General features: G+C 36.3%; 4 protein-coding genes and 3 long non-coding RNA genes across 8 annotated transcripts; 2 read left to right on the top strand and 5 right to left on the bottom strand.

The window, feature by feature from the left end:
- Positions 1 to 31772: 31772 nt before the first annotated feature.
- Positions 31773 to 34248, bottom strand: LOC141655863 (uncharacterized). The gene is made up of 3 exons (XR_012548208.1): positions 34116 to 34248; positions 33960 to 34023; positions 31773 to 31871 (listed from the first exon to the last, which is right to left on the bottom strand). It is a non-coding gene; the product is annotated as an uncharacterized LOC141655863 (long non-coding RNA).
- A 3356-nt stretch (positions 34249 to 37604) lies between these two features.
- Positions 37605 to 54067, bottom strand: LOC141655862 (uncharacterized). The gene is made up of 3 exons (XR_012548207.1): positions 54018 to 54067; positions 53862 to 53925; positions 37605 to 37713 (listed from the first exon to the last, which is right to left on the bottom strand). It is a non-coding gene; the product is annotated as an uncharacterized LOC141655862 (long non-coding RNA).
- An 11658-nt stretch (positions 54068 to 65725) lies between these two features.
- Positions 65726 to 133059, top strand: LOC141656591 (uncharacterized). Of its 2 annotated transcripts, none has more exons than XR_012548536.1 (3): positions 65726 to 66141; positions 66239 to 66346; positions 132824 to 133059. It is a non-coding gene; the product is annotated as an uncharacterized LOC141656591 (long non-coding RNA). The 2 variants fall into 2 exon arrangements; XR_012548535.1 differs by lacking the exon at positions 132824 to 133059 and adding an exon at positions 68132 to 68306 and having other exon boundaries at positions 65728 to 66141.
- On the top strand, positions 82612 to 103388 carry LOC141657906 (protein phosphatase 2C 37-like). The gene is made up of 4 exons (XM_074465302.1): positions 82612 to 82761; positions 96034 to 96282; positions 99436 to 99541; positions 102782 to 103388. Exons 1-4 carry the CDS (start codon positions 82612 to 82614, stop codon positions 103102 to 103104), a joined length of 828 nt encoding a protein of 275 aa, XP_074321403.1. The 3' UTR covers positions 103105 to 103388.
- On the bottom strand, positions 121836 to 122583 carry LOC141655860 (dehydration-responsive element-binding protein 1E-like). Its single transcript, XM_074462886.1, has one exon. It carries the CDS (start codon positions 122520 to 122522, stop codon positions 121857 to 121859), a length of 666 nt encoding a protein of 221 aa, XP_074318987.1. The 5' UTR covers positions 122523 to 122583; the 3' UTR covers positions 121836 to 121856.
- On the bottom strand, positions 131046 to 132811 carry LOC141657905 (dehydration-responsive element-binding protein 1B-like). The gene is made up of 2 exons (XM_074465301.1): positions 132807 to 132811; positions 131046 to 131643 (listed from the first exon to the last, which is right to left on the bottom strand). The coding sequence occupies exons 1-2, from the start codon at positions 132809 to 132811 to the stop codon at positions 131046 to 131048; spliced, it is 603 nt and encodes a 200-aa protein (XP_074321402.1).
- Positions 133060 to 138623: 5564 nt separating the features above from the next.
- Positions 138624 to 139310, bottom strand: LOC141654750 (dehydration-responsive element-binding protein 1A-like). The gene has a single exon (XM_074461867.1). It carries the CDS (start codon positions 139296 to 139298, stop codon positions 138624 to 138626), a length of 675 nt encoding a protein of 224 aa, XP_074317968.1. The 5' UTR covers positions 139299 to 139310.
- Positions 139311 to 144179: the final 4869 nt, after the last annotated feature.

The following is a 144179-nucleotide window of genomic DNA, read 5'->3' as shown; positions in this document are numbered from 1 at the left end:
TCGGAGGCCCTCCTTTCCCGAATACTCACTTTCATCATAATCCGCGGCTCCCTTGGATCCTTTCGAGGAGGAAGCCGCAGTTTCTTTTCCTTTTCCCATTATAGAACAAGTAGAATCTCAGAAAAACACAATTTTTGAACAAAATTTTGGGTGAGGCAATTGATCAAACACCTAATATGCACTACAAGAATTGTTGTGCTAATTAGTTATTTGCTAGAAAAGAACACCTCACAAATTAAAAGGTTGTTTTAAGGACGATAACAACACAAAAACACAACTAAATTTCGAATTGGTAGAACACAAATTCGAATTTTAGTAGCCGGAATTGACAAGGAGAAGAATAAGGTGTTATACCTCCCTTTGATCCTTGCTTGGGTTGTTTTGTGAAGAATGCTAACCCAAATTGCTCAAAGTCGTCCCTTAAAACTGATTTGCAAACCCAAATCTTCAACTTCTTCAATTCGTTCAAACCCTAGGCTCGAAATTGATGATGATTCCTCGGATTTTTGCAATTTACCTTACCCAAATTGATGTTGGGCGATGAAAGTTGATGAAACTTGAAGGTAAATTGATTGATTTGGGTGATTTGAGAAGGATTTTGATGGTGGAATTTAGGGGTTTAGGGTTAGTGAGGAAGAGAGAGGTTGAATGTTGAATGAATTGGGAAGAACAAGTGAATATGTCGTGCGAATTTGAGCCGAAACCCGCACTTCTCGAAACTCGCACGGTGCGAGTTATGGCTTCAAGAAAGTCGCACCGTGCGACTTTGCTGCTGTATGTTGATTTTTTTGTTGCTTAATTCTTCACTTTAGCCAATCCTTTTACCCATCATTCTTCCTTCCTTTCTTCACATATGCCCTTGAGTTGATATCCTAACACTAAAACACACATTAAACCATTCTAATATGCCAAAAACATTAATGAAAATGCAAATGATTTAATTTATTATGCAAGAAGTAAAGGATGTAAGGAATTGAAACATGAGAAATGCAATATGAACAATGCAAAATGACAAATGCAATATAAACAATGCAATGCGGAATTTTAAATATGCAAGGGAAAGAAATATTTACAAACTTTTGCCGTTTATTTAACGTCGATGGCTCGACAAAGTTGCACTTTCATCAATTTGAGTAGATTGGATCAACAAGATGGAGTGTCTCCACTTCACCCACTTCAATTCCTTCATGATAATGCTTTAGCCTTTGCCCATTCACTTTCAAAACTTTTCCGGATTTCAAGCATTTGATTTCAATTGCTCCATGTTGAAAAACTTTCACCACTTCATATGGTCCCATCCACCTAGACCTCAATTTCCCCGAGAAAAGTCTAAGTCGATTTTGGAAAAGTAAGACTTTCACTCCCACTTGGAACACTCTTCTTGAAATCATATTATCATGCCATGCTCTTGTTCTTGCCTTGTAAATGGAAGCATTCTCATAAGCATCATTCCGGATTTCTTCCAACTCTTGTAGTTGAAGTTTCCTATGAAGTCCCGCTTCATCCAATTGCAAATTTAAGGATTTAACCGCCCAATAGGCTCGATGCTCAACCTCCACGGGTAGATGACATGATTTCCCAAAAAGTAAGCGGTAAGGTGACATCCCGATTGGCGTTTTGTAAGTCGTGCGATAGGCCCACAAGGCATCATCTAACCTCAAGCTCCAATCCTTGCGGTCGGGATTCACCGTCTTCTCAAGGATAGCCTTAATCTCCCTATTAGAAACCTCGGCTTGACCGTTGGTTTGAGGGTGATAGGCGGTTGAGACCTTATGAAGTACCCCATACTTTTTGAGAAGAGCTCCAATGGCTTTGTTGCAAAAGTGAGTACCCCGGTCGCTTATCAAAGCTTTTGGAAAACCAAACCGAGAAAAGATGTTGGTTTTGATGAATTCTCCAACCACCTTTGCATCATCGGTCTTGGTGGCCTTAGCCTCCACCCACTTGGAGACATAATCCACCGCCAAAAGTATATAAACATTACCACAAGAAGCGGGAAATGGTCCCATGAAGTCAATACCCCACACATCAAATATTTCACAATAGATCATGGGTGTTTAGGGCATTTCTCCTCTTTTTGAAATATTACCAACTCTTTGGCATCTATCGCATGTCTTCACCATGGCATGAGCATCTCGGAATAATGTGGGCCAAAAGAAACCGCTTTCCAACACCTTTCTAGCCGTTTTCTTGGCTCCAAAATGCCCGCCACAAGCATATTCGTGACTAAACCGGAGAATTGACATGATTTCGGTGTCCGGCACACACCTCCTTATCACTTGATCGGCACAAAATTTCCACAAATAAGGATCATCCCAAACATAGTACTTGGAATCACTCTTGATTTTGTCTCTTTGATGTCGAGTCAAACCCGGTGGAAATTTGCCCAAGACTAAGTAATTCACGATATGTGCATACCAAGGTTCGGTAGACATCAAGGCAAGAAGGGCTTCATCCGGGAAGGTCTCCTTTATTGAGCTTTGTGGTACCAAGGAGTCTTCTTGGATGATTCTACTAAGATGATCCGCCACCGTGTTGGTGGAGCCTTTCTTGTCCTTGAGTTCAACGTCAAACTCACTCAAGAGTAGTACCCATCTCATCAAACGGGGCTTGGATTCTTTCTTTGAGACAAGATGCCTCAAAGAGGCATGATCCGTGAAGATGATGACCTTGGCTCCAAGAATATAAGATCGGAATTTCTCTAAGGCAAACACCACCGCAAGAAATTCTTTCTCGGTAGTTGTATAGTTCCTTTGAGCTTCATTCATCATTGTCGATGCATATTGAATAACATGAGGTGCTCTTCCCACCCTTTGGCCAAGTACCGCGCCAAGGGCATAATTGCTTGCATCCGACATGATCTCAAACGGTTCATTCCAATTGGGAGGTTGAATTATAGGTGCCGAAATAAGCTTCTCCTTGAGCATATCAAAAGCTCCCTTGCATTCTTCACTCATGACAAATTCACAATCCTTTTGAAGTAGCTTGCATAGAGGAGCGGCGATCTTGGAGAAATCCTTAATGAAACGCCTTAGAGAAACCCGGCATGACCTAGGAAAGACCTCACTTCACGCACATTAGTAGGATAAGGCAAGGTGCGGATGGTATCGACCTTTGCCTTATCAACCTCAATTCCCCTAGAGGAAACAACATGTCCCAAGACTATTCCTTCATCAACCATGAAATGACATTTCTCATGGTTGAGAACGAGGTTGGTATCAATACACCTCTTTAAGACCCAAGTAAGATGACTCAAACAATCCTCAAAAGATTGACCATGGACGGTGAAATCATCCATGAATACCTCAATAAAGTCCTCAACATGGTCCGAAAAGATACTCATCATACACCTTTGGAACGTCCCCGGGCATTGCAAAGGCCAAAGGGCATCTTTCTATGCAAACGTTCCCAAGGGGCATGTGAAGGTTGTTTTTGTTTGGTCCTCGGGTGCGATTGGGATTTGAAAATACCCCGAGTAGCCATCCAAAAAGCAATAAAAGGCATTTCCCGCTAACCTCTCCAACATTTTATCCATGAAGGGAAGCGGGAAATGATCTTTTCGGGTCACGGCATTGAGCCTACGGTAGTCGATACATACCCTCCACCCATTTTGAACTCGAGTGGGGGTCAAAACACCTTCATCATTTTCGACTACCGTTAGCCCGGATTTCTTTGGGACAACTTGGGTTGGACTAACCCATTGACTATCGGATATAGGATAGATCATACCTACATGAAGGAGCTTGAGTACCTCTTTCTTCACAACATCCATCATTGGAGGATTCAAACGTCTTTGTGGTTGTCTAACGGGCTTTGCTTCATCTTCAAGAAGAATTCGGTGCATGCATAAGGTGGGACTAATGCCTTTGATGTCGGCCATTGTCCACCCAATTGCTTCCTTGTGTTGCTTAAGAACTTGGATGAGAGCCTCTTCTTGCCCCTTAGTAAGCTTGCTTGAAATAATTACCGGTAAAGTTTCTTCATTTCCTAGAAATGCATACTTCAAGTGGCTTGGTAAGGGCTTCAATTCAACAGTAGGAGGCTTGACAATAGAGGGAACAGGTTTCTCCTTTGGTAGTTCTTCTAACAATTTGGAAGAAAGGAAGAAAAGTTCGTGGACAGAGGAAAACTCGCACGGTGCGAGTTCTGGCTCTGGGAAACTCGCACGGTGCGAGTTCCCTGCTGTTTTCCGGATTTCTTCCTTTTCTTCCCATTCTTCCATTGGGGGATTTTCCTCTAGGTCCTTGATTGTTTCCTGCAAATCACAAGACAAAGCATACCCCGTATCCTCTCCAACCAATCCATTAGTCAAAACAACATTCAATGGATCAACTTTGCACAATTCATACACGGTTTGCACAATTGGCTCAAAAATTTCAAGAAAACACAAAGATGAAGTCTCGGATGGGTATTTCATGGCCTCATGTATGCTATACTCAATCTTTTCCCCCTCAAATTCCATTGTGAGGCGGCCACTAGATACATCAATCTTGGTGTTAGAAGTTCTCATGAAAGGCCTTCCCAATAGAATGGGAGTGGAGCCTTTCTCGGGTTCCATTTCAATCACATAGAAGTCGGCGGGGAAAAGCATTCCCCCCACCTTCACCAAGACATCCTCCACAACCCCTTTAGGATAGATATTGGACCTATCGGCCAAAGAAATGACCGTACGAGTCGGTTTCAAAGGTCCTAACTTAAGTGACTCATAAAGGTAGTTGGGCAAGACATTAATGGATGCACCTAAATCAAGCATAGCATGTTGACAATCCAAATCACCAATTTTACAAGGGATGGTGAACATGCCCGGGTCACTACATTTTTGTGGCAACCGTTTTTGAAACATTGCCGACACATGTTCACTAGCCCTTACCTTTTTCATGCTCTTAGCCTTGTTGGTCCTCTTAGTAGTGCACAACTCTTTCAAAAATTTTGCATGCTTGGGTACACTACTAAGAAGATCAAGAAGAGGGATGTTTACCTCCACTTTACGAAAGATATCATAAAGGCTTGAAGTCTTCTTGTCAACTATCCTTGTATCATTCAAAGCACTTGGAAATGGAGCTTGTGGCTCATATTCCGGAAGAGGTTCATGTACCCTTACTTGTTGGGGTGAAGATGCTTCCCCTTGTTCCACTACCACTTCAATTTCATCTTCAACCACATCTTCCACTTCATGAACAATAGGAAGTGGTCTTGTCTTCTTAGGAGCTTTGGGTGCCTCTTCCAACTCTCTACCATTCCTCAAAGAGACCGCTTTTGCTTGTTCCTTGTTCGGTGGAGGAATGGTGTGAGAAAGGAGACTCCCTCCTTGGTTGGGTTGGGAATTGAGTGTAGTGAGGATTTGACCAACTTGGGTCTCAAGGTTAACAAACCTAGAGTCGGTGAGTCGGTTTTGTTGAAGCACGGCATTTTGAAATTCCTTGGTATTTTGTAGCAAGGCTTGGTTCTCTTTTTGCATTGTCATTTGACTCATAGCAAGTGTTTTCATCATTTCTTCCAAGGAATTTTGAGATTGGTTTTGATTTTGATTTGGCTTTTGAAATGAAGAGTTTGAAGCCCCTTTTTTATTTTGATTTTGGTTTTGATTTTGGTTTCCACCCCACCCCATATTTGGATGAGATTTCCAACCTTCATTGTAAGTGTTAGAATAGGGGTCAAACTTCCTAAAACCAATAGCTTTCACCGCTTCAATTGCTTCCTCCGTTTGCAAAGATGGACACCCATCGGTGGGATGAGTTGGGTCATTACAAAGACCACAAAATTTCACATGAGAAGTACTCCCACCACCTTTTGTGAGTTCCTTCACCAAATTAGTGAGAAAGTCAACTTTCTCCTCCATATGGTTGGAACTTTGCCTTGAAGAGAATGTTCCACTTGACTTCTTAATTCTCCTCCCAAAATTCCTAGAGCTTCCCACCAACCTTTCAATCAACTCATTTGCTTCTTGGACCGACATGTACTCAATTCCACCTTGGGTGGCGGCTTTAATCATCCTAGCATCATCCTCAAGTAAGCCACCACAAAAGTTCAAGAGAAGGTCGTGGTCGGTATATCCATGGTATGGGCAACTAGCAAGAAGTTGTTTAAACCTCTCCCAATACTCATACAAGTTCTCCCCATCCAATTGTTCAACATTACTTATTTCTTTCTTCAATTGAGATGAGAGACTAGCGGGAAAATACTTTTCTAAGAAAGCCCTCTTCATTTGATTCCAAGTGGTGATGCTCCCGGTAGGGAGATAATAAAGCCAATCATTTGCCGCGTCCTTGAGTGAGAAAGGGAAGGCCCTTAGTTGAAGTTGCTCATCGGTAACCCCATTAGGCTTCATGCTTGAGCAAACAACATGAAATTTGTTGAGATGCTTGTTGGGATCTTCCGTGCTAAGCCCATGGAATTGGGGCAATTGGTGAATTAGCCCGGACTTCAACTCAAAGGTGGCATTTTCCGCCAAGGCCGGAAAGGAGATACACAAGGGCACTTGTGTGAGATCCGGGGCGGTAAGTTCCTTAATGGTTCTAGGCCTCGGTGGCCTCTCTCCATCACCATTTGGTTGTTCCTCCATGATGATTTGAATGGGTATGGGTTGTTCAAAAGGGATGTTGTTATCTTCTCTTTGGTCTTGTTGAAAACCGGAATCAATTTCTTCAATAACCGGGTTGTCTCTTCTAATACCTCCTCCTATCCAAGCAAGTGATCTTTGAATCTCCGGATTGAATGGAAAAAGTGGTTCACTTGAATTCCTAGTATTGACCATAAACAATTCTACACAAGTGCACACAATCAAAAAGTTCACACAAGTGACAAACAAGACACTAACAACAAGAAACAAAGAGTAACTAAAACAACTATTCTAAACACAAGTAACACACTAGCAAAACCGTTACCTTCCCCGGCAACGGCGCCAAAATTTGACACGCCTAAAATGTCGCACTAAAAGACGGCCAAATTAACAATTTATATACCACTAAACACACTAATTAGCACTAATTATAAACTAGTATAATAGCAAGCTAGGGATCGAACCCAAGAGAAGATGGGTTTTGCAATAGTGAAATTAAAAGAGTACTTAGAACAATTGTGACAACAATAACAACAAGTAAATAAAAAGGGGGGGGGTTTTGAGTTGAGTTTTCAATTGTAACCAAAGCAAGGGAATTCAAACAAGAGTGTAGAACAAGCAAACGACCAAGAATTTAAGATGGAAATTAATCAATATTAGGGAAGACTTAACCCGACTCAAAGCTAGGCACTTTAGTTGACAAATTCCTTCAATTAATCCTTCAATTATATATTATCACCCTATTGTGAAGATAAATCTTCTAAATCTCCTTAATAATGGCCAAATGACAAGGAAATCACACTTAATCAAATAACCCAACTTATCAATTCTACCAAGTAGAAATCACATACATTGGACAAATTAATAAGAAGATATGAGCACAAGAGATTCAATAGGGGTAATTAGACACAATGAAATCACAATTAATGCCCAATTACAAGTTAATCATTTACTTGCTAATTAAGCCAAGAAGAAATCACATTCATTAACTTAATAACAAGGAGTTGCAAAGATGAGATTACAAGGAAATCACACTTAATAATCTCAACAACAATAAATTAAGGAACTTGATTAATTAAGCAACAAGGAAATCACACTTAATTACTCAATAAAAACAAGGATTCCAAAATTCAATCAATAAACACAAAAGGATTAACAATGATAATTAAAATTAAAGAAGGATTAAAGGATCTTACAACCAAAGTTTAAGCCTTGAGCCGGATTAAGATTGGAGATTAGTTCTCCATAATTAGATCTAATACCCAATTTAAAGATGAAATTCCCAAATTACAACCTTGATTAATAAAAAGTGACAAGAGATCCAAACCTAATTGCAAAACATTGTATTTATAACATCCCGTAACCTAAAACTTATGGGCTTAACAAAAGACAGGCCCGTAATACAAACGCTAATCAAAAACTGTCAAACCCGGAAAAATCGCACCGTGCGAGTTCTGAGTCTGGAAAACTCGCACGGTGCGAGTTTGCTCCTGTAGTCCGCCTTTCTTTCTTGATTCTTTTGCTCCTTTGGAAGGCCTCCTTGGTGCGTTTCTTCAAGCCTATCCTTGGCTCTTCCTCGGACATTCCTCTTCTATCTATTGGCTTTTTGATCTCCACTTGAACCATGCTAAATGGCAAAGCACTCGGAATTGGTCAAACAATGTAAAAATCGTCACAAACCACCCCTAAATGTTACCAAATGAGCTCAAAATAGTGCCAATAAGTAGTAGAAATGGGAGCTCATCAAGTATCATAAATAATATTTTTTGATGTAAAAAACAAAGTGGAGAATCTTTTAATTATTATAATATTTATTTCCTATATTATATTCAAGTGATGCTTCTAATTTTTATATAAAAAATTTTAAATTTCATTTGGCAAAAAAATATCGTTAAGAAAATTACGAAAATAACATAATTTGATTCGTGGTAAAAATGATATCATTAGCGTATAGATTTCATATAATTTGTACATATATAAAATTGTGTACTTCTTAGTATGTTATATGTCTCACATTGAAAAATAATATAGGATTATATAAAAATAATAGAATTGTCTCACATCGAAAGATTAACCTAAGATGTAGTGGTCTTATGATTATAAATATGAGACATCTTTGGAACTTAGTCATCAACCTAACATCTTTTGCGTCTCTTAAATAAGATGTTTTGACTTTTGATCATATCTAAATAAATGATTAGACATAAGATGTAAATATTAAGACATTAATTATAACCAATTTTTTTTACTAAGTTAATTATCCCGTTGCAACGCACGGGCATCCAAACTAGTTAGTCATTAAGGTGATGTATAAAGTGGAAAACGCCTCTTATTTGCCAATTACCCCTCCTCTCGGACCCGCACTTGGACACTAGCTATCCCGACTAACCCCCCTCTCGGGTTCGAAGGTCGGCATCCCAAGTTTAATGCTCAACTACCCGAAAACACATGTAAATCTCAAGGTAGCCTAGTATTAACTAAGGTCATTAAGCCCAAGTCCGTTTTCGGGTCATCCCTCCCCTTCTCTTAAAGGTCGATTTCAAACACAAGACTAGGGGTGCCCTCCTTTGGTTCTCCCTCTCGGTCATAACCTAGGTTGGCAATTAAACTTAGATATGGTAACCCGATTCCCAACCTAATCGGCTCCCGCCAATGGACAATGGTCAAGAGTCGACAATTACCACAATTAAGCCCATAAGACAAATCAGTCCCATAGTCAACCTTTACTACACTGCAACAACTAATTAAAATGGGATTTAATCAAGTGACTTACACATGTCGGGGTTAAATCGAATCCTAGTGAAAATACTACTCACTAATCATATTTAATCAAACACAAGACACATTAAATACTACGCTAAACATGAAATTAAACATAACTTTAATATAATTTAATGACCATGTAACGTCCCCGAAAAGCAGACAGGCAGCTCAAAATAGCTCTTTTTATTAAAAATAATGGCAGCGGAATTACAAGGGCGTCACCGCCATATTTCCCATCCGGAAAATACAAGGCTTAAACAAAAGTAAAGATAAATACAAAGTTAAAGTTAAAAACTAATAATTCTATAACATATTCATCCTATTAGGTCATCTGAAAATCCTCACTCTTGACCTTCCTCGATACTAATGTACCTGAAAAAGAATGAAAGTAACATGATCAGCCAACCACAGGCTGAGTATGACTCCGGTCACCTCCACCGGCCCTACTTACCTCCATTTTAGTATTTTACTTCTTTATGGTCTCACAAGGACTAAAAATAGGTCACATAAACACAGTCGAATAATTTATTAAATAGACATGCACAACCTGTCATTTCATAATGCAATAACTCACTTTACAATCATACCGGTCTACCATTACTGAATAGAGATACATTACGGAGTAGAAACTCCCCTAGGCTAAGCCCTCCTCCATGTACACAGGATCCCAGGTCTAAGACCCGTGTAAACCCCCTGGCACTTTCACCAGTAATAATCAGAACCGTAGTTCACATGAGGCCATGCCCCCTTCCATGTACACAGGATAAATTTATAATGTCATCTCTCTCCCGTAATCGTATCCCGAATGCTACAATTGTAACACTACGGATTTCCTTTGGAGCCTACTCGACCGAGTAGAGCCTACTCGGCCGAGTAGTGCTCTTTGTGTGAGTTATTTCGGTTCTGCCGAGGAACACTCGGCCGAGTGTAGTGAACACTCGACCGAGTGTAGGCCACTCGGCCGAGTGTCGTCACACTCGACCGAGTGTCCGGTTTGGCGAGGTTATATTTCGACGGTTTGATTAGGGGATGATTAGGTTATTTTATATTTTCCGCGTCAGTTTTCTAATATCAGTTTTCAAGCGTTATCACTTCTACGTTACCCTAATCACATCCAAATCATTCCCTAATCCTTCCCTTGAGCATTTCGTAGCATCTTTGTGTGGATTCTAGCGGTGATTATTCCGTATAAACTCTTGTTGCACTGTTGGTAAGTTTTATCTTTGTAATTATTGTATATTTTGGGTTACTGTACATTTGTGTGGGAAGGGAATGTTGGGAATTGTTCAAAGTGTAATTGTGTTGTATGATCTTTGTATAGGAGAAGACTTCGTAGAGGAGCCTTTTTGATTGTCCGTATTGCTTACTGCTGTGATTGCTAAGGTAGGGTTTCCCTACTCAGTTGCTGTGCTTTACATGACATGTTATTGTATTTATCGTTGTTTATCGATCATCGTAATATGGAGATTGTTGTGACATTGTTGGTGTGAGGGGATTGAGATGGCAGTGGTGTCATGTGATTGTGTTTGAGGTGGAGTCACTTGCGGGAGTGGCTTCACACCCTAGTTCGCCCTCCGTGGAACCCGCCACGGGAGGGGATGTGCACATTAAGGGACAGGGATTATTGTCGCTCGTTGAGGAGCTGGACTAGGTGGGATCGGCTGCGGTCACCCACTGGCGGCGAGGATTACCTGTTGCGATGGGTAATCTGGCGGGGCTACACACTTTAGTGTGTAGTCGATTCTTGTGTGAGCGGGGTGATTGGGAGTTGACGATGATCGGACGTGTATTGCATTTGTCTGTCTTGTTGTTGCATAATACTTGACCCGTTGTTGTTTGTGTGATCTGCGGTGATCCATTCGGGGATGGTGAGCAGGCTTGACAGGTTTTGCTAGTGAGAGCTTGGGGATTTCATTGGGAGAATTGCCACCACGAGTCATAGCATCACTGTCTGAGTCTTAGCGAGTTCCTTTTTATTATTAAGACTTTGAAGTGTATTCTTTAGACAATATTTGGATTTGGATATTGTAAGCTTTGTCTTCTACATTACTTTAATAAATGTGCTCAGTTCAGACGCTTTTGATATGTACTAACCTCGCAACCGAGATGGTATGATCTTTCATACTTGGGTAGTCCTGGTAAGGTACCTTGGTATGAGGGGTGTTACAAAGTGGTATCGAGTCAAAGATTCCGGCACCTAAACAAAATGAATTAATGAACATAGGGAGTCTAAATAAAATGAACCCGGGGAGAGTTGTTTGGAGCTACCGCAAAGACTCGGGAGACGTCCCGGAGTCGCAACTTGGCCCTTACTAACTCAAACCGGTAACTTGGGGAAAAGTGGAGGGAGTAGGTTTTGCATGTACATGTATGGGATAATGAAGGCTAGTAAAAGTTGATAGTTGAATATATATATATATTTGTGTTAAAGTTGTGAAGGTGAAGAAGGGAGAAATGATGGAAGAAATGGATTGTCAATGATTGTTATGTTGGAAACCGAATGAGTATAAATTGTATGTTGATATGTTTACAATGTGGCATTAGAAATTTGATATATGTATCGCATGCTGAGGTGTTTATATCATGGCTTTTGAATCTTACGTAATCGTTAGGAGAATACTGAACATGTTAGAGGATCGTACAGTGTAAACCTGTAAATAGTGTTACTCGGCCGAGCATGATAGGCACTCGACCGAGTATTGAGTACTCGGCCGAGTATACGGGAACTCGACCGAGTGTTGTTTGGAGGAAAGTAGCAATCGCTACTGTTTATAGTAACTCGACCGAGCATGGGGGTACACTCGACCGAGTATGGTCCACTCGGCCGAGTGTTTCTACACTCGACCGAGTGCTGCTTTTTGTGTTTTTATGTTTGTCTCTGGAGTCGACACTCGACCGAGTATCTGGGAGGATACTCGACCGAGTGTTCTATACTCGACCGAGTATGATGTATACTCGGCCGAGTGTTCTTATGGCGGAAGAGTATTACAGTTTGAGCATGTGTTTACGTTCCTTTCATTCTTATCAGCTCAAAATGCCGCCCAAAAGAACTCCCGCGCAGATCCAAGCTTCGGAGATGTCTGTTGACGAAATTGCTCGCATGATTGAGCAACAAGAGGCTCTCCTTGAAGCTCTCAAAAATGTGGGAAAAGGAAACGAGAAGAAGATGGATGCAACCCAGCTTAGCATCAACATTGCTCGTTTCAACCCTCCCACATATGAAGGGGTAGGTGAACCAAAGTTGCTCGAGAAGTGGCACCGTGAGATTGAAGCTCTCATGGAAATGGTTAAGTGCCCCGAGGATATGATTGTTGAACAGGTTGTCTATTACCTAAGAGGAGAAGCTGCGGTTTGGTGGCGAACGTCAAGGATGATGCTAGAGCTTACTACCGGGAGGAAGGGGCTATTCCGTGGTCCGGTTGAAGAGCGCTATGAGAGAGCAATTTGTGCCAGAGCACATCCGACACAAGATGAGATCCGACTTTGAATCTTTCACTATGTCGAGGAGATGACAAATTCATGATTACTATCATCGATTTGTGGAGCTATCTCGTTATGTGGAAGATTTGCGGCTCGGACGAAAGGTTTGGCCCTCCGATTTGAGAGGGGGCTTGTCTGCTAAGATCGTGAGTCGTATGCGGTGGGGTTGCTACTGACCTCAAGGAAGTGTATCTGAGAGCGGGTCAGGCTGAGAGAATGGTGGATCTCTCAAGGGAGATTGAGGAGAGGATCTGCTACCGAAAGAGAAAGGCCGATAGTGGGAACAACAATCGGTACCAACCAGAAGAAAGGAATTTCAACCATGCTAAAACTTTCTCTAGTGGAGCTGGTTTCTCTGGAGGTTCTCGTGGTTGGGGAAAGAACGGGGGTCGGGCTGTGAGTGACAACACCAACCTTACGTGTTTCAACTGTGGTGGTATAGGCCACAAAAGGCGGGAATGCACGAGCTACAAGCCCGGCAATGGTTCGGAGCTCGATCGGAAATTTCTCTCGGGGCCGACTCGAGTTTTGCTAGTAGCCGACCGGGAGGTGCATGGGGCAACAGAAGTGGACGGGGTAACCGGGCGGTTACAACCGCGGTAGTGGTGGATCTTATCGGCGCCGAATAATAACGGTGTCACCCGGATTCGGCGGCTAAGCCTAGTACCTCCAATGCCTCGGTTCGGGGTGGAGGACGGAGAAGAATAGTGGAAAGCTCTTCATGATGGATAAGCAGGAAGCACGGGATGATGCTCATGTAGTTACCGGTACCTTTCTTGTTAATAATGTACCGTCTTTTGTTTTGTTTGATTCCTGGGGCTACACATTCGTTTGTGTCTAAGAGTCATGCAGTGTCTATGGGCTTGGACAAGTTTGAGGTTGTAAAAGATGATGTGTTTATACCTTCGGGGGAGTCCGTGTCGTGTCTCAAGTTATATAAGGGTATATCTATGGTGATTGGAGGGGTAGATTTACCGTTAATGCATAGAGTTTCCTATGGATGGGTTCGAGGTGATTGTCGGGATGGATTGGGTGGGTAGGTATGATGCCGGGATAGATTGTAGACGAGGAAGAGAGTGTCTTTAAAGAGTCCCAAGGGTGTTAAGGTGTCCTATAGAGGGTTTGTGGTAAAGCCTAAGTGTAGGTTTATAGCGATTATGACTTTAAAGTCATGTTTAAGAAAGAAGTGTCCCTTAATCCTCCTCGTCATGTGAGAGATCATCGAGTAGGGCCGCCGACAACTTCGAGATTTCCGTGGTGAACGAATTTGAAGATGTATTTCCGAGGAGATACTGAGTTTGCCTCCCAAGAGGGATGTCGATTTTAGCGTGGAGCTTAAGCGGGAACAGTCCTATATCTAAAGCACCTTATCGTATGGCACCTAAGGAGTTGGGTGAGTTGAAGAAGCGATTACATGAGTTGCTAGACAAGGGTTATATCAGGCCTAGCGTGTCACCGTGGGGAGCTCCAGTCCTCTTTGTAAAGAAGAAAGATGGGAGTATGAGATTGTGCATTGACTACAGAGAGCTCAATCGGGTTACAGTGAAGAACAAGTATCCGTTGCCGAGGATTGATGATTTGTTCGATCGGCTTAGTGGAGTCGGTGTGTTCTCCAAGATCGATTTGAGGTCGGGGTATCATCGGTGAGGATAGCAGACGAAGATATTCCTAAAACAAATGTTCGATCTCGCTATGGTCACTACGAGTATGTAGTGATGCCTTTTGGGTTGACCAATGCGCCAGCAGCTTTTATGGATTTGATGAACCGGATCTTCACACCGTTTTTGGATAAGTTTGTGGTTGTTTTCATCGATGATATCCTGGTTTATTCCAAGACTAAAGAAGAGCACGAAGAGCACTTGAGGATAGTTTTGCAGACCTTGAGAGCAAATCGGCTCTATGCCAAGTTATCCAAGTGTGAGTTAAGTTAGAGGAAGTGGCTTTTCTAGGCCACGTCATATCCAAGAAGGGGGTATCTGTGGATCCTAGTAAGATTGAGGCCGTTACCAAGTGGGAATCGCCGAAGAATGTTGCGGAGATTCGGAGTTTCTTAGGTCTTGCCGGCTACTATCGGAGATTTGTGAAGGATTTCTCTACCATAGCACGGCCTATGACATCCTTGATGAGGAAGGAAGTCGATTTGTTTGGGATGAGAGTTGTGAAAGGGCGTTTGGACCCTAAAGAACGCTTGACCACGCTCCTATCCTAGCCTTGCCGGAGGTTGTGAGAACTTCGAGGTCTATACTGACGCTTCGAAGAACGGTTTGGGTTGTGTCTTGATGCAGGGAGGGAGAGTGATAGCTTATGCTTCGAGACAGCTAAAGCAATATGAGGAGAACTACCCTACTCATGATTTGGAGCTGGGTGCAGTTGTGTTCGCACTTAAGATTTGGAGGCACTACCTTTATGGCGCAACTTTTAAGGTGTTCTCTGATCATAAGAGTCTAAAGTATATCCACACTCAGAAGGAGCTTAACATGCGACAGAGGCGGTGGATGGAGTTGATTGGAGATTATGATATGGAGATCATCTATCACGAGGGTAAAGCTAATGTTGTCGCAGATGCTTTGAGTAGGAAGAGCGTTCATTCGCTATGTACAGCTATGTCCTTCTTGAAGTTGAGAGATGAGATGTCTAGGTTGGGAATCTTTATGATTCGAGAGGGGAATACCATCGGGGATTTGACGATCGAGCCAGAGTTGTATGAAAACATCAAAGGGAAGCAAGAGCTTGATCCTAAAATCCGGGAGTGGAAGTCAACGGTAGAGAGCGGAGCAAAGATCTAGGTTCTCTATACATCCGGATGGGAGTGTTCGTTTTGATGGGAGATGGTGTGTACCGACGATGCGAGTTAAGGAGAATGATCTTGTCTCGAGGCTCATTGCACTCCTTATTCAATTCACCCGGGTGGTGACAAGCTTTACAGAGACCTTAAGAAGACTTTTTGGTGGCCGAACATGAAGAGGGATGTAGCTGAGTTTGTGGCTAGGTGCTTGACTTGCCAAAGGGTCAAAGGTGAACAGAGGAGACCTCAAGGTAAGATTCGGTCTCGACAAGATGCAGTGGAAATGGGAGTCGATCTCTATGGACTTCATTGTGGGGTTACCTAGGTCGCAACAAGGTAACAACATGATTTGGGTGATTGTTGACCGGCTAACCAAGTCAGCCCATTTTGTTCCAATGAAAGATACTTGGTCTAAGATGCAGCTGGCTTTGGGCTACAGAAAACATGTGGTTCGGTTACATGGAATTCCGAAAGATATTGTTTCCGATCGTGATGCGAGGTTCATATCAAAGTTTTGGCAAGAACTGCGCAAGAGTTGATGGGCACAACGTCAAGATGAGTACACTTTTCATCCGGCAACCGATGGTCAAACAGAACGGACCATCAAGACCTTAGAAGACATGCTAAGGGCATGTGTTATGGACTTTGGAGGCAGTTGGGAAGACAGACTTGATTTGATCGAGTTTTCATACAATAATAGTTATCATACAAGCATTGGGATGGCACCTTTTGAAGCTTTGTATGGCCGGAAATGCCGAAGTCCAGTTTGTTGGGATGATAGTTCCGAGACAGTGGTTCTAGGGCCACAGTTGGTTCAGGATATGGTTGAGCAAATCCAGCTGATTCGCCAAAAGATGAGAGCAGCTCAAGATCGTCAAAAGAGCTATGCCGACTTGCACCGCAGAGACATCGAGTTCGCGGTAGGTGACAAAGTGCTTTTGAAAGTGTCACCTATGCGAGGTGTTATGAGGTTTGGGAAGAAGGGTAAGTTAAGCCAAAAGTTTATAGGCCCGTATGAAATTCTGGACCGTGTTGGCGAGGTAGCCTACAGGTTAGCTCTACCACCAGCTTTGGATAGAGTGCACAATGTTTTTCATGTGTCTCAACTCCGGAAATATGTGAGTGATCCGTCGCACATTCTCGAGATGGAGAACATCGAACTTGATGAATCCTTATCATATGCCGAAATTCCAAAAGAGATTCTTGATCGCAAGGTTCGTAAGACCCGGAATGGTGAGACGGTCTTACTCAAAGTCCTTTGGTCTAATCATAATGTGGAGGAAGCAACATGGGAACCCGAGGAAGCTATGCGAGACCGCTTTCCTAACCTTTTTGATCAGGTATGTTTGGTTACGGGGACGTAACCGTTGTCTTTTTAGGGGGGTAGGAGATGGTCGCGATAGTGTTTTGTGTTTTCTTTGCTTTAGTTGTTTCGTGTCGGGAGATGTGTTTGGGGTAAATTGTAGTGATGCTTGTGTAGTTCCTTGGAATTGTCTCATGTGTTTGTTAGAGTCTTGTGTCGTGGTGTTGTATTTGTATATAGTGGAGTGTGAACTTCGGGACGAAGTTCTTTTTAGGGGGAAAGATTGTAACACTACGGATTTCCTTTGGAGCCTACTCGACCGAGTAGAGCCTACTCGGCCGAGTAGTGCTCTTTGTGTGAGTTATTTCGGTTCTGCCGAGGAACACTCGGCCGAGTGTAGTGAACACTCGACCGAGTGTAGGCCACTCGGCCGAGTGTCGTCACACTCGACCGAGTGTCCGGTTTAAGCGAGGTTATATTTCGACGGTTTGATTAGGGGATGATTAGGTTATTTTATATTTTCCGCGTCGCTTTTCTAATATCGCTTTTCAAGCGTTATCACTTCTACGTTACCCTAATCACATCCAAATCATTCCCTAATCCTTCCCTTGAGCATTTCGTAGCATCTTTGTGTGGATTCTAGCGGTGATTATTCCGTATAAACTCTTGTTGCACTGTTGGTAAGTTTTATCTTTGTAATTATTGTATATTTTGGGTTCTTTGTACATTTGTGTGGGAAGGGAATGTTGGGAATTGTTCAAAGTGTAATTGTGTTGTATGATCTTTGTATAGGAGAAGACTTCGTAGAGGAGCCTTTTTGATTGTCCGTATTGCTTATCATTGTGATTGCTAAGGTAGGGTTTCCTACTCGATTCTTTGTGCTTTACATGACATGTTATTGTATTTATCGTTGTTTATCGATCATCGTAATATGGAGATTGTTGTGACATTGTTGGTGTGAGGGATTGAGATGGCGGTGGTGTCATGTGATTGTGTTTGAGGTGGAGTCACTTGTGGGGGTGGCTTCACACCCTAGTTCGCCCTCCGTGGAACCCGCCACGGGAGGGGATGTGCACATTAAGGGACGAGGGATTATTGTCGCTCGTTGAGGAGCCGGACTAGGTGGGATCGGCTGCGGTCACCCATCGGGCGGCGAGGATTACCCGCGATGGGTAATCTGGCAGGCTACTACACACTTTAGTGTGTAGTCGATTCTTGTGTGAGGCGGGGTGATTGGGAGTTGACGATGATCGGACGTGTATTGCATTTGTCTGTCTTGTTGTTGCATAATACTGACCCCGTTGTTGTTTGTGTGATCTGCGGTGATCCATTCGGGGATGGTGAGCAGGCTTGACAGGTTTTGCTAGTGAGAGCTTGGGGATTTCATTGGGAGAATTGCCACCACGAGTCATAGCATCACTGTCTGAGTCTTAGCGAGTTCCTTTTTATTATTAAGACTTTGAAGTGTATTCTTTAGACAATATTTGGATTTGGATATTGTAAGCTTTGTCTTCTACATTACTTTAATAAATGTGCTCAGTTCAGACGCTTTTGATATGTACTAACCTCGGGCAACCGAGATGGTAACAGTCTTTCATACTTGGGTGGTCCTGGTAAGGTACCTTGGTATGAGGGGGTGTTACAACAATTGGCCAATAGTACATTATAACAGAAGTATTAATATGACAGTCATATGTTCATACAAAGACAGATAATATAACATGTGAGCAGTATAATAATAATATAACAATATACGGTCGATAATACTATACAATAATCAGTACGTTATTACTTATTTCTACGACGAAGGGTCCCGAAATCATACCAAGATTAGTAGAGATAGACGAACTTAGGAAAACATATGGATTATGCAAGTTTCTCGTCGTTCCTCTCATTTTTGTTTTTGTTTTTGTGTTTATTCCCAACCTTGAATGCCATGCTTTTATAGCCAAATATATGTCGGCTAATCCCTAAGTGCTCAAGTCCATTTTTGCTTCTTATTTCTGAATTATGAAGAAATGTAAACTTGCACAAATCCTACTATTGGATAAATATGACAATAATTAGCCTTATGTAAAAATATAAATATCTTAACTAAATATCATTATTATAATACTCTAAATTATTTAGTAAAATATATATTTTTCGGGTATTACAGACCAATAAACATGAATAAGCTACACTAAACATGAGAAGATTAATAAAAACTAAAACATTGATTAATTTAGGGATATGTTAAATCTTGCACACAATTTTACTAAATCCCGCACAATTTTCTGCCTTATTCCGAATTTACCACTCTCATTTCTCACACCTTCAAGAGAGAGACAAATCAAAAAAACCTAAAAAATAAAAAAAATCCCAAAAATTACCCCGTTGATTTTCAGCGCCTCACCTTGAAACTGACCGACGAGGAGAGAGGGAAAGGGGACGTCGATGACAGAATGTGCTTGACGGTGCAAGGTGGTTGGAGGTTTTTGATGAAATGTCAGAAGTAAGGTTGGTCAACGCATGAGCCAAAGTTGATGAATTCTTATAATTTCCAATCAAAATTAAATTGTTTGTTATTAGTAGTCAACACCCCTTTTAATCATTCGATAAATGATAACTTGAAAAGGTGAATTCTTTGTTAGGATTGGTGAAGGTTAGGGCCACCACCGTACACCCAATGTTTGGCCACCACTCTAACAGACAACACCATAAACCCTACGGTCACCGCCAAACACCGTTGATATGTGATTAATTTACGTCATTTCACTTCCCGCTTCTCATTCATTTTGCATCCTTTAGCACGTTTCTAGCTCATTATCGCTCGTGTTTTGCCCTTCATTCCACGTACATCGATATTATGACTCCCCGTACTCCTTTATAGGGAATTGGCCTTGGAAAAGGCAAGACGGGATGAAGATCGAGTGAAGAAGCTAACTCGTGTTAGCTTGAGAAGAAAAGGGGTTGAAAAAGCTGAAGAAGCGTGTTCTGCCGGCAGGCCGGCAGCCGGTCCAGCCACCGGCAGAACACCCCCACATGACTTTACAAAGAGAAGTGAAAAAAGCTGAAGCAGTACGCTCTGCCGGCAGGCCGGCAACCGGTCCACCGGCAGAGCACAACGTCCACCTTGAATTAAGGATTGAAGAGGAAGAATTGTTTGGTCTCGCTATCGGTGGACGTACCGGTAGCCAGCCAGCCGGTAGAGTACGCACCAAAGAAGAAATTGGAGTAAAAGGAGCATGTTCTGCCCGCAGGCCGGCAGCCGGTCCACCGGTAGAACGCACACTACAGCTAAAATTCCAAATTTCAAGTCCAAAATGCAAAAGGCGCGCTACCGGTAGACAGACCGGTAGCCGGTCCACCGGCACAGAGCAGCAGCTGCGGATCACTGGGCTTTATTTCCTCTCTTTCTCTAATCTAATGAAAGACTATAAATACCCCCTCCCAAATTCAATTGTACACACAACCCTAGATCTAATTTATTTCCATTCTCCAAGTTGGAAACTTTGCTAATTACTTTACTAATTCTTCCCTAATTAGAACATGTTCTTCATTAATTAATTCATCATTAGTAGTAGAAATTGGGTTGTAAAAGATTGAAGGTTTCTCCTTTCTTATTTCAATCCAAGTTCCTTTCTTTGCTATTGAGTTGGTACAATATCTCTCCTTAGTTTCATTTGTTTACATTTGCTTTCTCTTAAGTTTTGTTTAGTTGTTTGTGTTAAAATGCTTCTCTTTGTTGTTTGATTGTTGTTTTTCTCTCTCTCTTGTTCATCTTTTCCTTGTTCACCATTGTTGTTTTCACCCAAAGATTGAATCTTTGGGTTTCTTGTGTTAAAGTTTGTGTCTTTTGGTTTAATCCTTACTCTTGTTACACTAATTTGTTTTTCCTCACAATTTTGTTGGTTTATTGCATGATTAGTAGTAAAATTTATTCTCCCACGCACCATGTTTATGCTTAAAAAATCTATCTTTATTGTCTCTTTTGTCTTAAGAACCATGACTAGTGAGTAGTCTTACACTAGGACTCGGTTTTACCCAACATGAGTAATTTCATTAATTGATTCACATAAAGGCAAATTGTTGGAGGAGATTGGTAAGGGTAGTTTAGAGGATTGACTTGGTTTATGGGCCAATTTTGGGTAGCGTTGATTTGTGACCCTTGTCCACCAACGAGAGTTGGTTAGGTTGGGAATCGGGTACCCGGAATTTGATCCTATTGCTAACCTAGGTTGAGACCGAAAGGGAGAACCAAGGGAGGGTACCTCTAGGCTAGTGTTTGAAATCGACCTTCGAGAGGAGGAGTGGGATGACCCGGAATTCGATTGGGGCTTAATGACCTTAACTAATATTAGGCTGCCTTGAGAAAATGCATGTTTTTGGGGTAGCCGGGTGTTAAACTAGGGATTCCGACCTTCGAACCCGAGAGGGGGGTTGGTGGGTAGTGCTAGTGTCCTATTTCGAACCCGAGAGGAGGGTTTTAGGCGAATTAGAGTCATCTCCTCCTTACTTGTCTACCCGAATAATTAGCCTAGGGAATTGTGATGTGGAATTACGAATTGTTGCGGGAGAACCGAGTTCTAGGCCTTTTAATCATTTGATCTACAACTTAATCTTTTCTTGCTCATTTTCCTTTCTCTTGTTAAATTGCATTTCATTTTGTGTAGTTTAGTTGCTAGATTAATAACCTCATCTAAATTTTGTCGACTTAGCTAAGCTTAAGGATTAAAACAATTAGTAGTCTTCCTAGCTCCTTGTGGGATCGACCCTCAATTTTGCACGACGACAACCCGTGCACTTGCGAGGTTTAAATTTGAACCATCAACCGTGCTCCGATTAAATCGACGACCGCCGAAAACCAACAACAAAAAATCAAAACCCTAATTATAAAATTCATTTTTCTTTAAAAACAGTCATTAAATTGATTAAAATACATGTATTAATAAAATTTTTGGTAAAACAACTAAATTACTTCCCATATGTGCGGATTAAGATCCATATTTGACGAATTTGAGAGAGGAGAGATAGTTTTTTTTAATTTGTTTTAAAGAAGGGTAAACTTGGAATAATAAGGCAAAATGTGTGTGATTTAGTAAATCACTGTGCGGATTTAGCAAATACGTTAAGGGACTAAACTAACTAAAACATAATAATAATGAAAATAACAATAAATAAAGGGACGTGCTAAATCCCGCACATCATTTTACTCATTTCCGCACTTAATTCCACCTCATTCCAAGACTACCCCTCACATTTCTCCCCCTCATCAAAGAACAAATAAGAGAGAGAAACAACAGGAATTAAAAATCCCCAAATCATATTCACCAACCGGCACCCTCTTCCCTCACCGGCCGTCCCTGCGCCGCCGACCACCCCATGTTAGCCACGAAATATTATTCACCGGCACCATCCCTTCACAGCGCCGACATCATTCTCCTCATTCTCCCCGCAGCCGACCAACCCGATTCGACGATCCCGGAGCCGACCAACCCGATTCCCTTCATTACATCCCGAAAACGCGCACTTTTTCTTCCAAATCTTCTTCTGCATTAAATGTTGGATGTTTTGTCACTTCTGTAATGAGTAACATAGCTGTTGTTGATTCTACCATGGATGTTGTACAGAGAAAACTCATGTTTGATGATGAGTGAGTAACTTTTGATCATAAAGTTTTAATCTTTTTATTATCTGGTGATTTGTTTGTTTGTTTTTTGATTGAGCTTTCTGGGTTTTGCTTACTTTTTGTTGATAGCGTTTAATTAGGATTGATTATTGATTAAAGTTTGTTGTTGGGAAATTCCCAATTAGGATTGATTATTGATTATGTGGAGTGATTTTGACTGGTAAATTTGTTTGCAGGATAAATTTGCTCAGTATTCACCTGCCAATTTCTTCTGTGTTAAAATCACATTTTTGAGTGATTTTGATTATGTGGGTAATTCAGTATTCACCTGCCGAGTTCGATAACGCTGCAACAAGAAACGCTGCAACTGATCAAATTTTTGTCTGTCATATGAATCTATGGTGTTTGTTTGAAGATAGGATATGGAGTAAATTGGTGAGTGCAATATCAATGAGTTTTTGTGCATCAGCGAGGAGTCTGTTATCTTTGTTTATGAGTAACAGATGTATAGCAAGTTCAAGTCATATTGGATCGAACCAGGGGTATTTGAATGTGCCCACATCTGTGATAAAGTATATATATGGTGACGAAATTACATTTGATATGTGGGAATTACGATCCATAGAAGTCGAACGATGAAGGGATTGATTAGGTTAAGAGAGAGAAGTCTTTTTTATTCTTTTGTAGTCTTTGTTATTCAGATTTTTTTTCAAAGGGCAAATATGGAAAATTAGGGTAAAATGTGTAGGATTTAGCAAACAAGTGTGCGGAATTTAGCATATACGTAAATAAAAGGGAGAGAAGAAATGATACCAAACTTGAAAGAAAATTGTATAGATAAAGTGTAATTAGTCTTACATACCCAAAAGATTTATACTTGAACACTATAATTAATCTACTCTAAACTAATTTTTGAAGAGAAAATTTGGGAGAAAACTAGTCCCAAACCCTAAATAAAAACTGAAAATGAGGCGCTCTCTCTATGTTCTCTCGGTTCTCTCCTTTCTCTAAATTGTCGAGCTCTCGTTTTTCAAACAAAAAGTGTGTCCTTCCTCTTCCACTGCTTTCCATTTGGTTTTCTAACAGAAGGCCCAACTTGGAATTCTCTTGCTTTTTGTCCATTATTACTTGTAATGTGGCCCATGTGAAGAGTAGACTGGCCACAACAAAAATAAAGCAACAAAGCCCAAGTTGAACAACACACGTGCATAACAACTATAATCTGTGACCCGACTTGCTCCATTTGACTTGTTTTCACTTGACCCATTTAGCTCACTCGGTTTGCGCCCCCGTTTGGTACCAAATAAACAAAACAATAGAAGCAGTACCGAAATCCGACAAAATAATATATAATTGCATTATTTAAATTAATTGTCTAACATTCTATTTAATACTAAAATGAGTAACTAATACTAACTCGGGTCATTAATTCATTCAAAATAAGATGTAAAATGTGGGTTAAAAAGGGTTAAATATTGTGTTATCAGTCATTTAAGGAAATAGAGAAGAAAATGGTGAATAGAAGGAAGTATATAGTACTGCAAATGTACCTAACGACCTAACCATAAGTCCATAACCCTAGAAGTAAACCTACCGCCACACAACTTGGTAGGTGTATGTATATCTTATTTCTATTATTAAACTTATACGATATATTCTCTAGAATATATCGTATCCTTAATACCCTTCCTCGAAATTATTGTAATTTGACAAAATTTCCCAGAGTTTGAAATTACAATAATTAATAAGAAAAAAAAAATCAAATTTTCTCCGTCTCCATAATCTTCTTCATCAATGTGTATATGACTCGCCACTCGCCAGCCACGACAATGATAATGATAATGATAACAATACAATGTATTTATAATACCATAGTAAACCCCTAATACTAGGGCCTAGACGATAGCTGTCTTTGACATATTACAAATCTATATGAGATCTTATTATAATACTTAGGCTGCCTTAGATTGATCACCACCTTAGCCTCCCATTACGAGAGCACCGTTTGTCGAAAACCCCGGTGTGGCCAGTCTCAATAAACTGCTTTGGATGGTCTGGATTATTCCTCTCTTCATTTCTGTCCATTTTCTATAAATGGTTCAAATTATATTCCGCAACACGATCTAACAACCACTTGTTTGATGAGACTGTCTACGAATAATAATTAAATATTATTCTATTAGAGAAAATTGAAGAAAATGGAGATGATTTGTATTCGAGAACAAAAACGTATGATGACAAGTATATGTTCAACGCAAATTCTCATTTGTGACGAGTCAAGTAAAACCCACATGATTAGATAAAACAAATTATTTAGAATTTTTTAGACACTACTCCCTCCATTCAACTCCACATTACAAGTTTGCTTTTTCACGTTTGCCAACGCGTGTTTTACGCGGTAAATATCTTTAGCTACGTATTTTCAAAAATTATAAAAGTTAGATATTCTTAATGTACTCCTAAAGACGAATGAAATAAAATCTCACATGAATATATTTTCACTTATATATCGAGAGAAAATCGACATTGAATGTTCACTTGTGAATAGTGTACAAAGGAGAAACTTGTAATATGGAGTTGAATGGAGGGAGTATAGTTTTTGTCTTATCTACATGTGAGTGACAAATAAGACTTACTGTATGTCCAAAGTCCTAAACCAAGTAGGTAAAATATCTAAATGTTTGGGTAAAATATCTAAAATGACCCGAGTTTTAGAAACAAGAGATAGAGCAGCTAGATGCTAATGCGGAGGTATTGGTGAAAGGATAGGACTTAGGAGAAAATGTGTACGTGGCTATTGTGAATTTCCCAATAATGTTTGGGTCCCACCGTCTTACTTATTTCAGGTCACAAATTTTCATTTAAGACGGTATAATTCTTCTTAAACTTAAGACGAATCAAGTATTATACTCCTTCATATTCTCTAAGATCTTTCATATTCCATAAAACGTCAAATTTACTAAAATCTTCCACTTTCCTTATTTGTCTACTATTTGTGGTTATAATAACTCATAACCTCACATCCTTTCTATTACTTTCATTTACATCCACATATCACCATTCCACTAAATTCTACTCAAAAACAAATGTGGAAGAACTTAGTAAATAGGAGGGAGTATTATTTGTTTTTATAAGATAAATTGTTTTTCCATATGCATTTATATATGCATAGGTGGTATACTGGTATGTACTTGACCCGTTTTGCACTTAAGATGAATAATACTGTCTTAGAGAAGACTTACTGCTTTCTGGCTACTTGTGTACTGTATATTATACTATACTTCTGTACTGTATATTACTATATGTTGAAACAATAACACAGATATTAGAGTTTCACGCTTTGTATATGGACGATTATAAAAGTACTCCTATTCTTGTTTGTAATGAGAAGGTATTTATCACATCTCATAATTATCTTTACTTTTATCATTTCTTTTTTTTTGTCAGAAATTACCTTTTAGTTAGGGTCATTTGTGAACAACTACCTTTCATTTTATTTTTGTCTTTTAACTACCTTTCATTACTTCTTTTTGCAAAAGACTACCAGAATTCCACTTCCGGCGAAAAAAGTCAACTTTTCGTTGTTAGACTTGCTCTTTTCTCCCATTTTCACACATATAACCTAGATTTCTCCATTTGTTCACCCTACAAAATGTGAAAAAGCTCCTCTCCATGGCCCACACCTTTCAATCTCCCTCTCCATCTCCATCGTAAAATCACCTTTACTGTCACCTTCAACTACGTCTTTACATTTTGACAACCTTAGCTTATAGACTACTCACGATTCATCAACCTAATGTCCATGAGTCCACCTCAAACATATTAAAGTACCCTCTTTTTCTCTTCATCGCAAAGATGGTGGGTATAAGAAAACTAATGAGAAAGTAGACAAATAATCCTAAGAGTGAATCAATGATTATTTTCGAATAGTTAACACTAGGCGGCTTTGTTTGCCCATAGTAAATCATTATTGTTGAAGAAGTATTTACCACGTTCTAATAAATTTCCATGGTGGTTTGTTTGATAAATTAGGATTTTGATTCGGGTAAGAGATGGACAAATTGAGGTGATTAATGTTGGGTTTAATCAATATTTATCGTCAATTATTAGGTTTAAGAAGTAAAAAATTAAATTTAACATGAAAATGACGACTCAACGTCGGAGATTTGACTTTTTTTAGTCGGAAGTGGAATTCTAGTAGTCTTTTGCAAAAACAACAAATAAAAGGTAGTTGAAAGCCAAAAATAAAATGAAAGGTAGTTGTTCACAAATGATCCTACATTAAAGGTAATTTCTGACAAAAAAAATCATTTATCATTATTTAAATGATCAATGTCACAAGCTTATAACGCATAAAAATGAGATTTAGGCTTTATTTGGTAAGTGCAGGTGAAACCGGAAAAAGTTGGTAAAAAATCTGTAAAAATAGCTTATTAATTTGTGTTTGATAAAACAAACTCTAAATACAATCACAAATTCTCACTGAAGACATGACATATCCGTCACAAGCTGAAGACGGATACCATTTTACCTCACAATGTACCCACTTTTTCTCTCTCTGCAACACTATTCATGTGGTCCCCTTTCTCCACTAACCCATTTTGTTACCATTTTATCTCACAAAATATCCGTCACAAATGGTAACCCGTCACAAGGGAGATCAATTGAAATACAATTGATATTTAATAAAATGACATGTTATTATTTATATTTATATGTAAATTAATTAAGGGTACAACTTACAAGTGGAACAAAAATATTATAAGTTGTCTGTTTTTTTATAAATGTAAAAAAGAAAACTTTTATTTCAACTACTTTAATTTTATACTCCCTCCATACCTGACCAATGGTAACATGGTAAAAAATGGGGATTTTAAGAAAAAAAAGGGGAAAAACAGGGGCAAAGATGGAAAGTAAGCTAAATATAAGAAGGATTAATGTTGGGTTGGTGATAGGCCCACTACTTGGCATTTGTGTAAATATAAGAATGATATAATTAAGGGTATTATTGTAAAAAAAAACAGCTCATTTATAGTATGTCACCATTGTTGTGGTATGACCATATTAACTAACTGAATGTTGTTTACTAAACACTTATAAGAAAAAAACAATTGAATGAAATATTGGATAAGTAAGTTACTTAACCGTAAGGATAGAGTCTACTTGGTCTAGTAATAAAAATTTAGATGAAATTCTCAAGAATCTCAAATTGAAGTCTCACGAAGGTTTTTATGGCTTGAGATTATGTCTTGTACACTTACTCTAGCATGCCTGGCTGTCATCTAGTAAAAATGGCAGCTGACTTGATATACATGCTTTGCAAGTTAACACGATTATACGCAGTTTTATTTAGTGCCCATCAAAAGATCTGAATATAGTGACTGAGCAAGTACACGTAATTTACAAATTAATATGTATACTGAAAATTTTACCTAATGCATATCAAAAATAGCGGCTTATAGATTACCACATCACAAAAAAAAAAAGTATTTAGTTCAACAAAATGGAGTTGCTGATATGCAAACTCCTATCATTATCTCCTATCAACAAAATGTCGACGCGGCTTTATCTCTCTCCTCCTCTTTAGCTAGCTTGGGGTGTGTCACTAGAGACTGGACTGGTTCGTGGGTCTTGGGCTGGTCTTCCTGCCTGTTTTCTCCCAACCCATATCTTTGCGAGGTCCTTGACATTCGTGATGGGATTAGACGGTCTAGTGGTCTAGGGGTTGGCATTTTGATTGCTTCTGATTGCTTGGATGCTCTTTCCTCTATTTTGCGGAATGATGTTCCTTGTGGCCCCTTCGCTAACATTATTTTTGAGTGTAGGGCACTTTTGCAGGACTCACCCCAGTTGAAGCTGGGTTTTGAGAGGAGATCGGTCAACCGTGTTGCAGATGCTATTGCCCGTTTCTCTCTTTTAGATTCTAGCCCTTGCATGGGTTGCTTTGAGTGGGACTGCGCTCCCCATTTCCTATCCGAACTTTGTATTTCAGATACTGTGTTGGAATATACACCACTTTCCCCCCGACCCGCCCCCTTGATGTAACCGAACTTTTCGTCCTACCTTTTAATTGAAGTACGTCTTTTCCAAAAAAAAAAAAAAAAAAAAAAAAAAAACTCCTATCATTATGAGTCTGGCTGAGATATTTTATGAAATTAATAATGCTTTATTGATACAGTCTCACGCACCAAAGATGCCAAAATCATTGTTAGAAGCATCATAAATCATAATCATCAATCACTATTACGTTAGATTTGAAATCTTCCTCAAAACAAATTTACAGCATTTTGTGTCCATTATTTGAATGCCAAGTGTGGAACTATGATTAACTTAATCGCTTATATCACTTGTAACAATTAATCTCACTATAAAAGGATATATCCGTCTAAAGTGAAAGACGGGTCAAATATGCTTAAAGTGGTCATATTTTTAGGCCCCATGCAACTTGTTGCTTGTCTTATGCTTAAAATGGGTAGATATTTGGCTCGTCTATAGACGGATATCTCCCGTCTATAATGAGAATTAATTTGTGCACTTGTAATTCAGCTAAAAAAGCATATGCCTCTTTTTGAAGGGCAAAAAAAGGATCAATTTTATTTCTAGAAGCAATTTTATTTCTAGAAGAAATATGCATCTTTTAATCAAATGAAAGCAAATTGACGGGTAATTTGCAAATAATTTATTGAGTAGGTTTTGTTTAAAACCGTCTTAAATTAAGATATTTTATAACCTTTTTTTATTTTACTTTTATTTACGTTACTTATGAGTCATCTTAAGGAATTGAGTTGCTAAATATCCACAATGTACAACCAATGAGAGCGTGACAAGCGACATTTGTGACTTAACCTCAATTATCTAGTTTAGGGTTAGGTTAATAATTTAACATGTATAGTTCTAGTTAACTACATTTAAGAAAAAAAATTATGTTTTTTTTTTCAAAATAGTCTAAGGGTTTTTCATAATTATAAATATTTTATATTTATATTTATATTCATGAATTTTTAATATTTTCCGTTTGTTTTTGTTTTTTACATTTTTTTTCAGGAAGTAATGAAATATTGGGAAATGATTATTTTTTATTTTAATTATTTTATTTTTGTTTGTAATTATTAATTTATAATTACTTTGTTAATTTTTAAAAGTTCCTTATTTTAAAATTCCGTTTTTAAATATTCCTTTTTAAGAAATATTGTTAGCTTGATTTTAGGAAAGTTATTTTTGAAAAATTACTCTATTATGTAATAACCCGAAAAAAAATAATAGTAAATATATATATAATACAACGTATAATAAAATACGCCAAACACATGTTATAAATTATACTCCGTGTAACTCTTTCCGTATTATATAATTCTATACATTACTATTATTATAATAATGTTATTATACTTAGATATTGTTATTGTGATATGTATGATGTGTTGGCAAGATAAGTGAAAAAAAGAAATCAATACTATATATTAATTCCAGAAACCAAGGGACTTTGATGTAATTAAAGAAAGTTATACAAATTAATTATACTATATATTTTTAAATTACTAGCACCGTGTGATGGACCCGATTAAGGGATCTCAATGCAAATATTATATAGTTTGAGTTAAAATTAAATTGTATAGATGCTTGATAATTTTCCTAAACATTTGTAGACTAAAACATGGTTAATTTCCTTAAAATAAAATAATTAATTAAGATGGTCAATTTCCTTAAAATAAAATAAATAATTATATCATTATTCCTAAATATTTATAGAAGACTTGAAGATGATCAATTTCCTTAAAATAAAATAATTAATTAGTATAAACATGCACACTTATGGTATTAATTATTATTATTATAAAATTATATATTAAATTTAAAATTTATGTAATTTTATTAAAATTTATAGTTTATTAGATGTAGATGGTAATTATTTAACATACAAATACAAAAATATATTATAAGTAGGTTATAACTAATTCAAGTTAGATTTCATAAGATATAATATATTAATATTGCATGATTCTTAAAATTGCATTTCTAAGTAGTAAAAGCAGTTTCGTCAGTAAAGAAAAGAATTGTAATAACATTAGATATAGTTTTATGATAGCAATCACTCATTTGAATAGTAAAAGTAATAATATTTTCAGCGAGATTATTGAAAGTGGTAGAAACAACAACGAGAGTAGTGAAATAATCAATATTAATGCGGCAATAGTGAAAGTAACAATAATTACGGCGGGAGTAGTGAAATTATCAATATTAATGCGGCAGTAGTGACAGTAACAATAATTACGGTAGGAGTAGTGAAAGTAACCGTGATTATGGGCAAGTAGTAAAATGTTATTACTATTGTTTCATTAAAAAAAATATTAACAGCGAGAGTAGTGAATTTGTCTCAAAATTTATTTCATCGTAATTTTAGGATATGTCATTTAAAAATATATTAATGATAAATTTAAGGGTTATGCAACTTTAAGTAATTTTATTTAATGAAAAAAAAAATTAATGGTAAGTAAAGGTAGCACGGGCGAAGCCGGGCACCAATACTAGTTCTTACCCATTGTAGAAGACAAAGCCCATTTGACAACATATTAGTATATTACTTACCTTGTGTGGAAGGTTTTTAACCGACTTTGACGGGCCATCTCAAATCATGATTATTGTCTACACTAACACACAAAGAAAATGAGAGTTGCATGAATGTTTTTACCTTAATACGTCTAGCTGCTTCCTTATGTATATATTAAGGTATGATTTCAGGACCCTTTATCGTAGAAATTAGTAATTTCTTTGAAATAAGATGATATTATAAGTAAATATTTATAGAATTAATGATTATAGAGTCCATGTTATATATTGTTGTTATACCCTTCACATGTTAATTTTATGTCCTTTATACTATAGTGTTTTCATGCTCATTTTTCATATAATGTTCATTTGGCCATTTGTTACATTCGGGATACGATTACGGAAGGGGGCAACATTACAAATTTATCCTGTGTACATGGAAGGGGGCACGTCCCCATGTGAACTATGGTTCTGATTATTACTGGTGAAAGTGCCAGGGGTTTACACGGGTCTTAGATCTGAGATCCTGTGTGACACCCCGCGATAACGCGGAAAATATAACTAATAAAATGCGGAATTTTAGGGAATTTTTGAAACTTTTAAAATTTAAAGCGCGGGTTCACCAAAATCTAAAACATAAATAAAGAGTGCGGAAATGAAGATTTTAAATTATACAATCGTGATAGTCGAGGTGAGAGAAAATATATCCCTCGAATGACAATACAATAAAAGGTGAATCTAAGCAATCCTAATAAACCGACTACAAGGCCAAAGTGCTCGCTAGCTCACACATGTCTTCACCCCATGAATGCATCACTAATACCTGTCATTCATGTAAACATGAACGCCACAGTCAGTAGGGAGTAACTCAAGGTTCTCCCAGCCACAAAATGTCGAAACGAACATAACAAAGAACTAAAATAGGTAAGTCATGTAAGACTCTTACAAAAATATGGATATCAAGTTTATGTTTAAACATGGTGATTAAATGAGATGAAACAAGATAGATCAACATTAACATGATAACGGTTAAACTATTCATGTGAGACAATTAAATAATATGAAAGACAAGGAAACAGACCCGGCCACTTAGCCACGAGTACGTATTTCAAGGAGATATGGCCAAAATAATCATCCAAATAATGCAAGACATTTATTACTCTTAAACTATAATTTTCCCGGGTAGGACTACGATAATAATACGGTCCTAGTCTAAATCTGCAGATTCTCGGGTGTACATCCCGATTCGACGTGCGCCAGCACAGCACGCACCCAAGACTCGACTACTAAGGAGACCGAGTACCCAAATCGCCAGAACAGCACGAAAGTGGCGGAAAGACTAAGATAAGACTCACTTGCCAGAACAACACAAGTGGCCGAAAGCCGTACTTGCCAGAACAGCACAAGTAGGCCAAAACCGTACTCGCCAGAACAGCACGAGTAGGTCAAACCCGTGCTTGCCAGAACAGCACAAGCAGGGCAAAAAGTATGTCAAGCACATACGATGGTAATATGGCATTTCTACAAGAATACGACTCTTCCAAGTAACTATTTATAATATCCTTTTCATGCTTGTAACATATAAATAAACATCTCATTTCATAATTATATGTGCCGGTTAAATAGAATAAACAAGTACAACAAACAAGTACATGGGACGGGATTATTAATGTCACACTCATACTTATAGCTTGCATCTCACCATAAGTACGGATGGGAACATCGGTCCCGACGATCATACCGCAACTAGAGGGCCTATGGCTCACCCCTAGTGTCCGATAGGACCACGACTCACACCACCGAACAATACAAGACATTATCAAGGATATGACTCGTACAAATACTTATGATAAATTTCTCATACGTATATTATATTACTAAACATTCCCTTTTCATAATTTAACATGCCGTTTAAATAAAATATAATAAGGTATAATGAATAATTTACGTTACGTGAAAACCGAGGTAGAATATGAACACTCAATTATGGATCATTTATAGGTTCATGTCATCCTAATGGGTTGGTCCAAGGAGCTAAAGTATGATCACAAGCCCACTTCAAGACACAACACAAATTTCAATTGAAGAAGATGAGAAACAAGGGCTATAAGCCTATACTCAATTATAAGGGTTGGCCCAAACATAACATGCCAATCAACCCATTACCAACACAATCTAAAAGAAACAACAAGGGAAAGGAGTAAGGAAAACATGGGTGTGCTACCCTTTTCCCCCGTGACCGACCCCAACACACAGCCCGGTCCCAGCCACGCAAACCCGAGCTCGGCCACGTCGTGGCCAGACCGCACTTCGCCTTTTCCCGCACCAAAAACAGTCCTCAAACAGAGGTAAAGCAGTTCAAGACCCGGTATAAAACAAGGCTCAACGGTCCAAAATGAGGTTTTCAAAGCGGGAAAAATAAGTATACATGAGACCACATTAATGCGAGGCAAAATGAGCGAGAACACCAGTCCACGGGACTGATTTGTCCGTCCCAAAACAGGGACTAAAACAACTCATACGCAGTACCAAAAGGGAGTTCCAGCAGCCCTTTTTGTGTAAATTCAAGACATAAAATCGAGGGCAAGGCAAAACGGATCAAACACGCTGTCGATACAAATAACCAGCACCAATGTCGTCCAAGAATACAAAAAAAAGGGGGCAGAAACGGGAATTGCAGCATCTTACAAGGACGGAGTGAGTAGTGAACTCAACAACTACTCCCATACCCGATTCCTGTCTGAAACGAGTCCAAGACCTCCAATCAATCGTGCAAAATGACCATTTTCAACACAAAATCAACCCCATTCATGAGGTACATACAAAGACTCAAACTTTACGATAAATGAAGGTAAAAACGAGTAGGAAGGACGGATTCCCGACATTTTGTCAAGTAACCTATCACCGTTACCTTTTAAATTCTTTAACGAACTCGATTCTGACTCAAAGTTATTCCAGACCGTCCAAGCTTGCAGCTAGACAACACAAAACACGAGTTTAGCAAAGAAATTCGAGCCATAAAGGAACGGCCGAACAGAAACAGAGGGCAAGATGGCGTCTTTCTTACCTTTAGAGAAGGAGGATGAGAAGGGGAAGCTAGTGGCGCGAGCATTAGCGAAAAAGGTTGAGGAATGAGGTTGAGATCTGAGGTAGAAGATGGCGGAAATGAAGTTGCAGCTGAACTTGTACAATTGTTGCTGTTGTTTGTCTTGTTGTAGCGTGAAAAAGGAAGAAGGGATAAGAAGGGGGTGGGGGTCACGGGTAGAAATGACAATAATAATAATAATAATAATAATAATAATAATAATAATAATAATAATAATAATAATAATAATAATAATATATAAATATGTATAAAAGTGATTTAAAGGTAGAGTGTAAGAGGGTAGGTGAGCGTGCTGTCCAAATTTGGTTGGTCCGGATTAAAGTAGGTACATAGTGACATGTGACGGTCTATAACTAGGCGGAAATTATGTCTCGGGTTTATATTAACTTGAGACGGAAACTAATATTATTACTGTCACTATTATTATCCGACCAAAAATACGTATACATATATTCTTATATAAATTATGTCTTAAAAATATAATTTAATAATAATACGTATTTTTATATAAACGAGCTTTTATATATTACTTTTATAAAAATCGTGTTTGACATAAAATTAACTAAACTGAATAATTCAAAAGTATTTAATAAAGTGATTAAACGGTCTAATAGATTTTAAATGTCAAAATGGGAAATTCGCGGGTGTTACAATCACCCCACCTTTTAAAAAGTTTCGTCCTCGAAACCTGAAGGTAGAAAAGAAAAGTTATTAAAAATAAAACTGAACTTTTAAAATCGGTGACCAAAACATTAAAAGGTTACTTATCGTAAGAATTAAAATTCGTTCAAAAGCTTCAAATAAAATTTTCCGACATAACAGATCGAAATGTAAATCATTCTATAAATCAAAAATCAAAATTTTCAAAAACATTTAACGGAGAGTTTTCAAAAGTGTAAGTCTCATTCATGGAACGAAATTGCTTTTGTCGTGCACACAAGAACGCTAACTTTCCGAGTCAAAGACAGATTTAAAACAAAATCAATTCGCCGACAAGCGTAGAACAAGTTATCAAACGTCTCCAATAACGAGTTCTAACATCCGATCAATGTCAAAATCAAAAGAAAAAAGATAATTAACTCAAATTTTCTTTTGCAAAAGCCAAAATAATAATAATAATAATAAAATGAAGGTTTCACCTTTAAACTCAAAAGGGAGTCAAATTTCTGAAAATGTAATATTAAACCTTGACAAAGAAACCATAAATAGATCAAAGTTAACGGAAATTGGGTAAAATTTAAATAAATCTCGGGTTTAGCAATCAAAATCACGATAGTAAATTTATACTTCAAAGAACAAATAGGAAACTAAATCAAATTTTCATTTTCAACCCTTTTAAAATAGGTAAATTTTGTAAGAGTAATATATATTTTTGACAACGAATCAAAAATGGTAATCTGAAAAGCTTAGAAATTGTACGAAAAGAAGAGTAACTTAGACAGCATAAATACAAGGTACGCTAAGAAAGGATCCAACTTAACCAACAAAAGAGCTATGACGAACTCCCTAGAGGTAAGAATTGAATTCAAATCAACAAAGATGTCAAAGATAGAGTTTCACAGGTTACGAGTATCCAATTTAAAGGAGGAGCATGATGAAACGAGAAAGAGAGGTATGAACGGTAACGCTTATGGCCAAAGAAGAATGGGAATTAGATAACAAGGAAACGCCAGGTACTCCAATCTCAAGTAACAACATCATCCTAAACGGTTCCAAAAACTTCCTAACCACAAAACTTATAACCACAACACTCCCAGGGATTTCCTCAGATCACTTACGTTACTTCATCCTAGGCTATTCCATGAAACAAGGTACTTCCACAATAAGTGTGATCTCATCATTCCAAATCCTCAAACATCCACAAACAACTTCCACAAGATCAAGGTCAAAGTTTCCAACAAAGCTATACACATGTCCAACTAGAGTCAACTACGGGTATCTCAAAATGGTAAAATCCTCAATCAAGGATCCTAATTCCAAGCTCTAAATTCTCAGAAAGTTTTCCTCAAATATTCCACAAGGTTAACAAAGACTTCTTAATACTAAATCTCTCTCAACCGGAGAACTCTCAAGAGCCAACTAATATCAAATCACATTACCAATCCATTATGGTCACCATCATCCCAATGTATAGTTTTTCAAATCCGATATCCTAGAACTTTACTTACCATCGAGTTCCCAAGAATCAAGGTATTAGTTGTAACAACGCTTTATCACCTCAAAGTTCCTAAAACCATAAATTGAAACTATGCTCTTTAACCTAACAATTGGTGTCAACCATACCATTATCCTTTCTAGTTACTAAAACAAGCGCTAAGACTTCCCAACAATGTAGCTTACTCTCACTCTCATACCATACCTCAAGTAGTAATCAATATCACTCACTTAAACCAACTAATAATCCCACCATTAGCTTTTCTCATATGGTTATACACGTCTTCAAACTCTCATGTCCAAAGTGATTATGGAAGCCAGTCAAAAACTCGACTTACTTAGTCAATTCTATATCCTCAAATCCACCATTCAATTTCATCCACCTTAGGTCAAGTACTAAGCACTAGCATCCCAAACATAAACAACAAAGCCAAGTTCTATAACCTTAGTAACCAATGCAACTCACACTTGACACACAAAATCCACCAATCAAATATACTCACTTTATCAAGGATCTAGGTATACGAACCATCAAATATGTCGCATCACACTACCTAAGTCTTTCCAACATCAAATCCTCTCAAAACCAGGTTTAAGGGAACATAACAATCTCCTCAAAAGTCAAGTTTTCCAACCAAGGTCAACATTCCTCAAAAGAAAGAGTACCATCAAAAGGCATTAAGGGAGGATAAGCAAGGAACAAAGGACAAGTTAGAAGTACAAGAGTAGCTTTCAAAGTAAAATAGAAGAGAGTTTAGAAGAAGGATAAGCACAAGAGATAAGAAGTAAGGCAAGATACACAATGAATGAGAAGCATCTTCGAGGAAGTAGAAGCATTCTTCAAGGGTTGAACAAATCTTCAATCTTCGGCAATAGGCATCAAGATTTGATCTCCACATAGGTAAGCTCACGGTCATTGATACAAGGGCACAACAATCATTAATTGACAATCAACAAACATGTTAGATCCTAACAAAGAGCAAACACACTACAGACTACCACCTTAGGTTCTTAAGTCTACCCATCTCTCATTTATTATTCGAAGTCAAGTTCAAATTTAAATTTGGGTACACGTTTGTGCGTCGGGAGCAACATAGGCTCTGATACCAACTGTGACACACCGCGATAACGCGGAAAATATAACTAATAAAATGCGGAATTTTAGGGAATTTTTGAAACTTTTAAAATTTAAAGCGCGGGTTCACCAAAATCTAAAACATAAATAAAGAGTGCGGAAATGAAGATTTTAAATTATACAATCGTGATAGTCGAGGTGAGGGAAAAAATATCCCTCGAATGACAATACAATAAAAGGTGAATCTAAGCAATCCTAATAAACCGACTACAAGGCCAAAGTGCTCGCTAGCTCACACATGTCTTCACCCCATGAATGCATCACTAATACCTGTCATTCATGTAAACATGAACGCCACAGTCAGTGGGGAGTAACTCAAGGTTCTCCCAGCCACAAAATGTCGAAACGAACATAACAAAGAACTAAAATAGGTAAGTCATGTAAGACTCTTACAAAAATATGGATATCAAGTTTATGTTTAAACATGGTAATTAAATGAGATGGAACAAGATAGATACACATTAACATGATAACGGTTAAACTATTCATGTGAGACAATTAAATAATATGAAAGACAAGGAAACAGACCCGGCCACTTAGCCACGAGCACGTATTTCAATGAGATATGGCCAAAATAACCATCCAAATAATGCAAGACATTTATTACTCTTAGACTATAATTTCCCCGGGTAGGACTACGATAATAATACGGTCCTAGTCTAAATCTGCAGATTCTCGGGTGTACATCCCGATTCGACGTGCGCCAGCACAGCACGCACCCAAGACTCGACTACTAAGGAGACCGAGTACCCAAATCACCAGAACAACACGAAAGTGGCGGAAAGACTAAGATAAGACTCACTTGCCAGAACAACACAAGTGGCCGAAAGCCGTACTTGCCAGAACAGCACAAGTAGGCCAAAACCGTACTCGCCAGAACAGCACGAGTAGGTCAAACCCGTGCTTGCCAGAACAGCACAAGCAGGGCAAAAAGTATGTCAAGCACATACGATGGTAATATGGCATTTCTACAAGAATACGACTCTTCCAAGTAACTATTTATAATATCCTTTTCATGCTTGTAACATATAAATAAACATCTCATTTCATAATTATATGTGCCGGTTAAATAGAATAAACAAGTACAACAAACAAGTACATGGGACGGGATTATTAATGTCACACTCATACTTATAGCTTGCATCTCACCATAAGTACGGATGGGAAAATCGGTCCCGACGATCATACCGCAACTAGAGGGCCTATGGCTCACCCCTAGTGTCCGATAGGACCACGACTCACACCACCGAACAATACAAGACATTATCAAGGATATGACTCGTACAAATACTTATGATAAATTTCTCATACGTATATTATATTACTAAACATTCCCTTTTCATAATTTAACATGCCGTTTAAATAAAATATAATAAGGTATAATGAATAATTTACGTTACGTGAAAACCGAGGTAGAATATGAACACTCAATTATGGATCATTTATAGGTTCATGTCATCCTAATGGGTTGGTCCAAGGAGCTAAAGTATGAGCACAAGCCCACTTCAAGACACAACACAAATTTCAATTGAAGAAGATGAGAAACAAGGGCTATAAGCTTACACTCAATTATAAGGGTTGGCCCAAACATAATGATACCCGTCGTGAGGTGTCAAAAATAAGATTTATAATTTCCAACTACAACTATAGCTAGCGGCAGTCGGGTCGAACCACAGAGAGGCAGATGTAAATTCTAGTTGTTTAAATTCAGTCTAAGGTAACAATAAGGTGGGGGGTTTGATTTGAATTGGTCTATAGCTAAGAATAAATTAAGACAGTAAACTAAAAAGACGGATTAAACAGATAAAGAAGGTGTACTAGGATGGTCGGTTCATTAAAGCTTCGACGGCAGCATACTAAGTCGGTCTGAATCAAACACAGGTGAGGCGGGAAAACAAGAGGTCCTCTCGGTCCACTCTTAACAGATAGCATCTTTCGATCTCGCTATAAGTCCCTAATATCACTAATACTGACTCTCGTCCTGAAAAGTGACTAACGGTCTAAACTATACCTATCTTTCGATCTCAAAGACATTTAGTCATTTTAATTGGTGGTCTAACAACCGTCCCCTATCTTTCGATCTAATGGGTCAGTCATAAATTAAGCATCTAACTGGTCGCATGCATTCGATTCGTTAAATACAACATTAAAATCAATTAAAACGAAAGGTAACCTCACGTGGTCAGTCGATCGACCAGGTAAGGCAGTCGATCGACTGACACGCGAATTCAGTCCAATTTAATACTATGCCGCGTACGCCATAATTCGCCTACATCCTAGCACAATTGATTTAGCTACTCATGCTGAAAGTGATAACAACAATAATACTAGGGCATAAAAGTATTGAATTCATAATTAAAGCGGTAGGACAAACAATTAACATGCAACAATAAGATGGTTCGGGAATCTAACTAGCAATTCTATACTAATAACGAAATAGAAGTGAATTGAAATTAGGGCAGAAAAATACCGAGATTGCAGAGGGAAGATTAAGAACAAGAACGAAAATTCCAATGCTAACACTTTTCCAAACCCTAAATACGATATTCTAAAACTGAATGTGAAACTTAGATAAAAACTGGATGCTAAACTGATGTTTCTAGGTTACGTTATATAGCAACTAACGTAACTTTATTTCCTAAACCTAACATAACTTTGGGCTTCAAGATTCACGGTCTTTTAATTCTCGTCTGGAATAGCATATTGGTCGATCGACTGCTAGGACTGGTCGATCGACTGAATAGCAATGAACAAAAGTAGCTTCGGAACCCGATGGTTGGTCGATCGATGATGGCGATGGTCGATCGATCGGCTGAGTGCTACTTGACTTCTATAAACTCGTGGATTTGTCTTTTGGGCCTTGAATTGCGCACCAAGCTCGTTCCTCGGGTGAATACTTCACGTCAAATGCAATGCAAGATATTCGGGGACGGATTTAGCTCGATTTCCGCTGGATTCTTCACATTTCTGCAATAATGTACAAAAGTACGGAAGTAGACGGAAATAAGGAGAAATGTAGCATAAACTACATGAATGAGCTCTGAAATGCGTGTAAAATGGGATGTAAAATGTCATATAAAAGACACGCATCAAACTTCCCCAAACCAGACCCTTGCTTGTCCCCAAGCAAGAACTAGACTCGATCTAATGACCTAATGGAACGAGTTCAATCTCAGAGCGAAATGCAACATGTAAAGCCTAAACCAATTTAATGCACAACCAACAATCAATTAGCAAATGAATCATGCAAACGAGTTATGGAGCCGTTAAAACTACTGAACCGTCAACTGTAGAGACTTATCAAATTGGACTCTCATCGGTCGCTCATACCACTTAATAAACACAGGTGAGTATATGTAAGATAGAAAGAAGTAAATGTAATGACGCTCACCTAACTACGACCTATAAGAACATGCCTGCAGTCTAATATGAAAGCAATCTCTACAACCGTACATACGCATTCCAATCAACAAATGACCATGACACATGCCGAGGTATATATGGATATGTGAGGCTATGGGTAAGAAGAGGCAAAACATTTATGGGAAAGTGGAGGTACAGGTGATCAAGCTAGTACCAAAACGGAACCATATGGCAACATCCAACTTCTTGCTCAAATTCAATCGAAACGGTGCTATAGCAAGCACAAATCTCACAGTCTCCAGGTATAAAAGTAATCAACTAACTCCCCATAAAATATGTATAATACATGGGAGCAAAAATCGCCAAAAGAAGGATTTGGATTATGCGAATTGATTCTTTCTCTTTTTCTCGAACCTCAGTCGATCGACCAAAAGGGGCAGTCGATCGACTGCTTAAACAGTACAGAACTCTTTTTTTTTCGAATCATTTTTTTCATCTTTTTTTTTTTCTTTTTTTTTTTTTTCTATTTCTTTCTTTGTTTCTTTCCTTCCTTTATTTCATCTTCCCAATAACGTCTCAACAGAGCATATGCCACCAAAAATGAGTAACAACTCTGATAGGCTATCGCACACCTATGCAAAAATACCCTTTGGTACAACAAATGAATGTAGTATTTAAGGGGTCGAATTCCACAGAGAGCTAGGTGGTTATTATTTAGTTGTTATGAAATGAGTTTTATCTTAATAAAAAGTGGTTGATGGGATTGAGTTGATTTATAAATAATGATGTAAAAACTGTGAATAAAACAATATATGAAAATATGCAAAAACAATATGATTAAAAGATTGTCTAGGGAAATCGGGTCACACATGCAAATTTATAAATGTATCATGTTAAACTCGGATTAGGTAACGTTAACTAATTGTTTAGGTCATTAGACACCCACCTCTCGGCATTAGTGTCCCAACCATAGAACAGGTCCTAGAGAAACTCTCGTCTATGACTAGGTCGTCCTACTACACATGCTTAGTCTAATTCAATTCTGTGCCTCTCGACTTATAGAATGAATGAACAAACTTAATCTATGAATAAGGCCTTTAAACGTAGATTAAACATTATGGTGCAAACATGTGTTAGAAACAACTATACAATATTAACTTATCCTTATTTTGACATTTACATATTACTTAATCATGCATGGCTTCCTTTATTCCCTAGACAAAGGAAATTACTCTAACATGTTGGAGTTGTAAACTAAACTAATGTTAATTAGAATGATAGATAACATAGTGCAAATAAGAAATAGAATTACCTTGAAGTAGGAAATGGAAATGAAGAATAAATGCAAATGGAAATAACTTGAAATGAAGCTTGAATATAACTTGAACTTGATAATAGAAATATTGTAACAAACTAATATAAACTAAAACTAAACTAAACTAAACTACCTACTAATATTTAGAGAGAATTTAGGAAGAAAAATATGTGTAAGAGGTCCCCAAGAAGTGTCGACCAAAGCTTCTATTTATAGGAGTGAAGGGAGTAACGGAAATAAGCTACAGGGGGCTAACCCCGATCGGGGCCACCCAACCCCGATCGGGGTCGTGGTATTTCTCAAATTTCTCTTAATTTCGTCTTAACTTTGCACTTAATGTTGATGCGGAATCCGATGCTTATGTCTTAATGCGTCCGTCTAAGGTATCTTAAGCATCCTTTGGCATCCAATGCAAACTCTTATCATGGGCTTTCATTTGGATTTCATTTCTTTACATATCCACCAACTAAGATTGGTTTCCTCTTGCTCGGGTTTTCCAATTTCTTCCCGAAATGCCCCTATGCTTCCCGAAACTCCTTTGCGTGATCAAGACTGGCTCTCATTAGCCTCGTGAACTCTTGTACTTGCTACTTTGACGGGAAAAAGCTACTAAAAGCTTAATTTCCTACAAAACACAATAGAAAACAAGCAAGCACAACTAGAACACAGAATTAGCTCACAAACACTAACATTAGTGCAAATGACATGCAAAATAGAGGTAAAATAGGGGGTTAAAATGTATATAAAATGGACCTATCAAACTCCCCCAAGCTAAACCCTTGCTTGTCCTCAAGCAAGATCATCCCAACATTGCAAATCCCAAGTAGCTAACAAGCAATTGATTCAAATCCCGAAACAACATGGGCATAAGGATAAAGCAGAACACGGATGAGATTTACACGACGGCGTAGCATGGAAAACTTGAAATGAACCTTTAAGCTCTTGCATGATCTTTCGACTTATGGACTCTCACGGTGCACTCAAACTCTTTTATATGTGAAAGGACAATTTTGTGAATAAACACTCAACTATCCTCGACTTATAACAATGTGCCCGCAATCTAATATGGTAATCAATCAAAACTAGTAAGCCAAAACAGTCAAATGTAAGCATGATACAGAAGCCAAATGGGTAGGAAGAAGTTAATATGTAATGGGTAAGAAGGGGGAACAAATAAATTATGGATTGTGGAGCTAATGTCAAGCTAGCAACAACCAAATGTAAGGATGCTCAATCCCAATTCTAACCCAATTTTGGGATTTTAATCATAAGTAAACTCTCCAAAATATATGAATAATGCATGAGAGTTTCTCACATCAACTTCTTCTTCTCTTTTTCTTTTTCAATTCATACTTCTTTTTTCATTTTCTTTCATGCTTTTTTTTTTCATTTTTTTTTTCTCAACTTTTTTTTTTCTTTCTTGATTTTTCATTTCAATTCATCATCACTTTTTTTCTTTTTCTCTTTTTCTTTCCTTTCTTGAGCATTAAGACCAAGCTCACATGATATTCCAAACTTTGAACCAAATCCCAATTGAGCACCCAAACAAAACCAAACAAAGCTACTAGCTCAACAAGGTAGGCAAATTATAATGTAGCTAAAGATAAATGTTTGTGAAGGGGTCAAAAAGGCAAATATAGTCATGTGAATGGCTCCAAAATGCTATAACAAATGAATGAATGCTTACCAAGAGATGAAATGAAAACCATATTTGTGCGTTTTGATGAAACACACCATATAAGGAGACACCTACACTCACCTAAGAGAGACCGGATATGGATGCATCGGTCAAAAGGGGGCTCTACCTTACCATTTTGTAGCTTACCACAAGTCAAGATCAAGCCTATTCGGTTCATTCTCCATCTCCCACCTACTATGTCAAGACATCCCCATGTATGCTATATCCCGTCAAATGTAGTGACTCAAGAGCTATCAAGCCAAAAATGGGACAAACAAGAGGAATTAGAGCAAAAACAACACAAATTTTTCAAAAAATCTCACTAAATCTACACTAACTAGATGTAAAAACTAACTATAAATTTCGAAAATTGTTGATTTTTTCAATTTATTTGAAAGCAATAAAACAACTAGACACACTAAAACCCTCCCCCAAGCTAAAACATCACATTGTCCTCAATGTATAAAACGGGGTTGACCACAAAAGAAAGACAAGTACAGCCAACAAGGGGAGATGGAAATGACACATGCGGAAAATAAAGAAAATAAATGCATACTAAATTTTAGAAGCCTCCCCCAAGCTAGCTTGAGAAGGGGCTTGGGAAGAAAGGACTTTTGTTTCTGAAAAAGCTCGTCAAAGCCCTTAGAAGTCTATCATATATCTGCGCATGAGCTATATGAAAACATATGTAAGCAATTAACAAGATATATGCATAATAGATCAAAGTTAGAGATTTGTAAATCTCATCAATGCTCATATGTAAGACTTCAAACAATACCACCCAGTCACTCCTCTCATCAGCAAGAGGTGGAGTATCATGTTTAAGACCATAAAATAAATCGTTAGTGTACAAAATATCATTCTTAATGGTCTCAAATGGGTGATAAGAAGAATCTAGCAGGTAGGACTCATCAATAATGAGAGGCGTATCCCATTCATTTTCTAAATTAATATCACTAAGTCCTTTATCTACCTCGGTTGGATCAACATTATCTTGTACAAATAAATCGTCAAGGGAGTCAAAAGACTTGGGAGAAGCCTCATGAGAATCACAATGAAGCTCGACAAATTCATTTGTGGGAGATAACTCATCTACAACAAGGGGTTCAATGTCATCAATATGAGTCTCTGCATCTTCTTTTGGAATGACACTAGATGGGACTTTTAAAGATAAAATTGGACCATCATCATTGTCATCACCCAAAAGTTCAAAATCATTAGTAACGGAAGACCCAAATTGGGGAGACGGAGAGACAAGAGGAGACATAATAGACTCGCTTACTTGAATAGGCTCACATGGACTTAATTCCTTTTGAGAAAGTTGTTCTATTTGAGCTTGAAGCACTTCAATCTTCTCTTTGATTCTCTCTCTTTCTCGACATTCGGAGGCCATATAATTCAAGAAATTCCATAGATCCTCCTTCCCAAGCAAGTTGTAGTAGTTCCCATTATTCAAACGAAGAGCCATGTGACGTGTCTCGAAGTTCATGCCTTGAAGTACAACAACACCCATGTAGAGATTGTCATAAGTGTATCCAAGAGAATAGAGAACACGAACGTAAGCATAAAATCGATCAAGATAGTCATGGAAAAGCTCATTCGCTTGTTGCGGGAGAAATCGATCCATCATACATTGATCCATCATTATGAAATAGGCCAAGCTTTAATACCTACAAAATAAGTACTAAAACTACAAGAAAACGGTGAGATAAATCCTAAGGAACAAGTGTTCCCTAGGACAAGATAAGATAAAACTCAACAACTAAATAACAAACAAAACCGTGCTCCCCGGCAACGGCGCCAAAATTTGATAGGCTTATCGCGTACCTATGCAAAGATAAATTCCCTAGACAACAAGTTAATGTAGCAATAGGGGTCGAACACAAGGAAACGGGAATTACTTCGTGAATTGCTATGGGTAGATTTTTATCAAGGTCGATTACGATTTGGTTTGGTTTGGTTGTTTGATGATTAATAAGAATTATGATGTAAAATTATATGATAAAAGGGAGTCTAAGGGGTTCGGGTCACACATGCAAGGGTAAATATATTATCATGATAAACTTGGTACTAACAACATTGTCAATTGCTTAGGCTTAAAGATACCCATCTTACGATATTAGCATCAACCATAGACCGGGTCCTAGAGAAACTCTCGTCCATGACTAGGTCGTCCTACTACACATGCTTAGTCTAATTCAATTCTGTGCCTCTCGACTTATAGAATGAATGAACAAACTTAATCTATGAATAAGGCCTTTAAACGTAGATTAAACATTATGGTGCAAACATGTGTTAGAAACAACTATACAATATTAACTTATCCTTATTTTGACATTTACATATTACTTAATCATGCATGACTTCCTTTATTCCCTAGACAAAGGAAATTACTCTAACATGTTGGAGTTGTAAAATAAACTAATGTTAATTAGAATGATAGATAACATAGTGCAAATAAGAAATAGAATTACCTTGAAGTAGGAAATGGAAATGAAGAATAAATGCAAATGGAAATAACTTGAAATGAAGCTTGAATATAACTTGAACTTGATAATAGAAATATTGTAACAAACTAATATAAACTAAAACTAAACTAAACTAAACTACCTACTAATATTTAGAGAGAATTTAGGAAGAAAAATATGTGTAAGAGGTGTGTAAGAGGTCCCCAAGAAGTGTCGACCAAAGCTTCTATTTATAGGAGTGAAGGGAGTAACGGAAATAAGCTACAGGGGGCTAACCCCGATCGGGGCCACCCAACCCCGATCGGGGTCGTGGTATTTCTCAAATTTCTCTTAATTTCGTCTTAACTTTGCACTTAATGTTGATGCGGAATCCGATGCTTATGTCTTAATGCGTCCGTCTAAGGTATCTTAAGCATCCTTTGGCATCCAATGCAAACTCTTATCATGGGCTTTCATTTGGATTTCATTTCTTTACATATCCACCAACTAAGATTGGTTTCCTCTTGCTCGGGTTTTCCAATTTCTTCCCGAAATGCCCCTATGCTTCCCGAAACTCCTTTGCGTGATCAAGACTTGCTCTCATTAGCCTCGTGAACTCTTGTACTTGCTACTTTGACGGGAAAAAGCTACTAAAAGCTTAATTTCCTACAAAACACAATAGAAAACAAGCAAGCACAACTAGAACACAGAATTAGCTCACAAACACTAACATTAGTGCAAATGACATGCAAAATAGAGGTAAAATAGGGGGTTAAAATGTATATAAAATGGACCTATCAAACTCCAAGAACACAGACTACTAGCTTGACAAAGGACAGACTAAATGTAGGATGTAGTAATTAGGACAAGAAGGATATTTTTGGCAGTGTGGAGTTCATGGGCAAAACGAATAAGGGGAAACCTCTACCACATGTGTCAACTAACCACAGACCGAATGCGTACAGGTATTAAGAAGATCAAGTTCATATTTATGCACATTTATGTGACATGCCTCATAAGGAGTACTACTCACATTCCTAAATAAACCGGTCATAGATGTCACCAGTTATAGGCTCTAAATCTCAGAAATATGATGTAGTTTGCCAATTTTCAAAGTCAAGTCTCAAGTTCAGCAAATAATTAACGAAAACTCGTAGACTATGCATATATGATTCTACTAATAACATGTTAATCAAGCAAGGCTCAGGCAAAATAGGTGCAAAATGCAATATCATCCTTGAAATACTACCGTTCCGACTCGACCTATATGCTAAAATAAACGTGCATTTTATGGAAATTTTTGAAATTTTTCAATTTTTTTGAAATTTTTTTTAATATAAGAATGAAATAAACAATGCAAAACAGAATGTAAGCGTGAATGCAAGCAAATGATATGCGACGCAAAACCCTTCCCCAAACCAAATCACACAATATCCCCATTGTGCAAAATCATGTAATGAAGAAAAGAGAAATGGGAATTTGCGGGAAAATGAAATAAATAAGACATGAAGTGAAAATCGGGAACTTACAAGACTTTAAGCGCAGCAAAAGGGAAACCTCCCCAAACCAGCGTGAGCTAGGAGGTTTCAGTAGCCAGCAGTGCTACTAAAAGGTACCTGAAAGACAAATAAAACCCACGCATAAAATCGAGAAGACAATTTTGAAGCGGTAAAATATGTGCACAATTGAGAAAATTAGAAGAAATAAATAATTTGACGGAAAGAAAAGTGGAGTAGAAAACTCCCTTAAGTCCGCATATCGACCAAACACAGCAGGGGAGAGGTCATGAATAGGTACAGCAGCGTCCTTGGTCGATCGACTAAGGACGGCAGTCGATCGACCAATGTGTCAGGAACAGTAGCTCCTGGAAAGTACAACTCAGTCGATCGACCAATGTAACCAGTTGATCGACTGAAAATACTGCTGTACTCCTTATTTCTTCGTATTTGCTCAATAACTTGAGCTAATGAGGTCTAAAAACCTGCAAGTGCACAATAATACGCGCCCAAAATTGCGCAAATCCCAAAATAAAGTCTCAAACGTAAAAAATCCTAAGCAAGCAAAATAAAATGCAAAGTTTTCGCGCACACAAAAGCAATAAAAGAAAAATGTCTAACAAAATCAAATAAAATGAAGTTTATAAAGAGCTCGATCAACTAATAGTTGATCAAGAATGACCACGGTATGGCCCACTTCGTCGGCTTTTGGCTACTAGAGGTAGCCTCAACGGTGCTTATTTGAGCAGCTGCACCCTTCTTAGCTCCCACGTCCGTATGGCTCAACGGATCAACACTATCATCATCTCCCCAGTCAAGGATCTCTTCGGGCTTATCAGAATCCAAATCAGACTCTCTGGCTGTGACCGGCTCGTCATCAACTACCTCATCAATTCCATAACTCAGGCAACCAAGACCTCCTCTTTGAATGATAGGCTTCTTTACGGTTGAAGCAACTTGCAGCACTTCCTTCCCCAAACCAGCTCCTGCAACATCTAAAACGACAGATTCTTCCTCCTTTTTGCTCCCGATGCAGGCGGAGGGGTTAACACGTAGTAGTAATAGAGACAGGCAATTCGGGAAGCACAAAGTACGATTTCTTTTCAGAAACCGTATTACAAGTCACATGCCACATGGGGTCCTTTTTCTTAGCGAGTTGGGCAAAGACAATAGAATGCTTACCCACTTTGAAAGTCAAGGTTCCTAGACCGACATCTATGATCGCACCGGCGGTGTGCGAAAATGGCCTACCCAAAATAATGGGTATATGAGCATCCTCGGGCATGTCAAGTACAACAAAGTCGACGGGGAAGAAGAACTTCCCTATTTGGACAGGGATGTCCTCTAAGACTTCTATTGGGCCGGACCGCAGATCGGTCGACCATCCAGATCTTGTCATATCTGTTATTGCAAACCTAGTCAATTTGAGCTTCCTAGCTAGACTCAAAGGTATGACGCTTATACTAGCTCCTAAGTCACATAATGCCTTCTCAATAGAGAAGGTACCTATATTGCAAGGAACAGAAAAGCTACCCAGGTCCTCTAACTTATGGGGTGCAGTGTGAGACAAATAAGAGCATGACTCTTTGGTTAATGCGACAGTGTGAACATGCTCAAGCGACTTTTTCTTAGACAGGAGTTGTTTCATGAATTTAGTGTAGGCAGGCACTTGATTGACCAACTCAAGGAAGGGTACTTGTACATTCAAGCTACGAATAACTTTTTCAAACTTACTGAAAGATACCTGTTCCTTTGTTGGCATTAGTCTCTCCGGATATGGGGCTGTAAGAAGTACCTTAGCCCTCTCCTCTAAGTTGCGCATGCCGGCATCCGTGGACTTAGGCTGGAAGTCCACTACTTTCTCCTTGTTAAAGCTCGAATCCTCCTCAGACCGTCTCAAATGTGAGCCATTAAACGTCATCGGATCGAACTTCGGAATTGGGACGGACCCATCAGCACTCGGGTCTGGCCCTAACACTTTTGGAGTTGTCGTGCCCCGAAACAAATGGTCCCTTAAGTTATCGGGCATCGGAGGACGAACAATCTCGCTTATCAGCGATGATCTTGGTCGATCGACCACTATCCCGATCGATCGACCAAGGTGTACATTCAGAAGCTGCTGTAACCCGCGTATCAGTCGATCGACCGGGTGTATCAGTCGATCGACTGATATACCTGGTAGACGCCTTTTTCTTTGAATTATTCGTTTCAGCTTTCTTTTGACTCGGATCCGCCTCATTCTTTTCAACAGCGTCCTCGACCATGGCAGGCCTCCAGGGTGGACCCACTCCTCAATGTGATGGCGTTTAAGGTCTCCTTTTGGTCGGTTTGAGTCGGTAAGTGTCCCGGAGCTCGAGAGGTACTCTTACTAGCCAATTGAGCAATTTTGCTCTCTAGTAGCTTCATCCCGGCCTTTCTTGCTTGGGACTCCTTCATCAACAAGTTCTTAAACTCAGCAAAATCAGAACTATGGGATTGTTGTTGCTGCTGCGGCACATAAGGAGGTTTTTGATATTATTGTTGCTTTTGATGAGGGGGCACATAGGGTTGCTGCTGCGGAGGTGGAGTTGGATTTAGGACATTCTGGCTACTCCACCTCAGGTTGGGATGAACATTAGGCTCATAGTAGGTGTTTGTCTGCCTATAATGTTGAAAGGCAGCACAAGACTCAAAGGGACTAGGGCAATTCTTCGAAACGTGTCCCTCAGCTCCGCACCTTTCACAGACGAAAGGACCGTCTGACACAGCATTTACTTGGTAAATACCCCCCTTTGAAGCTCCTCCTAATTCATATTTGTCAAATCTCGCAGTGAGAGCTTCAAGTGCGAAGAACAGAGGAAGATTTAGCACTCTCCTCCGGTTCCCTCTGAATTCCCATACTCGGCCTTGTGGGTGGCTAGATCGTCGATGATCTTCCACCCCTTGGTCTCTCCTCAGTTCTCAAAGAAATCGGCCATTGGTCGCAGCATCCAAAATAGCCCTCTGATCGTCATACAGCCCATTATAGAAATGATTGCACAAGCTCCATTTTTCGAAACCATGGTGCGGTATGGTTCGCACCAGCTTCTTAAATCGGACCCATGCCTCGTGGAAGTTCTCATCCGGCCCTTGTTTGAAACTCGTGATTTGAGCTCTAATAGCAATCGTCTTTGAAGCAGAAAAGTACTTCTTGTAGAATGCCAATGCCAAGGAATTCCAGTCGGTGATCCCATGAGCAGCTCGATCCAGATCTCTATACCACTCCCTTGCAGCATCACGGAGCGAGAAAATGAACATGATCTCCTTGATCTGGTCTTGGGTCACGCCGGCTAGTGGGGGTATCGAACAGCAGTAGTCAGTAAACGTCTCCATATGCTTAGCTGCATCTTCATTTGCAGCTCCCCCGAACTGGTTTCTCTCAACCATATTAATGTATGAAGGCTTTGGTTCGAACTTCCTGGCATCTCCTGGTAATTCGAACCGCTTATATAAGTTTGCAAACTTTGTCGGCTCGGAATGACTAGCTATACTCGCTTCCTCGCCATGACTGGAATTTCTGGAGAAGTAACTGTCTCGGCTGAAGAAGTGGAAACGGGTGAAGAATTTGGATCTTCCTCGAACAGCTCGTTCTCGTGATAGCTTGACAGAGTACTTAGCTCTTCCTCTGTCGGTAATACCCTTTGTGATCATCTTAACTCGCGCAAAGATTTCTCTATCTCAGGATCGAATGGTACTAGTTCACCACCCTGTGACCTGCGCATAAGAAGAAACTACAAAAAGAATATAAGAAAAGTTTAAGGAACAGAAGTCCCTTAAACTAAGAAAGACTAAAATAAAACAACTAAAAATTAGAACTATTGCCTCCCCGGCAACGGCGCCAAAATTTGATACCCGTCGTGAGGTGTCAAAAATAAGATTTATAATTTCCAACTACAACTATAGCTAGCGGCAGTCGGGTCGAACCACAGAGAGGCAGATGTAAATTCTAGTTGTTTAAATTCAGTCTAAGGTAACAATAGGGTGGGGGGTTTGATTTGAATTGGTCTATAGCTAAGAATAAATTAAGACAGTAAACTAAAAAGACGGATTAAACAGATAAAGAAGGTGTACTAGGATGGTCGGTTCATTAAAGCTTCGGCGGCAGCATACTAAGTCGGTCTGAATTAAACACAGGTGAGGCGGGAAAACAAGAGGTCCTCTCGGTCCACTCTTAACAGATAGCATCTTTCGATCTCGCTATAAGTCCCTAATATCACTAATACTGACTCGTCACGAAAAGTGACTAACGGTCTAAACTATACCTATCTTTCGATCTCAAAGACAGTTTAGTCATTTTAATTGGTGGTCTAACAACTGTCCCTATCTTTCGATCTAATGGGTCAGTCATAAATTAAGCATCTAACTGGTCGCATGCATTCGATTCGTTAAATACAACATTAAAATCAATTAAAACGAAAGGTAACCTCACGTGGTCAGTCGATCGACCAGGTAAGGCAGTCGATCGACTGACACGCGAATTCAGTCCAATTTAATACTATGCCGCGTACGCCATAATTCGCCTACATCCTAGCACAATTGATTTAGCTACTCATGCTGAAAGTGATAACAACAATAATACTAGCGCATAAAAGTATTGAATTCATAATTAAAGCGGTAGGACAAACAATTAACATGCAACAATAAGATGGTTCGGGAATCTAACTAGCAATTCTATACTAATAACGAAATAGAAGTGAATTGAAATTAGGGCAGAAAAATACCGAGATTGCAGAGGGAAGATTAAGAACAAGAACGAAAATTCCAATGCTAACACTTTTCCAAACCCTAAATACGATATTCTAAAACTGAATGTGAAACTTAGATAAAAACTGGATGCTAAACTGATGTTTCTAGGTTACGTTATATAGCAACTAACGTAACTTTATTTCCTAAACCTAACATAACTTTGGGCTTCAAGATTCACGGTCTTTTAATTCTCGTCTGGAATAGCATATTGGTCGATCGACTGAATAGCAATGAACAGTAGCTTCTGGAACCCGATGGTTGGTCGATCGACTGATGGCAGTGGTCGATCGACTGCTTGAGCTGCTACTTGACTTCTATAAACTCGTGGATTTGTCTTTTGGGCCTTGAATTGCGCACCAAGTTCGTTCCTCGGGTGAATACTTCACGTCAAATGCAATGCAAGATATTCGGGGACGGATTTAGCTCGATTTTCGCTGGATTCTTCACATTTCTGCAATAATGTACAAAAGTACGGAAGTAGACGGAAATAGGGAGAAATGTAGCATAAACTACATGAATGAGCTCTGAAATGCGTGTAAAATGGGATGTAAAACGTCATATAAAAGACACGCATCACATAACATGCCAATCAACCCATTACCAACACAATCTAAAAGAAACAACAAGGGAAAGGAGTAAGGAAAACATGGGTGTGCTACCCTTTTCCCCCGTGACCGACCCCAACACACAGCCCGGTCCCAGCCACGCCATCCCGAGCAAACCCGAGCTCAGCCACGCCGTGGCTAGACCGCACTTCGCCTTTTCCCGCACCAAAAACAGTCCTCAAACAGAGGTAAAGCAGTTCAAGACCTGGTATAAAACAAGGCTCAACAGTCCAAAACGAGGTTTTCAAAGAGGGAAAAATAAGTACACATGAGACCACATTAATGCGAGGCAAAATGAGCGAGAACACCAGACCACGGGACAGATTTGTCCGTCCCAAAACAGGGACTAAAACAACTCATACACGGTACCAAAAGGGAGTTCCAGCAGTCCTTTTTGTGTAAATTCAAGACATAAAATCGAGGGCAAGGCAAGACGGATCAAACACGCTGTCAATACAAATAACCAGCACCAATGTCGTCCAAGAATACGAAAAAAAGGGGCAGAAACGGGAATGGCAGCATCTTACAAGCACGGAGTGAGTAGTGAACTCAACAACTACCCCCATACCCGATTCCAGTCTGAAACGAGTTCAAGACCTCCAATCAACCGTGCAAAATGACCATTTTCAACACAAAATCAACCCCATTCATGAGGTACATACAAAGACTCAAACTTTACGATAAATGAAGGTAAAAACGAGTAGGAAGGACGGATTCCCGACATTTTGTCGAGTAACCTATCACCGTTACCTTTTAACTTCTTTAACGAACTCGATTCTGACTCAAAGTTATTCCAGACCGTCCAAGCTTGCAGCTAGACAACACAAAACACGAGTTTAGCAAGGAAATTTGAGCCATAAAGGAACGGCCGAACAGAAACAGAGGGCAAGATGGCGTCTTTCTTACCTTTAGAGAAGGAGGATGAGAAGGGGAAACTAGTGGCGCGAGAATTAGCGAAAAAAGGTTGAGGAATGAGGTTGAGATCTGAGGTAGAAGATGACGGAAATGAAGTTGCAGCTGAACTTGTACAATTGTTGCTGTTGTTTGTTGGTTGTCTTATTGTAGCGTGAAAAAGGAAGAAGGGATAAGAGGGGGGTCACGGGTAGAAATGACAATAATATATAATAATAATAATAATAATAATAATAATAATAATAATAATAATAATAATAATAATAATAATAATAATAATAATAATAATAATAATAATAATAATAATAATAATAATAATAATAATAATAATAATAATAATAATAATAATAATAATAATAATAATAATAATAATAATAATAATAATAATAATAATAATAATATATAAATATGTATAAAAGAGATATTTAAAGGTAGAGTGTAAGAGGGTAGGTGAGCGTGCTGTCCAAATTTGGTTGGTCCGGATTAAAGTAGGTACATAGTGACATGTGACGGTCTATAACTAGGCGGAAATTATGTCTCGAGTTTATATTAACTTGAGACGGAAACTAATATTATTACTGTCACTATTATTATCCGACCAAAAATACGTATACATATATTCTTATATAAATTATGTCTTAAAAATATAATTTAATAATAATACGTATTTTTATATAAACGAGCTTTTATATATTACTTTTATAAAAATCGTGTTTGACATAAAATTAACTAAACTGAATAATTCAAAAGTATTTAATAAAGTGATTAAACAGTCTAATAGATTTTAAATGTCAAAATGGGAAATTCGCGGGTATTACATCCTGTGTACGTGGAGGAGGGCTTAGCCTAGGGAAGTTTATACTCCGTACGTAATGTGTCTCACTTCAGTAATGGTAGACCGGTATAAGAGTGGAATGAGTGTTGCATGATGAAATAAGAACCTGATAGCTTACTTCGACTATATATAATTATCCGAATGTGTTCATATGACCTATTTTTTATACTTGTGAGATGTGATTTGAGTAAATTACTAAAAGCAGGTAAGTAGGGCCGGTGGAGGTGATCGGAGTCATACTCAGCCTGTGGTTGGCTGATTCCATTACTTTCATTCTTTTTCAGGTACAAGTTTTTGGGAATGTCAAGTGTGAGGAATTTCAGATAGGATGAATGTGTAAAAGAGTTATTAGTTTTTAACTTTAACAAGTGTATTTATCTTTATTCTTGTAAAAAGCCTTGTATTCTTCGAAGGGGGAATGCGGCGGTGACGCCCTTGTAATTCCGCTGCCATTATCAATCAATCAATACTATATATTAATTCCAGAAACCAAGGGACTTCAATGTAATCAAAGAAAGGTATACAAATTAATTATACTATATAGTTTTAAATCACTATCACCGTGTGATGGACCCGATTAAGGGATCTCAATACAAATATTATATAGTTTGGGTTAAAATTAAATTATGTAGAAGCTTGGTAATTTTCCTAAACATTTGTAAGAGACTAAAACATGGTCAATTTTCTTAAAATAAAATAATTAATTAAGATGGTCAATTTCAAGGAGACTAAAAGAAAGAAGATGCTTGGTAATTTTCCTAAATATTTATAGAATACTAGAAGATGGTCAATTTCCTTAAAATAAAATATTTAATTAGTATAAACATGCACACTTATGGTATTAATTATTATTATCATCATAAAACTATATATTAAATTTAAAATCTATGCAATTTTATTAAACTTTATAGTTTATTAGATGTATAGAGATGTTAATTATTTAACATACAAAAATATAATAAATAGGTTATAAATAATTCAAGTTAGACTCCATAATATATAATATTGCATAATTTTTTCAATTTGATTTAATGCATATATATAATATATTTATATAAATATATAATTCTCTTAAAATTGCATGCCTAAGTAGTAAAAGTAATTTCTTCAGTAAAGAAAAGAATTGTAGCAACATTGGATATAAATATAATTATATGATAGGAATCATTCATTTGAATAGTAAATATAACAACATTATCAGCGAGATTAGTAAAAGTGGTAGAAAAACAATGGGTTCTCATTAATAAGAGTAAAATATTAATAGCGGGAGTAGTGAATTTGTCTCAAAATTTATTTCATCGTAATTTTAGGATATGTCATAGAAAAATATATTAATGATAAATTTATGGGTTATGCAACTTTAAGTAATTCTATTTAATGAAAAAAAATTTAATAGTAAGTAGATGTAGCCCGGGCGAAGCCGGACACCAATACTAGTACTATATATTAATTCCAGAAACCAAGGGACTTCCATGTAATTAAATAGATCTATATACATTAATTATACTATATAGTTTTAAATCGCTAGCGCCGTGTGATGGACCTGAACAAGGGACTTCAATGTAAATATTATATAGTTTTGGTTAAAAGTATAAATTTAGAGAATATTAGAATATGGCGAGTTTCCTTAAAATAAACGGATCCCACTTATGGTATTAATTAGTATAAATATGTTAATTATTTAACATACATAAATATAATATAAGTATATGTTATATTTTGGAAACTATTAAAAGCTAAGTAAATCAATTCAGATTTTCAAAAAATATAATATTCCATAATTCATTAGATTTGTAATTTAATTAGTAAATAATAATGATTGCTATTAAATAATATTCTAATCTAATATTTCACATTTATTTAAATATAACTCTAATACAACTAGATAATCAACACTGTTATGATAGTAACCTACTAACCTTCCATGTGAGTAGTAAAAGCAACAATAATATATAGCAACGGGAGTAGTGAAAGGCATACTAGCAGCAACGGGAGTAGTGAAATTAACAATAATAAATGCGGGAGTAGTGAAAGAAAAATTAATGACGGCGGGAGAAGTGAAATTAATAGTAGTCACAACACATGTAATGAAAGTAACAGTAGGAACAACGGAAAGAGTATGAAAAATTAACTAACAATTCGATTTTAAGAAAATATTAATTTATTTAAATATACGAGTTTAACAAAACTAACGGGTTAACCATAAAAATAGCAGGAATAATAAAACAAACAACAGTAACCGAAGAAGTAGTGAACGTAATAGTATTAACAGGGGATGTAGTGAAAGTAATAATATTAAAAGCGGGAGAGGTGGACGTGTCTCATAATTTGTTGATTAATTTTACTTCTCATCATAATTTCAATATATAAATTGTAAATGTATGTAACCAAATTTAGACAAATCATATTTCATAGAAAATAAAATTTAAATGTTAAATAAAGGTAGCCCAGGCGTAGCCGGACACCAAACCTAGTTATTAATAAAAAGAGCTATTTTGAGCTGCCTGTCTGCTTTTCGGGGGCGATACATATTACTTTTTAAAAGTGTCGTTTTTAAATTTTTTATAGTACCTTTAATTTTGTTAGATTTTTATGGTGCCCCTGCTTTTAAGTATCAAAGACTTGAAGTTAAACTCAAACCATTTTTTATGCAATCCGTATTACTGTACTCTGGAAAAATTCTTAGGTCCTCCGGGAGGACCATTAATGTGTCATGCCTAACCAATAAGAAGTATTCATGGCTATTTAAAAAGAATAAATATAAAGGTAAATACAAGACAAATATAGGCATGAAGGCTTCTTATTGGCTAGGGAGGACACATTAATGGTTCTCCCGGAGGACCTAAGAATTTTTCTGTACTCTAAGGTTTATGACTCACTAGTTAGTAGTTTGACAATTGCATTAAGTGAACGACTTTCTAATTGGTTGAATTTATATGACAATTAGATTTCCATTTAATGGAAAGTCGTTGACGTTGCTTCCATGGGGCGAATGGAAAACTGCTTTGCGGGCTTCACGGATGTGCAGATGTTGCAAGTTTATTATATATGTAAACTAGATTTTATGCCCGTGCGTTGCACGGTTACTAAATTGTGTTTTTGCTTTGAAGTAAGCATGTGTAAAATGTAAGTTTTTTTCGTAAAATAACCCGTGACTTCATAATAGTGGAACAATATTTTCTTAAATAACATGAGTTTATATCAATAGAAATCCTAATGGAATCAAAATTACGTAGTAACCAATATCACAACATAAGCCTGTTTGACCTAAAAACTCGGAATCCTTATATATAGTCATTAATTGTCGAAAGAATAGTTTCCTTTTCCTTATATTCATTCATCTTCATCAAATATTTAAATGTTGGTAACAGAAACCTGTTTAGGGAAGAAAATATCATTAGAATTAGGATACAATTGCTAAATATGTATCAAAATTTACTATGTGGTCCGTATGTGCCAGTGGTTGAATAAACTTTGGTTTTTGACGAAGGAATGTGTGTTTTTTATCAAATCTTTTTTCAGATACATCTAATCAATTTCAAATTAACTTTTTTCCGTTTTATTATTTTTTACGTTTCTTTTATTTTCTTTATTAACGCATTGAATTATCTTTAAATGAGTTGATTATTTAAAAATATAAATCGTGTTTTAAAAAAAAAGTCTACAAAACCAGTGAATGTGTGAAGATAAAATCAAAGCATAAAATCAAAGCATAAGACAAGTAATTCAATACTCCTATTGACCGATTTCAAATCAAATCTATTTTTCTACAACCAAATCAAATTTAATTATTTCACTTTTTAATATATTTCTTTTACCATATATTGTGAAAATCCGATTTTAGAAATAACAACACTTTTAAATTGTCAATTAACCATTAACTTGAAAGTGTGAAGTAGGAAAGGACCATATAGCCGTCTTCAATGAGATTTGTTGATAGAACTATAGGAAATAAACTACTCCCCTTCGAGCTCGAGCTAGTGGCAGCTATTAGATGCTATTTGTGTGGAATATTCTAAGACATGCTTACATGAGGTATAATTGTTTTTTCAAAATAAAAAAAGAAAAGTAAAAGTAAAAAAAAATAAAAAAAATTGAGGATTTATCTTATCAACAATAACTCTCATCCCAAGCAAGCCCTAATAGTTTATTATTTACAAATGACGGGTTACAATCAAGAATGAGTAACACAAGTAGAAGTTGCTCTCTCTCTATACCATTTATAATGTCCTGAGCTTACACGTTGCCACGACGGATAATCGTATAAGTTAATGTCGTCTATTCGTGTATTTAGTTCAGGAAGCGGAATAAAATTGATAAGAATAAAAAACACGGCCTGCATATACATGGGAAGTGCTTAATTAGAACACAAAGTCTTATTTAAGACGGATCAAGTATTTGGAATAAAATAAGAGCCAGATACATAGTCTCTAAGTAAGCTTATTGAGAGACCGTCTCTCATTTATTTTTGTTTAATCATCTATTTGTTCTATTACTATGGAGTAATTTTTTAGTATTCTCTATACGTTAACTATTTAGTGCCCCTAAAATGACAAATCAATTCAGATTTTAGGGTAGAATCGTGTTAGCAAATTTAAGGTATAATTATAACTTTTGCGGGTTGGCTTGGGGTTGTTTGGCAGCCCTTATAAAATTATGTGAAATATAAATTCCGGTGAAGTGCAAAAATGAGGGTTGTTTGGTTACCAACACCACCAACACCTCCGGACCCTTGGTAACTTGCGATTCCCATAAATTAAATTCTCACATAGATAACCAAACATTTTTTAGAAATTCTCATAAATTAGGAAAAGAAGTTAATTAAGTAGATTGAATTGTATGCCTCCCGCAGAATGAAAACCAAACTCATCAATTTAAAAAAAAATCACAAATAAAGTAAATTTGTATTGACTTCTAACCATTGTCTGGTTGAGTTGGAGTCAAACTCAATGTACATATGTATATTTTATACTCGTACATAACAATACTTATTTGACTAATTCAATATTTATCCCCAATGCTATATTCTTTTTTTTTCTTTTTTTGCTTTACTATTGCGATTTATTGAAGTTTGACATTAAGTTATTGATCAGCACGACAACTTTGGTGAAAGTATAATACACTTATTTATCAAAGTCGGAATCTAAATCGGGCTCTTATTGAGCAGTATTTTAATCAAAGGTGGAGGAGTAATTTTGAACATAAAAACTTGTTGGTTTATCAATTTTGAGCATTCAGACCACAAATCGTAAATAAATCGTAAATATGCTTGTAGGTATAAATGTTTTCAAGTTGATTTATGTCTATTCGCTTCTCAAATTTCAACTTGTATATGTAGGGCTCCCCAAATAGGCCATATAAATCTTCGTTTCCTCTTTGAAATGCTTGAGCTATACTTTTCATAGCTGCAGTTTGACACTAAATGTAACAAACAAATCCTGTTTAACACTAAATATAACCAATAAACATCTAAATATGTTTTTGATCAGAAAGTAATGTCTTCCTTGGAAACTTAGTTGAATATAACTTCCAATAAAACAAAGTCAAACCACCATTGAATGTAACATATTCAAAACATTGATATGACAGAGGCACAGAGCAAATCAGTAAATCGAAGTCAGTGTAGTAATCAATGTATTCATTCATGAACGGTAGAAGAGTTAGTATTAACTATTAACTAACCCACCCTTAGAAAAATCTTGTTAAGAATCTGCATTTTTTTTTATCAAGAGTAAGCAAGTGCAATTATGTAATACTTGTGAAATACAACGAAGAAGTTATCTAGCTACTTGCCTACCTTTAATTTGTTCAACATATGAATTCGACAACCTTGTTATACACTTTGTACCTGCAATTTCGAATAAAATTCTGTTAGAACGTTTGACATACCGTCTAATATTGGCTAAGAAACGACATGATCCTAACATATAATAGGCTAACCCAATCAATATCATAAGACCGTTCATCCAACATTAATGAATAGTAAAAAAAAAATAAAGAAGCTAAGAGAGCTAAATATACGATGCAAGTAATAGGAGTTTGACTCACGTAGAATATACTGTATAACTTTTTATATATAGGGTAAATGCTTGTTGGAAGTCATGTAAAACTCCTACTATTTCTAATTAATAATATTTAAGTAGATAACTTTTCAATAGTTTATAATTACTAATAGATAACTTTTCAATAGTTATTATAATTATATATATGAGATTATTAGTTACGTAGTATATCAACAATATTATAATAATACTATATAACTCAATCTTTTTATAATTTACTATCTCTTATTATTTTATTAGCTCAAAATAATTATCTTCAACTAAGTTAATTATTAAAAATAAAAATCGTCTTTTCGAAAAGTTGGAGTCTCTAAAAATGCCTGAAAAAAGCCTCTTTTATATATATATATTGATTCGGGTGCTATAGGGGAGCCTAAAAGAGGCAGAAGCTGTATGGGTCTGATACGTTTGCGACGGAAATTCCCAGGGGCGGCCCATATATAAAGGATTTCAGCTTTTCGCACCAGGGCCTAAGTGTATAAGGGGCCCAAAATTTCTTGATCCACTTTCTAGCTAAAAAGAAAAACTACTACTAATCCTAACCCAATATACAACTACCTAATATAACAAATGATAAACTCCTAAGGCCCAAAATTTACTCTTCCCCTAAAACAAATGACAAACCTCATTTGTTCTGGGCTTCCCCTAAAACAAATGACAAACCCAAGGCCCAAATTTACTTCATCATCTCCTCATTCATTTTCATAGGTTTAATCCTAATTTCTTCTATTAGGCCGTCTTATGTTATAGGATGGTCTTATAAGAGAGTTGTTGTTTATTAATTTTTTTTCTTTTTTCTTTGGTTATTTAATTTCAAATTTTGTTGTTAATACTAGCTTTTTCTTTAGTTAATTGTTTATATTTACTGGAATTCAGTCGATAATGAATTGTGTGGTTGTGCCTCAATAACTTGGGTGACATTATAAAATACATTATAAAAAGCAATATATGTACTGGAATTTACTTCTCAGTCTTTTTTTCTTTCTCAATTGCTCATTAACTTATATGTTTCGGTCTTCTACTAGTTAAATTTTCCGTCATGTGTGCTAGAGTTTGCTTCTCAAAATGCAAGGAAGTAGAAAATATTCAAACAAAATCAATAATGTCGTTGGAGATTGTTTTATTGTCTACTTTTTTATGAACAATATATTGCTTTTTATAATGTATTTTTCCTAAAACGGCAAATTTAGATTGGTTTTATTTGAAAATGAACTTATTTATGTATCGAGGCCTCACTTTTAGATGTTGAACAGGGGCACAAAAACTCATTGGCCGCCTCTGAAAATTCCGTCCCAAAGAGGGAAAAAGTCAAAGCACCAAAGTTGCTTTGTGACAAAATGAGCCATTTAGGTATGGAATTTCCATAGTAAATAGGAAGATTTTGGGACGGATTGGTCGTCCCAAATTGATTATGTATGAGTTTGGGACGCAATTTGCGACTGTCGTCAGCTTTTCTATAGATCTGTAAGCTGAGTAACCACTCTAATAACACGGAGTATTGATAGTTAGCTAAATACATTTGTGAAACTGTTTTGACTCACCACTAACAAACAACAGCGATTTACAAGAACTTCTTGTAAACATGGAAACAATCTGCTTCTTGTCAAGAAGCAGATTGTTTCCATGTGCACTAAGCTTCTATTTAGAACATTTCTGATCGGGATGTGAATTTTTCACTTTTCAGCGTAACCTCTGTTTCAACAAAAATCACCTAGTACAAAGAGTCAGACAGCTAATCGTAAACATTCATAAAAACCAAACTAAATGATATTCCGATCCCTGAGAAAAGTCTGTCTAATTAATATCCGTCTCTTGAAACGTAATTATAATTATTGGTTTTGATTTGCAACATCCTCATGCCTTGTTGTAACCGAAAGGCAGCAACCAGGAACCTCAAACCCTGAGTTGGGATCAGAATTGCAGCAACATTTGCAGCAGTAGTGACTCTCAGGGTATCGGCATTGGCCACCACCACCTCGAAACCCATCTAAAGCTCGTCTAATGGATCGTTTGTGGTTGGTGTTAAGGGTTGATTATCCGTGGACCATCTCATGTTCCTTAGGCCGTGTATAATCGGATAAGCCGCTGCTTTCTCTTGTATCTTCGCTAGGTCATATGCTATCCCATTCTCCTTTATTCTCGTCTCCCTTTTCAACCTGTTTAATTCTCATACTTTTATCAATTAATGAATCTAGTACAACATACAGAGCATACATATTTTATCAATTAATGAATCAAGTACACCCCAAAAGTGAGTTAAGTGAACTATGAGGACCCAAATTATACATATACCTAGTTATAAAGACCTGAAATTCTTGTCTCCCTTTTCAACCTACTATTCCATTATGTTAACTTCTCATCTATTGTTTCGTTAACTTCTCATCCTAATTGCAAGAAGTATTTTGTTTGCATTTTATGGAGTACAATACTAGTTTAGATTCCACGTAATATATGTACGGTATATACATATGCTCACCTTTTTAGTGTACTACTTATAAATTAAATTAAATTGACATCTTATAAATTTTCAAATTTCACCTCGATGTACTTTTTTTTTGAGGAAAAAAATCGGTCTAGAAAAATAATAAGGAAAATTGAGTAATGTCGGGACTCGGGAATTGTTTATTTTTAATAATTGAGCTAGACATAACTTATAACAACAATTAATTATTTTGTTTTATACGGGGTAATATGAATTAGAGTAATTCTACCGTCCTCCCGGAGGACGATACTCTTCACACACAAGCCATTATAATATTCCACTTGGGTGAATTGTGTTTGTGTGTGAGAAGTACCTTCCTCCAAGAGACCGACGGTAGAATTTTTGTATGAATTAAATCATTCTTCTATAATAGCCTCAACTAAAGATTTAACAAATTGTAACTTATTTTTTTACACCAAATTTATTTTGTTTTAGTTAAAAGATTATAGTTTAGTAATTAATCCGATCAAAAATGCTTCAAAATGTTAAAGAGACCCGAAATACGGAGTACAAAGTATAATTTTGAAATCTTGATCCGCGACTCGTTCGACTTACACCCGAGATGACCCGTTAATTTGGAGGTTAAGACCCGACCAGAACTAGTGGACCCGTTGCCAACAGTAAATCAAGAGTGAGAAAACGGGTTAGGTAGAATACGAGTCATTTTCTCACTCTTTATTTTAGGGTGTTCCACTATTTGTAACAAAAAAAATTATTTTGATTGGGAATTATTATTTATCGTATAACAAGATCCTAAAATAAAAATAGATAACAATTAACTGAGACATTATTATTTGTCGTGTAGCAAGACCCACGCCCTTTAAATGGTTGGGAAGTTGGGATTGGAGGGGTGGTATCATGGTGTGCATGCAAACACTAAATGCTAACGTGCCTTCGGATTTTGATACACGTCTTATTTGTCATGCTATATGCTTCATATTTGATACCATTCTTATCTTGGTTGCACATTTGGTATGCATTTACAGATTTACTCCATTCCAAAACCCCATGACATTTCTAATTTCACACACTCTCCCACTTGTTTTCTTTTACGTACACTTCTCTATTAAGTTTTCATTTGTTTTCTCCCTTTTAATGAAAAAAATATCCGATCCTGTTTTTGTTAAGTGGGCAGCCCTACGGTTACTTAGTTAGTGACCAGCTCAAAGACGCGTCAACTGGGGATGGTACAAATGATCAAAGCAAATTATCTGTCTCATTTTACACTACAAATATATTTCATATTATTCCGTTAATTGTTATTCTTTGATTTTGACACAAAAACCAAGAAAAGAGGAGGTGTCCAATTACTAAATGACAAGTGGACCAAATTGTGTGTGAATGATCAAATTTCTCATCAAATTCATTCTTAAAATAGAAAGGACAACAATTGATTGAGAAACCCAAAGTAAAATAGGACAACAAACAATGCTGCAAACGAATATAGCATGCACATCCACTGTCCCATTTTACACTACAAATATTTCAACTTTACGATAGATTAACCTCCTCAATTTATCGCGAAAAATTATACTCCCACCCATTCAAACCAAAGGTAACATTTGACTTTTTGGCACTATTCATGATTGTAGAGAATATTTGGTATTATTAGTAATGTATAAGAGAAAACATAGTCATGCGAGATCTTGTTTGATTCATCGTCATGAATGCTATAAGAATATCAAGTTTTTATAATTTTTAATAATATGTAACTAAAGATATTGACGTTACAAAACGCGCCTCGGCAAGCGTAATAAAGTCAAATGTAACCTTTGGTTTGGATGGGAGGGAGTAACCACTATCCTCTCTTTGTTAAGTTGTCACTCCTTTCTCTTGTCCCAACTATCTTTTCCATGTGAAAAAAAAAGAAGAAAAAAAGAACAAGAAGCACTTTTATTTTCTTTATAAATGACATGTAACGAATAAAGATAACGGGGCACAAAAGTAAAAAAAAAAATGATCTCAACTCGCAAACTAACTAAAAAATTTCTAATGGATTATTTTTGTACCATTTTTTATGAGTACAAACATATCCCCAAACAGCAGACCGACAATATTACCCTTACCGTATGGAAGTAATAGAGAGTACCTTGTACCAAGGTACTCATGTAACATCCCAACTTACCAAGAGTGTAACGCCCCGTAAATTTCGGACCGTTAATATATTTCAGAAATAATTTATTAATCAAAATAAAAGTGATAATTAAGTATTTAAAGTAAAAATAATTTAAAGAAATATAATTTTATTATATTTTGAAGAAAAGTATTTATTTTGATAGTTTCGAGATGTTTAAAAATAGTTTAAACCGTGTAAAATCTTTTATTTCGAAATAAGGGCGTATCGGGGGGAAAATGACAATTCGTTTGAACGTTGGGTAAACGAAATTGGAAATGGGTCGTATGAATACTCAATTTTATTGTAATCTCGTGTTTAAAAACTTTGGACTTGACGGAATTTGCGTTTGACTTACGGATTTAATTATTATCAAGACAAATCAAACCCGACTCGTAAATCCCGACTAAAAATCCCGACTCCCTCCTTCCTTTCTTCCCTTACCCGGCTGCTCCCCCTCCCCTTTCCTTTCTTTTTCTGAAATTGTTGTTGTTCATCCTCTAAAAACACCCAAAACTCCATTTTCATACACATTCAAGCTCAAAATCGTCATAAATCCTTCGTTTCTTGTCCGTTTTTCGCGAAATTTACCTTTCCGGAATCCCCTCGCCACGATCTACGACTTAGTATGTTCTAATTTCAATTTTCATTAAGTTATTTTAAGACCAATTTTCGGAAATTCGGTATTTTTGATTAATTATTGTGTTTTAATTGTTTATTTAGGTGAAGGATTGGAAGACGAGTTCGGGGACTCGTATATTGTAGAGGATAGCGGTTAGTTGTGGTTAGGGTTTCGGTTTTGAGGACTAATTGCTCATTTTCTAGCTTAAGGTAACATATTTCGAGTTACTCGACGAAAGATCGTCACATGTTTTTGATTTTTCTATGTTTGGTTAATTTTTATTTGGATAGTAATTTTCACATGTTAAACTTAGTTGCATGCAAGCTTAATTTGTGCCTTTTGGTAGTTTAAATTATCAAAGTTGAATTGGGGACGATTAATTAATTTTCAGACGGTCTTATAATGTATAAAAATGAAAAAAAAAAAAGAGAAGAAATGGTGCGGCAGCGGGCCCGGCAGCAGCCGGCAGGCCCACGGCAGCCCCGGCCGGTCTTGGGGTTGGCCCGGGTCGGTCCGTTGCTTGTTTCGCGGTTTTCCATGCTTTGTCCGTCATTTTAGGTTCATCATGGATATAATTAGTATGAGTTTACATGGTTAAATTTGTTAAGAGAATCATAAAAGTAGCTAAAAGTTATGCTAATGGTAGAAAAATTATGTTATATTGACAATTATCACATGTTAGGATAATTTACAAAATGAAATGGTAATTAATAGGCTCAAAATGAATTTTATAGTGATAATTGTAATGTTTTGTTGATTGTGCCGAAAACTGAGCCTTAGTCCCTTTGACTGATGCGATGTCAGTTAATTGAGTGATTGGTCAGCCGCAATTTGACCCGTACCTGTCGCAGGGCTGGGGTTGCGGGTAAAAATTCGGTTGAATGAATTAGATAATCGGCCTTTTCTTGTTTTAGGCCGTTTATTATATCTCTATTTCACATGTGTAGTTAATTGAAATTAAATAGCTTCTTATTTAGTTAGTTGAATTTTAATAGCTTCTTATTTTGTAGAAATGGCCCTAGTTTCCCCTAAAGCCTTTTATATTGTTATAATTGCTAGGATTGGAAATTAGTATTGAATTCTTATTGAGGAACTGTTGGGATTGTATGCTGTAAATAGACATTTATATAGCTTACACATGATAGAATGTTAGAATTTATGTTGGTAAGTAGGACTTTTTGCCCTCTTATGGTTAAGTGGGTGTCTTACTTGACTTGTGTGGTGAGTCTTGTGTGGTGTGGGCTAAAATATTCAAGCTGGGACTAGCTGTGACTAGGCCCTAGGTGAGTATTTCGGCCTTCATCATAGATAGGTCTTTATAGTCTCTGACGAGTATATGTTCACTGCTTGATAGCCTTTGTGTTCCTGACTAGTGGATGTTTATCCAAGTTGGGGCATGACCTCAGGTACTAATTTTAATAGTATGGGGTCAGCTTAAGTACTAGCCGACCCTTCGGTGGTGTCCTTAGGGTACTCACTTCACTTTGTTTTAAAAAAAGTTGTGAGTCTTGGGTGCGGTGGTGTGTATCCGCATGTCTAGGTCTGCATGTGATTTTAGGCTAGGGTTGTGTTGTCTCTTGGCCATGTTTTCTTAATAGTAACCGCTGAGCCAAGATACCGGTTCGATTACCTTCCCTACCTCGTGGTATAGACTTGAGTTACAAAGTGACTATTGACGGGACTAAGAACTTATGCCTGTCTTTGTTATATTGCCCTTTCTTGTATGGTGATTTTATGAACTCGTAATAGGTGAGATGTAAGCGGTTCTGATTGATAAAGTTTGGATTCCTATTTGAGTGATATGATTCACATGATAGATTGGTGGTCAGTTTAGGGGTCATAGGTCAGAATTACATGATAATTACATTGTTTATCATATTGCTTACGTGTTTTACTACATGTTACATTAATTTTGACGATTCGTGGCTGGGAGGACTCGAAGTTACTCCCCACTGAATTGTGGCTTTCGTGTTTGTATAAAATGCGATTGACAGGTTGTTGATGCTTAGTTGGGGTCACAGACGGCTAGTGAGCAAGGAACCTTGGACCTAGTTTTGGCTATTTTATTAGTAAACCTTTTACACTTTTGGTTTGTATATAATTTGAAGGGACATATGTCTCCCTTTCTATTTTTGGTTTGTATCCTTATATTTCCGCGTCTTTAGTTATATATGTAAATTAGTTTATCGATTGTTGCGGGTTTTTGACACTCTTCTTGTGTTGGAATTGGTTGTGAATGGTTTAGTTAGAAAATTTTTGAAATTGCAGGTTTTTGGACTAGTTGAACCATTTACAAACATATCCTACCAGTTTTTCTGTAGAATTTACGTATATAATTAAGGTTAGATTTAAGGGTGTCATAAAGAGCCTTAATAAGACCTTCCCCAATAAGTAAGGACGTTACCATCTCGGTTGCCCGAGATAAGTATATCAAATAGACTATAAAAGAACAGTTAATAATCTCATTACAACTTACAACGAAAATAAAAGAACAAGAACTCAACTATGACAACATAAGAAAATACAACTGGTGAAACTACTATAGACCAAAGCCAACTCTATGTCATGCGACCACTCCAACCCAGCAGCTACAACGAGACAGCAATCATAGCAACCTGAAAAGTCTCACTGCTCACCATTTACCGACAATAACAAATGGATCACCACAGACACAAACAAAGAGAAGAAACACAACAACCACACCACACAAGTTAGTAACAAGACATAAAGACAGTAAAATAAGACAATTCAACATAACAGTACAAACTCAAGACCAACGATTACCGAACTCCACCACACCAACCTCATAGCATCCAAAGGTTCCCATCGCAACGGGTAATCTGCACCGCCAGTGGGAGATCGCAACCTTGCCACTAAGCACCGCTCATCGCAACGAGCGAACCCAAATCATTAATGTGCACATCTCCCTTGTGACGTAAGCCACAAGGGGCGAAGATGGGGGTGAAGACCATCTCCCGACAATGGCTCCACAATCAATACCAAAACCGCTGATACACCGCCACACCATAATCACAACGTCATAATCGAATTCAACCAATATAGCATCCACAATTCAGACTAACACAACGACAATCACTTAATCAAACAATAACTGAAACTGAGTGGGGAAACCCTACCTTTTTGCTACTCCATAAAAAATACATCAATTACATCATGCCTAGCAAGAACCCACATCATACCCTACAATCAACAATCATACCTTATCACTTTGCTATTTAAGATCGACTAAGCGATAATCAAATATCCACAAACTCACCTTGAAGAATATATAATCAGATGTCGATGGCGGCGACGACCCGACTCGATGACTCATGCATAAGTTATCTCCCTTCCCGGATTGGTGTTCAAGGTTAACTCATGATTGGGTAGTGAGAGATAAGAGAATTGGGGAAGAGGGAGAAAGTTAGGTTTAGAAAATGATGAAACATATTGCGGAAATGAATTAAGTCGTAACCTCCGCGTTATATAATAACACGCCGTCATAAAGCGTACTCGGACGAGTAGGGAACATACTCGGCCGAGTACACTGCACAAGTACCCACGCTACTAGGCCGAGTGACCCTTGCTAGGTCGAGTATTCAGTAAAGAGAGTGGTATAACTCCCTCCTCCATCTCTACTAAGAGTCTCACATGGTCAATAAGTCAGTCAACGGGTCCCTAACGGAGCGGGTATTACAATCTCCCCCCTAAAAGTAACTTCATCTCCGAAGTTTGTCCAACATGCCAACCACAACGTGACAAGATGACTCGAAGGATCACGCAGTACTCAATGAAATCATCAGATAATGCCAACATGTATACTACATAGTCACTATACCATCATCATAACAACTATAAAATTAATATTTGCCAAATATAAAATTAGCATTTGTCAAACAACTACATTACCACCATGCTCTCAACTAAACCGATTAGTAAACAAAGTTGGTAAGATCAATAGCACCGACTTAAAAGATTAATGCAATCATCATAAAGAAGTTTTTATTGTCGCGATGTTGTCTACCCCTCTTAAAAGGAACTGTAATACTACGGTTTTTTGGTCCCCGAGATATGTCTGTCTAATTAATATCCGTCTCTTTAAACGTAATTATTGGTTTTGATTTGCAACATCCTCATGCCTTGTTGTAACCGAAAGGCAGCAACCAGGAACCTCAAACCCTGAGTTGGGATCAGAATTGCAGCAACATTTGCAGCAGTAGTGACTCTCAGGGTATCGGCATTAGCCACCACCTCCTCGAAACCCATCTGAAGCTCGTCTAATGGATCGTTTGTCGTCGGTGTTAAGGGTTGATTATCCGTGGACCATCTCATGTTCCTTAGGCCGTGTATAATCGGATAAGCCGCTGCTTTCTCTTGTATCTTCGCTAGGTCATGTGCTATCCCATTCTCCTTTATTCTTGTCTCCCTTTTCAATCTGTTTAATTCCCATACTTATATCAATTAATGAATCAAGTATAGCATATAGAGCATACATATTTTAATTACATTTGGATCGGAAAAATTAGACATTGGGAATTGGATCGGGTCAATTCGGACAACCCAAAGTATTTGCTTCATACTTGTGTGAAATTAGACACATCATCAATATGTGCCATAAATTCAATTCACGTTGAGACAAGGCAATAAACCAATAAATAATGGTATTTGTAAATATTTTCAACTTTTCAAAAAGTTACAATTTTTTTTGAAAAATATAACCTTTTTATATACGAGTATCTAATAACGCTATAATTTTTTTGAAAAATAACTTGCCATTTGAAGAACTTTATTTACAGTTCTTCCATTGCACTTACTCTCATTGTCAAGTTTCTTTAATACGCAACTTGGTACATGAAATATAACCTCTCACAATACAATTTAATATTGTTGTTTTGATTCCACTTACTTTTACCTTTATTTTTCATACTAAAATCGGGTCCGTTAGATTGGTGCAAGATGAAATCTAGGCCGTTTATAGGAAATGGCCTCTCCATTTCTTTTAGGCAATGGAGAAAATCCTAATTAAGGAAAAGCATCCCTAATTTTAATGTCAATCCTTCACAAACTCCAATACTATTTATTTGTCATACAAAAATTCAATGGAGTATTAGATAATCTATTATGAATATTTGATGATAAAATCGTATACTACCGAAATAAAAGTTATTTTGTAGCGCACCATTCTTTTTGTTAATCACTATTGGTTAGTCTTATCATGGTAGATTTTTTTCCATTGAGCATACATGATTAACTAAAAAAACGTAGTAGTAAATATCCGTCTCGCTTGAAAGGTATATCACGGCTTGAATTTTTTTTTTAACAGATACAGTTTAGTAGTTTATCAATCTAGCCCTAGCTAGATACAATTCATTCCTAGTTCTGCCCCTGTTCCACAGATTTTACTTAGTTTAATCTAACGTGTCCTAAACAAGTTTTTCACATAAAAATAAGAAACGCATTAAAAACATATAAATAAAATCGTAAACCCATTGAGCATACACTATTTTGTTAAATAGTTTCGTTAATAACACCAAAATGTAAAACACTTGGATATTTATCAGAATGCACAACGTATATAGAGGTGCTCACAATTGAATAGCTTGAATTTGAGTTGTGGTGAGGTTATGAACCGAATCGGAAACGAGTTGTAGAAGAACACCGGGTCGAAACCCGGTGATCCACATAAAGGGAGATTCAAGTGAGGAACACCAAGTTGGTGAAAACAAGGAGAATACATTATTTTGAGCAGCAAGTGACTTGTGTACATAATACTCCTCGAAATGGACTAGAGCACGTTCTACTAGCTCCTTTGCCACCTCGTCATTGCCGCCCTCATCATCGGCAGACACGGCCGCCGTAATCTCAGTGAGGAGTTGGGCCTGGTGGTGGTGCCACCCTTGGAGGAAGCCTTCAAAGGAATTAGGGTTGGGAGTAACACTTGAAGTGGTAGGTGTTATTGTAGTATTACCGTAAGGCATTTTAGATGTTATTTTTGGAGTTAATTGTCTAAACTACATGCCCTTGGGTGTATATATATACTATATACAATGCACAAATGTCAAATTATATTCACAAATTCTTGTTTCAAACGGACACTTTTGGTCTTATTTGTCAGACGAATAAAATGTTGCCATTTTTCAAGAAAATGTAACCAATTAATTCACAAAATGTTATGACTAGATGTGTCATTTTTTACCCTGAAAATGATGTGAACAATAATGATAACATGTTATCAGAAAATAACAACATTTTATTGTAAAATGATGACATGTTACCCGTCTTATTTCAGACCAAAAGCAATGGTCTTAAAAAAACGGACCGAATTATATTATATAAAACCGTATGTCACTATTGTATATGGAGTTTATAACTACTACCGCGTATAATTCTGAATTTATCAACTGCTATCAAAGTAAAATTTCTTTAAAAACTACTCCCTCCAATCCTCTATTTTCTTCCTCTTTACTTTGGGCACAAGAATTAAGAAATGGAGTATTATATTGATAAAAAGTTGGGTGGGGTTTGGTGATAGGAGAGAGAGATGAATAATTAAGAGTTAAATAATGAATTGTGGGCCACAAATATTAAAGTAAGGAATAAAATAGGATTAAAAGAGTTGGGTGGGTGGGGTAATAGGAGAGAGGTATGAATAAAATAAGAGTAAAAAGTTACCAAAAATAGAAAGGGGAAGAAAACCTGAATAACCGTTTTAGGAAATAGGGAAGAATATGGTGAATTGGAGGGAGTATTACCAATATTGTTGGTTTGGTTTAAAACTAACTAACACATTAGGTTAGGAAGTAAAAAGAGAAGATCACAGCTATTCATTTCAAATTGTCATTTTAAGTTATATTTTTTCTTCCTTTAATGCCCTTGCCCCTCCCTTATATGTTTCTAATTCATTCATTCATTCATCAACACCTCAATTAATTTTCAATTTCACCCTCAAAAAAAAAATCAATTTCACCAATTTTAATTCTCATTCTCAATCTCTCTCTCTCTCCATCCATTAATCTAATTCTCATTTCTTATTTCAACTTTTCTTTTCATGTTTAGGTAATTATTCTATCTTTTTTTTTTCTTCCACTATATATTTGATATAATCATTGTAATTTTTCAAATTAGGGTTCTTCATTTTCATTTTCTGAGTTTGTAGCAATGTCGAATGGGGTCAATGGTGAATCAAACAAACAATGAAAGTAAAAAGGACTAACTACAAAAAGGGAGCAATTTGGGGAAGAAGTAAAAACGTACCTAAGATTGGAACACATTGGAGATTTAGATTAGATGTAAACTTTAATCTGCGATTCAATTTGGGGAAGAAGTTTAAAGGATTGAGATGATTGCACAATCCCCAATTTAATTGGGGAGTAATTTAGCTTAGGTTGAAGGATGAGGGAAGTTAAAAGATTAGGTTAAAGAGGGCTTGTGTTTGGGTAAATGGATGATATGAGTGAGAGGAGTGTAACATAAGGGTATTATTGACTTTTCATGTGCAAATAGGAAGTTCGTGTTCATTTGGTAGTTAGTTTTAAATTGAATCAACAATATTGACAACAGTTTTTAAGGAAATTTTACTTTGATATCAGTTGGTAAAATCTGAATTATACGTTGATAACAGTTATCAAAAAAATCTTATTAAAAAAATAAACAATTTTTAAAAGTGATCACTTATTAACATAAAATTATTATTATTTATTATAAAGTTGTCACTTTTATTAATTATAAGATACAACAATCTCAGCTTAAAAGCAAGACCCACGCCCTAAATGGTTGGGATTGGATGGGCCGGGTGGTGTCATGGTGTGCATGCAAACACTGAATGCTAACGTGCATGCCTTGATATTTTGATACACATCTCATGTGTCATGCTATATGCCATATACTTGATATTTTGATATACACATCTGATTTGTCATGCTTCATAGTAATTTGATGCCATTCTTATCTTGGTTGCACAATCCCCATGACGTTTCTAATTTCACGCAGTATTTGTTTTCTCATTTTTAAACAAAATATCCTGTTTGTCAAGTCGGCAGGCCTACGGTTAGTTTTGCACATCCTCTGTCCCAATCTTTTTTTTTTTTTGTGACGAGGGAACCCATAGCCGCTACCTTTGGTATACACTGGATAAACCCTCGGGTGTACGTGATAGCCTGCAAACCACGTATATCAGGTAAGCCACCCGAGGGTGACAGACTCGAAGTCTATTAGGCATGAACTCAGGCCAAGAATGCTCCACAAGATTTTCCTCTATCCCATTTGCACTACAAATATTTCAACTTTGCGATAGATTAACCTGTTAAGAATATTTCGTAAATATCTTGTAATTATTTAGCTACGGATTATCGGGTTGTTGTTGGTAGCTTGTAATATTTGTCACTGACCTGTCCCGATGTTTCCTTCGCTGTCAATAAGTTAGCACAATTTATGAAAGCTCCTCGTCTCTCTCATTGGCTGGCTTCGAAGCGTCTCTTACGGTATTTGAAAGGCTCTATTTCTCACCGTTTAATGTTACATCTCTCTCGAGAGGGGATTGGGGGACGATTTTGTCTCCACTACTGGGTTTGCCATTTATATTGGTCGTAATCCCGTTTATTGGTCTCCTAAGAAGCAACGTGCTCTCTCCCGTTCTTCTACGGAGGCTGAGTTTCGTGTTATAGCTGATGTTACTGCTGAAATTACTTGGGTTCAGTCTCTCCTTCATGAACTAAACATGTCTCCCCCATCTCCTCCGGTTATCTATTATGATAATTTAAGTGCCACACATTATGCAGCTAATCCCGTCTTTCATTCACGCATGAAGTGTAACACCCTCATATACCAAGATGCCTTATTAAGGACCACCCCAACATATAAAGGCGCTACCATCTCGGTTGCCCGAGGTAAGTAGACCAAATAAACAATAACAGAACCTTTATTAATTAACTATATTCTTTACAACATAAACCAACGTGAGAATGATGCAACAAATACAACTGAAAGAACTATTAGACATGTGTGACAGCCGTATCTAAGTAGACAGCGTGATGACTCGATTCCCTTCCATGTCTCGAAAGCAACGTAGCAACAACACCTGCTAAACCAACTGCCCACCATCCCCGAATGGATCACCACAGTTTTACAAAACAACAACAGGGTCAGTTATCTAAGTAATAAAGATAAACGATATACAGGAAACAACCACGACAACAACTCTACAATCATCCTCCAATTATAATCATGCCTCATATCTGACTACACAATTAAATGTGTAGTCATAACAGATAATCCACACCGCCAGTGGGGGACCGTATCCTTGCCCACCTAAGCCCCGCTCATCGCAATGAGCAACAACCCATATCCATTAATGTGCACATCCCCCTTGTGACGGATTCTACAAGGGGCGAATCAAGGGCGTGAAGTCACTCCCGCAAGTGACTCCACTCAGCCGAGGACGCACCTCACCAATATAGTCAATTCACCACATCTCCAACAATTAAGAAAGAAAGACAAGCCAACAACGATACTAATCATACCAATACAATCATAATCATCTTAAATCAATTACACAGACAACTGAGTAGGAAAACCCTACCTTTTCGCTATTCCTTGTAAGTGCATCCAACAAACAATCCACGCAAGACTCCGAGATGAACCCTAAAAGCAACCACATCCTATTACTAGACTATTCAAGACCTACTGAAATTAGGGTCTGTCGATTTTTATTTATCTAATTAATTAAATTAGAATTGTTGGTGCTTCGTGGTGGCTACCTAATCAGTCAAATTAGGATGATAAATGGCTAGACTTTGAACATCAATCTAGTAAATCGGTGCTCCATTATTTCACCTAATTAGATTGATGGTGAACTGTGGTTCATGGTGGCTACCTAGTTAATCACTCAAATTAGTATAATTAATAGTATTAATATTATTATTATTATTATTATTATTATTATTATTCTTCTTCTAATAATAATAATAATAATAATAATAATAATAATAATAATAAGGGTTTTTTTTTTTGATAACTTATACCTTGACTAACTCCCCTTTTCAAATCTTATACCTAAAATAACTTTCCTTAAAATCTTATACCTAAAATAACATTTTCTTCCAAACTTGATACCAAATCTCGAAAAAAACTTTGAATTGACGATCTTGCCCTTACTATTTAAACATCATCATCCTTTCCCAGCCTATTAACCCACACATCCACGATTTTAAAGATTTGGTATCAAGTTTAGAAAAAATATTATTTTAGGTATAAAATTTGAAAGAAAGTTATCTTCGGTATAAGATTTTAAAAAGTGAGTTATTCAAGGTATAAGTTATAAAAAAACTCTATAATAATAAAAAAAAATATTATTATTATTATTATATTTAGTATTAATTTTAATATTATTTCAGTTCAATTCAGTCTTAATCAGCTTAGTTCAGTTCAGCTCTATTCAGTTCAGTTCAGCTCGGCTCTATTCAGTTAAGTTCAGTTTAGCTCAGTTCAGCTCCATTCAGTTCCGTTCAGCTCAATTCAGTTCTAAAAAGCCAGATAGAACAGGGCCTTATTTTGTCTAACTTTGGCACATATTGAACAAGATTCCAATTCAGTTTGATTCACATTACTCGGATTAAAAACTTGTAGTTGTTTCAACTTGTAGAAAGGTAAGTGTCCTAAACTAACTATGATGCCAAGTATCACTAGAAACACCAGGAACTGAATTAACTACAGCATTATTACTACTTTTATTACAATTATCCTTACAATTGGTCTCCCTTGTGACGGGTTACCATTTGTGACGGATATTTTGTGAGATAAAATGGTAACAAAATGGGTTAGTGGAAAAAAGGGACCACATGAATAGTGTTGCAGAGAGAGAAAAAGTGGGTACATTGTGAGGTAAAATGGTATCCGTCTTCAGCTTGTGACGGATATGTCATGTCTTCAATGAGAATTTGTGTTATCCTTATTAGAATTAGAACTAGGTCGTTGTGAGGAATTGACTTGCAGTAGGTATAGGTCATTATGATTTCTACCGAGGACCAAGAGCCTCTCGGAAGAGTCCTGCAAATAACATAGGTCAGGGGTAAAACTAACATTGGAACTAAGCTGTTTGTTCAATTTACTAATAGACAAGAGATTGATTTGAAAAAAAGGAACATAAAGCACATTGTGTAAGGAAAAACTAGGGTTTATAGGGACTGATCCTACACTATTAATTAATGTAAACAAGCTGACCATTAGGTAAAGAAATACTACGGAGTATATGGTTTAACTAACTGTCTGAACTCAGAAAGTAATGCATTAAATTGGTACGTGAAAATATAGGTCTAACCAGTGGCGTTTCTAGGATTTTAATAATGGGGTTCGAGTTTTGACTTGGTACTTTTTTCACGTTTTTTTATTATGTTCATTATACAAAGACAATGTTAAAAGTGATAAAATATCCACTTGAGTTAAAAAAAATATGAACGCAATTTTGTAACGAAGATGATAGTAGATTATTATCAACGAATAATATTGCATGATAACATATTTTCTATACTCAATTAAAAAGGAAGACAATAGTTTTATACATTTATAGGGAGGGGATAATAAAATAAAATGAATAGAGTAATTTATATGGTCAGATATCAAAAGAATACCCAAATTTCGCATAGGAGTGGAAAGGAAAAATAAATGAGAAAACTAAAAAGATAAACGGAAAAACTTGCAAAAATATGAAAAAGAACACTTATAAAAAGGAAATATAGGAAAAAAAATGCATACTATGTGGATTGAACTCCCAACGTTTAGAAAAGACTCCCTGCTTTTTAGCCACCAAACCAACTTGCTTTTAATGGATACATTTTTTTAATAAATATTACTCCCTCTTATTCACTATTTTCTTCCATATTTTCTGAAACGGATTATTCAGGTTTTCTTCCCCTTTTTTATTTCGGAAACTTTTACTCTTATTTTATTCATCCCTTCCTCCTATCACCAAACCACACCCAACTCTTTTACCCATATTTTATTACTTTCCTTAATGTTTTGGCCCCACAATTCCTTATTTAACTCCTAATTATTCATACCTTTCTCATATCACCAAATCCCCCCACACACCCCTCTTTTACTCTTATTTTATTACTCGCCTTAATACCGTGTCCACAAACAAAAGGGAAGATTTTCCCACAGGATTCAATTGTTGGAAGATTTTGTATGCCCACCTCTTCTTCCTTGTTTCCTTCCCATTCTTCTCCTATTTATACACCTGGATAATTTTTCTTATTTTACTAATTTGTTTTTCAATTTCTTTCCTTCACTTTATTCCACTACGCAAATACTAAGACCATCCACGTTGCACTCTCCCTTCTTGCACCTCGCTTAACTACCTTAAAAAGATCTCCTTCATTTATATTAATTAATATTTTATAAAACTCATATTTTAAAAACATACTAATGTAATGTTTCATCCCACCGTCTCACACAAGTATTTGTGATCAAACATGTTATGCGAATTAAAGAGCGAACATATCGTCCCCAACAGTAATATTACGCCGGAAAGAGTGGTGGTTGCGCCGGTGGGGGGGATGGTGTCGATAGCGGGTCGAATGAGAGTAATGGAAGATACGGTGATGGTTTGTATGGATTTATGTCATCCCGAGATTGCTCAATTTCATCCTGTGCATTTCTTTGCTGTCTATGATGGTCACGGCGGCTCCCATGTATAATACTCTATATCCCCTACCTTTTTCTTATATGTTTCGTTCATTTGTTTATCTTTAATTAAAATATACTTCCTCCGTTTTTATATGATATACCCATTTGTTGAATATATGAGTGGAGTATTTTAATAAAATGGGTACATCATATAAGAATGGAGGAAGTATTTTTACCAAATGTGAAAATAGATAAACAAATAAACTAAGAGCAATAGCAATAGTGGTTCTTATTCTTGGGGTTATTAATAATAACCCAAAATAAAAAGTTCTATTGCAACTATAAGACTGTTCTTAATTTTAAGAATTAAGTTCTAAAATAAGAAATTGGTTGATTATACATGGAAATTTGGGGACCAATAAAAACGACTTTGAAAATTGTGAATACCAATTACATATTTACTATTTTCCATTTAAGAACTTTATAAAAATGTCATCTATTGTGAATATAAGTTCTTAAACATTGAAATTAATGAAATGTGACATGGCAAGATAAGAACTTTAGGTAGAGTTCTTCTATTGCTATTGCTCTAACAGAACCGAGTTCATATGTTTTTGAGCGTTATCAATAATGGTGCTACTCCGAATATTTAACGTTTTGATCGGAGTATCTCTTACCATCTATGTCATATAACGGACATATCGTAGTTGATGGAACATGTTAAATGACGTAATAAGTATCCTGTTGAAAAATTTTCGTTACTTCATAGCCTATATCAGTCGATCTTTTTTAAGACGACTCTATTCGTTTTAAGTGTAAAATAGATCATATAGAAGTATTATCTTATATTGGTGGATAAGATGAGAATTTATTGAAATTTATTAGACGACATGCTTTTTATCTCATTTATGTATTTACATAGTACTCTGAATTTAATTTAAGTGTTCGACAGAGTTGATTTCAATGGAAAAAACGTGTTTAGAGGATATACAATAGAGAGTACATTACCATCCTATTATTTTTTCTTATACCCTCTCATTTTTTAACACATCATTTTTTCTACGACCCACATTCATTTCCACTATGGTCATCAATCCTCTTGTTATATATTTTAGTGCAATAGAGATGATCCTTTTATTCATCCTCTACCATTTTAATTATATTTTAACTTCTATTAAAAGGAAAAAATAAAATATAAATATTAAAAATGGAAAAATGTAATTGGCTGGTTGACACAAGGGGCAAAGTTCTTCTTCCTCTAATTTTAGAGGAAATGGAGTACTTCATCTATCTAAGAGGATGATCCATCTTGCTCTATAATAGAGAGGACCTCCTCTTAGATGAGAGAGTGCTAAAAGGAGGGTAAATCCTTTTTATTGTACATACTCTTATAAGTCTTAGTTTCATACCCTTAGAAAGTTGAACGCAAATAATAAATGTCATTTTTGAGTGAGCATATCATCTTCACAAATGGTGGTGATAAGTTCCATTTTTGGGGAGATGTTAACTAGTTTGCCATAAACTAGGTCTAAATTTACTTTCGTCATAATTAAATTTGTCCTTTTAATGTATTTACAGATAAAAAGTCCTCGCCTATGTCATAAAATGTGTGTTATAAATCAATTATTATATGGAGTATATGTATAACGATTTTATACAATAATTGCGACAATTTTTATACTATAAAAAAGAGTTATGATCCTCATTATTTTATTTCCGTTTCATTTAATATACTATTTTACTTTCATCTCTGAAGAATCTTATATTAACCCACATGTGAGTATCCCACATTGAAGGAGAAAGCAAAGAGAGATTGTATCACTTTATAACCAAGGGGCTACTCCTCCTATAACCAATTGGTTTTAGGATGGAACCTCCCTTGTGTTGTTGAGTGGTCTGTCCCTCCTCCATTCGGGTAAGGCCTAGGCCCATTTACATGATTTAACATGGTATCAGAGTCCATGGCTAAAGACCTGAGTATGATGATTAACTGGGCCATTGTTTGCCAGCTGGAGCCGAGGCTTTGTGTACCTCTTATTTGGCCCAGTCTGAGCTTGTTTGCAGTCGGAGAAAATTCCATCCGTTGATGGCTCTAGTCTGATTTAAATGGGCCTCACATGTGTGGGGGGAGATCCCACATTGAAGGAGAAAGAGAGATTGTACCACTTTATAACCAAGGGGGCTACTCCTCCTATAACCAATTGGTTTTAAGATGGAACCTCCCTTGTGTTGTTGAGTGGTCCGTGTCTCCTCCATTCGGGTAAGGCACAGGCTCATTTACATGATTTAACATCATCTCATCATCTATTGAGTAAAATTCTTACCATTTGACCATTTTCAGATGGAATCTACTCATCTAGACTGTTGGAACGAAACGGAGAGGGAAAAAAATGGAAAAGATGTACGGATGACTACTATGCATTATTAAGACCAGTAATACTACTACTATCAGTTCTTCCTCTTCTTCTTCTTCCTCAATATCTGAGCCACCCTCTTCCTCAAGTTGGTCATTATTCACATTATCATCCCCTTCATTACCCTCGTTATTGTTCACGGGTTCATCTTCCTCATTATCGGATACATATATTACCCTCTCTATTTCAACAGTGATAAGCTCCCAGGCTAGAGCCTCAAAGGTAGGGAACCAGATATCATAAAAAGCTCCTCGGTGCAAATACGTCGAGTGATTAAAGATTCCATTTATTATCAAGTCATTATATCTATCCCTGAAATTTTTCAACGGAGGAAAATTAGGTAAAGTTTTGATCAGACAATATGCCTTAAATGGTTCACTCATCCGATATTCGGGAAACAAAGTATTGTGTTCAGTCAAAGCGGTTCTCAGTCGTGCTACGTGAACGAACACTTTCTCCGCTGGATCCATGGCAAAACCATAAGGAGGAGGTAGTACCATTTTGTCTTCTAAAACATATAACATTATTAAAATATCATTAGTATCACATATGTAAACAAAACACAGTAAGAATAGTAATAATAATATGAATAACATTATCCTTCAAATTTGGTAAAGTTTTAAGCAGACAATCTGCCTTAAATGGTTCACTCATCCAGCGGAGAAAGTGTCCGTTCACGTAGCACAACTGAGAACCGCTTAGACTAAACACAATACTTTGTTTCCCGAATATCGGATGAGTGAACCATATACATTTAAGGCAGATTGTCTGATCAAAACTTTACCCAATTTCCCTCCGTGGAAATATTTCAGGGATAGATATAATGACTTGATAATAAATGGAATCCCTAGTCACTCGAAGTATTTGCATCGAGGAGTTTTTTATGATATCTGGTTCTCTACCTTTGAGGCTCTAGCCTGAGAGCTTATCACTCTTGAAAGAGAGAGGGTAATATATGTATCCGATAATGAGGAAGATGAACCTGTGAACAATAACGAGGGTAATGAAGGGGATGACAATGTGAATAATGACCAACTTGAGGAAGAGGGTGGATCAGATATTGAGGAAGAAGAAGAAGAAAAGGAAGAATCGGAAGAAGTCGGTACCCCTGAAAGCAGTGATTAGGAAGCTTAGTGAGTGAGGAACCGTGGAAATGGAAAATTGTGTATAAATAATATAATATATGGTGTGAGAGTGGTTTAGAACTGATAGTAGTAGTAGTAGTATTACTGGTCTTGTAATGCATAGTAGTCACCCGACTCTAGTAGGTAGCAGGTGACAGGTAAAATTATTTCTTTTAGGAATGTATATAAATATGTATATGTAGATGTAAATGTAGAATAATGTGTAATATAATAATGTGATATATGTATGTATATAAGTAGCTTGTTTATAATAACTAGAAGCATGACAACTTACTCTTTATTGTGTCTAATAGGATGGCTCAGTTTAACAATATCGATATTAACCGACCCGCCTTTAATGAGCAATCTGATTTGAATAATTTTGCGGCAATCATGGCCGAGGCGCTAAGAAACAACAACAATTCCAATAACGAGGAAGAAAGTGCTAAGTTCTTTAAGAAAATGGCAAGTTATAATCCTAAGACTGTTGTCGTTTTATAGGTAGCCTTGTATTTTTGTAGGGAAAATACGACAGTAACGTCTCTGTAAAATAGGTTTTCTTCTTATCGTTGTGTAAGTTTCGGCTACTTAATAAGATAATGGTACTGTTTGTACACCCCTTCGTATTTATATTTGCTCTTTTAAAATCGGTGCGTTACATTATATCTGTATTTTATTAGTCTATAAATTAAACCTAAATTTTTGTCATTAACTTTCTCTCTACTTTGCTAGCGAAGATGAATTGTTTCCCATTATCGTATGCATGTGCTTTTAACAAACTTCCGTATGCTTGTGCTTTTAACAAACTTTCGTATGCCTGTGCTTTTAACAAACTTCATCTCAAAAGCAAGTTAAATTTCCATTTTTACCCTTTTTAATGAATCTCTTTTTTTAAATGGAAAAGTTTAAACAATGGATAAATTTTACCGAAATACCCTCGGTGTTACTGACTTGAGTAACATTTGGTGTCGCTATCTCATTTTCCTTACTGGTATACCATAACTCATTTGTCAACGCTTAAATTTTTCGCCTTTTAATATAAAGATAATGATAAATACAATCCATTAAATTGTATTTATCATTTTTCTTAATATAAATCTTTTCTACGCCGCTAGAACATAAAAAAAATGCACATTAAATTGGTTCGTGGAAATAAGGGCCGAACGGCCAAGCACAAACACTCGAAGATTTTGCCCACACTCTTTTTCCTTATTTCCCAACTTTCTCTTATTTATACACCTGGAATTATTTTCTTATTTTACTAATTTGTTTTTCAATTTCTTTCCTTCACTTTATTCCACCACGCAAATACTAATATCTTCCACGTTGCACTCTTCCTTCTTACACCACCTTAAAAAGATCCCCTTCATTTATATTTATATTAATTAATTAACAAAAAAAACGTATGAATTTTAAAAACATACTCATATAACATTACACTTAGTACTAGTGTACTACGTTACTACTCATTAGTCATTTGTGTTTACGTTACTACTCATTTGCGTTAGAACTGTCCGTCTTACACAAGTATTTGTGATCAGACATGAAAAACATGTTAAGCGAATTAAAGAGCGAGCATAACGTCCCCAATAGTAGTGATATTACACCGGAAAAGTGTAGGGAACGGCGACAGCGGAGGATGGAGAGCAGGAGACGGAGGAAATGTGAGAGGCCAGTGGCGGAAAGAGTGGTGGTGGCACCAGTGTGTGGGGGATGGTGTCGATAGCAGGTCGAATGAGAGTGATGGAAGATACGGTGATGGTTTGTATGGATTTATGTCGTCCCAAGATTGCTCAATTTCATCCTGTGCATTTCTTCGCTGTTTATGATGGTCACGGCGGCTCCCATGTATAGTATTTCATATTCTCATACTTTTTAGAGATATTCTACCTAATATCCCTAATTTTTCGATTTTCTACATGGTAGCCCTACACTTTTTAAAACATACCGAGTACCCTAATTGTTGTCATTATCACTAAGTGTACCCCTAAACTTTATTTTTCGTCAATTAAACTCAGTTTTAGGCATTAAGTGATGATTTTGACGTATAACCAAGCTTGTCATTTATTATCTTATGACATAAGGACTATATTAGGCTCAATATCCATCAAATGACAAACTTGGTTACGCGTCCAAGTAATCACTTAATAGTTTAATTGACAAAAAATAAAGTTTAGGGGTACACTTAGTGATAATGACAACAATTAGGGGTACCATATATGTTTTAAAAAGTGTAGGGTACCATGTAGAAAGTCAAAAAATTGAGGGGTACCATGTAGAATATCCCTACTTTTTACTTCTCGTCTCAATTATTTATTTACTTTTAATTAAAATACTTTTATATAAAACATGAAATAAAAGCGAGAAAATAAATATCGAGGAAGATAGATTTCAAATGATTTTCAGCTTATCAACAGTTCCTGTTAATCCTAAATTTTTGGGCAAGGCAGTTTAAGGGGTGAAAACCTTTATCTAATTTAAGGAGAAGGGATGAGATCATTTGTGGGTGATGTTATTGAGTAATAAGTGGACAATATGTTATGTAGAAAGGTAAATAAATGAATAAGACACTGATAAAAGAAATAACTAAACAAATGACCGGGAACAGAGGGAGTGATACGAAATTTTGCGCGGAAGCGGTTTCAAAGAATAACGAACAATAATGAAAAAGGATATTTGACCGATATAGACCTATATATAGATAGTTCAATGGCGATCAATTTCGCAAGACCTATTGCTAGTTGATCTAGTTAATGTTTGAAAACGCGTCAAACAAGAACTAGGGTTGGAACGAAACGCGTCGATCCGAATAGCACAATTGCAACCGCAATTCTGTTTCTTTTTCTTATTCAATATTCAATGTTTAAAACGCAGCTTGCCCTATGTCTTATATAGGCTTACAATCATCTAACCGTAGTATCTTTAGGAGATATTATTCTTGTACAATAAGAAATTAATTTTAGGAAAGAAATAACAGAAAATAGAAATAAGTAAACTTCCTAAAACTGAGATAAGGAGATAACTAAACTAGGAAATAAACTAATGAATTTTTAAACACTTGAGCTCACCATTTTTGGATCAGGGAGTATATTTTACGTTTTGATCGGAGTATCTCATTTCTCATACCATCTAAGGGGTCGTTTGATTGATGCGAGAAGTGCAAATCACAATTAGGATTATACATGCAGTTGTACCAGCATTGTACAACCAAGGTATAAGAATCTGAGCTTATATGTATTCTTTTTGAGCTAATTCAAAGTTATGTTTTTAATGTGTAAATGAATGAGCTCAATACTTTCTAATAAAGCTCATATTCTTTTAACATAAAGCTCGGATATTTTATCAAAAAGCTCAAATTTTACACCATACAACATTTACAACTGGTTCTATAGTCCATGAATTGAGTGCAAATTCACATGAAATAGAAAATCATGGGGAACAAACTCCTTTCGCTAATTTATGGGAATTTCTAAAAATTATTTGGTTACCCATGTGAGAACTCATTTTACGGACTTATTGTAGTTTTTTTTTTTGTAAACCGGGGTGTCCATCGTCGACAACAGTGTATAATCCTCTCGCCGCGCGTGCTCTCACGAAGAGGTAAACGGTTGACCAAAGAGTTTGCTCCATTCCCATAGGCTGAGAGAGTTTGCTCCATTCCCATAGGCTGAGATCGAACCCCTGACCTCATGGTTAAGGGATGAGGTGAGCAACCACCACACCAAACTCATTTGGTTACGGACTTATTGTAGTTGATGTAGCCCGTTAAATACTTAAATGATGGTAATAAATAGGGTGTATAAATTTAGGGTACCCATAAATGTACGGGTGAAATTGCCTTAACCACTGGATTTGTGAAAATACCTCTATCACCATTTGGACTGATTGTGGAAACTGAAAGGTAAAATAATCACATAACAAATAAATCTAGTGTCCCAGTAAGTTTAGTCCGTGAATTTAGGGCTGCCCTAAATTTATGACTTTGAAGTTGTGACTTGTGTCTAGTGATGGATAAAATCCTGCTGAAAAATTTTATTTATTTCATAATTAGTTGATCTTCTTTTAGACGACTATATCCGTACTAAGTATAAAGCGAATTGTACATTTTTTTTTCTCATTTATGTATTTAACCCATTTTATCAGTGATTTAAGATATCAACTTGTTTATGCCTGTTTACATAGTACTCCGTATTAAATTTAAATGTTCGACGGAGTTGGTTTCAATGGAAAGTTGTATGCAAATATGAGTAAATGTCTTTTTTGAGTGAGCAAATCATTTATGCTTTACAAATGAAGACAAATTCCATTATATACAAAGTAATGTTCTACCAAAAACTTAAATGCGATTATTATATATGTACAATAAACATCATATACGAGTACAGTACACTCATTATTATTGTGGTCATGTTAACTTGTTTGCCATAAACTTGGTTTAAATTTACTTTCATCATGATTAATTTTGTCCTTATAAAAATGTATTTTATAAATGAATTATTAACTTATATGTGTAACGACTTTATACAATAATTGCGACAAATTTTATATTAAAAAAAGAGTTAGCATCCCATTTTTATTACTCCCGTTCCATTTAGGGGTCGTTTGGTTCACTACTTAGGAATGAAATGGATTGGAATGAGAAACCATAGAAGTATGGGATTCCAATTCCATACCTTTCAAAACATGTTTGGTTCATTAGAAAAATAAACATAAAGGGATGAAGATTGAATCCATAGGGAGGAAGTGGATATGGGATTCCAAGGGGTTGGGGTGGGATGAGAATCCTGATGGATTCTGACTCCATTCCAAAATGCCCCAACCAAATACTAGAATGATTGGAATTCATTCCATTCCATTCCAAACCTCCCAACCAAACACCCCCTTAATGTAGTACTATTTTGAGAAAAAGGAACATACATCGGATGTACTACCTCCAACTTTTTTGTTTTTTGAGCATATATGGATTTTTTTTGAGCTTATTATCTCAAACTTTATTTGTTTTTGAGCATATGTTTATTTTTTTTTGAGCATATTAAAGTTTATAAGTTAGATTTTAATATTTTTCCGTCAAAACTAAAATTTAACTAAACTTATATGTAATGTTTTTTACTTTTATTGTAATTTTTTAGAGTTTAATATTTAAGTGAATAAACTCAGAAACTTCATAGTGAAACTCAGAAACTTTAAAACAAAACTCAAAAACTTTATTATAATGCTCAGAAACTATAGAATTGGAGGTAGTACATCAGATGTATAATCCTCTTACTGTACTATTTTAGGCTCAGCTCATTATCCATTGCGTGAAATTTTACCATTTGATCAATCAAATAGAGAAATGGAGAAGGATATCCTTAAGGGTGAAATGTAGTAGTTAGAGTTATGACTTAGGTGAATCTCTACCGGATCTTTTGTTCAAGTGTTCAACCCATAAATCTCATCCGAATCGGATTAGGGAGGGATAGAAATGAAAAAGACCAATTAATAAAAAACGACCTATTCAAACAAAAAATATGTTGGTATATCTATATTCTATTAGTCTATAAACTAAAGATAAAGATAGATCTTTTGTCATTTCTTTTCACTCCATTAACTATCCGTTTCATATTAATGATTTGGTTTTAACCCAAGGTTAATTTCAGACAATTGAGTTTCCACCTTAACTTTTTCCATAACCTAGCTACTTAAACCTATTAACCGCACTTGTGAATGACGACATGAGCTAAAGGTTATCTTTGAGTATCAATTCACTCACATTTTTTCACTTGCAAAATATTATTATTATTATTATTATTATTATTAATATTATTATTATTGATTTTAAAATGACAAATTTTGAAAACTCGATTTAACACCTACATCAAAATGTATCCCACTCACATCAATTTTGTCTTTAAAGTTGGGAGTCCGGTAATAAAGTTATTTCCAAGTCTAGTCCCTCTTAACACCCTTAACATGAGTTTACTACACTGTGAGGACCTGAATTATGCACTTTAGTAGCTATAAGGATTCCAACTAATTTTTGAGAGCTTTGAGGACCCGAGATAAAAGTCCGTCAAAAATTCCGTTAAAAGTTTAAAGCTAATGAAGTTACCACGTTGAATATGATTCACGCAAGAACTTTGGCTTAACAATCAGTTTCATTCTAGACGATACTATCCGTCTAAAGTTATAAACGGATAGTGGCCTCTTAAAATGCAAGTAGGAGGGTATGTGAGGTATTCATTTCCCATCCACTTGCACTATCCACTCTTAGAGCATCTCCAATGGTTAAGCAAAAGGACTTGCTTGCAAATAAAAAAGTTTTCAAGCTACTTGCTTAACCATTGGAGCACTTTACATGTACTAGCTTAAATTGAGCTACTAGCTGTAATAACCCGAAAAAAAAAACTAATATTAAATAATATAGATCATATGACTATTATTATTGCCCGTATAGACAAATATCCGACTACACTAGATTTTATCAGTATGGTTGTATATGTAGTAACCCGAGTTAACTCGACTAACTTTCGTCTTATTATAATAATGTTAATATATATAGTTTACTTAATAGCTAAGTAATAATATTAGATATTTATTATAAGATAAGCATTACATTATAATAGTTATCATCATCATTAATTCTTATCTTATTCTCTATTAACCGACTATATGCACTATATAAAGGCCACCACCCCTCATTCCTCATTCATATAAATTTCACGCAAGTTACATGCATAGAAATATTACTTTGTACTATTCACTATTATTTCTAATAACTAGGTTCCCTTGATAATTATAAGGTATGATTTTGGGACCCTTTATCGTAAAAATAAGTAATAATATTGTGATTATTGTATAGTATTATCGACCATAAAATGTTATATTATCACTATGTTACTCACATGATATATTAACTGTCTTTATCTGAACATATGACTGTCATGTTAATACTTCTGTTATAATGTACTATTGGCCAATTGTAGCATTCGGGATACGATTACGGGAGGGGGACAACATTACAAATTTGACCTATGTACATGGAAGGGGGCACAGCCTCATGTGAACTACGGTTACGATTATTCTTTGTAAAAATGCCAGGGGGTTTACACGGGTCTTAGACCTGGGATCCTGTGTACATGGAGGAGGGCTTAGCCCGGGGAGTTTTTACTCCGTAATGTGTCTCATTTCAGTAATAGTAGACCGGTAATCTATATTTTGCATATTATGATAAAATGACAGGTTATGCATGTTTATTTAATAATTATTCGATTGTGTTCATGTGACCTATTTTTAGTCCTTGTTCGACCAGGAAGAAGTATAAATATTAAAATGGAGGTAAATAGGGCCGGTGGAGGTGACCGGAGTCATACTCAGCCTGTGGTTGGCTGATTCCGTTACTTTCATTCTTTTTCAGGTACAAGTAAGGGGGAAGGTCAAGTGTGAGGATTTTCAGATGACCTAATAGGATGAATACGTTATAGAGTTATGAGTTTTTATCTTTAAAAAGTGTATTTATCTTTACTTTTGTTTAAGCCTTGTATTTTCCGAATGGGAAATACGGCGGTGACGCCCTATATTCCGCTGCTGTCTGTTGTTAATAAAAAGAGCTATTTTGAGCTGCCTGTCTGCTTTTCGGGGGCGTTACAAAATGGTATCAGAGCAACCTTGCGACCGCGTGTTGAGCCTTCGGCCATACGTCTAACAGGGTAATAGATTCTTGGGTCTAGTATAAAACTCGTAATAAACACATACATAGAAACCGACTAAAAGAGAGGGGTAGATATAAAGTGTCTCGGATTACTTGTTTAAGTGATTTGTTTACTAATTCTTTTATTGCTTTAATAATGTATAGTTTGGGTGTTCTAATTGTTTTTCTTCTGCGTACATTACATATTTGCATGAAGTTGCTACTTGCGAGTCTTATGAGATATATGCATATTTATTTGCGTGCTATACGTTAAGAAAGTTTCGGGACATTTTACCTTTAAGATTTTACTCTTTCTTTCCACTCATTATATCTTAATATGGTTTTGAAAATTTCGAAGTTTTTATACTCAAGCTATTTCTCGTATTAGAAAAGTTCAAATTTGTTCCAGTTAGTCATTGGTATATTTTCAAAATTTTATGTTGTATATTTTAAAAAAAAATTTTACCTTTACTAAAACTTTGAAATGAAATTTCAATTTTTGTTTTCTTTACCTTTGTCCGGTTATTGGGATGTTATTACTTGTTATTAAAGATATCTAATAACAGGTTCAGCACCTACTAACACATTAATTGAGTTTGTCTTTGAATTGGATTACTCGAATTTTTGTTCGCGACATGAATTCTTGCGTTCCATTATATAAGACGTTTGCTTTTTATTAATTTTGCTTTCTATTAATTTCATAAATGTGATTGAAAGTATTTTATTAAAGTAAATTCTTAAACTCTATTAAATTTTGAGAAAACGAAGTTTTAACTTTTCCTATTTCTATTTCAAGTTTCGGGACGAAACTTATTTTAAGGAGGATAGAATGTAATAACCCGAAAAAAAAAAAACTAATATTAAATAATATAGATCATATGACTATTATTATTGCCCGTATAGACAAATATCCGACTACACTAGATTTTATCAGTATGGTTGTATATGTAGTAACCCGAGTTAACTCGACCAACTTTCGTCTTATTATAATAATGTTAATATATATAGTTTACTTAATAGCTAAGTAATAATATTAGATATTTATTATAAGATAAGCATTACATTATAATAGTTATCATCATCATTAATTCTTATCTTATTCTCTATTAACCGACTATATGCACTATATAAAGGCCACCACCCCTCATTCCTCATTCATATAAATTTCACGCAAGTTACATGCATAGAAATATTACTTTGTACTATTCACTATTATTTCTAATAACTAGGTTCCCTTGATAATTATAAGGTATGATTTTGGGACCCTTTATCGTAGAAATAAGTAATAATATTGTGATTATTGTATAGTATTATCGACCATAAAATGTTATATTATCACTATGTTACTCACATGATATATTAACTTGTCTTTATCCGAACATATGACTCCGTCATGTTAATACTTCATTATAATGTACTATTGGCCAATTGTAGCATTCGGGATACGATTACGGGAAGGGGACAACATTACAAATTTGACCTATGTACATGGAAGGGGCACGACCTCATGTGAACTACGGTTCGATTATTACTGGTAAAAATGCCAGGGGGTTTACACGGGTCTTAGACCTGGGATCCTGTGTACATGGAGGAGGGCTTAGCCCGGGGAGTTTTTACTCCGTAATGTGTCTCATTTCAGTAATAGTAGACCGGTAATCTATATTTTGCATATTATGATAAAATGACAGGTTATGCATGTTTATTTAATAATTATTCGATTGTGTTCATGTGACCTATTTTTAGTCCTTGTTCGACCAGGAAGAAGTATAAATATTAAAATGGAGGTAAATAGGGCCGGTGGAGGTGACCGGAGTCATACTCGACTGTGGTTGGTGATTCCGTTACTTTCATTCTTTTTCAGGTACAAGTAAGGGGGAAGGTCAAGTGTGAGGATTTTCAGATGACCTAATAGGATGAATACGTTATAGAGTTATGAGTTTTTATCTTTAAAAAGTGTATTTATCTTTACTTTTGTTTAAGCCTTGTATTTTCCGAATGGGAAATACGGCGGTGACGCCCCTATATTCCGGCTAACATGCATTTGTTAATAAAAAGAGCTATTTTGAGCTGCCTGTCTGCTTTTCGGGGGCGTTACAAAATGGTATCAGAGCAACCTTGCGACCGCGTGTTGAGCCTTCGGCCATACGTCTAACAGGGTAATAGATTCTTGGGTCTAGTATAAAACTCGTAATAAACACATACATAGAAACCGACTAAAAGAGAGGGGTAGATATAAAGTGTCTCGGATTACTTGTTTAAGTGATTTGTTTACTAATTCTTTTATTGCTTTAATAATGTATAGTTTGGGTGTTCTAATTGTTTTTCTTCTGCGTACATTACATATTTGCATGAAGTTGCTACTTGCGAGTCTTATGAGATATATGCATATTTATTTGCGTGCTATACGTTAAGAAAGTTTCGGGACATTTTACCTTTAAGATTTTACTCTTTCTTTCCACTCATTATATCTTAATATGGTTTTGAAAATTTCGAAGTTTTTATACTCAAGCTATTTCTCGTATTAGAAAAGTTCAAATTTGTTCCAGTTAGTCATTGGTATATTTTCAAAATTTTATGTTGTATATTTTAAAAAAAAATTTTACCTTTACTAAAACTTTGAAATGAAATTTCAATTTTTGTTTTCTTTACCTTTGTCCGGTTATTGGGATGTTATTACTTGTTATTAAAGATATCTAATAACAGGTTCAGCACCTACTAACACATTAATTGAGTTTGTCTTTGAATTGGATTACTCGAATTTTTGTTCGCGACATGAATTCTTGCGTTCCATTATATAAGACGTTTGCTTTTTATTAATTTTGCTTTCTATTAATTTCATAAATGTGATTGAAAGTATTTTATTAAAGTAAATTCTTAAACTCTATTAAATTTTGAGAAAACGAAGTTTTAACTTTTCCTATTTCTATTTCAAGTTTCGGGACGAAACTTATTTTAAGGAGGATAGAATGTAATAACCCGAAAAAAAAAAACTAATATTAAATAATATAGATCATATGACTATTATTATTGCCCGTATAGACAAATATCCGACTACACTAGATTTTATCAGTATGGTTGTATATGTAGTAACCCGAGTTAACTCGACCAACTTTCGTCTTATTATAATAATGTTAATATATATAGTTTACTTAATAGCTAAGTAATAATATTAGATATTTATTATAAGATAAGCATTACATTATAATAGTTATCATCATCATTAATTCTTATCTTATTCTCTATTAACCGACTATATGCACTATATAAAGGCCACCACCCCTCATTCCTCATTCATATAAATTTCACGCAAGTTACATGCATAGAAATATTACTTTGTACTATTCACTATTATTTCTAATAACTAGGTTCCCTTGATAATTATAAGGTATGATTTTGGGACCCTTTATCGTAGAAATAAGTAATAATATTGTGATTATTGTATAGTATTATCGACCATAAAATGTTATATTATCACTATGTTACTCACATGATATATTAACTGTCTTTATCTGAACATATGACTGTCATGTTAATACTTCTGTTATAATGTACTATTGGCTAATTGTAGCATTCGGGATACGATTACGGGAGGGGGACAACATTACAAATTTGACCTATGTACATGGAAGGGGGCACAGCCTCATGTGAACTACGGTTCTGATTATTACTGGTAAAAATGCCAGGGGGTTTACACGGGTCTTAGACACGGGATCCTGTGTACATGGAGGAGGGCTTAGCCGGGAGTTTTTACTCCGTAATGTGTCTCATTTCGATAATAGTAGACCGGTAATCTATATTTTGCATATTATGATAAAATGACAGGTTATGCATGTTTATTTAATAATTATTCGATTGTGTTCATGTGACCTATTTTTAGTCCTTGTTCGACCAGGAAGAAGTATAAATATTAAAATGGAGGTAAATAGGGCCGGTGGAGGTGACCGAGTCATACTCGGCTTTGTGGTTGGTCGATTCAATTACTTTCATTCTTTTTCAGGTACAAGTAAGGGGGAAGGTCAAGTGTGAGGATTTTCAGATGACCTAATAGGATGAATACGTTATAGAGTTATGAGTTTTTATCTTTAAAAAGTGTATTTATCTTTACTTTTGTTTAAGCCTTGTATTTTCCGAATGGGAAATACGGCGGTGACGCCCTATATTCCGCTGCTGTCTGTTGTTAATAAAAAGAGCTATTTTGAGCTGCCTGTCTGCTTTTCGGGGGCGTTACACTAGCTCCATGGAGCTAGTAGCTCAAATGGGCCCACAAGAAAAAATCTACCAATTAAAACAACATTTAAATATTTTTAATTTTTATTTTATAGGTAAAATAAGTAAATGTATTAATTAAAATAGTGTTGTAGAAGGTATTTGACATATGGTGTATTTAAGCCACGACACTAAGCTAGTAGCTTACCATTGTAGTAATTTGTAGCTTAAAAATATTCTAGCTTGAAAATCTTATGTGGCAAAAGTAAGCTAGTAGCAACTAGCAACTAGCTTACCATTGTGGATGCTCTTATTTTGTGAGAGAGATATTATCCATCTATAGCTTTAGACGGATAGTATCCGTCCAAGGTGAGAATTTGTGTTTTCATTAATTTCCTCTAAGTGGGTTGAATATTTCTTTTTAATGTTAATTTCACTAAGTAAAATTTTTTTCACAAATTAAAATTTACGGATAATTCACGCGGTACTCTTGAAGTTGGTCACTTTGCACAAAATAACCAAATTTTTGAACCGGAAAACTTAAAGAGGCCATAACTCGTGTTTACGAACTCGGAAAGTGGAGATTTTTTTTTTTCAAATCGATCATCTTTCCGAGTACTGCGATTTGAAAAAAAAGTATGACGAGTTTGGAACTCGTGGGACCTCTTATATTATTAGAAGTGGTTATTTTTTCTTTTTGGTTAGTTACTTAGTTATTAACGTTTCTTTTGATTTGTCTCGTAATACAAAGAAAGTCATAATCAAATGACATATGAGATTGTCTCATTAGGAGACTTAATTCCACTAAAATAATTTCTACTAATACGCATATTTTGGTGTTAAGGGCATCAAAATAATTTGAAAATGATTTTACAACATTTTATTGTAAAATAATTTAAAAAAGACCTAAATTTCTCTGTAAAAATAAATTTAAATTATCTTTACTATCATTATTGATTTAAAAATATAAAAATTTGTTGATGTCTCATCAAATCTCATTTTACTAACTATTTTGTTTTCATCAATAATCTATACAAAAAATCATTTTAGTTATTTGGTGAAAAACTATCACCAATTTTACTTGTACATTAATTGGAGCCCAATTTCTCTCCATTTCCTAAAAAGAAATGGAGAGGTAAGTTTCTATGAATGGTACGGATCGTATTTTGGCAACATCTAACGGTTATAAATTTACGCATAAAAATAAAGGAGAAATGAGAATGAAGGGGTAATTACTATTTAAATAGATTGTGAGAGGAAATTGAGATAAAGGAAATGGAGAGGATCCATTTCCCATTAATTGGAGTCAAAATCCTCTCCATTTCCTAAAAAGAAATGGAGAGGTCATTACCTATCAACAGTCCAGATTATATCTGATCAATATCGAACGGTTTACGATTTATACATAAAAAATAAAGGGTTAATAAAGTATAGAGGAGAATATTATTAAATAAGTTTGCGAGAGAAAATGTAGAGAAAATAAATGAAGAGGATCGGGAAATAGGGGTGGATTGAGCCCACTAAGTTAATTAATCTTAAATTGTTGAGGTTTGCTATTTGTATAGACAGTAGACGGAAAGCATAAAAGTTAGCGGCATAACTTAACAGAGGTCCTTAAAGCCTCGCAGATAAATTTCAGGTCCTTAAAGCAATCTAAAGGCATATTTTAGGTCCTTCCATTATACTTTGCTCCCCTTAACATACACAAACGACTCTTCTTGGTCAAGCTTATGATCGTTATAAGCAGTAGAGATTTATGAAACGGCACAAATCTCATTACTGATATCTTTTCTAAGAAATCTCTCACAATCAATTAAAATAAGAGCAACTGAAAGAGAAGGTCATAAGCGGTCTTTTTGAAGAGGCTATCACATAATTGTCGATCCTTATGTATTGGTTTTAGGCACAAAAGTGACGAATTTGAACAGGTGTCAACACTATGCAAAGAAAAACTCCACGGTTACGATTGCGGCACCTCCACCGTTGGATCCACCGCGACCGCCGCCATCGTCACTTCTGATAAGATCATCGTCGCTAATTGTGGCGATTCGCGCGCTGTGCTTTGTCGTGGTGGTGGTGGTCGTGATTTCCCGCTTTCTGCTGAACACAAGGTTTGTCATTGTTTTGTCGATTTTGATTGTAGATTTTGCCTAATTTGTGCGTTGTTTGTTCGATTGATTTGAAAGTTGCGATTTTCTTAGGGTTTTGATGAATTGACTGTGTTGGAAGATGCTTGGCTAGCTGTTTATTGTATACTCTATTACTTTGTTTTAAAATGTGATTTGATGTTGTGAAGATATGTCCTGTGAAATTAATATTTACTACTTCTATTGTTTGGGATATTTGATGGATAGTACTTGAGAGGAATCTCTTGCAGTGTGCTGTTTACGAGTATTGTCGTAATCACACACTTGCCATTGTTTTGTATGCTGATGTTGCAGGGGAAGGGCGATGATCTTTTGATTTTGTTATCGATTTAGCTGAATGCTGTCTTGTTTATGTTTAAAATCGGACGATTTTTGCTTCATTAGTTGTTTAGTAGTAAATGTGTTTTCCTATGGCTTGATGCTTAACTTGGGGAAAGGGGAGTGACGGAAAGATGGAATGATCTAAACTGACTTTATACGATGATAATCGCCACTTCAATGGCAATAAAAGTCTAAATATGGTGGCAATAAAGATTGTGATCAACGCTAGTTCAAGAATGAAGTCCAGCTCGAGAAAGATGGGAAATCCATGGCAAACATAGATAGCATCAAGGAACGTTTTAGATCGTTCAAAGGTCTTGTGAACGAAATTTTCCATTATACTGTTCGTATTGTGTAGCAGAATCACAATGTTATTTCAGAGACATGTTATGTTGGTCTTTCTCTTGATCTTACAATTTCAAGACAGGATGTATGACATTAAGGACAAATGTTCTCCCTAGTCCCTCCTTGAACTGCCCAACATCTATTACACCAAGCAAGTAGATAGATCTTGCAGTCTTGCTAAAACTAAATATTTTATGAATTCGCCGTAGCAAAATTAGTTTAGCTCTGAAGGAAAAGAGTTAGACACTTGGAGCCATCTTTCTAAGTCATGTGAAAGAATGGGATGGGCTGAAGAATGCGGTGTTGAATTATTTTCAATGATTAAGAGGAGTTATAGTGACGCAAAAGTTTTTGTGCCTATAAAGGATATTGAAGTTTTGATGAGATCTCACCATTGTGGAAGAAGTCATGAGCAAGGCAAATTTCCTTACAAGCAAGAAATTTTGGTGGAAGAGAGTTGAAGGAATACGGCATCACGGAATCCACGGGATTCCCTTCATAAGGTGTAATCATTGTGCAGTATTAATTCAAAGGTTTGAAATTTAAAAGGCAAATGAACAAGACTAGAACAAGACTATCATTCAACTATCCGTCTTCTCGTTTTTTGAATATATTCTAGTGGCAATTTAAGAAGCTAATAAGGCAAGATAAGATCAATTCATGCCCTTGTAAACAAAAAAAGCGGAGTTGAGCATATGCATGAGTATGTGGGAACTTGACCGTTTAAGAGATGATTCGTTTTCTAAAAGAGTGTTTTAGCAATGGCGGTTTTATCCCAACTAGAAGGTTGAATACACGTGCCATCCTTGGTGTCAACACTCATATAAGCAGAAGAATGAATCACCCTCATCCGCACAAAATTGTCTACGAGAACACTGACGATGCGAAACAAGAAAAAAGGTATTTCTATTTAAGTCTTCCACTTGTGGATTCATATTGAGATTTATTTTATTTATTTTTTAGTTTATTAACAAACAAAAGAATCTAAAGCTACCCCGAAGTTCTAGGAATCTAGGTCAATGAGAAATCTTCCACATAAATAGAAAAGGTCGTTATTGGAGTCACCATTAAGAGCTTGCTTGGATTGAGGGTAAAAGGGGAGGAATGAATAGAGGAGTAATATGTAAGGTACTTTTTCTTTGTTTGGAATGAGAGTAATTATTTACCCCCATGAAGTGGTAAGAGCTCTCTAACTCCAGTCGTGAGGTTTGGGGTTCGACTCTTACCAGCGACATAGTGCGCTTATTTGAACCAGAAAAAAAGAATCAATATTGCAACCTCATTAAAGATTCAATAGCTTTGGATGTAGATAAGCGGGTTTATAACTAGTTCTTCCTTACATTGGTCGCCGTACTTTTGCTATTTGAGGAAATGGTATGAATCCAGTGAACCAAAAATGGAAAGTGATTTGAATCCAAAGAGAGGGAGGGAGTAACAGCTACGAAGTATTGTTTACCTTTGGTGATCTCAATGTTTGGGAGGGTGGCAGGGTGGCTGCTAGCGCTAGTTTGGAATTCAATTTGAGGGTTCAAAGCAATATTTCCAGTCATAAGCAAGCTAGTGTGTCACTGAATTAACTCCCCATTTATGCGTGAGCCTTATGATTCCCTACTTTTGAGAAGTCGTAAGGAAGGAAAGGTTCAATCGCAAGTTGTGATTTATTCAACCCTTTCTTGAGTTAATTAATGGTGGATACACCTATGAACGTGGTGTATATTGTTCACTCCGAGTAGCTAGAAATGGAAATACCCTGTAACAGTTTTGAAGACTGAGATCTATTCGTTACTTGACTTTCTAAGTTTTAGATTCAGTTGGCAAACATAGTTTAGTGGTCGTTAATACATTGAAGGATTACTGGCAGTCAAGTAAAGGTTAGATTGTCACAACAGATTTTACCTTCTTGGGGATATCTAACATTCAAGGACAAGATGTGTATATCGTATTCAGTCTGATATTGAAGATTGCACAATGTCTCTGTTTTCGTCAACCACAGAATAATTAGGCAGTTTGGCAGACCTTTTTTTCCCAGGAATCAAAATCTTGGTTGCTCGTACCGTTGTTTCTGTCACCAAACTTAGTTATCTCTCCCTTTAGGTACATGTAGGCTGATGATGTTATTATCAATAAGACCCTATTCACAATACTTGGTATCATTTGTATGTTACATGAAGTCTAGAATGCTCAACATCAGGGATCATATATAGTTTTATCAAGTTTAGGAAAAGCAGAAAAAGTTATCAGGGCTGCATCATCTTCTTTCCCCAGCTGCATGCTTCATTTGATGGATCCACTCTGTCTAGAATCTTTACTACATATTTTGGCTTGATAACCATGATTATATTGAAAACTTGAGATATTTGAGAGACACATTAATTTGCACCTGTCAATTCTCTTATGCAAGAATTTGTGGAATTACAAATAACTAATCAATAATTTGCCTTGGGGTGATAGCCGGATAGGCCTGATGAACTTGCAAGAATTGAAGCTACGGGTGGACGAGTAATGTATCTGGACAGGGCTCGTGTTCAAGGGGTACTTGCAATGTCCCGTGTTATAGGTAAAGTTTTTTTTTGTTTTTTTGTTTTTTTTGTTTTTTTTGTGCCTGTGTGTTATTTTCTTCAAGTGCTAATGCTTTTGTGGCCATTTGTTATGTACTTATAAATGATTCGGGTCAGCAAAGTTATGATTTAGGTTCTTGTGTAGACAAGAACACATATTTGCTCATTCTCAATACCGTGCTGGACGTGTGGCCTTATCTTGTCAACATACTGCTTATGTGTCTTTCCTAAACATAGATTGTCGTTATTCATTAGGACTACCAGTGATTAAAGGAGTTCAGTTTTGCGAGAGTCTCCCTTGGCAGTACATGAATCTCTGTCAAACCACAGGATCCTGGCCTCCTGGGACGCTAGATGGCTATTTTGTGCGTGTGTAGTTTCCCTATTATTCTGTGCTAAGCAATTATAAAATCCATGATTTTCATGGTACTGACACTAAAATGTTCACCAGGACATCATAGGTTCCACCCGCGTATAGTTGCTGTGGTGGGGGTATAATGTTCGAGATTGCTTGGCTTTGTGAAAGATATGGGCTCTTTTAATTTTGTCAAGGCCATGTTCAAGAGGTTATTTTCTCCACTTGGATGCTTTGTCAACTTAGAAGATGAGGCTTTTTAGTGTTGGTGCTACAACATTAAGTTTAGTTGTTTCCAAAAGCGCACATCTTATTCTTAGTTGATAGGAGAATAACACGCATTACCTGAAGTTTTTTCCCTGACGGTCTCTTCTCCTATTTTTCGTGAGAATTATATTTTGAACGATCTTACGATTTAGCCATAAGTTCAATTTAATATTCATCAGCTCTTTTAACTTAAAAGTTTCTGCTGCCGTGAGGCATCTGAAAGTTCTGCATAGTTACCATACAAGCAAACCTGCTTATCCTTTCCCGAGTCTATGGCATACCTAAGCTATATTCACATGGTGTCGAATGTTGAGCTCATAATGGCACATTTACTTCTAGTTTTCAGTTATGTTAAGGAAACAGTAATATTTGTTGTATCCCTCGCTAACTATTACTCCCTCCGTCTTGGACATTTGTTTACCTATTCCATTTTCGCGTATCTCAATCAATTGTATACCATTCTATTTAGGGAATGCCTTTGATGGATAATTTGATCATCTACACCCAATTTGTTCCACTTATCATCCAATAATTGGTCTCCTCCTATTTCCTTGGTCTTTGTGCCAAAACCAAAGGCAAACAAATGACCAGAACAGAGGGAATATGACGCTAGTGTACACAAAGTCTCTTACCACTCCTAGATTCTGATACACAACCTTCCTCATTCTCTGAAATTTTCTCAGTGTGGAGAGGGTAATGCAATGGGGCTTTATGTGGCTGGTTTCAGCTATAAAAATATTTAACTTGGGTGCTTGCATTTTCGTTTCTTAAATTCATCATCATTAGTATGATAATTACATCCCATATTAATAAAGATTACACTCACTTTGTAAACTTCACCATAAGTTACTTCAATGCTTCATATCTAGTTCTATACACGTGTCCGACACGAATACACGATACCTGGTACTCAAGGCTCGATGTGTAACCGAGCCGAAATCAGATCGAGCTTGGGTGGACTGAAATTTGACTTCGAGCTCGATTTGATTTCGGCTTGGAATAAATATTATTCGTGAAGTCTTTGTTGCCGAAGTTGGTCAATCGGTCGACAATTACCCAATGTTTATCCCGTGTGCGGTTAAGAAAGTCTGTCGTATGTTCTTATACATCTTATTCCCTCCATGATCAATTGAATATCGGAAATTGTGGGCTTCATCCATGATTCTTTTCTCAAGGGTTTCCACATTGGGTGCACAAACGTTTTTGAAACCAAGTGATCCATCATTCTGGACTAGGAAACCTATTGTGTTTCCTACTTGTATATCCTTTTGAATTGTCTCTAATTGTGGATCCATTCGCTCTTTCTTTATATTGTCACTCAAAGTTGGTGTTACTTATAGGGCTACCATGTGTCCTATAGAAACCCCCATAACTATTTCGGTATCTAATCTTGTTATGTCATTTTGAATATGAGGTTGTTTTATTGTAAGCATGTGTGGGAGAAGGCTTTGGACCCCATAACTATAATAAATGAAGTCTTCTTTAACCTCCTAACCAAAATGCACATTTCTTAAACTTTCCTTAAGTCTCCAAAACTACTCGCAAGTGGTTATAGCATGCTCTTTCTCATTCTTAGAGTATACAAGAATATCATCACTAAAAATTATAACAAACTTATCCACATAGGATCTAAATACTCTGTTCATAAGGTCCATGAAAACCACAAGAGCATTAGTGAGTCCAAAAGGCAGTACCGAAAACTCAGTGTCCATAACGAAAGCGTTTTTTTAATATCTTCTGGTTTTTATTCTCCTGAACGCATATCATTTTTTTGAGAAAACAGTATAACCTTGTAATTCATCAAAAAGGTCATCTATACGAGATAGAGGGCATTTCTAAATATAAACCAAATAGGGGGTCAATTCTTTGGTTTTTTTCTGTATTATCTCATAACCTAATCAAGGTATCATTTCGAGATAGTGTAATAACCTGAAAAAAAATAAACATTATGATAGTATAATAATAGGACTATTAGAGTTTAAGATAAAATAAATTAAAATGAACTGAGAGATGGGTAGACGCTAAGATAAAATAAATTAAAATGTAGACGCTAAGGATGTTGTTGTTGTTGTTGTTGTTGTAAAGAGTACGTAAATGATTGTGGTTGGTGTAAAGCAAATGATTCGTTTGTTGCTGTTGAGAGACAGTTACGTATGTACACGTATGTACCTGATGATGATGAGAATGTGCATGTCACTGATATTAAGGGTAATGAAGTGAACGATAGTACGTCTCTCTTGTTATTTGTCCTTCACATAAAATGGAAACTAAACTCTGAAAGGACTCTGAAAAGATGCGGAATGATAGGACGGAAGTGCAATCTGCTATTCAGGTGGCTTTTCCTGTACTGAACATCTTCCGATGAGATCCCTTCATTGTATAAACAAGTTCAAGTTAACTTTTCTCGTCAGAGACATCTTTCATTTGTTAAGTTTAGTTCTTTATTCATCGAGTCTGAGATGTGAGACCAACCAAAAACCTTTATGTACTTCTCATTCAATTATAGGGTTAATGAGTTAGTCTCATATGTAAGACTGTCTCATATAAGTTTTTGTATTCTTTATCTTGCTCATTATATTTACCTGAATCACTTTCTCATTTTGTCTGCTTTTAGCAGGGGACAAGTTTCTGAAGCCTATTGTGATTTCAGAACCCGAGATAACTATCACAAGACGAGATCCAGAAGACGAGTGCATAATCATTGCAAGTGATGGGTTTTGGGACGTCATACCAAATCACAGAGCTTGCAAGGTAGCTTTACAGGGTCTTCAAGAAGCAAATATTGCCATTGATGATGTGTTGGATGCTGCTTGCACTGGTTTGGACGAGGAATGTCCCACTCTAAGCGCTCGAGTAGCAGCCCTTCTTACGTGTCTTGCCCTGGGAAAAGACAGCACCGACAACATCAGTGTCATCGTGGTTGACTTGAAGAGTAGATAGAGCTCGCAACCTTAACAGGCCAAGGTAAAAGTCAACTGAAATTGAGTTAGTGCTTTGATGTATAGAATATAGAAGCCACCTTTCATATATAGACTAAGAAGCATTGGGGTGGGACTAAGTTGTCTGAGTAGTTTATATAAAAAAGAACATAGAATTCTCTAAAAGCGACTTCTTTTCAGCATTAATAAAATTTGTAAATGAAGAATGACTAAAATTCAATGCTTTCTGATGGCTTTCATGAAGGATTTTCACTGTCATAATTGATGTTCTGCTTTGGTTCTAAATCGCAATTTAAGAATAGTTGTGAATTCTGATCGCCTATTACCATGTTCGAATAAATGAAGCCACAGATATCCCTCCATATTTTGGTACTTCATACTCCCTTATTTCAAGTCATTTCATATTTTCCTGCTATATACAAAGTATTATTGTTCGTCATTGTAGCAGGGTTGTGGGCTTGTGGATTGCACTTCCCAGCGATGAATGATTCTCGAATCTCTGTCTCGGTTTATAGCATGTTCCGCCACATGCTGTGTTTTCTGGGTATTTATTAGAGTTGTTCATGAAGGGTGATCTACTGGACTCACAATAGAGATGGCACTGGATTGGATTCGGATTGGGTGAGTTCATCCATCATCCGTGAAACTTATCATCCGTCATTTACCCATCCATCATCCGTGGATGAAACGAATGGATCGGGTGATAAACGGATGATTACATAAAGTTTTTTTTTTTTTTTTTTTTTTTTTTTCTGGCAACAGTAAAGATAGTAGCTTACATAGTACTAACTCGACTCTCGGAGTCCGTTTTTATTATTACATTATTGGAGTAAGAAATTAAACTAAGGATGGGCATGACAAACAAAACATGCTTCTTAAGGGGGAGATCGGAGGAGCTGGCCAATTGCGCTGACATTCCTTTTGTCTTCTTTATAAACTGAGCTTCGGAGGAGTACCTATAACAAGACACACTTGCGTCACGAGGACGTAGAAATTTATGGGAGAAAGATCTACTTGTAGATAAAGTAGACAAATTGTGTCTTGAAAATTCATCCCCTTGGCTATGATTCTTCTTGGACATGATAATTCTCCTTTTCTCTTTCACATGATGATAGAAAGGGTATCAATAACGCACAGATGTAGTAGGGGCGGAAGATAGATTATGAAGCGAGGAAATCTTACATATCTTATGACAAACTGACATTCGAAGCTTGAGAGCAAATTAAGATAGTGTCGTCTACCAAGGAAAAAAAAATTTGAGTTAAATCATTTTTTAGTTTTAACTTTTATATGTTATTTATACCCCCTAAACGTAGCATGTTGTATCGTTACTTGGGCTTATTTGTGTTAAATGTAATTTATTTTGTGAAAAACCGCTTTTTCCGCCTTATTTTTCCATTTTGCAGGTTTTAAGCTATATTGGGAACTTAATGGAGTGAATTGCATATTGTCAAGGGTGCAAGGATGATTGGGAGAAGAAAGGAGCTGAAGAATGAAGCAAGAGTAGCTTATGTTGGTGTAACTCGACCGAGGGAGTTCTCTTATTAGTACTTAAACCTGGCTTGCGGGTTAATAAATTGCGTTTTAAACGTCGTATTAGGATAATTACGCTTTTAATTACGTTTATATTCCGAAACTTTAGAAACCTAAGTAGTTTCTTATCTTTCTTACTTTGCAATTGGATCTTGAATCTTTTATTTTTTTTTTGAAGAAGGATCTTGAATCTTTTTATTATTGCTAATCAATTTCCTTTCATTATTTCTTACTGTTCATTAATCCTCTATCTACAAAAAAAAAAAAAAAATAGGTAAACTCACAAAATTTTTAAAACATGTTTTTAAATAAGGAAGCTTTTGATAATTTAATTGTATTCACTAAATAAGGAAATTAATAAATATAGTGTACGGAGTATTTCATTATATAATTCTTTTTATTAAAATTAATTTTTTCATCAAATTATATAATTTTCACTAAACACTACGGAGTAAACTATAATATTTTAATTAAAATATAAATAAAGGCAAGCTATAAACTATTAACTCTTTTATTGATGCTATTTTTTTTTTTTGAGGAAACTTTTATTTGATGCTACTAGTTTTAAACCCGTGCAAAATTGCACGGGTATGTATTTGGCCGGTATTAATGTTTTTGGTTGTAATTTTTTTTTTTTTTTTTGCATTTTTATTGTAATTATCTAGTTGGTCTAAATCAGCGATCTACATAATTAATGTTTACACTTGTTTCAAATACGTGTTCACATGCAATGGTTTAAGAGGAAATAACGTAATATACTATTGTAAATAAAATTTGCATACATAAAAAAATTTACATCCCGAAAAAAGAAATATAATTTAATAATCAACTAACATAGGCAAATTATTCTAAAAATTGAAAATTTTCATGATAGTGATTCTCGGGGATTTGACATTGATTGTTACGTATTTTCCGTAATCACCAAGTTTCTTGGCGGTATGAACACCTATATTCGTCAAGCATAAAGGCGAAGACGAATTATTTCATTAATTTCTGTAAAATATTCACATTATTTATTATTCAATCCCGTAAGTAAATGTAATTTATTCACGTAATTATGTAATTTTAGTAGTAACTATGTAATTCAGTCCGATTATATGTAATTACATTTATTTATTCCGATTTCTAATTCATTCCGTTTATATGCAATTTCTTTTACTTCTGCCGATTATCTATTTATTTCATTAACTATGTAATTCAGTCCGATTATATGTAATTATTTTCATTTATTTCGATTTTTAATTCATTCCGTTTATATGCAATTACTTTTACTTCTGCTGATTATCTATTTATTTCATAAAATATTTTCTATGACATAATTTGTCGCATGTTTGTGAGAGACGATTTAAAGAAATAAACTCTTCCCACGTAAACGGGACCTACCATTACCTGAATTTCCCAAAAAGAAAAAGAAAAAGAAAAATTGGGTAAATGACGTGGCGCATCCTGTGTTGAGCATTGTCTTGTGCATTAATATAGATAAGATTATTTGAGAATGACCGGACTCTTTTATTGATGCTATTATTTGAGAATGACTTGATTCATACTATGTATACATAAAACTATAAAACGTTTTGGTTACTTTCATGACAAAAAAAAAATGAGAGAATTTATAAATTGAAATCATTAACTTTATGGTATAAAAAATACTTTTAAAAAAAAAATGCATTTCTCCACATTACTCAATTCTCTTGGATTATTTTTCAGTTTTTTTCCTCGAAACAGAATACAATAACGAGAAAAATGAACAATGAATGAGATACCACTATTATTGTACAGTTCAGTTTTACTTAGTATTCTTGAATAATTTTAAAGTTTATTTTTTTTTCCTCATATCAAAATATAATGACGTGAAACATGAAAAATTAATGAGGTGTTAATTTAGCATGATTAACTAACACAAAAATAAAAACTGTATATTGCGCGGGATCTAAATTAGTTATGTATTCTTTAATTATGTTCCATCATTCTATTGTTATGCGTAGCTAATTCTTCATCTAATGTGAAGTAGATCGATGAATATTGATTAGCGTAATAATTTGTTAATTGCTTAGATTCACTATTGCTTAATTATTGTTTATTATTCTGATTGATTAATCACTTGTCATGATTAATTAGTTAGTATCGCGAACTAGTATTATTGCCGACCGGATTAACACTAAAGAGAGGCTTACAATAATTAGGTAGACCGACTTAGTTATAGCGATAGTATGCTAAGTGCAGATCTAAATGATATATTGTATCGACCGAATATATAAACGTAGGTAGTTAGTCTATGTTAGTTAATCGACCCTATAATCCCTAACTGGTATTCATTGTAAGTGAAATTCCTAAACTCGTTTTATGGAATTGATCTCGTCTTATTTACAAGCAGTTTATTTACGTTTCTTTGTGGTACGACCTCTGACTCTACAATCTGCATTAGTTAGTATATGTTTAGGATTATCTTTGCATAGGGATACGACTTAACCCTATTAGTACTTTAACTAAATATTTATTTTGAGAGTAAAAAATTTAGAAATTTAGAATATCTTATATCTTAACCTTGTAGAGATATATAAAAGCATTCATTGCCATTATAAATTTTCGTTTTTTTTTTTAATTTTGCCATTGTAAATTATTTTATTTTGCTAGTGCCACTCAAGAACATGTATTACTATACTTAATTATTGTCATTTTCAAACTTTCAACCTGCTATTGTAGGTATTTTTTATCTTTATTTATTCTTTTTCTTTAAATTTAAAGACAAATTAACAAATCATCTTTGTCTTTTTTTTTAATCAATTTTTTAGTTATTAAATTGCCTACATTGCTACACTTTTAAATAAAACGAGAATGGAGACCGAGGAGTGATAAATATTAAGTTATGTCTTGTAAAACAACTACATTATTCCCAATCTAAGTTTTTTTTGGCAATGTAATATGGCGTGCTTCAATTGTTAGCTTTTCGATGTTTTTGAAAATCAAATTGTACTTTTTGAAAATAATCAAAAGACGTGTTTAGATAGTTTGTACACTTCCCAAATATTAAAATGTAAGCAGCTCTTCTGAGAGACGGTATGTAAATAAATTTATTGAAAAACTAATCGAAGTTTAAAATAAAAGTGATATTAAAAGTAATAAAAGTGATATTAAAAGTAATAAAAGTGATAATTGAAGGTTGGTGAGGGAGAAGGTGTATCGTCGATTAGGTTTAGGTAGAAATGAAAAAGAAAACTGATTTGGGTTTACGACTCACGACATATATACTTACGCTGAAATCGCCGTACTCGATCGAGTATGGGACTTACTCGATCGAGTAGCCTCTACTCGATCGAGTCACTAGACTGCTTGATCGAGTAGTCTATACTAGATCGAGTTCCCACCTCCCAACGGTTACTATGATACAAGGTCGCTTGTGTGTAAGGTTCTAAGGGTCTAACATGTGTCCAAGGTCAGTCAACAGCTAGTCAACGGGTCCCTAACAGGGCGGGTATTACACTATCAGCGCCCGAATAACAATGTGACTCAGAATTCGGTAGCTAAGTCTACTACATCAGCGACTACGGTCCAAGGGGGAGGTCAAAAGAACAGTGGCAGGCTCTTTATCATGGGTAAATAAGCAGCTAAAGATGATGCGCATGTTGTCACCAGTACTTTTCTTGTTAATCATAAACCGACTTTCGTTTTGTTTGATTCAGGGGCAACCCATTCTTTTATGTCTAGGGTTCATGTCTTAACCATGGGTTTGGGAGAATATGAGTTGGTAAAAGATAATGTGTTTATACCGTCGGGGGAGTCCGTGTCATGTCATAAGTTGTACAAAGGGGTGTCTATGGTGGTTGGGGAAGTAGACTTACCAGTTAATTTACTTGAGTTTCTTATGGTTAAAGTCATAGTCGGGATGGATTGGTTGGGTAAGTATGAGGCCAAGAGGCCCAAGATAGACTGTCGTCGGAAGAAGGTGTCCTAAGGGAGTTAAAGAGTCATATCGGGGATTTGTCGTAAAACCCAAGGTGAAGATGATTGCAGCTATGACTTTAAAGTCACGTTTGAGGAAGGGGTGTCCTATGATCCTTTACCATGTGAGAGATACTCGGGTGGAGGAGCCGTCAGCAGCAAAGATACCGGTGATAAGTGAGTTCGATGATGTCTTTCCAGAAGAGATACCAGGGTTACTTCCTAAGAGGGACATTGATTTCAGTGTTGAGTTTAAACCAGGACGGGACCTATATCTAAGGCTTCATACCGTATGGGACCATTGGAAGAGTTAAATAAAGAAGCAGCTGAATGAGTTGTTGGATAAGGGATATATTCGACCTAGTGTATCGCCTTGGGGTGCGCCAGTTCTATTCGTGAAAAACAAGGACCGTAGTACGAGGTTATGCATCGACTACAGAGAGTTAAACCATGTTACGATGAAGAACATATATCATTTGCCAAGGATTGATGATCTTTTTGCCTAGTTGAGTGGAGTCGGGGTATTTTTAAAGATTGATCTGAGGTCGGGTTATCACCAGTTGCGGTTTGCGGATGAAGATATTACTAAGACAAATTTTCGGTCGCGATATGGTCACTATGAGTATGTGGTGATGCCTTTCGGGTAGACTAATGCACCGGCGGTGTTCATGGATCTTATGAACAGGATCTTTAGTCCGTTCTTGGACAGGTTTGTGGTGGTTTTCAGTCGCCCTTTGTAGTCGCCCAAATAGTTTTTACTTGTAGTGGTATGCCTTCTCATTGATATTGTCCTACCTTATATAGGCCAGGGTTCTGAGGTTTTACAATGTTCACTATGAGGATCCTATGGCTGAGATTGAATCACAACCAACATACAAAAGATTACAAACTCTTAAAGGTAGAATAAGACAACAGGGAACAATAAAGCAATAAAGCAGAAATCAGTCCTTTGTTGGCTTGTGAGCAATTAAAAGCTTTGGGTTGTTTGGAGTTTTTGTTTGTTGACTATCAGATGATGAATTCCTAACATATCACCTGGTTTTGAGTCTAAACAAAACCAATGTGCTGGCTGTAGTCTTGGTCAATTGATTAATGGAATGTTGCCTTATGCTGTTGATCTTCTGAACTGATGATCATTGCATTAGGATTAACTAATAATTAAAAAGATTAGGACCCTTTGGAGATTGGCCTGAGTATAGAGTATGTACAACTGGACATAGGACACTGGACTTAGGCTGAGCTTGGACATGGGACTGAACCTCCTAGAAAATCCTGAATAACTGATCTGGACCTAGTCATGATTGAGCTTGGTTTTTCTAACTAGCTGAATATGGGCTATCCAGACTTCATGTCCTAGCCATGGACCTTGATCTGGTTGTGACAGGATCAGGGATAAGGCATCGAAATCGACTGTCATTTCGTTCGCGATGCCATCACGGAGGGTCTCGTTACGACGTCTCATGTTTCCACAAATGAGCAGGTGGCCGACATCTTTACTAAGGCTTTGGGAGCTCGTCAGTTTCACTATCTTCTCCACAAACTGGGCATTCTTGATCTCCATGTTCCAATTTGAGGGGGGTATTAGGCGAGATATTAGGCCTTGATATATTAGGCCTTATTTTAACAATATATTATTTGGTTGTTTTAGTAACAAATTGAATATCATATCATTTGTGATATGATTCCCCTAGTATTATGCTATGCTTTGTACTATATATTGCGATATAATATTCAATGAAATCATCACAATTACAAATTCATTCCCTCTGTTATCCCAACAAGGGGCCTATAAAGGGACACACAAACATAATAGTGACATTTCTTCGTACATGAGATGGAGACATGAAAAACTTAAACCTACCATGCCATGCCCATTTGAGAGCTCACTTATTAGTTTTTACCAATAAGGGGATGGAAAATAGCACACACTCGTTAGTCGTTAATTCCAAAACAATCCCACTCATCTAGCAAAAACTAGGCCAGCAATTCAGCAAACCTTCATCCCTTGTACATCATCCAACACATAAAAGTATATGGGTCCATATTCACACTTATTTCTGATATTTTTAAATCAGTTTCTTCTTCATTAGTTCATTGGTAAAAGTATACAACTACTACTAGTCGTCGTCATCTACTACTACTACAACTAGCCTCTATTGTTGTCATTTCAAGTCATATTCTTAGAACAGAAAGGCGTTGTTTGTGACTGGCACAAGTTTGTTTTCTCTCACAACTCCTCTCCCACTTGCTCTTCTACTTGCAGTTTGTAATAGGTCATAAGCTTGTTACGAAAAGTGTTACTCACAAATGAGAAAACGGAGTCTTACAAATGTTAAAACCTCAGGGAGAGAAAAAGTTCAAAAAAGCTCAGTAATCACCTGCTCCATGGAGGCCACTGCTACCGGCCTCCCACCAGAGAACACACCCATTCAACTCACTCCCCCAGATCCTCCATCAAACACAAAAAACTCAAAACGAAAGACTGTACATCTAAGCGAATTCATTTGCGAGCAGCCGCAAATGTTGAATCTGGGAAACTCTCAGCCTATCATGAATAAACCTTCAACCCATTCCCAGGCGAATCATAGAGGGCCAATCCTCTCATACAAGGAAACAGTTCAAGGGTTCGATTCGTACACAAATCCTTTGAACGATACCTCCCTGGACGATATCGATCTCGAATCTGATGATGACAATGAGATGGAACCTGATGAGGATGACAATGTGTGTCCACGTATCACACTCACAAAGGAAGAAAAAGCTCATTTACGAAAGCCATGGAGACGCTCCTTAATAATAAAAATGTTTGATAAGAACATAGGCTACCTATCGCTCATGAGAAAGTTGCAAGCGAAATGGTCAATCAAAGGGAAGTTAACCCTTACTGATTTGACCAGTTCATACTACATAGCCCGTTTTACATCGAAAGAAGATTATGAACATGTAATCACCCAAGGGCCATGGATGATAGACGACCATTACCTGACAATTCGAAAATGGCGACCAAATTTTGTGCCAACAGAGGACAAAATTAAGTTCCTAACGGCTTGGGTACGCATTCCGAACTTGCCTGTTGAATACTTTAATGAAGCATTTCTCAAAAAGGTGGGTTCGAAAATTGGTGAAGTCATTCGAATAGATAAGAACACTGCCTTAGCTGAAAGGGGACAGTTCACGAGAATGAGTGTTGAGGTCGATATATCAAAACCTTTATTATCCAAATTCAGGCTAAACGGTAAAATTTATTGCATTCAATATGAAGGATTAAAGATGATATGTTTCAATTGTGGCAAATTAGGCCACATTGCGGAATCATGTCACACGAATGAAATAAGCAATGCAGCAGAGAAGATTCAACAGGAGGATGCACAACAAGCTATGGTGAGTGAGCCGGTACCTAACAATTCCTTCGAAGCGGGTCTCAGGCCCGAGGAGAAGGACGCTTTTGGAACCTGGATGATGGTTACCAAACCACCAAGAAGAAAAGTAGCGGACAACCAGGGAAAGACGACCCCAGGAGCTGGTCCAACCATGACAAAAAAGGTATTCAATTACTCCACTAATCAAGTGCAACAGGGGTCCCGTTATGAAATTTTAAACAATTCTGAAAGTAATCAGGGAGTGCAATTTACTAATGGGATCACTGAAAATATACAATTCAATTCCAAAAAGATTACAAAAAGTAATTCGGTGATCAATCAAGAAATTCCTTCGTTCAATAAACAAGCTAACAAAATGCTTTCTCAATCCCGTCCCATAATTAGAGCCTCAAAATCCTCCGCAATTTCTAAAAGTCTGTCCAAAAATAATCAAACCAAAAATAAATCTAATATTGGGCAAAATTATAATTCTAATATCCTACAAAATACCACAAACCCGCCAAAATCCAACCCAGAAGATATCCTTACTCATACCCAAATTACCTCCCCTGTTCAGTTGTTTCAAAAAAATACCTACCCTGTTCCCGCAACATTCGAAAATCATGGACCCTCACATTCCATACTTGTACCTCAAACTACCACAAATCAGTCATCTACCCCAACACCCACAGTTCGAAATGATTCCCCCGACACAAACTATCAGAAAATCGATGTGGAAGGAGACACTCGCACCTTATATGGGGGTGATGATAAGGGAGAGTCCAGTGATGGACATCAGCTTCAGCTCAATCCAGGAGAATCCATCGACACTTCAAATGGAGATGTCGATACCATGGAACATTAATCAAATTCTGTCGATGGTAAGTCGATCGTATCTAACACATATACACTATGCCCCGTTCCATATGTCGGATAGAATACCCGCATTAACACCCAATTTGTCCCCCATTACCTGTATGGTGTGGAATATACAAGGGACCGGTAATAAGAATAAGCTCAATGCTCTCAAAGAGGTTGTCAGAACTTACAAACCCGCGATTCTCGCCCTAGTGGAAACTCATATGAATGGAGAACACGCGAACAAAGTTCAGAAAATCATAGGATATAGTGGCCACTCTAGAGTGGATGCTAACGGTTTTAGTGGAGGCATTTGGCTATATTGGAGATCAGAATTCGTGACAGTTACTCCCGTCAAAGAGCATCCTCAGTATATAACGATCGAAGTGTCACGTAATGGAGAAATTCCTTGGCTTTTTTCGGCAGTTTACGCCAGCCCAAATCCAAATAACCGAACTGAACTATGGGCTGAGTTGGAACGTTTTGCGTATACAAACAATCGCCCTTGGCTTTTAGCTGGAGACTATAACGAGACACGGTCTTTAGCTGAGCGCCATGGGGGTGATTCTAATATGGCTCGGAGATGTGATTTTTTTAATAATTGGATAGAAAACTGTCAACTTATCGAGGTTGAGTTTTCAGGGCCTGCACACACATGGGCTCGAGGGAAATCAGAGGAAACGCGTCAAAGTGCTCGGCTGGACAGAGCCTTATGCAATAGTGAATGGAGTGTGATGTTTAGCGATGCTAGTGTTCGACATCTCCCCGCGTTTCAATCGGACCATTGCCCCTTGCTTATTTCACCCAATGGGTTCACTCCTCTCAACTCGGTTCAACGCCCTTTTCGTTTCCAAGCGGCTTGGATGACACATGAAAATTTCTCCGACTTTATCGTTTCAAGTTGGACGAATAACAGTAATTTGGTTACCCAATTAAATGATTTGTCAAACAAGTTGCAGCAGTGGAACGAAGATGTTTTTGGCAACATATTTCGCAAAAAACGTGAACTGATAGCTCGCATTGGAGGCTGCCAAAGAAAATTAGCGATTCGTCGACAATCTCATCTGATAAAATTAGAAGCGAAATTAAGGAAGGAACTTGAGGATATCCTTGAACGTGAAGAACTACTTTGGTATCAAAAATCTAGGGTGGACTTCATTCGGGACGGTGACCGAAATACTTCGTATTTTCAGGTAAGCACCTTAATCCGTAGGTGGAGAAACCGTATAAATTCTTTGAAGAATGATGAAGGGGTGTGGGTCGATAACCGGTCTGATATCAAGCAGCTAGTAGTTGACTATTATCAGAAGTTATACACAGATGATACAACTAATACAGAAGAGTCCGATATCCCTTACGACCTATTTCAAGAATTTAGTCAGGAACATTGGGAATGGCTAAATAAATATTACACACCGGCCGAAATAGATAATGTCATTTTTAATATGGGCTCCCTCAAAGCACCTGGACCCGACGGTTTTCAAGCTCTCTTTTATCAAAAACAATGGTCCATAGTTCAGCATGATGTATATGAAATGGTCTTGAAGGCATTGGAGGGAAAGGGTTTCCCGGAAGGATTAAATGATACCCACATCGTACTAATTCCGAAGGTAACCGGTCCCGAACATATCTCACAATTTCGCCCCATCAGTCTATGTAATGTAGCATACAAAATCATTAGCAAGACGATTGCTAATCGGATTAAAAAAGTCCTTCCATGGCTTATATCCGAAAATCAAAGTGGCTTCGTACCGGGACGACAAATTTCGGATAATATAGTGAATTTTCAAGAAGCTATACATACAATGCGAAAAAAGAAAGGTAAAACCGGGTATATGGCAATCAAAATTGATTTGGAAAAAGCGTATGATCGTCTCAACTGGAGTTTTATTGAAGACACAATGAAGGATATGCAATTCCCGGGTTTAATGATAGACACGGTGATGGAATGTGTTACATCTCCGTCTATGCAAATTTTATGGAATGGGGAGCCTACTGAGAAGTTCAAGCCTACAAGAGGAGTCCGTCAAGGTGACCCGCTTTCCTCTTATTTATTTGTCATGTGCCTTGAGAAGTTACAACAGGCTATCGACGTTCAAGTGCGAGGCAATGATTGGAAACCATTACCAATTTGCAAGAATGGGCCTCGTATTTCTAACCTTTTCTTCGCAGACGATATGGTGCTTTTTGCGGAAGCAAGAGCTGATCAAGCAAGAGTTATTAAATATGTGTTGGACAATTTTTGTCAAGCATCGGGAGAAAGAGTAAGTGTCGCAAAATCAAAAATTTTTTTCTCCTCAAATACAGACATGTCGACATGGATGCGGTTAAGAGCATCCTCGATTCAAGACACAACCGACCTAGGCACTTATTTGGGGATGCCAACCATAAACGGCGGGTAACCAAAGCCACCTTCGCAACCGGGAAGAGAAGTTCAATAAAAGACTCGCAGGTGGCGGATTTAAATACCTATCGTTGGCGGGTCGCAACACTCTTGTCCAATCAACCTTGTCTACCCTTGCTAACTACAATATGCAAACAAATCTAAACTTCCGCGGTCGATTTGTGATTCTCTTGATCGAAAAACAAGAAGGTTTCTATGGGGAGGGAACGAAGAGCATAGAAAGATCCATCTACTATCATGGGATACAAAGAGAGGCCTAAGTCTTTGGGCGGGCTTGGTATTCGGTCATCTCGACAATCAAATGCGGCTTTTCTTACTAAATTAGGTTGGAGGGTACTTATCGAACCTCGAGCTTTATGGGCTAGGGTCATTCGCGCAAAATATTGTAATGGGAGGTGCGATGTCGATATGTTTCAACCCAAGCCAAATATGTCTAATGTGTGGGCTGGTATCACATCACAAGCAAAGATCATAAATAATGGGAGCACGGTAGCAGTCGGGAATGGAAGGAAAACATTATTCTGGGACCATTCTTGGGTTGATGCGGGATGTTTGTCTGACCGTGTAATAGCTCCTATACCCGAGTCTATTCTTGGAGCAACCGTGGCAGATATGTGGAGCGACAATTATGGTTGGATTTGGGAAAATTTCTCTAATTATTTATCCCGTATTGACCTTCTCAAGATTGCAGCGATTACCTATCGCCGAATCCGTATTTGAGGACTCGCTCTCTTTGAACGCCTCATCTAACGGAAAATTTTCAATCAAATCTGCCTTAACTCTCATCAAAACTGCCGACATGAGTCCAGAGACGGAGCCTATAGCGTGGCATGTCATATGGAAACTACCGGTCCAACAAAGACTCCGTATGTTTATTTGGCTAGCTGCACACGGTCGTCTCATGACCAATAATAACCGGGTTCGTAGAGGAATTCATGATGACCCCATTTGCCCGCGATGCTTCGAAGAAGACGAGTCGACCGATCATCTCCTTCGCCACTGTCCTTATTCCAGAGAACTTTGGGACCAATTGGGTGAGTGTGCCGTTTCCCCTTCCTTCTTTACCCTACCTTTTAAAACTTGGATTTCCAAAAATGCTAGTAACAGCATCCCCTTAGCCTCTCATGATTGGTCTATGAAATTTGCGATAAATTGTTGGTGGATATGGCGGTGGAGAAATAATGTGGCTTTCGGAAGGTCTGATGATAACCCATTGGAACCAATTCGATTCTTAAGACAACAATTCGAGATTACACGAAAAGCTTTCGACCCATTCTCCATTTTTATACCTTTACCGGGTACTGTGCACGAGGAACGATTTATTCGCTGGAGTACGCCTCCTCACGGATGGGTTTTGTTGAATACGGATGGTGCATCAAAGGGAAACCCTGGTCCTGCCGGCTGCGGGGGTATTTTACGCGATGAGACGGGTGATTTTCTAAGTGCGTACAACTTTTCAGGTGGATTTTGTACCTCCATGAGGGCGGAAATGCGCGCCCTAGTGGTGGGTTTGGAAAGAGCTCGCGCCTTGGGAATTCGCAAACTTTCGGTTCATATGGACAACAAGACCTGTGTTAGTTTCATTCATGAAGAACAGCTCTTGAGTAATAGCTTACGTCCCATTGTTCAACAATGCATCAATCTTATCAAGCTAGAAGGTTGGGTGGTTAAAGTGGATCATGTATTCCGAGAAGCTAATAGGGCAGCTGATTGGCTCGCTAACGAGGGAGTAACGGCTAGCACCAATGTTAACTACTACGATCATCCTCCGGACGGCCTCCGTTCGGTTCTTCGTGAAGACATTTTAGGAGTAGCTATACCTCGTCTAGTTACTAGTTAATCTCGTTCTTGTATCGGGGCTCTGCCCCTCTTGTGCACCAAAAAAAAAAAAAAAAACCATTAATAATAAGACAAAAATTAGGCCAATTTCATTACATTAGTTCAAAATTTAAAGTGAATAAGACCTGTTCTTTTGCACTTAATTTCAATTCATTGTAGTTCAGTTTAGCTTTATTAAGCTCAGTTCAGTTCAGCTCATCTCTTCACAAATTAATTCCTAATTTCGATTCAATTCAGTTCAGTTTAACTCATTTCAGCCGAAAAAAATAGGCCTAAATTTAAATTAGCAAAAACTGTTTAATGTTTTAAATCGACTTGGCTAAAATTGAGTTTTAATAATAAAGTTAGGCTCAAAAATTATTAATGTTAAAGCCCATTAATAATACGAGCAAGAGCAAGAACTTCCTTCAGTCTTTTAGCTGTTGTGGCAATGTCTACCCAATCATCATTCATCATACCTAAAATGACAATGTCTACCCACATGCGAGAATTTTACTTGGACAAAAGAGAAAAAATTTACCACTTTATATATAAGTTAAAGGGGTTCTCCCTCCATTATTAATTGGTTTCGAGTTAAATTTTCTTTTGCTCACGAAGTGGAGTATCTCTTCTTAATTTGGGTGTCACATGCCAACACCATTTATTATGGTATCAGAGCAACATGACTAAATTAAAATGTCACAGTTAATGTATTATACAACCGGTTGTATATACTGATAGATGGTTAACCATCTCAACCAAAACCTTAAGGTTATGGTTGATGCCCAACTATTATAAATATTCCTATTACGCTCCCTCACTCAAATGGCCGTCGGGCTTGAAGAGTGGTTAGTTGTGCACCGGCTACCCCGTACCGTGTGCTGGGTTTCCACTTCGAGTTTTTGAGGAGTTTTGAGGTTGCCAGGATTTGAACCCGTGACCTTCGGTCACGCTGGCTCTGATACCATGATAGATGAACCATCTCAACCAAAACCTTAAGGTTATGGTTGATGCCCAACTATTATAAATATTCCTATTATATACAACTTATTTAGTGTTGTGGAGCTTTGTTACAAAGTTGTCGAGCTCTATTAACAAAATTATCGAGCTATGATATAAAGTTGTTGAGCTTAACAGAATAATTATTAAACTCAATAATTTCGTAAAATAGCTCAATAACTTGTAAAATAACTCAATAACTTTGTGTGAGAGCTCGATAACTCTGACTCGGTTGTACATAGCTATTATACAACTAGTTGTAGGATAGTATTTGTGAAAATGTCACGAGTCCAAATCTTGGGAACCTCCAAAAATAATAAAGACAACAAACTTTGAGTGACCATATTTCTTGGTCACGAGTTACAAACTCGACAAATTTTCTTTTTAAGCTGTAGTTCTCGAAAAGATGATTGATTTGATAAAAAAATCGTCAATTTCTGAGCTTGTAAACATGAATTATGACCGACTAAAATTATCCAGATAAAAAAATTGAATATTTCGGACAAAATATCAAACCCTAAAAGTACCGCATGCATTTTCTGAAGAAATAATGAAGCAAATACAGTACACTATTGACAATTTTACCCCTCTCATTTCCCCTTCTATTTTCCCTCTCTAACCTCTCTCCCTCTCTAATATTTTCACGTGTACTACTGTGAGAAAAAAGGAGGAAGAAAATAAACAAAACAATATAGGCAGAAATTAAGAACACGAGCCAACAACGTTAATCAGTTTCAACAATCCAACGGCAAGAGATCAAAATTAGAAGTAAATTGATAAGAAATACTAACACCATATCAGTATTGTAATGGTAGCAAATTGAGTAGACGCTTAACTTTCGCAAATTGATATGATTTGAAAAAATCAGGACCGTTACGGTACGCCTTAATTAAATTACATCCTAAACCGTAATTTAAAAAGAAACTAAATCATAAAAAATATTCAAATTATAGTGATATAGGATAAACGAATCAATTACGTGTTTGTCACTTGAATAATCGTTTATAATTGAAGAATTTTAATTTGGTTGAAGATGGTTAAGGTTTCAATATTAGAGAGAAGGGAAAGAGCATTAGGTTTAATGTTTTTTTTAGTGAAGGGCAAACAAATGAAAAATTTAGTGTAAAAAGTACTGTATTAATTAAAAAATGTACTGCGAAAATAAATTACGTAAAAATATCTTCTTTAAGGCCAAAATTAATTGAGGTGCGGGTGGTAAGTGAGACCTATTTAGCATAACGACATAATAACTCCGTACCTATGACTAAGACACAATGGGGTCAAATTCAACCTCAACCTCAAACTTAAAACATACGACCCCCACATAACTGGTCATTTGTGTTGCCATATAAGGATAATTTTAGCCACATTCTTTAGCTCCACTCATCTTGTGACATTGACAAAAATGGTAAAAGTAGGAATTGGGAAACCAAAACCCTATCAAGTCTCAACCAATTAAAATCTTTACCATATCATCCCAATTTTACATCATTCAACACAGTAAAACATCCAACACATTATTTAAATATTTTTAATGTACATCATACTCCCTCCATTCAACTCTACATGGCTCTTTTCTTTTATCACGTTTGCCAACGCGTGTTTTACGCGGTAAATATCGTTAGCTACGTATTTGCAAAAATTATAAAAGTTAGATATTTTTAATGTACTCGTAAAGATGAATCAAACAAGATCTCACACGAATATATGTTCACTTACGTATTGAGAGAAAATTGATAGTGAACGCTCACTTGTGAATAGTGCGTAAAATAGAAAAGGGCCATGTGGAGTTGAATGGAGGGAGTACTTCTTAATCTATATTCCCCCCATTCAACTCCACTTTACAAATTTCTATTTTGCACACTATTTTTAAGCGGACATTCAACTTCAATTTTCTCTCGATACATAAATTAAAATATATTCATGTGGGATCTTATTTGATTCGTCTTTAAGAGTACATTAAAAATATCTAATTTTTATAATTTTTGCAAATACGTAGCTAAAGATATTTACCGCGTAAAAGTCGCGTTGGCAAACGTGATAAAGCAAATATGTGAAGTGGAGTTGAATGGAGGGAGTATAAATGATCGTCTCAATAAGCTTTGTGATTTGTCTTCATTCCTTCAACATCGATCAAATTTGTTAACGTGTTCCCATTTATACCCAACAAAGTCAATAATAACCTCATTATAGTTCCTCTTGGCAAGACGATAACACAACTACACAAGGTAAGAAAGAGTCGAGGACTTGAGAAAGTGAACTTTGCCATTTATTTAGGAAAGAATATATACTTTCGTGAACTTAACTTATACTCCCTCCCTTATTCTGTTATCTTTCCATTTCATTAAAATACTCCTCATATATATTAGAGAATGGAAAAAAACAAAAAAAATAAAAGGAGTAAATTACTCCTCACATATATTAGAGAATGGGAAAAAACAAAAAAATAAAAGGAGTAAATAATAATTCTTTTCTAATTTCTTGGAAGGCTAAGAAACAGAAAATTATAAGCAAAAGCCCGGCAAAAGTAGAGTATAGAAGCATGTCATATACTATAAGTGAAATTGTTTGAATTGAAGCTTTGTTAAGAGATTTACATGTACATGTTGACCTCTCTTTGCCAAGACACTTTTATGACAACAAATCTTCAGAACACATCGCACAAACCCCGGTATTACCACTGTGACTGAAGGTAGAGCACGACATTATTCTTTTCTTATTAACAAGTTTAAATTGGTCTTCACTTATATAAATGATTATATTTGATGAACAATTTAATTTTTTAGACTTTATTTAATCTATTTGTCATCTTATAATTGACCCTTTCCTTTTTACTTAGTTTTTGTACTAAAATCAAAAGACAATAATTGACCAGGGCGGAAAGAGTAAATGATGATCTTGTAAATAAGCAATTTCTATAAATAAGAATGTACTGCATTTAGTAAATTATAAGATCTCATTTTATTTACCTTGTGGTTCTCTCTCTAATTTCTTTTTTTTTTTTCTTTTTTTTTTTTTGATGACGAGGGGTTGAATCCCCCCGGGCCCATGCATTCCCGCACCACCACATGGACCATGTAAGCCACCCCCTTCGGGAGTTGCAGTGGCCAAGTGATCATCGCCCCAGCTAGGAGTCGAAACTCTCTAATTTCTCGCTCTATAACAAACATAACAAACTAAATTAACCTCACTTTAACTAACTTTTTGATAATAACAATGGAGATTACAAGTTCCTCAATTTTTACCACAAAAGAAACAATCAATTTGATCATTGTTTGATTCTTATACATATGCTATATGTATCTTGTTTCCATCACACAACACCATTCAAAGAATCAATATAGAAGATTTATCCAAGGCAAAACGTTTTAGCAACACATACACACCAATAATTAAAACATTAACCCTTGTTTAAAGCAGTTATATTTGTCACAAACTTGAAACGAATTAAATAGGATAAATAAAATAAAATTAGAATGTCTAGATATATTGAGCAAGAAAATCAACAACTGCATTTGTACATCTTCTTTTGAAAATACTCCTTATATTGGGGTTTGGAGCATAACATTAACAAAAGGGCAAAATCAACATTAACAAGATTCACAGCGGACATGTAATCATAACAACAAGGATGACGCAACGCTTTACCATAGGCAAAACCTTCCCTAATCACAAACATCGATCTCAAACGTTATACGGGTTTGGAGCATAACATCGTCAAGCTTGAACCAAGCACCCAACTCTACCCAATTTTGTCCCGTTTTAATCTTAAGACGGATATTTCAGTCTGAAGATTTAAGAGAGACCAACCTGAAATAAAAATGGCAAACTTGAAAACTTTCCTTAAGGTGAGTGGCTCCAAAGTGACAAGTCAGCAGCTTCAAAATCCACATCATCAAGATTATAACTGTAGTTACGTGAACTACTCGGCTGATGTGGCGGTAACATTCCAAGTCCTTGGTACATGTCAGCCATCACACCTGGCATATTAAACACCATATCCTCATCCACATAATCCACACTTTTCGGTGCCGGTTTCACATTCACCTCCTCCTCGGACTGCGGTGGTGTGGGTTCATTGAGCGGCACATCCGTGGGCCGAAATGCGTTTGCCGCCTCAGCCGCTGCTTTCTGAATGTCTTTGGTGTTAGATGAGGCCGGTACAGGAAGCCGCCATACCGAGTCAGCGAAGTTCAGGCAGGCGCCTTCTCGTCCACGCAACGCGATGGCAGCAACGTCATGAGCACGCGCTGCCATCTCAACAGTAACGTATGTTCCTAGCCATATTCGGTCTTGACTGTTGGGTGGCCGTATCTCGGCCACCCACTTACCAGAGCTCCGTAGCCGGACGCCCCGGTAAATTGGGTGACGAGTCTCTTTAAACTTCATACGACCGGCCCTTTTTTTCGGGTGGGCTGATGCTAACATCAGCCCACCCGTGTCCTCATCGGTCGAGAGGCTCAAAAAGTCGAGCCCTAAGTTATCAGTGTTGTACGTATTGTTACTCATAGATAGTAGTGTCTAGCTTTGCATACAGTGGTTAAAACTTTGAGTGAGTAGTGGAGTTCAAGTGATGGTATTTTTTGTCGAGGTGCGAAATGTGCATATATAGTGCAGTATTACTCCCTCCTATTCCAGATAACCGTCCCATTGTGAAGATGGAACAAGAATTAAGAAAGTGAGTTTAGACTACACAAAACGGACAATGGGACAGTAATGTGAATAGACGAAAATGGAATTGAATTTGGACCACACAACACTTACCAAAAATGGACAATAGGACATTATTGTGAATAGACGAAAATGGACAATGAAACGGTTATCTGAAATAGGAGGGAGTATTAGTAATAAAATATCTAATTGACAGTGTTAAACAACGAAACAACGGAAAAATCGCGCGGACATTGAAATAGGCTGGAGTCCGATGTGGACCAGAACGAAAAAAGTTTGTGGCTCTTGTGGGTTTGATGAGACAATGGTGGGCCTCTCTTAATACAATTACTAGGCTAAGTTTACACAAAAATCTCATTTATAAACGGACACATATCTGTCTATAACTAAAAACGAGTCAAATACAATACCACATTTTTAATAGGACAAACAACAAATGGGGTGGTAGGGTCAAATTACCACTTTCAAGCTATTTGACCCGTCTTTGGCTATAGATAACAAGAATAGCTACTAAGTTTATATGGACTCAAAAAAGGTTTGATCTTTAATTTTTAAGATTCGGCTCAGACTTTTTTATTTTTTCAATTTATCCTTAAAAAACCCCGAGTTAAGTCTTAACAAAAAAATTTATCCGCTTTATTGCAATTCCTAGCTTAAAACTATTAAATTTGAGCTTGAGACCCATGTTAAGACCCAGATAAACTTTAGTCTCATCAACAAAAAATTTCAGATATGTGTACAATATAATAGTCTAAATTTAAACTTATTTTTATTATATTTTTATGGAGCGTAAATCACAATACCTTTCTTTATAATTCCCATATAAAAAATTAGGAGTTAATTTTCCTAACCTCTAAACATTTTTCACCAAATTGATTGTTTCAAATATTTTTTTTTTTTTTTTTTTTTTTTTTGACGAGGGAGTTTAATCCCCCGGACCCATACATTCCCGCACCACCACATGGACCATGTAAGCCACCATTCGAGAGCTGCATTGATCAAGTGATCATCGCCCCAGCTGGTAGTCGAACCCGGGATCTCTCAACTCCTGCACTTCTGCAAGCTTCAAGGTTTAACCCGTCAACCAGTGTACTAACAAATCACTTTCTCTCAATCTCCGAAGCTACCGCCGACATATTTCCCTCCCTTCCCTAGCTACCAGCAACCTATACTATAACATTCTCCTTGGCCACAACATGCCCGGCCTCGATCGCCAACCACCACTACACGCCCACAAATACCTCCACCTTATCACCACCAACCTCGTCCCACCCCGTCTCTTCTTTCACGCCACCCACTGTATATGCACCACCACCTTTTTGTAATGAATATACTCCCTTATTTTAAAGTCTTCCCTTATTTTATGGCTTGTAATATTTATTACTTCGTCAACTTATTATTGTTATTGTGCAATCCTACTACAGCTGATGTATTCTAGGGCTTTAGTTACTTAGCTTTATTTGATGGTGTGATCTTTCTTTTTAAGACAAAATCTCCTCCGGCCGGGCCAAGTAGTGCCGAATTGAATGATCCGATCCCCAACCTTTAGAATCCTTGTTAAGCACCACCCGCCACCAGCATGACTTCATGGGTTAGGCCAAAATGCGCTAGAAAAGACATGCGTTGATCTTTGGGCCAAGTACACAAGTTTTCAAGGATGTGCATGACTTTATGATTGAAAGTAGACAACTGGCGAGTTATCATGGGTAACTGCTAACATAGGGTTTGCGTCGGGGTGTTACAAGTGGCATCAGAGCAACCATGCGACCATGCGGTGATTAAAGGCAATTGTTATACGCTCCAAAAGGCAGTTGTTATACGTTCCAATGTGATCGATCACTCACCTAGCAGGGGAGGATTCTAGGGTAGCGGCGGTTATTCTCCTAGGCGCAACGAGTACGTTGTGTTTTTCAATTAGGGGTGATTGTAACAACCTACGTTAATTATTTGGATTATAAGGACAATCTTAACCCTAATCAGATTTGAATTCAGGTTATAAACAATATCTCATGACTTTATAAATTTAGCTAGTTAACATCTGCATACTGCATGAGAGGAATATATAAAAGGAGGGAATAGTTTATAAATATCGGTGTGTGCTTGGACTGATAAGACACTCAACCGCCGGCCTAAAGTGAGACTATTAAAATTCCAATGACTATGTTGTTGTTTTTATGACAACACAAATTCTCATTTGTGATAGTATCCGTCACAAATTTATGAGAGGTTAATAAAACTCACGTGAATAAATAAAGATAAATCATTTATAACTTTCTATATACTTTAATTTTTGTCTTATTTACAAGGGTCATGACAACAAAGTTTAAAATTAATGAATAAAAAGAACTTGCATTAAAAGAAAATAATAAAGTTAGAGTACATCAAGGGGGCGGGTCTAGACAAAATAATAAAATTAATGAATAGGGTAGTAAGCTAGTTGAGATATTTATGTGCATATAAGGCTATGATGACCGGATAGTGTCAGTATTCCGTAAAGGAGATTAAGACGTGAAAGGGTTAACCAAACCATGCCCACATGATGGGCTGGCACATCTGTTGCCAAAAAAGTATAGATCATACAATATGCCCACACTCTTTACCTCGCACTTATCTTGGAATATTGACAAAATTAGATTAGTAGGAGTGGGTCATAGGGCCCTCAATTTCAAAATAATAATAGTGTCGGAGAAATATCATGACATATATAGTCACCTAACCCTGATATTATTATTTTTTTATTACTGTAATTTTAGTCGGCCCGGCTAGTTTGTATGTTTCACACGAATAGACTTGGTAAATTACTTTTTTATATTTGCGTTCGTCTCATCCAATGTTGTTAGGATCGAGATCATACTTTGGATCGATGAGGTTACTAGGATCGAATCGGTAGGATCGTATCGTAGGATCGTAAGATCCTACAAATTAACTAAAATACGTAATTATGCCATCAAATTACGTTAAAATCTCATTTGTAAATCTCACAACACTATAATCTTATCTTGTGTCCACAAATTATTTCGGTTTATAGTAATTTTCTATCTTAAAGTCATATATAAAGTTTTACTAACCGAAACAATGGAAATGTTACTTATGTAGGATCGAGTCGTATAATCATAGGATCGTAGGATCGGGTTACGATTCTACTTTAGAAAATTTTGGAAAAAGTTGAATCGTAAGATCCTACAAACGTAAGCCTAGGATCGGGATCGGTCACTACTTTTTGGATCGTAGAATCGTAAGATCCTACGATCCGGATCGGGAGTTTAACAACAGTGGTCTCATCCAGATAAGTGATTTATAAGAAAATCGTCGAAAACGGAAATCTGAGTGCAAAGTTATGGTTGTTTAAGTATTTTTGTTCTTAAACGTCAATTGAAAAGATAATTCAGTAAAACTTGTTAAAAACTGAAAGGATAACTAGAAGCTAAAAATCAAGGGCGGTTCTAGGTGGGGACCTAGTATTTTGATAAATTTATTACACGTAAGTAGTATTGTTTTCAGTATCACAGAAATTTACTTGGTTCATTGGTAATACTAATAAGTGTATATCTTGCTTTTCCAAGAGATATGAGGGTCGGCACTTATTAGATATTTTAAAAAAAAAAAAAGATTATAAGGTTTGTAGGATTTGAATTCTCATAATTTTTATGAAAGTCCAACTTAAGAGCATTTTGATATCAGTATTTTTTAGTTTTGTTTTACAAAGAGACATTCTCATTAAATTAGTAAATAGAAGGGAATATCATTTTAACATTTTAACCTAGTGAAAAAAAGCTGCTCCTAATAGCTTTTTAAATTTAGTTAAATTATTTTACTTTTGTTTCACTTTTACCCTTAATTAACATTCACTACAGGAAAAACGCGGGAAACTGACGGAAAAATAAAGCCCATACTGACGGAATTTCCGTCGGTATTTCAATTTACTGACGGATATTCCGTCAGGAATCAGGGTCAGCTTATTGCGTCAGTAAAACTCCTGTACTGACGGAATTTCCGTCAGTCTACCAAAACACTGACGGATATATGACGGAAAATCCGTCTTTATTTTTAGGTCAAAAGTGACGGAATTTCCGTCAGTTTTTTGTATTACTGACGGAAATTCCGTCGGTTGCGTCTGACACGTGGCATTCCACGTAAGATTCTGAAATCAAAATAACAGGGGGTAGTGACCATACGACCAAAGATGAATTTGAACATCTGCTTTCCTTTTAAAACCTAGGTTTTTGCATTTCTTACACGGACACCTCATTTCACCTAAATTCTTGTACTCACTACTTCCCTCCGCGAATTTAATAAACTCTTTCACCCCCTCTGCATATGCTTTCTTGGGTTTCTTTTTTTCGTCTAATCTTTCATACATCCACTGCCGTTCTAATCTTTTCATGTTATTATATATCTACACATTTATATATATCATTAAAAAAGATAATAACCTAACAACAATCAAAATCAAGCATAATAAACAATAATTTAACATTTTAACCAATATAAATATTGTATTTCTTTGAATTGGGTCCTTATCACTCCAACCTAAACCCATCAATGTACGTTTTAAGTCACTAGCAAACATGTACTTGTGATTTATTAATGAGAAAAAAAATTCGGCAGCAATTCCCATCCGTTCTCCAAATACACAATATAGAATAAATAATTACTCTACATATGCATTTAGAGAACATTAAAGGAATTGTCATCAAACTCTTTTCTCATTAACAAATCACAAGCACATGTTTACTACCTAAGTGACTTAAAACGTACAAAGACAGTCCCAAAACGGGGACTATTCAAAAATTACTCCTAGTGAGTAATTTTTGAACGGGTACTAGGTCAATATAAACAATAATTTTAACAATATTAAAAACAAAACATACAACAATGACTACTTTTTCAATTAACAAAAATTAACATGATTTACTTTTCATTTTACATATCTAGTCTAATTCATATTTATTCTAATTAACATTTAACAATAATCTAATTTTTAATAATAAAATTAAATATCTATCTTAACTCAACATGCATACATTAAAAAAAAAAAATTATAACTAATAATCTAAATTAACAATATACATTAACAACATACATCCGTCACAATATTGGCTTCTATCCTAAGTCAACATGCATCAACATCAACCCTTTCACAATTACTCGACGGAAATTCCGTCAAGAGAAACCTCTCCGACGATTAAAACAATAACTAATAATCTAAATTAATTAAACTAATTAAAAGGAGTAATACCTAATTAATTTGACAAAAAAAAAATGAAAAAGGAAGTGGCGGCTGTCAAGGTCAAGGCAAGGGCCAAGGGCGGCGGCTGACGGCGACGGCGGGTGGAGGAGGCGGCGGTCTACTATTAAAAAAAAAAAGATAAATAAGAAAAGGATGAAGGAGAAGGAAAAAGATAAAGGAAATAGAAAAAAAAGATAAAGTTAATTACCTTATAGTGATGGCGACGGCGTGGTGGTGTTGGTGGTGGTGGTGGTGGCGCCGGAAGTGGAGGAGGGTGGTGGTGGTGTCGGGTTTTAAGGAGGTAAGGGGTTAAGGCGATTTTAATTGATTTGGGGGAATTTTAGTAAAGTGAAGGAGAAACTCGTCGCGTGTTTCAGTTAATAGAAACCTCTGACGGATTTTCCGTCGATTAAGTAAAATCCCGACGGAAATTCCGTCGGATTCTTATTTAATCGACGGAAAATCCGTCCTTTCACACTTTTATCGAAAAAAATAATGCAAGTGATCAGTACACGCGATTAAAGTATAACTCTGACGGAATATCCGTCAAGATTCCTAAAATTACGACGGAATATCCGTCAAGACCACAATTATTGTGACACCTGTCACGCACTACCAACGACTAATAATTGACCAAGTGAGCGGATATTCCGTCAAGATTGGGGAACAACTTGACGGAATATCCACGATGACGCTAAAAGTGATTTACAACAGTGTAACATAATTTAACGTGCAAATACCATTGACGGATTTTCCGTCGATTAAGACATTCTTGACGGAATATCCGTCCACGCTTCTTTTGGCGCCTTTGACTTGGTCAACGCGCCATTATATACTGACGGGATATCCGTCAGGAAAATATACTGACGGAATTTCCGTCACACATCCGTCAGTAACGCGTGTTTTCTGACGGCCTCTTTTTTCCGTCGGTATGGCCGTCAGTAAGCCGCGTTTTTCTTGTAGTGATTACGAGTAACAATTAACACGTTATTATACAAAATACTAGGCACAAATTTAGCTAATTTACCAAAGACTACCATTTTAAAGTTTCAGTTACTTTTACTACAAATTACCCAAACATATCATAATATAAGTATTTTAGCTAGCTTAAATGTAAGTAGCTAAAATGTTGGTTGAATAAAAGATATTTTCGCAAAATAAGCTATTTGGTCAAAGGAAAGTAAAAATAAGAGGTTGATGAAATATTAATCAAATAAACTCACTAAAAGTGTGAAATGCATTATCAAATCGAGTGTGAAATTGATATTTTATCTGCTTTACTTGATTATATACATTTCTTAATAAAAAAAGGGAAGTGCTAGGGCGACACCGGATGTTACTGAGTTTGAGTAACACCCTAATTAAAAATTAAAAAATAATGGATATCAAACTAAACATTTTGGTTTTACCGCCAAAATCACAAGGTAAAAATGTCACAAGGTTTGAAATGAAAGGGGAAAATCCTTAATTCTCTAAACGATTTAGATTATCAAACCTCAATGCACATTAAACCATCAGCCATAAACTCATGATGATGAAAGAAAATACGGAGTATATGATTATGGTGATTATTAGTGGTAAACAATGAACTAATGCTTCAAAGATTGTACCGTAAGCCCGTAATATTTTGCATACCTAGCGGCTAACGATCTAGAGCGTGTTCGCTTAATTGGATGAACAAAAACCAAAATATTGATAACAAAACAATTTATGTTCATCCACATGATTGAAAAGATCGTACCCTGACTAATGAAGATTAATTAAATTGCAAACCAGAAATTAAATTAGAGATCATTTGATTTATTTGTTGCCTTTGAATTCTCCAAAACTAAATAATGGATTTCCAAAAATACCCTTTTTCAATGAAGTGATTTGAATCTGAAAAATATGAAAAGAGTTGAAATTTGATGGTAAATTTACCAAAATGCCATGGGTGTTACCGAAATTTAGTGACACCGGGTGTCGCTATCTCATTTTCCTAAAAGAAATAAGGAGATTAAAAAAAACAGGTTGAATGGAGAAAGTAATAATTAATTATCTCGTAATAAATTATTACCAAATATTATTCAAAAAAAAAATATTACTAAAAAACAAATAATAAGTTAAAGAGACGACCATATAAGATATAGTCATACAAGTGATACAACCCATTATGAGTTATGACCATCAAACCCTAAATTGACAAGTTGCCTAGAAAACTTGAAAATTTTGTCTTTATTACTAACATGTGGTAATATATAACTCGTTTTAAGATTTAAAACGGAATTTCCGTTTTAAGCAAGACTTACTAAATCTTTATCGACTAAATTACTCAAACGAGATATTTCTTAAAACCTCATCACAAATATCCACACCAGATACTCATTCTCTTACATCAAAAACTAATAAAGAACTCCATTATTCAAAAATCACAAATTTATCAACACTAGTCCGTATTATCTAGTGTAATTTGTCATGCTCACGGTTTCAACTTTCAAGCGGGTTTACACAAATAAATCATTAATTATGTAGATAATTTATAGTTGAATTAGACGTCTATATGTTTTTTTTTTTTTCTTCAAAACTTTTTCATGAAAGATATGAAAATAAGTGTAAATGTTTTTGTTTTATTTATCGGATTTTCTAATTTTATTTTCTGACTTATTTACTGTTAAAATTCGGAAACTTTGACTTCTCAAAAGCAAATGGTTGAAAACAGTCCTACCTCTATTTACACCAAAAAAACAAAAAAAAATGGTAGATTCCATTTGGGCGAAAAGCCAACCTTTAATTGTGCTTGAGATTGACATGCATGCTATATTCGATCTCCTCTTTATATGATGGAAAATGATAGGGCGCCACCGGGTGACGCCCAAATTGGGTGCCACCCTCTCACAACGGCATCGATAAAAGAAAATGAATGACGATCCTCTCCATTTATATTTGGAAAAAGATACGGACAAAACTGAGCAATTTGAATCTTCTTCATTACCTCCCCTTTCAGTTTCTTTTCAATAGCTTAGATTATCGCCTGAAACGATTTAGCGGTTACAAATTAAATAGAATTAAAAAAAACACGTATGTACGCTAAAACTTTTTTGCAACACACCCACAAAAATGCAATATTAACAAATGTAACATGTATGAATACATTAGTAGTTCCAGAGTGACAGATCAGCAGCCTCAGGCTCCACGTCATCATAACTGTAACAGCTAGGATTACTTGGCTGCTGATGTGGCGGTGACATTCCAAGCCCTTGGTACATGTCAGCCATCAACATTGGCATGCCAAACACCATATCCTCATCCATATACCTCACAATCTGCTCCGATTGTGCTAATTCGTTCCGCAGTGCCGCGGGGCAAAACGCCTGCGCCGCCTCAGCCGCCGCTGTCTGAATATCTTTGGCGTCAGACGAGACGGGGACCGGAAGCCGCCACACCGAGTCAGCGAAATTCAGGCAGGCCCCTCGTTGACCGCGTAGTTGAATAGCAGCCACGTCATGGGCACGTGCTGCCATGACGGGAGTTAGGTATGTGCCTAACCATATTCGGTCTTTATTATTGGGTAGCCGTACCTCGGCTACCCATTTACCGGAGCTCCGTAGTCGGACTCCCCGGTAAATAGGGTGCCGGGTCTCTTTAAATTTTTTCCTACCTGTCCGTTTTTTTGGGTGGGCTGATGCTAACATCAGCCCACCCGTGTCCTTATCAGTCGAGGGACTTAAATTTTTCATGTTGTATATTGTGCTTTTATTTAGGGGTGGATGGGGGGGTGGTTATTTTTGGTATGATACCGAGTAATTGATATTAAGCTGTATTAAATATAAGTGTCTATTTATAGAAAAAATAAACTATCTAAATCTAAAATGACAGCGCTAAGGAAAGCAGTGAAAAAAACGCGCGGGCACAAAGTATACAAGGAGCAGCTGGATGCTGATGTGGAGGATTTAGTGGTTGAAAATATAGTGTGTGGGTCCCACTTGTCCTATCTATTTCCAGCGACTTGTTGTTTGTATATTGCATTATTGCTTGCCCTAACTAATTTGGCTAACAGTGTTAAACTGTTAAAAATACAATTATTCAACATTTTAGTGTGACCCTTGATACAAAGTTCTAGTGTAGTGTCCATTTTATGTTACTGTATTTCCTCGTCCCAATCAATTACTTTTGGCACATAAATCTCTAGAAAATATATGATAATGTTTTTGGATCACACAAATCACCTATTTCCCACTTATATATGAAGAGATTCATAAAAATATGCCAAAAATGGAGATAGATAACTATTGACAAATACATCCAAAAAAAATAGCAATAGTAGTTCTTAGCATTGGGGTTGTTACCAATAACTTTATTTTAAAAGTTCTTCAACTGCATCAAGTTCTAAAATAAGAACCAAGTTTATAAATATTGGAAAATGTACAACCAATAAATATAGCTTTGTAAAATGTGTGAAACCGTTTAAATTTATTCATTTTATAGTTTCTTTCATCTAAGAACTTTATATAAAGTTCTTCTATTGTGAACAAAAAATGTTAGAAATTGGGGTTGGTGTATTATGACATGGCATGTGAAAAACTTTATATAAAATTCTACTATTGCTATTGCTCTAAGTGAATTTCCCCAATATAATAAAGACATATTAAATTACGTTAAGAATATGAAAAGCCTACATTATTTCACTAAAAATTGATAACCAATTAAACCAAATAGTGTTGGTACTTGAGTCAGGGGTTGGTCTACCCGTTTGTTGGGCCCTAACCCGTTCATTTGCGAAGTACTTGTTATTAGGGAAGGGTTACGTCGTGCGATTCTTTTTAAGAATCATGTTTTGATTGCTTCCGATTGTATCAATGCTGTGAATACTCTTTTGAAATTGGATACCCCTTGTGGTCCCTTTGCTAGCTAACATCATTCTTGAGTGTAGGGAACTATTAGAGGGCTCACCTCATTTGAAGATCGTCTTTGAAAGGAGATCAGCAAATCATGTTGCGGATGCCATTGCTCGTTTTGCTATTAAAGACACTAGTTTGCATAATGGTCACTTTGATTGGGATCATGCTCCCCCTTTTGTAATTGAGGCTTGTACGATTGACTTTGCAACGGCAATTACGCCACTTTCCCCCGGCACATCCCCTTTGATGTAATCGAATTATTGTTGATTTAATTTATGTTCATTTGTTCCAAAAAAAAATTAAAAAAAATATCAAACCGACTTTTAATTCTGTAATTCAAGAAATTTTTCATTTTACGTAGGGCAATCAAACTCCTTATATAAGAAATTGTTTAGGTCACTACATACATGATTTAAGTTCTAAATTTCTATGTGCTGCTTTGGTTCATGTAGAAATTGTAATGGTAGTTTTGCAACTCACATGATTCAAATTCCCATATACAATTCACATGGAATGATAAAAACGTTTTTAATTACCTTGCAGGAATTAGTTTTTTCTCAAGAATTAAACTCCTATGATTTATTTGGTTAATAACTAAGTCAGTGCACCTAATTTTTATTTCTAAACACCAATATACTCTCTATAATATTACTTACATCTAATTTTTTTGGGTAAGTGGATAAATTTGGAGGTGAAAAGATGAAGGAGTTTATAATTATCTAAGAGGTTAGATAATTAAACTGCTACATCATTTATGAGTTGAAAACTCCACATGAGTTGTAACTATCAAAAAAAACTCAATCATGAAATTTTAGAATTCCCAGGACTTGAGTCATTAGTAACCAAACAAGCATGAATTATTAGCTACTGTATAATGTATCTACACTCTGTGTAAAAAAAGCATTACCTTATGCGAGCCAATTTGTTGTATTATATTTTAGATTGATCGGATTCAACGATAATATGCGTCACCCAAGTAATATCTCTTACATAAACGCCCTCTTATTTGCAAGTATCATAGTTATCACGAGTGACAAAATATTTGCGAAGAGAGTTGGTCTTTGTGTAACAAGCAAACATAAATAATTGATTGAGAATAGTGGTGGAGCTAATTTGTGAGAGGCGGTCCCCCCCCCCTCCCCTCCCCCGAGACGGATGAAATTTTCAAAGTTTTTAGTTAAATTTCCGAATTTTTTTCGAATCTATCTTATTAAATTAGTCGTTCGCCCCTCCTAAAATTATTCCTTGCCCCCCCCCCCCCCCCCTCCACAATTCAAATCCTGGCTCCGCAACTGATTGAGACAAGGGCGAACAAAATGCAAAAATACAATAATAAAAAAAGAAATTGATTAAAAATGTGACATATTTAAATTAAAAAATACTTTAAAGTCGAGACTAGTAAAATAAAATTTATAAAGAAATTTTCTCATTATGAGTTTGAACTTATACGGCAAATTCTTGTTTTAGACAGACTATTTTTCTCTGAAATTAAGACGAACTAAATATCACCATTTTATGATAAAATTTAAATATTTCATTATAAAATATTTACTAATAACCGACAATTTTAATTATAACATTTTATCATTAAATAGTTACTTTTTATTAAAAATATTAACATTTTCTGATCTCAAGATAAGACCGTGTTAAGGTAGATATTTTCTCAACTTGGGTTTGTAAAATTAATAATGCCCCCCACTTGTGTACTCACTAATCACTATTATTATGATTATTATGAGGTGAGTGGGGTTATTATGAATTTAATGATGCTATTTGTCTCGGACAAAATATGCCTAATTCAGAGTTCAGACCTAATAGTCTCGGACAAAAACGGACAAAATATGCCTAAATCACGTTCTGAAATCATCATAAAGTTATCTGTTTTTGGGCTAAATCTAAATACAGCACTTTTCTCAATGATTAAATGGGCATTATAATTTGTGATCTTGAAATTCAGTTGGTAATTAGTGGCTTTTACTTCAAAACAAAGATAAATAACATACTACTCATAACATAACGTGGCGTAAAACATTGATCTTGTGAAGAAACTCTATTGAATATGTTAAATCATGTAAACAGACCTGCACCACACCCAATCAGAGAAGAGAAAATTCACTTCATAAGTCTAATAAGGTTTTACTCTAGAACCAATTAACAATAGACGGAGTAGCCCCTTAGCCTATAAAGTGGTAAACTCTCTCCTCTTTTATCAATGTAGGACAACACTCACATATAAGACTATTGGGTTTTTCACATAATATTATGAACGTTTTTTCTAAAATGTGCCCTAAAAGCATATGTTAAGAGTATTGAAATGATATTATTATTGATATTTTAGTATTGATCTTGTTAATTTGTTTTCAAATTGAATTAACATTAAATATTATTGATATTTTTTTAATATCTCACACTTTATAATTTATATATTTCTCACTTTATTTCATGTTGAATTATATTTGCATTAATTAGTCAAATATATTTACGAATAATAAAGTTTTTAAAATAAACCTATACTAGTTTTTATATAAAACCGTTTTTACATAAAATTTTGTTTATTTGAGATCACTATTTATATAAGAAGACATCAAAAATGATGTTTTAACTTTTTTTTAATGTGCATAATAAGCAGAGCATAATTAATTAAAAAAAATCAATTTACTCCTAGAAGAGACACGCTGTAAAACGAACGATTGTTGTTCCTTGGGTGGAAATGTGGAATCAATGAGCATTCGTTGTCGGGGCAGAAAACGACAAGGAAACGTTGAGAACACCGTTTACTTGTTTTAGTACTTGACAGTTATTTAACGGCACTAACAGGCATTAACCAGTCAAAGGTTGCCATTAACGGCTCCGTCGTTAATAAACTTTTAATGTAACTGTAACGGTAACGGTTTTATAATGAGTGGACCAAGATGCTTCCTGCTTTTATAAATAACGGAATGTGTTTTAACATTGACGGTTTATGCCAGCACTTTAGAATAAAATAAAATATCTTTAATAAAAGATTTTTTTTTTCGTGTACGTAAATTATATTCAAACGGTATATCTAATGTGTCTCCTAGAAGACATGATAAAATGGTATATAAGGAAATATTTTTAAAATTATGTCACTAGAATGATAATAATGAGTACTCTGTATTTCTTTTTATTATTTCTCATGATTGAATATTAAATATATTTCTTTAAGCGGCTTCTTATCACATATTAGAAAAACCAATATTAAAAATATACTCTCCCATCCTCGTAAATATTGATGGGGCACAAAAATTGTGCCTCAACGATTTATGTCTGTCTATGCCGCCCTACAGGACATGCACGCCGAGTAAAGAGTTAGCGGCAAGGCCTCTAACCCTTAACTTGGGCATTATCATAGTGAGGATCATCTCCGATAGATGCCTTTCATACCAGTTGTTTATTAGCAATTAAAACTGTTGTAAAAGTGACGTCACCAACTCACCATGTCATTTTTCCCAAGTTCAGAAGTACGATATAAATACTCAATTAATCCCAAATAAGCAATATTCTGAAATTTTCATTTTCCCTACAGTATACAAGGTCAACACCAGACACCTCACGTGTTAAGTTGGATTACTTTAATTTATTACACCCAATAACTATCAAATTCAACCTGAACGATGATCCGCTAAACTTCGTGTCCCTATACTAAAATTGACAACATGAAAGAGTTTATTTAATTTTTATGTCCTAAATACCAAAATTGACTACATGAAAGAGTTTATTTAATTTTTACTAGGTTATCAGGTAATTAAAATTGTAAAGAGACAATTTTATAGATCAACTAAGAAATTAAGCTAACCGAAAAACTCAAAATTACCAAATTATAAATGTAGAATTTCCCAAAAAGAAAGAATAGAATAACTCCATGGATGAGAAAGTGAGATCGAGTGAGGAAAAAGTGCCATGCCTACTTGATTGCTACTCGTGAGCTCACTTATTATATTATATTATATTTCCAAAAAAGGGATATATAATACATACTTGCTACTTCCAGATACCCATTCATCTAGACAAAAATAGAAAAACTAGGCCAGCAAGCCCTCATTTCTCAACCACATAAATAAATCATCAGTCCCCACTCCCAATCCCCATATAACATTTAATATTATATGACCCCCTTTCAACAATTAAAAATGTAGACGTATTACATTGACACTCAAATTTATCATAGAATTTGCTTTTATAAAGTACTCCAATCAAAAACACAATTATGTGATGACATAAGTATATAACTCCCATTTTAGAAGGATTATTCCGTCGGTTTCAGACGGTCTTATGTGACAGTTTTTATGAAAAAATGTTGTGTTCAGGTAGTTTTTTGTCAAAAAGTAGTCACATTTGGCTGTAAATGGGCTACACATGACCCGTCTGAAGCCTTCAGACGAAAATGACCATTTAAAGGGAGACCTTCTGATTTAACTTAGGTTGAACTCGCATTAAAATTTGCCTTAAACTCCAATTATACTTCGAGAAAAAAGTGAATATAAAAATCATCAGATCTATTGAGATAAAGAATATATGTGAAAGTCCTAGTATTCTCACTATAATATCATTCCTTAACAATTATACTTTTTTCAAAAAATACATCAAATTTATCGATTCGCCTAACTAGTTAAAGGTCGTAACAAAAAAAAAATGGTTATACGACTTGTATGATGTATCACTTGGATGATTAGGAGAAAACTTATGTCCTCCGGGAGAACGTCTTTCTTACACCAAAGAAGAAGGACCAAAATGAATGGATGCTCTTTCTCCTTTGAATGTAAGAAAGACATTTTCTTGAAGGACATAAGTATTTTTCGGACGATAAAATGTGCAAAAAGTGTCCCATGCTTTATGAATTGACCTATTCCAATAAAAAAAAAAGGAATAGAAAAGGGTGCAATAGGTCTTGGTATAGACGGGTGGGGCGAACAGACGGGTAAAGACCTCTAATATAATGGCAAATGGGTATTTTGTAAGGGAAAATGGTATCCGTCTATACATATAGACGGATAGTGTCCGTCTATAATGAGAATTTGTGAAAAGGGTGACTAAGCAAGCAAAAATATCTTCAATCAAGAGCAAAATGCTAAAAGAAGTGGATGACCCACTGTGGGTCAAGTAAATGAGACCTATATATGGCTATATAGAAAAGGGAAACAATACTTAGTACGAGAGATTGAGACATAACACAAATTGGGTCCAACATCATACGATGCTCACATATTGTGCCCACTTGTTACCATAAAAGGATAGAGAAATCCACACTTCCTTACTTCCACTCATCCATTTATATTGACAAAAATGGGTAAAAAGTGCCAAATGGGTCCCCATTATCCTTAATCAATCAATATTTTTCATTTGGAAAAGTGTAGGCAAAAACATCCCAACACATCCATCCTTTTGGATATTTTTCTCTCTCTTCCCCTGTTTTTTTCCCCAAAAAATAGAACAGAGTACTTTTCAGATTACACTATAGAACAGAGTACTCTTCAGATTACACGATTCTTCTAAAATATGTCTGAACATATAAGTTGAAGACAATTGTAAGTATCAATTTAGTTGACATGAAACTGTGGATGAGTCTTTCTCATCGACAGAAACTAAGATAAAATCTACATTATCATTATCGCTCCATTCCGTAATGAAAAAAAAAAATTCTAAGTGAATTTGACCATTTGTTTAGCAAAGAATATAGATGTGAAAAGCAAACAATCAAATTAAATATTATATATAACAACCACACAACAACAATAAAAGAATCATCCAAAACTTTTTTCCAACACACAAAAAAAAAAAAACACAAATCAATGAAAACATGAAAAACATTCCTTATAAAGAGTGGCTCCAAAGTGAGATGTCATCATCTTCAAAATCCACATCATCATTTTCATTACTACAACAGCATGAACTACTTGGCTGCTGAGGTGGCAATGACATTCCAAGCCCTTCGTACATGTCAGCCATCACACCTGGCATATTAAACACCATATCCTCATCCATATACCCCTCATTCTCCTCCTTCAAAGGAGGCGGAGCCGGAGGCGGAGGCGGAGGTTGTACATTAAGCGGCTCAATCGTGGGCCGAAACAACATTGCCGCCTCCGCCGCCGCTTTTTGGATGTCTTTGTTGTCGGACGAGGCGGGAACAGGAAGCCGCCATACAGAGTCGGCAAAATTGAGACAAGCACCTTCATGGCCTCTTAATGCTATGGCAGCCACGTCATGAGCACGTGCTGCCATTTCGGGTGTTAGGTATGTTCCTAACCATAATCGGTCTTTATTATTGGGCAGGCGGACCTCGCTCACCCATTTACCGGATTTCCTTAGTCGGACACCCCGGTAAACTGGGTGGCGAGTCTCTTGAACCTTTTGGCGACCTGCCCTTTTTTTCGGGTGGGCTGACGCTAACATTAGCGTCAGCCCACCTGAATTATTACCAGTCGAGGGGGATGGGTTTGAACTTTCGGGTAGTAAATTGTTGTTGTTGTTATTAATGTGACTCATTTTCGTTCGATGTTGTAGTGCACGAGTGGTACATACAGTTGATTAAAATGTTCTAATTATGGTATGTTTTTTGAAGTGTGAAATGTGAGTGTAGGTGTATATATAGTAAAAATAAAATATCTAAATGACAGTGTTAAGTAAACGGAAAAGTGCAAATAACGCGCGGACATCGAAACAGCTGGAGTAAGATTTAGAAGATTTATGATGTGGAGGAGGGAGAAAGAGTATATGTGGTTCCTGTGAATTTCCGAAGTTTGATGGGTCCCTCTTGAAACAATTATGCAATTTCAGCAATTTTAGATGGTGACACGTATTACCATGTTTTAGTTCTTTTTTCTTATTTTTATCGAGCATAGGTCCCTTGGATACAAAAACTAGTAGACTTGGTAAAACGGGTCAACGGATTGGATTTGAGTCGGGTTAATTTGGGGTCGGGTTGATTAAGAGAAAAAAGGCATCTCAAGTCTTTTAGGGTCAAATAAAATTATGTTTTATCGGGTCATTTTCGGGTTGAGTTCATTTCAGATTGGGTCCGTTACGGGTCTATGAAAGCTTGTGTCATTTTCGGGTCGGCTCGGGTCAATTCGGGTTTCGGATGTCATTCGGGTGCGGCATTTCGGGTCAATTTCGGGTCGGGTTAATTTTGCGAGGTCTAACTAAAAGGTCTAATTAGAGATCAGTAAGTCTCCCTTGTGACAGGTAGTCACAAGTTTGTAACGTGTCAAATAACACTCACGTGGATAGGTAAAGACAAAAATAGAGTGCTTAGGTAATCACAAATCATTTGTCTTTATCCACCCATGTGGGATTTATTTGACCCGTCACAAGTTTGTGACGAATACTGTCTGTCATAAATGAGAATTTGTGATTAAAGATAGGAGTGGACTGTGTTGAGCCTTGTTTTATGTTGGTCCATCGTGTCCGTGGAGAAGAAAATGGCATGCCCTAGACACGGGAAGGTGAACTTTGTGTGTCGTGCCTGTTAAAAGAATTGGCGGCACGGCCCACGCTCGTGGCTTGCCGTATCGTGATTAGGCGTGCCCAAACAATTCCTTCACTCTATCTCGTTCCCCACTCTAGTACCACTCATCTTGGACCGCCTGGTCACATATCCTCATTCTAAGTATTCGTTCACACTCAAACGGAAGAAACAAAGCTTCGACCAACTCTGTATTCCATCCCCTCCCTTCTTCCATGAGATCCGCAAGCCGCATGTCCGGGCCAAACTCCCCCCCTAGTCGAAATGATTTTCCCTGTGAGAACCCCCCCCCCACACACACACACATACGGGTCCCGCCATACCGCTGTGGACGGCCCATCCCCCACCCTCCGTCGAAGCCCCAGGGATAACATCGATCGTACCTCACAAATACTCCTCCAGGAGTAACTTGGATTATTTATTTGTATTTTGAGCGTGTTTAAGTGTGTCATGTTTGGGCTAGGTATGCCTTCTTTCTCAAACTTCAGTGCAGGCACGACCCACGACGGGTCGTGTTGGGTTGTTCCAATCGAGTGTGACTTACTAAAATGGGTCATGGGTCGTGTTGGAACTTATCATCCCAATGAGTCGTGTGCTCACTTTCATTTCATATAATGATTTAAAGGTAAAACTGTCTTACATAAATACTTCTATTATTTTATTTGAATTAATTATTAACTCAAGGAAAAAAATGATAACAATAATTGCAAATATAATATAATAATTAATATAATAATAAGACAATATAAATCTTAAGTTCTTTCCTAAGCAAAAAGCACAACATGCAAAGATATTACGAGTACTTTGTATGAAGTTTGAAAATTTGTGGGTGATATTAAATGGACCGAATTTGAAATATCAAGAGAGTGAATTAGCTTAGTTAGTAATATAGAGACTAGAATGATAGAATAACTTTGAAAAATCAACAAATTCAAAATCAATTTTTAAATTTTCACTGTTAAATTTCTCCAATGAAACATTGTCTTTCTCTCGAGCATTGCTACATTACATCATCCTATATTTCAGTTTATTAAGTTTTCTGACGTAAAATGGATTTATATAATCAAAATTACATTATTCGCAACATTTCAATCATCCTGTTTAATTTTGAAAGCCTATATAAAATTTTATATAATAGATTAAAATCACACATAATAATATGTACACGAATAAATCTAACTTAACTTTGTAACAACATTGACCTAGCATTGACCTGTAATAGAATTCTAACAAACTTTTTTTTTGAAAGTCAGAATTCTAACAAACTTTATCTACAAATATTGAGCAGAAAACGGCAAGTTTTTTTTTCTTGGGCGTGTTTAAAAGTGACGCATTAAGCACACAGTTGGCACTTGACAGTTATTTAACGGCCTCTAGTTAGTAGCGACGCTGTCTTTAGATGGCGTGAAACTACCAGCTTTATCACATCCTCAAATCATTCTAAAAAGAAGTAATAAATTTAATAATTATTATGGAAAACCATCTCACCATAAACTTCTCTTATATCACCGTTTTTCTAACGTGTATTTTATGAGTAAATAATAAAAACCCATATAACGAAATATTTCTACGATTCTTTCACTAAAATGGTAACAAGTACTCTCTTTTAGTCGCTTATTTCTTCTCTCTTTCCTTTTTTATGTTAGTCAGATTTTCTTCCTCTTTCCTTTTATGGAAAGGTTTGTGTTGTCCAAATTGATTTGCAAGTGGGGTAGAGTAGTTTGTGTAGTCCAAAATCATTGATTTCGGGTTGAGTTTGGGTCGAGTCAATTCGGGTTGGGTAAGTTCAGGTCTCTAATTGATTTCGGGTTAATTCGGGTCGGGACGGGTCATTTTGGGTTTCGGGTTTGTTGGTCGGGTCTGTTTCGGGTCAAGCGGGTCGCGTTGTTTCGGGTCGGCTCATTTTCGGGTCAATGAATAAGAGAGAAAAAGTCATTTCAAGTCTTTTTGATTCAATTGGAATTATATTTTTTCGGGTTATTTTCGAATTTGGTGATTTCGGATCGGGTCATTTCAAATTGTTATGGACCTGAAATGATGGGCAGTCACTCAACAACCTAAAGTGGAGAGTTTTAGTCAATGAATGAATACGTCGTCATCAAGCACTAAACCCTCAAGTTTAACCAAATTGAGTGGTAAAGGAATTGAGTGAAACTGAGAATTATTTTACTGATGTTGATAGGTTTAGTACCAAATGGGGACATGGGGTAAGCCAGTCTAGGAAAAGTTAAAATGAATAAACAGGTTTATATGTTCACATTCAAACCTAAATAATGCAATTCTGCAAATTAGCTTCGGATTCATATTTAAACCCAAGTAATGCAAATTAACTTCGGTTCAAATTTTGCAACCCATTCATTATTTAATTTTAATATTTTTAAAAGAGATTTTGAGTAAAATAGATAATGATTATTTTTTATTCTACTAGTCTTTCCTCAAAATTGAAATATTGCATTTCAATTGTACAAAACCGACTCCATTTGAAAAACCATGGACTGTTAACACTACTTGAACAGAACCAATAAGTCAAGACAAGTAATACAATTTGGCTTAGCCGATTGTAAATTGTCAAATTTAACTGAACAATCTATCAACTATTAAGGCGTATCATTAATTAGGGTTCAAACGTTCAAATGCAATACAAATCATTAACCCTACTCGAAAAACAATCATATAATTACTAAAGTATACTTGTATATACTCCGTACTATCAAGTGATGGAAGCTTTTGTTGGCATTCTGCGCCATTTGATTTTTAATCTACTTTTCCTTTTTCGCCAAAAAAAAAAAAAAAACTCGAGGCCTCCATCCACAAGAATTATTATAAGGAATAATGGTCGAGATATTTTGCTTATATAAAAGTGTTGGTGGTGACCGAATAGTGAAGGTACTTCGTACAAAAATTACGATGTGAAACGGTTAAACAAACCAAATAAGACCAACCGGGTTGCTGATGCCATTGCCCACTATTCCATTAGGGACTCTAGTAATTTGTCGGGTTGTTTTGAGTGGGATCACCCCCCTCCTTTTGTTATTGAACTCTGTACTTTAGATTCTGTTTTGGCCTGCGCGCCTCTTTCCCCCGACCCACCCCCGTGATGTACTCCTTAACTTTGTTTATTCACCTTTTTATATAATGCTCCTTTCTTCCAAAAAAAAAAAACCAAATAAGACCATATACAACAACAATAAGATCTACACTTAAATTTGATATTTTTACAATTACTACCCCACAACAACAAAGTCATAAAAGAATTTATCAAAATATGACTTTTTGTGAAACTCGTCATATTTGGATTAGTTTCACAAAAAAATCATCTTTTGATAAATTCTTTTATGACTTTGTTGTTGGTGGGTGATAAATGAGAAAATATCAACTTTGAGTGTAGATCTTATTGTTCTTATAGATGGTCATATTGTCTTTTTTTTATGTGATGTACGAGAGAAGGAAGAGTGAGGTGAGGGTTTGAAGTCCTATTAAAACTTATTTATTATTGTGTAAGGTTTTCGAAGAAAATATTATCTTATGATAAATGAGGTGGATAAGTTGATGACCCACAAAAAACAACAAAAATTTATTGTTGTTGTGAATGCTCTAACCACACGATAACATATAGGGAAAATGCACACGGTGCCCTTGAAGTTTCGAATTTTACCTGAAATACCCAATTTTTTGTCCCGGAAAACTTTAAGAGGCTATAACTCGTGCCTATGAGTTCAGAACGTGATAATTTTTTTTTAAATCGATTATCTTTCCGAGAACTACGATTTGAAACAAAAATTGTCGTATTTGGATCCCGTAGCTAGGAGTTTTTGTACGTCAAAGTTTTTTTTACCGAACAAACTTCGAGTGAGCATATCTCTTGATCACGAGTTCCAAAATCGTCAAATTTTTTTTCAAGT

Source organism: Silene latifolia, chromosome 5 (assembly GCF_048544455.1).
Source record: "Silene latifolia isolate original U9 population chromosome 5, ASM4854445v1, whole genome shotgun sequence".
Classification (NCBI taxonomy): domain Eukaryota; kingdom Viridiplantae; phylum Streptophyta; class Magnoliopsida; order Caryophyllales; family Caryophyllaceae; genus Silene; species Silene latifolia.
This window is presented reverse-complemented; position numbering and strand designations above follow the sequence as displayed.

Bases quoted from the DNA above. Each gene is read 5' to 3' on its own strand.
- LOC141657906 (XM_074465302.1), top strand. From the start codon at position 82,612: ATGGCTCAGTTTAACAATATCGATATTAACCGACCCGCCTTTAATGAG. The intron at 82,762-96,033 runs GCAAGTTATAAT...GTCTTTTTGAAG, and splicing joins CTAAGTTCTTTAAGAAAATG to AGGCTATCACATAATTGTCG. The intron at 96,283-99,435 runs GTTTGTCATTGT...TTGGGGTGATAG, and splicing joins CGCTTTCTGCTGAACACAAG to CCGGATAGGCCTGATGAACT.
- LOC141655860 (XM_074462886.1), bottom strand. From the start codon at position 122,522: ATGAGTAACAATACGTACAACACTGATAACTTAGGGCTCGACTTTTTG.
- LOC141654750 (XM_074461867.1), bottom strand. From the start codon at position 139,298: ATGAGTCACATTAATAACAACAACAACAATTTACTACCCGAAAGTTCA.